The sequence below is a fragment of the Lissotriton helveticus genome, chromosome 8, assembly GCF_964261635.1.
Source record: "Lissotriton helveticus chromosome 8, aLisHel1.1, whole genome shotgun sequence".
NCBI classification, from domain to species: domain Eukaryota; kingdom Metazoa; phylum Chordata; class Amphibia; order Caudata; family Salamandridae; genus Lissotriton; species Lissotriton helveticus.
In genome coordinates, this window is record NC_136069.1 from 630491008 (window position 1) to 630635186 (window position 144179).

Here is a 144179-nt window from a genome sequence, read left to right on the forward strand (position 1 = left end):
GGCTGCTCTTATCTCTCCTCATGATGCCACGCAAATAACACCCCGTTGAGCTAAGCACCCAGTGTAGCCGCACCGGTCCCCCTGCCCTAAAGAGGAAGAGGGGAGAGAGAGAGAGGGGGGAGGGAGAGAGAGAGAGAGAGAGAGACAGAGACAGAGACAGAGAGACAGAGAGAGCTTGTGTTTGTGTGGAGGGGTGAGAAGGCTGAGGTGTAAAAGAGACAGCTGCAACTCCAAGACAGGCAGAGTCCAGGGAAATCTTGAGGCCAGCCTGTGGTGGAAGTGGCACATTTTTCCACAACAGTGAGAGAAGTGTACCAGACATAAAAGCACAACTGTGGCATTGAGGCCATATGACTAGCTGGGTCAAGCTGCATTTACTCTTTGGTACCTCGGTGATTAGATCAGATGGGAAGCAAAACCAAATTTAGATAAACTATAGAAAAGGCATTAAATATATGCAAATACTTGTGCAACTCAGATTGGCAGTGAAGGTTTTCTTTTTAATTACTGAGGACTCGTATATTGCAGTAGAGCATGGAAAAACCACACCAGAGTATTTACATCAAACAATGTAGCAAAAAAGTTAGACAAAACTGGTATGTAATTCTCGAACCTTAATAGGAATCACTTCCATGCAGATTCTGCGGTCTGCTGGCAAAAGGAAATATTGGGTCAGAATTATCAAGTCTTTGCACTGGTGAACATACTGCACAAAGGCTTGAATTATTTTTTACTTTTCAGGGCAAATCCTAACTTGCGTTGGAAAGTAACTCTAAGTTAACGCAAAGCATGTTTTTGGGCTACTTTGCGTGAAGGAGTATTCTTAAAGGTGGGTCGTGCATTCCTATTCCAACATCTATGTCTATTGGCTCAAAACCCTATCTATTATAAATGATAGGCAGGGATTTGCGTCAGAATTTTTTTCCACTTTGAGGGAGGCTTAACGTTGGAGTAAAGTTTCCTTTTCTTCAAACTTGTACAACTTCCCATGTGTGCTGTAATTTACAACACACATGGAAACTTGGAAAAGTTTTAAACTATGTCTAAGAATAGTATTTTCTATTGGAAAAATATCCATCTATTGAATAAAGACAGGACCTGCCTTTATTCAAACAAAAATAAATCAGTTATAAGCAAAGCCTATAAAATACTCAGTACCTTTAACACGGGCGACTGCGATAAACTGGCCACGAAGTGGGGTACCCAATTAGGCTTAAATATTACATCAAATCATATTGAGCACTCTATGGCTAATATTAACAACCTTGTACGGTCATCTAGCCTTCGGCTACAACAATATAGAACGACCTGTATGCTCTACTACACACCGGAAAGAATCTCTAGATGGTCCTCTAATGCTTCTTTTAGTAACCGTACTAAATGCCCTAAATGTCTAACCGAGGCAGCCGATCTAGTACATATGTTGTATTCCTGCCCCAAACTCAAGACCTTTTGGGGGGATATCCAGAATGTTCTTAGACTAAAAAATATTCCGCTACCCACCATTACGGCGGCCTCGGTTCTACTAGATTTTAATTCTCTCTTACCTTCACAATCAGCCTTAGCCACCATACTTCTTTCCTGTGCCAAATTAACCCTGGCTAGGGCCTGGATCGATTTGGAACCCCCTACGGTCTGGAAGTGGTGGACACTAGTAACAGAGATACACGCCATGGAACTAGCCTTAGCTAACCTTAGGGGAACACGCTCACTGATTAAATTTAATAGAAACTGGGGTACTTTTCCAGAGTAAAAACAATATCCAAATGTCGTATAATTGCTAATTCTATTTTTTTTTTATTTTTTTTTTATATTTCCTCTTTTCCCCTTACAAAGACGAATTTATCTATAGTTTGATCATGAAACAGGAACTCTTTTATTGTCCCCATATATCAAAATATTTGGTTCACAACATATGTATTCTGATGTCTCTATGTATATGTACGAAACAACTCATGTATGTATATTTTCAGTCTTTTTCTTTTCTTTTTTTTGTCAACCGGCAAACAAGAATAAAAATATTTTTTTTTAAAAAAGGAAAAATATCCATCTATTACAAAACCTGTGCTATACATCACAGGCATGCCTTTGCACTATGGTGCCGGTGTTTTTTTCATAGTGCAAGGGAGGGGGAATTTGTGCCAGAAATTTCTCTCACCCTGAGGGAGGCTTAACGTTAAAGAAAAGTTTTCTTTTCTCCAACCTTTTACAACTTCACATGTATATTGTAATGTACAACAAAGCAAACACAAGGAGATGATGGACGGAGCACTGAAACTTTTCAGACACTCACCCCCAGTCACAGATCTGGGTTGAATCCATCATCGTTCTTTAGCTCACTTCACCACCCCAGCTAAATGCAAATCAGTCTTGACAAATGTGCCTCATGGGAACAGTAGAGCACGAACTGCCAAGAAAGGGCTTCCCTGGACTGGAAACAAACATCTGGGGACCGGTTTCGGGGTAACACCCCTCATCAGCCAGGCTAGCTTGAATCCAGCTGCAAAGTGAGCAAGGGAACCACGTCTGGACATACCCTGCCAACCTAAGGCAAACAAAGCAAGCACAAGGAGATGATGGACGGAGCACTGAAACTCACCTCCAGTCTCCATCCATAGTCTCCATAGTATGAGAACCTGTGCCTGCCTGGTGCCGTTGCATGTACCGCAAGCTTCTCTGAACATAATCAGAACTCTCAATGCCCCCGCCGCCATGCTGAATTCATTTATCCTGCAGGAGCTGGTAAGACATAAACTGGGTCTGTAGGGGCCCAGGGGACTCGCTACTGAAGGTGCTGCGGCAGCATAGACACTTTTGACTAGAGTCAAAATGGGAACTCTTGAGTTTGGCCTAGTAGTACGCATTCCTTGGATGGGGCCACCAGAGAATGTGTAATAACACCAACCAAGGTACAAGGAAGAGGGTGGGACAAGGGCTTGCCTGACAAATGCTAGAATCCCAACTTCAAGGGGATTCTGTTGTTATTCCTTTGCATGTGTAGAGTTAGAAATAAAATACTCCTTTCTCATATAAAAACAAGTATTTGACTGGACAATGATGTTGCATAGTGTGTACTTTGAGTAATGAGTTGTGTTCTCCTGTCTTTATTTACACTCTCCTCCACCTCCGAAGACAGCCTTTGACTACTCTTCCACAGCTACTGCTGAGAGTCAAGTACAGAAAGGGTACTTAGCCGAGTTCCTCGGGATTAAAAAAGGTCGAGACCCGTACATGAGGAGTAAAATACCTCAACCACTAAGAATGGGCCTGGCAACCCGTGTATGCCCCATGGCCCTCTGGAAGTGGTTCTGACACCAATCAAAACTTAGGCCTGAGTAAGTGCCTAAAATTTTTCTTGCTGTTGTTTAGGACACTCAGACAATAACTATACATTTCACTCAAGCGAGCACAGAGTCTCTCTACATCTACGTTTAGTGGCCCTGGCCTCTAGGTAGATTCACTGGCTAGAACAGGTGAAAAAGGGGCTCTTGACTCTTGCAGTGCATCCTGAGAGTAGGAACAGAGAAGCTGGTGCAATAAGGCCTTTCCCACTTATTGCCCTAGACTACTCCAGCTGCACCAAAGACAGCCAGACTGCATAAGGGCTACACCTTCTCCTGTATGGAAAAGTAATAGAATTATTGGGAGTAGCGCTTAGCATTCAATCCGGATCACCCGCAGACGCTGCTCCACCTAAGATTCTTAGGAACTAGTTGGAATTCCTGATTACCCATATAAGTCACATGGCCTCTCTCTCCTTTCAGGAAAGCTATGTGCCAGAGGACTGGAAAAGGGCACAGGTAATCCCTATAAAAAAGAAAGCAAATCTAAATATATCTCAATTGGAGAATCTCCGGCCTATTTCGCTCCTTCCTTTCTGCATGAAAGTAGTGAAACAAATAGTCAATATCCGGCTAATGAAATTCATGGAAGAAGGCCATCTTCTCCACCCTTCCCGATCTGGCTTTAGGGCATGCCACTCAACGGAAACTGCCCTTCTCTTTTCCACAGAGATTCTCCGGCACAAAGTGGATGAGGGAGAGACAGCTGCCTTAGTATTACTTGACCTAAGTACGGCTTTTGATACCGTGGCGCACTCCTTGCTATTAGCTCATCTCAAGGAGGTCGGAGTGGAGGGACAGGCTTACAATTGGCTTTGCTCATTCCTTGCAGATAGGAGCTTTCAAGTTCACTGCCCTCCGTTTAAATCCACACCGCAGTGTTTAAAGCAGGGGGTCCGACAGGACTCAATTTTGAGCCCTACATTGTTCAATCTTTATATGGAGCCCCTTGCGAGGATTGTGGAATCACACGGTGTGGAAATTGTTTCTTATGCCGACGATACCCAATTGGTGATCATCTTATCTCAAAGTCCCGCTGAGGCGGCAGCCAATTTCTCCGCCTGTCTAACTGCTTTAGCTGGCTGGATGAACAATAATTGTCTCCGCCTGAACAAAAATAAAACCGAGCTGTTAGTGATCGGAAAACGGCCATCTATTCGGTCATCGGCCTGGTGGCCCCCGGAAATAGGCCTCACACCCATTCCATCCAACCTTGTGAGGAACTTAGGTGTTCACCTGGATACTCAGCTCTCATTTGAACAACACATTGGAATCATGCCAGGCAAATGTTATGGCATTCTGAAAGCCCTTCGTAAAGTTTTATATCTTCTCCCCATTAAAGCAAGGAAAACACTGATACACGCCTTAGTCACTCCGCATCTGGACTATGGGAATTCTTTGCTTATTGGTCTTAACAAAAAAGGGATTCAACAACTCCAATGTGTTCAAAACGCAGCTGCTAGACTCGTTCTTAATTTGCCCAGAAAAACATCAGGGAAACGAGCTTTAGCGACTCTCCATTGGCTCCCTATACGGGAACGTATCCTTTTTAAAACCATGTGTACAGCTCATCGCATTGCACAAGGCAAAGCCCCGGTTTATCTGCAAAACTTGCTGACCATCTATCGTCCCAAACGCATCCTGAGGTCCCTTGGCAGTATGCAATTCCATGTTCCTCGCATTCATAAAGCGCAGATGGGAGGTCGCTCTTTCAGATAATTAGCTGGTAAACAGTGGAATGCATTGCCTATTGAACTCCGGATGGAGCCCTTGGAAACTAGGTTTCGTCTGAAACTTAAAACTCACCTCTTCCCGAGGAATTAACTCTGGAGGAGTGTCTTCCGCCCTTCTCCTGTCTATGATTGCGTGAATCTCTGCTTTTCTCGCGGACTGTAACCACAGCGCGGGGACACACTGAATATAGTGTAACCATGTGCTTTACAAATGTTTTTATTATTATTATTATTATTAAAATACTCGCTTAATATGTGATAAAGACTGCCCTTTGGGAAAAAGGAGCCAAATAGGAAATACTGTATAAATGTTAGTCATGGAGTCACTAACCAGGCCTGATTCTGTGGGCCATATGTATGGACCCATTTTCCCATGGACATTAAATGGGTAAAACCCTCTGATACATCTGTCCCTTTGTTCTCTGAATTTGCTGCATTAGTCAGTAATTGGCAAGGTAAGGTCGGGGGAGAAACCTGTCAGCCAGTGTCCACAGCAGTCCATTCAGGGAGGAGTCACTTTTCAAGTTTACAGCGGCCTATGCTCCTCCTAAGGTGTAATTCCTGGGCCCTGGCTGACTTCTGGGTCGCGTTCTGAGAAGCTGCCGTTTTCATAGAAAATATAACATTACTGCGGGTTATAAAAATGCACAGATCTTATTCAACTCCCTCATTTCCTCTTTTCCCTAGTGGGAACCCCTGGACACAACACTGCAATGAAAGTGGTAAAAGCATAAACACGTTTTCATTTCTATTGATTCTCTTTGCATATATCAAATAATGTTTTACAGCGCGCTGTTCTGCTGATGTAGATACAAGGAGGGCACCGAGAGGAACACGTAGGCCGCGCGGAGTGATTTATGGTATGGGACGCTGCGTAAAAGCGAGTGGAGGCCTAATCTGATTTATGGTTCTAATTTTGTTTGGTCACAGTGTTACATCCCCTCTGTAGTACTGTGGAATTAGCATGAACGCTAAACTAAAAAAAATCGTTACCTCTGGCCCTAGCAAGTGTCTTCATTCCAGGTACTTAATTTCATAACTTAATGCGTCATTTGCTCAATTACACCACAAAGCTTAATAGGTCAAGACGCTCCATTTAAAAAGTACACCGCATAATATGCAAACAAACGAGAGCCCGCTGGAAGAGGCTATTAGAAAGAAACTCGATTTTAAAGTAGCCATTAATGTCTGTACGGTGAGAATAGCGTATGTGTTTCAGGGATCGCATGGGGTGCGCGATCTCTTTCTACGCACCGTATGAAACGGGGGTTTTGACATGACAGATGGAACTCTTTCTTTTCATTAAGAGTTGCTCTCAAGCCCTATTCCCTGTGTATGATCAAGCACACTGTGGAAATAGGCTCCCTTGTAAATTGCTTAAATTTGCATAAGACAAATTTGCCCTGTTGTGTCAAACCTGGAATCTGATGTCGTCCTGCACATTTTTAATGAGCCCTTTGGGCCAGGGCCCTTTTGTCCTGCCTGTTTTTTACGCTCATCTCATTAGTTCAATATCAATCCTTTTAGGTGGCTTGACAAATGTATCTTTTTTACTTGACACACTTTTTTATTTGCACTGTTTTAGGCCCTTATTAGGTGTAGGCCGATGAATAAAAATTCTGAAATTTGAGATAAATATAAGCGGGTCAAACCCGTAGATATTTAGGAGAGGGAACATGCTCAGTAGTCACCTGGACATGTAGATTTTGATGCTGTTAGCTCCAAAATCCTCATGGTATTCCTACAAAACACCCAGTAGTACGGGTAGTTGGTAATTACTGCAACCTATAAATACCAAATACCCCAATGTCAGTTTTTTTATCTGGTGTAATAATAATCGCACTTGATAGTTGCCAATTTGTAATGATGCCCTAAGAGTTAAAGACACTAAAGGGGGTGACATATATTTTGCACGAATGGAAAGTACATGTGCACTGGCATTTTATACTGACTGACCTGGGTACAACCTTTCTATAGACATCATGGTTCATAAATCACATTTTTATCAATTAGGCAATTTTGCATCTGTCTCTTGGTATACATGGCGCTGCCACATTGCTCAGTACTTGCACCAGGTTATGTGATCTTCCCAGAAGTAAAATAATTACAATCTGCCTGTCATGCTGCTGTAGCAGTCACAAATGGATGTATGACGTTACAACGCATACTTTTACCACGCATACCATTACAACGCGGTTTTTACCACGCATACCATTACAACGCATAGCGCTTTGGGGTGCTGGATAGTGAATAGTTTAATTTACTATTCCAACTCCAGTCCCCGTGGACACTAGGGAAGGTTATTGGATAGTAAATTAACCTATTCCCTATCCTAGAGCGCCCCCCAGCGCAATGCGTTGTAATGGTATGCGTGGTAAAAACCGCGTTGTAATGGTAGTGCGTGGTAAAAAATGCGTGGTAAAGGTTGTATACCGTCACAAATGCACGAAGCTTGCAGACCAAGCTGTTGGCTCTACCAATATTATTGCTTGTATCTTTATTTGTATATTTCTTTAATTTGAGCGTATGGTAGGCCGTGTGAAGAATCAGAGAACTGTGCAAAGTGGCAGAAAACATGCAGGCCCTCATTACAAGTTAAGCGCTAAGGGCCATATGTATCAAGATACCCATTTGCGATTCACAAATGGCGATTTTTAAGAAATCGCTATTTGAGAATCGCAAATCGATATGTTTGTACAAAATCGCATTTATTTTGCGATTTCTTAGAAATCCTTAATTGCGATTAGCAAATTGCGAATCGCAATTAAGGAATACTTTCCCATTCATTTCTATGGGCCAGGAGGCCCATAGGAATGAATGGGAAGTTATTCTCAATTTGCTAATCACAATTTGCTAATCGCAAATTGAGAATATTTCCAGGGTGCAGGGGTGTCCAAAGGACAACCTGTTGCACCCCTGAAATAAGCATGGGTGCACATGTGGCGCACATACATGCCCTAAGGGCATGTATGTGCGTCACATGGCACTTTGAAAAATGCAAAAATTTGCATTTTTCAAGGAATTCGCAATTTACCACCAACTAGAAGTTGGTGGTAATTTGCGATTCCTTTAGGGCATTTTGCTAATTTTGTTTGCTACATACATTGCATTTAAGGAATCGCAAAAGTTGCGATTCCTTAAATGCAATTGCAAAATAAGGAATCGCAAATGTTGCGATTCCTTATTTTGCTGGTTAATAAATTGAGAGAAGACCCCACACGTTCCAGGGAACAGGGTACTTAAGGACAATGTAAAGTCAGAGAACAATCCCTGGAGAGGTTGATATATAGGAATACTTTAGTACTCGTAAACAATGTATATACCAGAAATATTTTTGAGATCTCTGGTCACGGACTAGTTTGTAATGTTCATAGTTTTTTTATTAAAATGCATCATTGTTAAAATTTCAGTAGAATTACAATTTTACTGAAAACATACAATATAAAATAACACTCTAGACAATAAATAAAAAAAAAAAAACCTGAATATTTTAATGTTCAACTATACAATACAATAAATAAAGAGATACACAATTTCTAAATTATCAACATACTTTCACTATAAAGCAGAAAAGATAGACAAAGGACAGAGGAAAACCCCACATGCAGGAAAAAATGCCAAATATTTTCACAGATAATATGATTCAAAAGCCTACACCATGATATACTAGAATCCCCGGTATTACAATATGCAAAATATCCAGAGTCCTAGAGGCTTGAATTCATAAAGAGACAAAAAGGCGTCGACGCGTTTCGGTGTATCAGCCCGTAAATATAGCTACACCTTCATCAGGACAATTTCATTTGGGGTCATCTGATTCAATTGATAGAAATCCTTGCTTTATTTAGAGACACTGGATGAATATCACAGTGTTGGTCAGTTTCCACACATCACCTGGGATAGGATGTGACCGATTCAACTTTCGCTCTGTTCCGATCGTTTTGTTTGATAAGAGGGATTTATAGAATGTTTCTTCCTTCGTATGTTTGCTTGAGATCTAATTTCCCTGGCTGTAGGATATTTCCTCACTTTATTTTGTGCGGTGCCCCTTATATTTTTAGAGGGGTCACTTTCCCCGTGGTTCGCCTTGTGTTTCAGACTCGTCACATGTCGCTTGATAACGATTTGTGGGTATTAGCGTATATCTTTTGGGTCTGGAAGCGGCTCTCGCCACGGGTACATCCAGTCTCGAAAACGAGACTGGATGTACCCGTGGCGAGAGCCGCTTCCAGACCCAAAAGATATACGCTAATACCCACAAATCGTTATCAAGCGACATGTGACGAGTCTGAAACACAAGGCGAACCACGGGGAAAGTGACCCCTATAAAAATATAAGGGGCACCGCACGAAATAAAGTGAGGAAATATCCTACAGCCAGGGAAATTAGATCTCAAGCAAACATACGAAGGAAGAAACATTCTATAAATCCCTCTTATCAAACAAAACGATCGGAACAGAGCGAAAGTTGGATCGGTCACATCCTATCCCAGGTGATGTGTGGAAACTGACCAACACTGTGATACTCATCCAGTGTCTCTAAATAAAGCAAGGATTTCTATCAATTGAATCAGATGACCCCAAATGAAATTGTCCTGATGAAGGTGTAGCTATATTTACGGGCTGATACACCGAAACGCGTCAACGCCTTTTTGTCTCTTTATGAATTCAAGCCTCTAGGACTCTGGATATTTTGCATATTGTAATACCGGGGATTGTAGTATATCATGGTGTAGGCTTTTGAATCATATTATCTGTGAAAATATTTGGCGTTTTTTCCTGCATGAGGGGTTTTCCTCTGTCCTTTGTCTATCTTTTCTGCTTTATAGCGAAAGTATGTTGATAATTTAGAAATTGTGTATCTCTTTATTTATTGTATTGTATAGTTGAACATGAAAATATTCAGTTGTTTTTGTTTTAAATTTATTGTCTAGAGTGTTATTTTATATTGTATGTTTTCAGTAAAATTGTAATTCTACTGAAATTTTAACAATGATGCATTTTAATAAAAAAACTATGAACATTACAAACTAGTCCGTGACCAGAGATCTCAATATTATTTCTGGTATATACATTGTTTACGAGTACTAAAGTATTCCTATATATCAACCTCTCCAGGGATTGTTCTCTGACTTTACATTCCTTATTTTGCACCAGTTTTGCTTAATACATTCCATTTAGCAAATTCGCATTCGCAAAGGCCGAAATTCTGAGAATTTCGGCCTTTGCGAATGCGAATTTGCATGATACATATGGCCCTAAGTTTAAATCCCTGTGCAAACAAGAGTTTGCACAGGGATATGAATTGCAAATTGTAAGATCATTGCAAATTGTAAGATCATTATCACATCCGAGCAATTTTCCACTGGTATATTTTGGCAAGTTAAGCTTGATGACATTTATTGGGGGGGTCATAAGAAATGCAAAGCTTGGAATGCTGTGGTTTAAAACTGATTCTGCGTGTGATTCCTCCTTTTCTTGATGAAAACTTGAAACATTCGGTATTTACTACATGTGGTGAATGACTCATCATGGCTGTGCTTTTGAGAGGGTCATAATTCAGAGTTGTATGAAATTTATTGCACTACATAATGACCAGGTGCTATAAAGTCCTCACCCTTCATTACATTTCAGCATATGAAGCCTGCTAGAATTTAAGAGGGGGAAAGAGTATGGTATTCACTGTCAAGGGAGTAGCCAGGAAATTAAAATAATACCTCTCACTTTGAACTGAAGCACTGATACCTCCAAGCAAGCCAAGCAAGTTAGCGTAACCCTCCATACGACAGCTTCCTTTACTCCTCCATCAATGCATCCATCCCATCATTCTTTCATACTTCTATCCACTTACTGATATCTACTATTTCACCTGTACATTCTGTCATCCATTCATTATTTTATCCATCATTCAAACTTTACACATTCCATCCATCTATGTTTGCCATACATTCATCCACCCATCCATCCACTCTGCCATCCATCCATCCACTACACCATATATCCACACTGCCGCCCATCGATCTTTCCACTTGGCTATTGATCCATTCTTCCATCCATCCACTCTGCTATTCATAATCCACTCTGCAAACCATCCATCTTGTCACTCTGCCATCCATCCACTCTGCCAGCCATCCATCTTTTCTCTCTGCCATCCATCCCCTCTGCCATCCATCCACTCAACTATTCATCCATTTGCCATCCATTCACCCATCCACTCTGCCATCCAGTCAGCCACTGCCATTCATCCATTAATCCATTAACTCTGCCATCCATTCACTCTGCCATCCACCCATTTACTCCGCCATCCATCCATTCACTATGCCATCCATCATTCATCAACTCTTCCATCCTTTCTACCATCTATTCACTCTGTCATTCATACATCAATCCATTTGCTGTGCCATCCAACCCTTCAGTCATCCATCCACTCTGCCACCCATCCCTTCACTCTGCCATCCATCCATCCACTCTACCATTCACTCGCCCATCCACCCATCCTTTATCCACCCAATCTGCCATCCAGCCATCCATCCACCCACTTTACTCTCCATCGATCTACTCTGCCATTCATTCATCAATCCATACACTCTGATATCTAATCATCCATTAATTCACTTTGACATCCATCCCTTCACTCTGCCATCCATCCACCCATCCTTCCTGCCCATCTAGTTGTCTATCCATTTTTCAACTCTGCCATCCATATACTCTTCCATTTATTACCTCTACCATCCATCCACCCTGCCATCCATCCAGTCTTTCATCCATTCACCCTGCCATTCCTAAACTCTACCATCCATACACTCATCTTTTCATCCACTTATCCATCTATCCATTTACTCTGCCATCCTTTCACCAGTCCCTCCTCCTAGTCATCCATCCATTTACTCTGCAATACTTTCGCCTATGTATCCACCTATCCATTCACTCATCCACCTATCCTTTTGCTCTGCCATACTCTCACATGTCCATCCACCTACCCATTCACTCACTGATCCATCTACATATCCCTTTACTTAGCCATCCTTCTTTTTGTCCATTCACTAATTCACTCATCCTTTCACCCACTCTTTCTACAACATACTCATTCATCCATCCGCTTATTCATCCATACTCCTTATCACCCATTCTTCCAGTATACCATCTTTCTTTTCCGTGTTTTATTTACCCATCTGTCGTTTTTCCTTGCTCCTGCTTGCTCTTCTATTGACTATTCCAGCATTAATGATGAGCATTTGCCTGCCAGTTGCAGACAGAAGAGGTCCATAAATAACCCCACCCTCGCTGTAGCTGCTAAAGTGAGGGGGGGTCACGCGCCCCCATTCATTGAGACGTGGAGTTTAGTGCAGCAGGCACCAATATCTGCCTGTAATTCCCCAAGAAAACGGATAGGTGTAATGTGTCACAACGGATACATTTGAAACACTGGGGAGTCAGATTTTACCAGGTGCAATTTATTGATCCTTTCATCCGTTGAAGTGGATTTTCTACATCCTCAATAATCGATTCCAAGCTGTTCGCCTTGCTAATTTCTCCTCTTTAAAAATGAAGCTAACATGGGGGTTCCCCAGGGATCTTCCCTTTTGCCCCTTTTGTTCAACTTGTACCTACTACCCCAGGTCAGGTCTCTACGAGAAAGAAAGGTCGAAACTTTTATCTATGCTGACGACCTGCAGCTGGTGTTTGACATTAATATTTCCACCTCCTCATTGCTCAACTTCCAATCAACCTTGAGCTTTATCAGTGACTGGATGAATGATAACCAACCGAAACTTAATCTACATAAATCTGAGCTCATTCTCACAGATGGTCCAGCAAACCTGTGGAAATTCTAATTTTTGGCCTCCTATGATGGGTAGCCCTCCACTACCAGCAAGCTCTGTCAAGAGTTTAGGGATCATGATCATTAACGATCTATCCATGAGGGCTCAGATAGGTTCAGTGGTCTCCGCGTGTTTTTTCCACCCTCGAAGAATCCGGAAGATCAGCAGATTCTTAACCACAGAGGCCTTAACCTTGGTCGTCCTTGCCTTGGTTATCTTGTGTATTGATTACGCCAACTCACTATATTGTGGCATTCCCGCATATCAGCTACAACGTTTGCAGTCGGTGCAAAATCATGCGGCCAGGTTAATTGCCCATCAGCCTAGATAACATCATGTTAAACCTCTGATGAAGAGCCTTTATTGGCTTCCTGTGGCTAAATGATGTGCCTTCAAGCTGGGATGCACCATCTTCAAAGCCCTTGCTGGGAATGGCCTAGCCTTTATCTCCTAACGAATTCAGCGCTATCCTCCTTCGCGAGAACTGCGCTCTTCCAATCTAAATCTGTTGAACACCCCCTCATTCAGACGCAAAAAGCACAGGGGCTCAGATTCCCGGTCTTGGCCCACAGCTTTGGAACTCGCTCCCTGTGGAAGTGAGGTCGACAAGCCCTTATGCACAGTTAAGGAATATGCTTAAAACCCATCTCTTTTACCAGGCATATCAGTAAGCTAACTGTTCCTGTTAGACCTGGCACCATTGGCGTGGGTCTCCCTTCCATTTTTGCTGTTGCCTCATGTTTTTTTTCTGGTGTTAGATGCTTTGAGCACTGTGCCACTGCTATCCGGTGCCACAGTACAAGTGCTCCCTATTGTAAATTGATGTATGAATCAGTGGTTCCATGTTTGGCTATTTTGGTTTACTTATCAGACCCTAGCCTAGAGCACTGAGTGTGCCAGGTAGTGTAATCCAAATGATACTGGTTGGCCTGCAGCACTGGTTGTGCCACCCACAGAAGCAGCCTTGTAAAATATGTCTACGGTCTGCCATTGCAGAGCCTGTGTACAGTCTGGTACTGTCATGCTGACTGGGCAAGTGCACCCACTTGCCAGTCCCTAAACCTTCCCTTTTCTTCATATCAGTCTCCCCTATGGTAGGCCCAAGGGCAGGGTACATTGTAGGTATAAGGTAGGACAAGCCCTGATGTGTGTGGCATGTCCTAATAGTGAATTACTGCCATTTTCGTTTTTCACTATTGCAAGGCTACCTGTTCTCCATAGGCCAGAATGGGCTGTTAGAATGGTTACATTTTATAATCCTAACTGTCTCAGAGAACATGGTAGGAATTCGAGTTTAGTATGCCTGAACTCAGAATAATAAAATACATCTTTTAGTGAAGTTTATGTTAATATTCTGTGTTTGGTAATACCACTTTTAGAAAGAATGTATTTGCTTGTCTAACCATTCAAACCTGCCTCTGCCTGCTAGGTTGTGTATTCCTATGTCTGGTTTTGTAATTGACAGGGCTGGGGAATTCCAGGAGACAGGCTGAGTCACCCAGTGGTGAATAGAGAGATCTGCATCTAGATGAGAGGGAGGAGTTGCACCTTGAATAGGTCTGAGCCTGCCTTCCACCATGCTGGCTCCACCCCCTAGGGAGCGGCTGATGCCTCTGCCCTGCACACTGAAAGAAGAGAAGGAGTCGTGTAAACAAAGTGCTCCAGGACTGTACTTGCCTTCCACAATGCTGGCTCCACCTACTGTGGGGCTTTTGATGTTTCTGCCCTGCACTGTGAAAGGAAAGGAGAAGTCTGGTAAACAGAGTGCTTCAGAACTGGTTTGGACTGGGCAAAGGCCCCTATCCCCTCAGAGAACAAAGGATTTTGGAGTATAAATATTGGGACCCCGATCCCATGAAATTAGATCACTTTTGGACTACAAGAAGACACCTTTACTGAGGAGAGGAACCTGAAGAAACTGAGGAGAGACTATTCCCAAGCTGAAGTGCTGCTTGGGGGATTGGCCTGCAGTGGTTGCCTTACTGCCAAAGGAAGGAGAAAGGAACTCTGTGTACTTTGCTTTCAACTTGTGAAGGATCTCCACGGGCTTGGAAAAGAGCTTGTCTCCTGCTGAAGTCTCAGGGACAACAGACTTCACCCCCCCCCAGTTCCCCAGAGTTCTTGTGGAAGTGCCTGCTGCTGTTTTGGGCCTTCAGAGGAACTGCATGTCGCAAGGAGCTGGAAGCGCGACTCAACAAGAAGAAGCGTGTCGCCGTCGCTGTGCCTGCCGTTGCAATTCTGACGGAGGGTGTCGCCGCTGGAACTGTCGCACTGCACCGCATCGGAGAGAAGCGTACCCCAACAAAGAGGAAGCGAGTCACCGTCACTGCTGCTCCAGTCGCAATTCCGAAGAAGGAGGATGTCGCCGCTGGAGCTGTTGGACCGCACTGCATCAGGAGTAGAATCTCACAATGAGGTTGGAGCATGTCACCGTCGCTGTGCCTGCCGTCGCAACTCCGAAGGGGGGTGTCGCCGCTGGATCTGTCGCATTGCACCGCATCGACCAAGAGCACCTCGTATCCCCAAGAAGCGCACGACCGTCTGAGCTGCTGCCGTCGCATCTTGGATGTCACCGCTGTAGTTGTCGTATCGAGCGGGAGCTTCACGCATCGTGGGAGAAGAGCGTCACCGCTGGAGCTGCTGCCGTCGCATCTTGGATGTCGCAGCTGTAGTCCACGCATCGAACCGAGAACTTCTCACATCTCCGAGAAGCGTGCCGCATCTGGAAGATCTTCACGTCTTTATTTCTTTGTATCTGAACTTTGCCGCATTTCCTATTGCTGCGACATTGCTTGTCGTGGAAGCGCAATGCAACTTAAGGTACATTGACGCAGAGTGTTACATCTAAGAAGTGAACTGAACTAAGCTTAAATCTACCATCTTAAATTAATCATAGTGTGTATTGTTGTCGTTTATGGTCTTGTGGTAACTCTATATAAAGTCTACTTATTTTTGATATGAAACCTGTGTGGTGTCCATTTGTAGTGTTCTCACCGAGTTACTGTAGGTGGTCACAACTGCTTAACTTACAACCCTCTGAAATAAGCCTTGACTGCTCGCGCCACGCAGCCTAGAGGGTGAGCAGGGTTTATTTTAGGAGTATAATCCCCCATGTCCTGACTAGAGGAGAGGGTCCCTATTTGTCACATACCTACCTGTGCCAACTAGAGACTCCCAAATCTAACAGTCCCGTTGCTGCAGCTCTCCCTTGCTCTTAGCACCATGAAACCGCTTGGTGTATGTGCGTTGTATAAGTACTTTTAACATAACATAACATCCGGCCCACTCATACTCAGGGGCTCTCTGTAATGACCTTTACCACGAGTAGTAAATACCTTCCCCCCTATTCCAACCAACTTGTAATTGAGGTCATTACCTCTAGCAGTTAGATGCAGATGTTTAACATAAAAGCATCAAACCATGCACAATTTTGTATATCAAATTGTATTCTAGGCATTCTAGTTGTTCAAGTGGTGCACTTGAAGATTCACACCTGGTCACTCCCAAATGCCATATAATGGAGAGTTGTGCGTAGTTTACATGTACTTCTGTCTGATGGTGAATAGGGGTGATCAGAGAAGTATTTTTTAAATGAAATGCAAGCTGATAACATTTAAATAACCTAGTTTGGACGAGGACAATTGTTGCATTACATTTTTTTTGTATTTCTTCGTTGTTTTCAGTCACCATAGTTTATTCAATATTAACACCTCGAAAGACAGCAAGGCATTCTAATATCTGCAAGACTTTGGGATATTTAGTCACAGGGCCTGAGCGCTCATTTACCTGGACTGGGTATTTCGCTAAGAAAGATATAGGGAAAAAATAAAATGTATACTGGTATGTTACCTTTACCACTCAATAACTACAATGTGGTAGCTTTACCAAACAGTAATTGCAACATATGACATGCTGTCTGTACCACATATATATAGGTAAATAATATATAGGTAAGTATATACAATTAAAAAATGGGTTTTAATGGCCTATGTTTTTGATTGTTTTGTGTGCATATTTAAACTTTCGTCTCTATTCAAGTTGCTGAAGATAGTGCTTGTCAGATTTTTTTTCGGTTTGAATTTTTTTAAACTCCATTAAAAAAAATCAAGTAGTAAGTACAGGTTTTATTTTTCTAGTACATATTTTTTGGGGAAATGCATTTTAAAGAATTTTTTTGTGTTTTCGTCTTTTTATGAAGTACAGCTTAGATTGTAGGGAAGTGTTGTGTTCCAAATTCAACTTAAAAAAACCTCCCTATTTTCTTTTTCCTCGATTTTACTGGATCAATTTTTTCTAGGTTTCACAGTTTTTTGGGTTTTAAGTGAATTTCGTTTTGATGGTGCATTAAAAAAATCAATTATAAATATTTAAATATGAAACCCACTTTAACCCTTAAAGTAACACACAGCTCAAAATGTCATTACAAATGTTCGTATCACTAAGTTAAGGGAAAATATATTTATGTCTAAAATTATAACAAAGGCACAGTGCAATATTAATTACAATTATATAAGAAAAACAGTATTTTAGTATACTAAATTGCTAACAGTGCTATTAATTTCAAAAAGAAAAAAGCCATACTTACCTTTGATAATATTTCTCATTATATCTTTGCAGTCACACTATTTTGACAACAAAATTATGGTCAGACGATAACAACAAAATCTATTCCGCAGATATTTTACTCTGCTCGATCTTTTGTATGAAGACTTATAAAGATGGGGTAAAACTGAGTATTTATGGTTCAACAGTTTTGCATATACACAAATGATTTTTCTACCCATAAATGTGCAAAGCTATTGAAATATGACCTATGTGCTTCCCTCCCCGGGGTTGCAAAGTAATTTTTTTAGAAATCACAAACTGAAGGGAGACTCACAGTGCTCACCCAGATCTGGTCAGCTTTAGATTGGCACTAGATTGGTTATTTATGCCACATATCAAGCCATGGCATATAACTTAACAGTCCTTTTTAAAAATCACTTAAAATACATGCAGTGGATATGTAATAAGCTCTGTGGGTCTGCATGCTAGTCTTGTCCTCATCGAGGATCCAATTCGAATACTGGAACCAAACATCTTAGGGGTCGATTACGATGGTGGACGAAAGGACGACCGCCGGCCCGGAGTAGGCGGAAAATGCCTTTTACAGTCCGCAAGCCGCGGATAGTCCGTCCGCCATATTAGGATGGGAAGCACTGTAAAATTTCCGTACGCCGCGGAAGAACGTGAACCGCCGCGTAAATACACCCGACCCCACGACGGACGTAACCAATCAAGAGACACCGCCGTATGGAATGGCGTCTCGACCGTCCTCAAAATCACGATGGCGGAAACCACACAGCAAATCGCAGCGGAAAAACCACCAGCCCGAACACGGCGGAACCACCACAGCTGAGAGGCAAAACATTGCAGAGAGACCCACCGCAGTCAGACCACCGTCATGGACCCAGCTCTACACTCATTCCCGCTACTCTTCGTGCTCCACCACCAGCAAGTCATGGACCGTCGCCGATGACGACGCAGGTACGCAAACACACCATCCGCGGTCGGTAGGGGAGTACCTGACGGGGTGGTGACGTGGGGAGGGGGAGAGGCAGGGTGGGGGTTATTAATGTATGGATAATGGATGTTTGCAGGTAAGTAAACATATAAATAAATCAAACGACTTTCGTAGCATGCACAGCTTCGCATATGGGTATGCAGTGCACGCAACAAAATCCCTTCGATTCATATATATGTTTACTTACCTGCATACATCCATTATCCATACATTACTAAACCCCACCCTGCCGCCCCCCCCTCCACACGTCACCGCCCCGGCAGGTATTCCCCTACCGACCTCCGCTGCAAAACACACACCACGCACGTGTCGAAGCCCCTGCCCACAACAGAACCCCAGGTCTGAACATGAACACACATACATGCACCACCAGCAAATCCACCTGGGCACTACTGACCCCACTCACCCAGAACACACACGCAACGTGAACAAACAGCCACACCACGGACAACGCAACGTAGCGGAGCAGACGATGGAAACCATGCCCACAATCAACTAGGCAGGCAGGCAGGCAGGAATGGCTAGGCCATACAGCTCACAGGCCCACATACACACACCAACGCACAAGGCATACCACACATAAGGAGACATGCTGGCCCACCTTCAGGCCAACCCCACACCTACCCCACTAACAGACAGGGGCCCATACACCAAACACCACAAAAATCAACCCTGCTGCACACACATCAACAACTAACACACACACGAAGAGCCCTGACATGTTGCCAGACAAAGTTGAGACTAAACAACGTACTGGGTACCCACAAATCATGAGTGTGACACATGTACCAAATGAAAAACATCCACATAACCTGCAGTGCATGGGAAGCCACTGTTGTCCCAAAATAAGCCTCAGAGTGCCTCTCCCACCCTTACACAGTCCACAGCCACATTGTAATGACTGTCACCCCTGCCAAACGAAAGGAAACCGTGCTGGGCAATGGTAATGTGAAGGTGGCAGACACAGCATGTACGACAGCAGCAATATATCATCAATGCAAGGAGACAACCAGGAATGACACAGATAAACCACAACACAGGAGTAACTTGCTTTATTGGACATCATAGAGGTTGACATTGTGAGTAGCCAGGAGCATGCCCACTGGATAGAACAGAGCAGGTACATCTGAGGCAGCACATGAGAGGGCACAATGCAGCAACATAACAGCAACAGGGCAGTGTGCACAACAGAGCAGGTACATCTGAGGCAGCACATGAGAGGGGCAAAGTGCATCAACAGTCCATGGTACAGAGCAGGTACATCTGAGGCAGCACATGAGAGGGCACAATGCAGCAAAATAACAGCAACAGGGCAGTGTGCACAACAGAGCAGGTACATCTGAGGCAGCACATGAGAGAGGCAAAGTGCATCAACAGTCCCCCAGGTACATCTGAGGCAGCACATGAGAGGGGTAAAGTGCATCAGCAGTCCATGGTACAGATCAGGTACATCTGAGGCAGCACATGAGAGGGCAAAATGCAGCAACATAACAGCAACAGGGCAGTGTGCACAACAGAGCAGGTACATCTGAGGCAGCACACGGACGTGTGTCATACATACAGTCCCATGGACAATAATATTGCAAGGGTGCTTAAAATGGACAGTCCAGACATCAAGTGCAATGACATTTGAGTGATGGGAAATGCACCTCACAGCACAGACTGCGGGACCCCGTAGCTTCGGACACAGTTGCAGGACCTGATACAGGAGTGTGAGAAACAGCCACAGCTCTAGTGACTCACACAAGAGCAATAGACCCAGAAACACTGGCAGGACCTGATACAGGAGTGTGAGAAACAGCCACAGATCTAGTGACTGACACATGAGTGATAGACACAGACACACTGGCAGGACCTGATACAGGAGTGTGAGAAACAGCCACAGCTCTAGTGACTGACACATGAGCGATAGACTCAGACACACTGGCAGGACCTGAGACAGGAGTGTGAGAAACAGCCACAGCTCTAGTGACTGACACATGAGCGATAGACCCAGACACACTGGCAGGACCTGTCCCTGGACAGTGACCAACAAATACCATGCCAGCATCTGAGACATGAGAGTGGAGGACACACACAGTGGCAGGACCTGAAACAGGAGAGGGCACAACTGACGCAGTGCTACTACATGAGGAATGACAGCGAACAACAGACACAGTGCCACTATCTGACACATGAGGGTGAACTGCAGCTGACCCACTAGGACCACTGAAATGATGAGCCAGAGGGCTGTATGGGCCAGGAGGCAGGGTGGCTCTGGGAGCTGGGGACAGCTGTACTGGAGCGACATGGGGTGGTCAGGTGTCACCGGTGTGTGTTTCCGTTTCTTTGGGATTTACAAGACCACCCTGGACATGTCTGGACTGGTAAGTTGTGCGGGCTCATCAGAAACATCACCCATCAAAGGCGGATCATGTGCTGTTGGGGGTCTGCTCTCTGGGGACATGCTGGACCCTGATTGATGCTTGCTCTTGCCCTGCCTTCTGCCCTCTGCATCATGTGTAATGGGGGATGCAACTACAGTGTACTCCTTCCTCTGCTTCTCCAGGGTGTGGATGGGAGTAGAGGTATGGGGGGACTCCACCTCTGACACATGTGTGTTACGTTCCTTCACCAACACCAGCTTCAGGGGACGCATGGGTGATGGATGTCTGTCCTTGGTGGATGTCCTGTCCATGGGAGACGCCTTGGCCCTGGGAGGTGTCTGCTCCCTGTGAGGTGCCTTGGCCGTGTGAGATGCCTTGGTCTTAGGAGGTGTCCTGTCTTTGTAATGTTCCTTATCCGTGGGCGGTGCTCTGTCCCTGGGAGGTGCCCTGTCCATTGAAGGTGCCCTGTCCCTTGTAGGGTCCATGTCCTTGGGAGTGTCCCTGCCCTTTGTAGGGGCCCAGTCCTTGGGAGGTGCCCTGCCCTTTGTAGTGGCCCTGTCCTTGGGAGGTGCCCTGTCCTTTGTAGTGGCCCTGTCCTTGGGAGGTGCCCTGTCCTTTGTAGTGGCCCTGTCCTTGGGAGTGTCCCTGTCCTTTATAGGGGCCCTGTCCTTGGGAGGTGCCCTGTCCTTTGTAGGGGACCTGTCATTGGGAGTTGCCCTGTCCTTTGTAGTGGCCCTGTCCTTGGGCGGTGCCCTGTCCACTGCCGGGTGCGGGCGCTGGTTGACTGGCCATGGCCATCCATGCCACGGTAACATCAAAACACATAGCGGCACCCACCGCCCTAGCGCGGCGGTGGCTAACCACCCGCACCCGGCAGTGGGTACCCGGCCATCCATGCCACGGTAACATCAAAACACATAGCGGCACCCACCGCCCGCACCCGGCGGTGGGTGCCGCTATGTGACTGAAAGGGGGGATACCAACTGCTATTTCCACTTGCACATTCAAATGTATCTGTTAGCCTGCCCCACCCCCACGGAATGCGTGCTCCGCCATTGCCAGGCCAGCGAGTAATGATTTTCAAATGATGCACCATCGCGGTAGCACACACATGCGGTTGGCGGTGTGTGACCATGATGGACCTTGACCATGAAGCCAATGGTACACACAATTGCAGTAGCAAGGATAATTTTCTGGGATGACGGATGAACTGCTCTGACGCGGTGTTTAGACACACTGCATGTCTCCACACACATGTAATGATGATAGGTGTACATGTGTGTCAGGGCATGTCCGGAATGCCTCAAAACACATCATGTTCTGTCAAAGGCCCGTGTCCACGTGTCTCATCAATGTCCATTTGTTGCATGTGTGATCATACTATTGACATTGCCCGTGGTTGGCAACGGACAGTGATGTGAGCTCAATTTGCGTCAGATGTGCATGGCAATGTGGTGACATCTTATTTTTGAGGTCACACGTTTCAAAGTGTACACATCTACACAGTCCATTAAGGCTGTGTACCCACAGTTTGAAACAGTCGTGAGTGTGTGTTTTGTGTGTGCAAGTAGCAATGATAGGGGGATACATGCATTCTGTGTATGGGTTTGTGTGTCGTCTGTTGTATGTCAATGCCTGTCATGTGAGCATGAACAGAATTGTTGGTGGTGTCATGGGTGCATGAAGACAAGGAGGGTGTGTTCCAGGTTCGTGTTGTGAGTGCACATCCATGTGTGTCTGTGGGGATGCTTGTCCACACATAGGCCCTCCGTAATGTGATGTTGGCTGTTCTTTCAACATGTGTGCACGTACCATTGTACATGTTTGCACACAGGTTGTTGTTTGTGGGTGAACGTTGTGTGTGTAGTGCCTTATATTTCTGTCACGTCACACATACAATCAGCATCTGCAACATGGATTATTTGTGGAGTGTTGGTCAAGATGTGATAGTGTGGTGCAGCTGTGCCGTGTTGTACAATTGACATCTGCTCCCATCTACTCACACACAGGAGGGCTCCAAATGTGCATCGACCATACACTTTGCTGGAGGACATGGTTGAAGTGGAGGTGATCTGCAAATTCCGGCTGGACCGACTGACATTGCAGGACCTTGTAGCACAATTGGCACCACACCTGCAGCCACGCAGGCCATATCCTGGAGCAATTACACCCACAGCAAAGGTGATGGCGGCACTTCACTTCTTCCCAATGGGCACATTCCAGTACACAGTTGGTCATGCCGGGGGGATGTCCCAATCCATGTTCAGCATTGTACTGCGGGATTTGCTGGAAGCCATGATGTGTTACAAGGATGATTACATCCATTTCCCACGTCCGGCAGAGTTGGCTGGAGTGAAAGGGGACTTTATGCCCAGATTCCACATGTAGTGCGTGCCATTGATGGCACACATATTGGTCTAGTTCCACCCCAGGCACGTGAACCCATCTATCGCAATCGGAAGCACTACCATTCAATCAACGTGCAAGTGGTGTGCCTGGCTGACAACATCATCTCCCATGTGTGTGCCAGATTTCCAGGATCGGCACATGACTCCCACATCCTACGGAGCAGCATTGTCTCCCAACTGATGGCTAATCTGCGTCAAGAACGTGCGTGGCTTGTAGGTGAGTGTGCTGTGATGGCTACTGTGTTGTATGTGTGCCATGCTGTTCCCACCAGTCCTGGTGATGATGTATGTGTCTGTCATCCCCCCACCTAGGTGACTCTGCGTAACCAAACCGCCTGTGGCTGCTGAGCCCCCTACGGTATCCTACTACCCCAGGTGAAATGCGCTATAATGAGGCCCATGGGAAGACACGTCGGGTGGTGGAACGTACATTTGGACTGCTGAAGTCTAGGTTTCGCTGCCTGGATAAAACCGGAGGGGCCCTGCCATACTCACCCGGCAAAGTATGCAAAATCATGGTTGCCTGCTGCATGCTCCACAACCTGGCCTTGCGCAAGGATATTGAACTGATCATGGACCCTGTAGACCAACAGGTTGCTCCGCCTCCCATCCCACCCATGTCCAGTGATGAGGATAGTGGGGAGGAAGAAGTTGTGGACCAGAGGTGTCAGCTCATTGACCGCTACTTTCCTTGAATGTGAGTAACTACGTCTTGTGATGCTGTTCAATGCGTCATGTATGTTTGCTGGTGATGGGTGGATGTGGTGTGTGAATTCTGCCTGTTCTGGTATGATCTGCTTGAACATGGGTGTGGGACATGGTGTACATGGAATGCTTCCTGATGTGTGTCCTGTGATCCACTTAATTTGTGATGATTGTGGTTTGTGGGATGTTGCAGTACGGTGTGGTGTGATGGTTGTGATTCAGTTTCCTGACCTGTGGTTGTTGTTCTCTCATTATCCCTAGGTCACTCACACAGAGCCAGGATTCCGAACAACATTGATCCCTGCACCTGGTAATGACAACAACTAAGACAAACCTGTGTTTAAACATGGAGGTCACACAGCCTTGAATGTTTCAGTGTTTTTTATTTGCAGGGTGTGGATTTGTGTTAGTACATATTTACAAAATGGTGGTGGAGGGGAAGAATGAGTTGAAGGTCATGTCAGATGATACCACCGTGTAGACACCACATTGTGAGGTGTACACCTAGTCCAACAGACGTGTGCCAATGCTTGGCAATGTGGGACAAGATAGTTCACAGCGTTAATTACCTGGATCAAGGAAGGGTGAAGTCAGTGCCGGCCCCTCTTCTGGCAGGTGGCTGGTGCATTGCCACTGCTATGTCCTGGATCCAGCCTCGGACGGCCCCTCCATCTCTGAGCCGGAGTGGACCCAGCTGTGGGGGCTGGTTGTTCGGGGGACACCTCCCTGTCAGTGGCCTCAGGTGATGGTGGTGGTGGTGGTGTCCTGTCCTGCTGGTCACTTGGGGGAGGGGGAGGTGGTGTGTTGCGGGATAACCACACCGTCCAAACAGATGTTTGCTGCCCCATGAGGTCCACCATTTGTCCCATACGGTTGTCCATGGACCTCAACAGCTGGCGGGTCTCAAATGAGTCTTGGCACGCCAGATCCGCCTGTGACTGCGACCGCTCGTATGGCGCATGCACTCTTGCAATGGCATCCAGGGTCTCGGTCCCAGGATTGGCTGGGTCTTGTCCCCCACCTCACCTTGCACCTGCCCTCCTGTTCGAAAGCTATGGCCTCACCTGTGTCCTCACCCATCCACTCTCCCTGCTAGCCTGTGATGTTGATGGTCCACCATCGTCCAAAGGGTCAGGGAGGGTGACACAGGCAGGAATGGTGGTGGTGGTGGTGGTAGCTGCACAGGTCACAATGGCAGTACTTGCTGTGGTTCCACTGGCCAAGGTGGTGGGGCCAAGGATGTCCTGGGAGCCTGATGGCCCTGAGAGTATAGAAGGACCGGCATCGCCCTCTGCACCCGAGATGTCCAAGAATCATCACCGGAGAGTCCATGCTGTGAGGGGGCGAATGGTGCTGGCGGTTGCGGCTTTCTCCTGCCAGTTCTCGGTCACCTGAGGGACAAGAATTTAAGAATCAATGCTGTGGACATGACAGGTTTGTTGTTTTTACATTTAAATTTTTATGGGATTCAGGACATGGTTGTTGATGTCATCACATTGGTGCAATACACATTACTGGGCCTTCTGGTGGTGTGGAGGTGGGGAGACAATACTTGGATATGTGTGGTGCTGTTCTGCTATTGGATGGTACCCCTGGACTCTGTGTAGTTTGGTAGTCATTTTGACATTGTTGCAGTGGCTCTGCAATGTGAACTAGGCCATGTTCACAAGGGTTGTTGACAACCTACCTTGCTATTGAACCTGGTCTAATCATTGTCAAAAGAGACATATGTTGGTCTTCCATGTGGATGGTCTACCTTGTGTTGGGGACAGGGTTTGGACATTGCATCAATGTGCCTTGTGTCAGGATACACATTGTACTTGCTGTTGTGGGTATGTCAAGTCTCACATCATGCACAGACTGCCTACTACATGGATTGTGTGGGCTGCCACCATGTCCAAGTTTCCCCTTGCTGGTTCTTTGATGCATGCAGATGTGAGGCTTCTCTTGAATGTGTGATAGGGTCTGGTATTTGTGGGACCTTCTGTGGACATATGGTACTTGTTGGTTGTTCGACAAATGCAGTATGCAGGCACTGTGTACTCACCTGTCCCATGTTTAATTTCACTTTTTAACCATGGAGTTACTACGGAGCCATGTGTTGTGTTGCTCCTCGCTGCAATCATGAGGGTGGAGGGTGCACATTGGAATTTTGAGTACAGACTTACCCCTCACACCCACCCCTCTCTGTGAAGATGGCTACCTACCTGTAAGTTTGTAGTGGGAGATGCACTGGTCAGCACATGGTGGGTGGACTCCATCTTGCTCTGGGATGGGACAAGGGGGCCTGTTGGGAGTTGTAGTGCTGGCCTCTCACCCACCCCCACCCTCCCTGTAGTCATGGGGGCCTGTTGGGAGTTATAGTGCTGGCCTCTCACCCACCCACACCCTCCCTGTAGATATGGGGGCCTGTTGGGAGTTGTAGTGCTGGCCTCTCACCCATCCCCACACTCCCTATAGACATGGGGGCCTGTTGAGAGTTGTAGTGCTGGCCTCTCACCCACCCCACCCTCCCTGTAGACATGGGGGCCTGTTGGGAGTTGTAGTGCTGGCCTCTTAGCCACCCCCACCCTCCCTGTAGACATGGGGGCCTGTTGGGAGTTGTAGTGATGGCCTCTCACCCACCCCACCCTCCCTGTAGTCATGGGGGCCTGTTGGGAGTTGTAGTGCTGGCCTCTCACCCACCCCCACCCTCCCTGTAGACATGGGGGGCTGATTGGAGTTGTGGTGTTAGCTGCTTGACCACATGCAAGCCTGGGAACGTAGGAGGCTACATTTGCGGTTGATCGTGGTGGGTGGATTTGAGCCCTGGACTTCACATTTGGGTGACTGTGTGGTCCACATGCATGGATTGTAGCCTGGGAGATGTGTCTTAGCAGTTGTGCAAGGCAGGACATAACAGTGTGATAGTGGTCATTGGTTTGTACTTTCCAGCCTCCACTCCCTCGTCTATTCCTTCCAAGATCTCAGGGTGCAGTGTGCCTAGCACCTTCTCCTCCCATTCGGTGTATGGTATTTGATCCATGGGAGTGCCACCACCAGTGTCTTGTGCCCGCAGGTGGTTCTTGGACCTGATGCCTTTCACCCTTGCCTTGAGGTTGTGCCACCGCCTCTGGATATCGTGTTTGGTGCGTGGCACGGTCCCTGAAGCATTCACTCTGGTCACTATCCTGTCCCAGATAGTGGTTTTAGTTGCCAAGGTGGTCCGCTGCACTAGGGTACCGAACAGATGTGGTTCGACACGGATGATTGCACCCACCATGACCTTCAACTCACTCTCTGTGAACTTGGGGTTTTTCTTGGGGGATATGGTGTGTGATGTGCAAGGTGTTGGGGGTGTTGGGTGTGCAGGTGTGTGGTATGTAGGGATGGTGTTGTGGGGGTTGGTGTGGTGGGTGTGTTGGTGTGCAGGTTGTATGTGTGTTTGTGTGTGTCTGTTGTGTGTGTGATGTGTGCCTCTTTCTTGCAGCTGTGCTGTGATGCAAAGGATTGTTGTAATGGGAGAGATTCCTTTTATACTCTGTGTGGTGGTTGTGTCCCAGTGGTTTTTTGCAGTCAGGTGTTCTGTGGGTGTGGAGACTTGGATGCTCTTGTTTGTGCTGGGGGGTGTGGCATTGGGTCGTGTAGTTGTTGGGGGTGGGAGTCCTGTTTTTTTGGTTTACTATTTACTTCCGTCCGCCATTTTTGTTTCGATTTGACGGCAGGGGTGATGTTCATTTGGTCCTTCCGCAGTCAAGCTCTGTTTGTCATTGTTTTTTGTCCGCGGCGGTCGTGGACGGTGGTGAGTTCCTTTGGGATGGCGGGGTTATCCTAATCGTGCGGGCGGTCCCTCTGCAGGTCTGGCGGAGGTTGGGCCTGTTTCCGCGGGCGTTGCGTCTGCGGCGGAAGGTGTTTCTGTGGTACCGTCCACGTGCGGCGGTCTTTGGTGTGATCCGTCCGCCGCGGTCGGTGTGTGATGGCAGAAATATCCTAATCGCACCGGCGGCTTATCCACGGTGCGGTCGGGAGTATATTTGCCGCGACCATAGCGGTCGGACCCGTTTCCGTCCGCCATCGTAATCGGCCTCTTAGTTAGGGTTTAATAATTCATATCCTTCCCCATGTCACCCATAGTGGTCAACCCACATTTATCACCTGGAAGGTATAGGATTTAAATGTTGGATGCATCCTAACCATCTCTTGGTAGAGGAGTTGTTTATAAGAGGACAATTGATAGTTGAAAACTGATGTGGGGAAAGGTTTGAGTGACCCTCCTATGATACATTTCAATCTGATACAGCTATTACATTGGTCAAGCATGGAAGTGGTAAGAGAAAAGGCAGCAAGGGACAAGGCATCCGCAGAGCAGATGATTACACAAGGTCAAACTGCCATGGACTTATCTAAACTGTATATGATATTGAAAAGATCACATGCCCTTAGTGTACTTACATGCATGTCTAATTGGGAAAAAGAGCTTGCCGGTGAAATATCCATTGCTGTCAGAACTACAATATGATTAACAGTGGCAAAGTACTCTATTTGTTGTATTTGCTCTAAACATAGGAACAATGTGTAAAAGATAATTACTAGATAGTATTACAAGTCTGCAATAATAAAGACTCCTATATGTTTTTATGTGTGCTGCAGCAATGATATGTTGAGTGTCCTTGACTTCCAGATACTAATGACCTTGCATAGGCTATTAGTCATATAGTTCAGAGGGTCTTTCCTGTTTTTGCATTCCAGAGAGCACACAAACTATAGTTGTGAAAGGAGGCAGGTGGTGAACGATTTATATAAAAAGGCATTTTTGATTTTGATCAACTTTCTTTATATTATTTGAAAATTAGAAAGCAATTCTGAACAACAAACAAGGCCTTTGGATTTCATTCCTGAAGGAAGCATAGGCCAATTTTCACTACTATACAATCTTCATGACATGTTGGAAACATAACAACCACAAATCAACCCAACGTGATACATTATATTTCTAATTTGTGCAAAAGAATAACACACTTTTCAAACAAGTTATAATTATTAATTATAATGAATCAGAGTCATTCTGATCATCCGTGCATGGTAGATTACTTCATCTACAAACAATTTGGCTCATAGAGTCCCTCTTTCCATGCTGAAAAAGTTGCCCACACCTGGTCTGATTCTTCAACTTGTCATATATAATCATTATCAAATGTTTCCATTGTAAAAATCTTCTACAATTTAAGTAGGCAGAGACTCGGAGGCAGTGCATTGGAAGCCTTCCAAAACTGATCAATAGAATGTCTGGATTTCAGCTGCATGTGGATCATCAATGTTCCCATAGATGTCATTATAGCGTATAGACCCTTCTTTTAAGCATAACCCAACTACAAAACCAGTGGTTCAAGAGGAATCATAGTGACTGTGATTGCCTTAATGGTGTGTAAAACGACTTTTTGATGCTTTTGTACTAAGTTTCAAGGAGCCACGCATTGCTTCCAACCTAGGCAGAAAGAAGCACTATCTCACTGAGATTTTATAAGAATTTTGTTTATTTTGGTATATATTGATAACCCTGCAGCCCTTTACCAGACGATGGAACAGGTGTCCTCTGGGATATCTACTCCCAACTACATTTCACATTTCGTCATATATTTGTATTTCCAATATTCATATAAACTCTTGGGATATGGATGTTAGCTAGAGTTATATGAATAGAGATTCGATTAGCATTTGATCTCTTCCAGCACCCAATCTGTAGGTTGTGATCTAGGGCCAGTTGAAGAACTGAATAAGTCAGCAATTGTCACCAGGAAGCAAATCCAAATATTCAAAATACTTTTGAGGATTTTTCACTTCATCTTCCTAATATAGTTCCCCAAGGCAGGGAGGATTCTTATTTCTCCAGTTTTAAATGTACTTTTAGATATTCTGTTAGGGTGAGGATTAGAGACTGTGTGCCTGATTCATGAAGGCAAACTTACACTTTAGAGTAAATTTACGTTTTTTGGACTACACAAAGGAATTTTACTAATAGTATCTTTATGACTGCCTATCTTTTATGTGCGGAGTCTCCGCCATGAGTGTGAAGACTCTGCACTCATAAAGATACTGCTCATAAAATTCCTTTTTGAATTTAGAAAAAAAACATACATTTGCACTGAGGTGTATGTTTACTTTTGTGAAGCAGACCTCGAATGTGTCATTGCGAAAAGATATGCAGTAATGTGACCCTCCATTATGAATATGGCCCAGTATTCTAATAGGATTGCCACTGTTTGTACTGAAGGGAGATTCATACTCTGTCTTCTTAAACCCTCACCCAGGGTTTATTGAATGTTAAGTTTGACCACTTCAGAGTCAGGTATAATTGACAGCTCTGACATCGTTTTTGATGTCTGGGGAACTAATAACTCCCGTGGAAGGGGAATCATTGAGCTTTCTTGTATGGTGGACTGGGGAATGTGAAGATGCTTACTTTGACTCTACTGAGCCTTCATATTTCCTTTTATAATGTGTCTATCTTATGGGGAATATTGGTTGCAATGATTTGGAGATATTGGGGGAAACTCTTAAATATTTGACAGGGCGTGTCAACTAACTAAAGCCATTGTTAATAAAAAACAAGTTTTTTTTTAATACTGGAGATCAGAGATCCCGATTCCCATTGATTTAGCGAAACTGGTTTTGAAACCTGAAGCTGCATAAGAAGATTTCAGCTCCCACAAAGGCTCTTGAAGGGAGAGTTCAGGGTTTGTCAAGAAGCAGAGGATTGCCTTTGTCAACAATGCAAGTTTATGTTGTCCACTCATTGTTCTATCCACTGGATATTTAGATTGGAACTGATGTTCCAGACTAAGGATTCCATCTTGAGGGTGAAGAGCAAGAGTGAAAAGGACACTTTTTTTGTATCTCTCGTTCTGTTATACTTAGTGTGCATTTGCCATTTATCTATATTTTCAGTGTTTGTTTGGTGTAGTTAGCTAACATGTATGGGCCCCATTCACAAAGGTAAACTTAGACAAAACGTCAAAATTTCCAACTTTTTGTATTCACAAAGGAATGTTATGAGTAGGACCTTTACGTTTGTACTTGGGCAGAGTTTCCACACTCAGGTCGGAAGTGCAGAGATTCCCCACCTCGAGTGCCGAGACTCTGCCCCAGGTGTAGATGTAAAGATTCTACTTGTAACTTACCTTTGTAAATACCGAAAAAAAGTAAAATTGGACTTTTGATCTAAACTTAGAACAAATGTCTAACTTTACCTTTGTGAATCAGGCCCTATGTTTTCACATTTCAGCATACTTATGTTTTCTAACAGAGTCTCAAAAAAGCACCCCACAACCCTTTTGAAAGCCTTCTCTGTATCGTGGGTAAGGATAACTGTTAGATTTGGGGGTCTCTAGTTGGCACAGGTAGGTAATTGTGACAAATAGGGAACCTTGCCTCTAGTCAGGATAAGGGGATTACACTCAGTCAGTCAAGTAATCTTTATTCGATTTAGTTAAAAATCATACAAAGAGCATAAAAAACATTTATGTACAAGTAAAATACGATTAAACAATTTCGTTTCAATCGAATTCATGTGGCGAGGTATATCAGTTAAAACAAGATTAAAAAGAATATAAAAGACAGTTCATAGGGGAAGTTTTATAGTATCTTGCGTGATCTTGATCTAGCCGCCGCCACTAAAAAGTTAGCCATACAGAATGTGATGTGAATGTTGCTCAGTGATTGAAGATAAAACATGGCTGGTCTCACCTGGGAGAAACCAGCTTCCCTTAGGACCGGTAACAAATATTTTTTCTTCTGTTCAGAAAAGAAATCACAAAACATAATAAAATGCATGGTATCTTGTACAGAAAAATTATCGCAAGTACAGGGCGGTGCTAACTCTGGTTTCACCCAAGTGTTGAAACTTCCCAAATAAAAATGGATAAGATTAAATCTAAATTTAGTTAAAAGGAACCTGTGAAATGGCTTGGTGACAAAACATAAATAGGGTTCTAGTGCGATTGAGTTTACTAACAAATAGTGTCGTCTTACTGTAGGCTTAAGCCGTTCCTTTTCCTCTCGGCACATTCTTGCCCTTAGCATGAATTGTTTTTTAATAATAACTACGTCTTGATTTGTTATGCCAGAGGGGTCTATAAAAAGTTCCGGCCGGCCCAAATCCGTGAAGGACTTCTTCAGGTAGGCCAGCCACGGAATTCTACTGCTATAATCTAGAGACATGACATCCTTCATTATCAAATGATTAAGAGTTAATTACACTCCTAAAATAACCCCTGCTCACCCACTTGGTAGCTTGCCACGAGCAGACAGGCTTATCTCAGAGGCAGTATATTAAGCATTTGTGACCACATACAGTAACTCAGTGACAACACTACAGATGGACACCACACAAGGTTGTATATAAAAAATAAGTATACTTTATATAGATTTATCACAAGATCATAAACAACAAAAATACACAATACTGTTACTTTAAGATGGTAGATTTAGCTTAGTTCAGTTCAGTTCTTAAGATGCGACACTGTGCGTCCATGTACCTTAGGTTGCGTTGCGCTTCCACGACAAGCAATGTCGCAGCGAGGGAAATGCGGCAAAGTACAGGCACAAAGAAATAAAGACATGAAGATCTTTCCAGATGTGGCACGCTCCTCCGGGGATGCGAGAACTTCTCGGTCCGATGCGTGGACTGCAGCGGCGACACCCTTGTTCAGTGATGCGAAGGCAACAGCTCCAGCGGCGACACTCTTCTCCCACGATGCGTGAAGCTACCGCACAATGCGACAACTACAGCGCCGACATTCACGATGCGACAGCAGCAGCTCCGATGGCGGCACGCTTCTCGGGGATGCAAGGCGCTTTTCTTCAATGCGGTGCAGTGCAACAGTTCCAGAGACGACACCCTTGATCAGAAGTGCGATGGCAGGCACAGTGACATGCTCCAACCACGTTGCGAGACTCTTCTCTCGATGCGGTGCAGTGCGACAACTCCAGAGGCGACACCCTTGTTCAGAAGTGTGACAGCAGGCAGCAGCGACGGCGACACACTTCCTCTTTGTTGCAGCACGCTTCTCTCGATGCGGTGCAGTGCGGCAACTTCAGCGGCGACACCCTTGTTCAGAAGTGCGACAGCAGCAGCAGCGACGGCGACACGCTTCGTTCTCGTTGAGTCGCGCTTCCAGCTCCTTGCGACACGCAGTTCCTCAGGAGGCCCAAACCAGCAGCAGGCACTTCCACAATAACTTTTGGGAGATGGGGGTGAAGTCTGTTGCCCCTGAGACTTCAGCAGGAGGCGAGCTGTTTTCCAAGCCCTTGGAGATCCTTCACAAGTTGAAAGCAAAGTACACAAAGTTCTTTCTCCTTCATTTGGCAGTAAGGCACCACTGCAGGCCAATCCCCCAAACAGCACTTCAGCTTGGGAATAGTCTGTTCTCAGTTTCTGCAGGTTCCTCACCTCAGTAAAGGTTTCTTCTTGTAGTCCAAAAGTGATCTAATTTCATGGGATCAGGGTCCCAATATTTATACCCCCAAATCCTTTGTTCTCTGAGGGGAGAGGGGCCTTTGCCCAGTCCAAACCAGTTCCTGAGCACTCTGTTTACCAGACTTCTCCTTTCCTTTCACAGTGCAGGGCAGACACATCAGACCCCCCACATGAGGTGGAACCAGCATTGTGGAAGGCAAGTACAGTCCTGGAGCACTTTGTTGACAGTACTCCTTCTCTTCTTTCAGTGTGCAGGGCAGAGACATCAGCCGCACCCCAGGAGGTTGAGCCAGCATTGTGGAAGGCAGGCACAGGCCTATTCAAGGTTCAGGTGCAACTCCTCCTTCCCATCTAGATGCAGATCTCTCTATTCACCACTGGGCTTACTCATCCTGTCTCTTGGAATCCCCCAGCCCTGTCAATCACAAAACCAGATAAAGGAATACACAACCTAGCAGAGGCAGGCTTTAGATAGTTAGACAAGAAAATACCTACTTTCTAAAAGTGGTATTTTCAAACACAGAATATTAAAATCAACTTCACTAAAATATGTATTTTATTATTCTGAATTCAGGCATACTAAACTCGAATTTCTACCATGTTCTCTGAGTCTGTTAAGATTATAAACATGTAATAATCTAACAGCCGATTCTGGCCTATGGGGAACAGGTAGCCTTGCAATAGTGAAAAACGAAAATGGCTGTAATTCACCATTAGGACATGCCACACACATCAGGGCTTGTCCTACCTTATACTTACAATGCGCCCTGCCCTTGGGCCTACCATAGGGGTGACTGATATGAAGAAAAGGGAAGGTTTAGGGACTGGCAAGTGGGTGCACTTGCCCAGTCAGCATGACAGTACCAGACTACACACAGGATCTGCAATGGCAGACCTTAGACACATTTTACAAGGCTGCTTCTGTGGGTGGCACAACCAGTGCTGCAGGCCCACCAGCAGCATTTGGATTACACGCCCTGGGCACACTCAGTGCACTGTACTAGGGTCTGACAAGTAAACCAAACATCCAATCATGGAATCACTAATCCATACATCAATTTACAACAGGGAGCACTCGCCCTGTGGCACTGGACATCAGTGGCACAGTGCCCAAAGCATCTAACACCAGCAAAAATACATGAGGCAACAGCAAAAATGGAAGGGAGACCCACGCCAATGGTGCCAGGTCTAACAATAACCATGTGTTTTTTTAACCTTTTCCACTTTACCAATTTCTTCAACTACTAATTTTGCGTTATTTCATGTTTGTCTATTTCTAATCAAGCTTTATTTGTAGGTGGGAATGAATGTGGGCAAAATGGTTTTGAGACACAGTAGAAGTATGTTTTTATAAATTATAGCGTATTTGTTCATAATTGCTAACGGCCTATGTGTCACATGCTCCCAACTCTTTGTCAGATTTTAATAATAGGGTAAATGTGACCTACTACATCCAATATTGCAAGGAATAGTTACAAAACTTTGTTAACAGGCCCACCAACAGATCAGAATAGGTCTTATAAAAGGTAGCAGTGTAGCCTGTCTGGTTCAGGTGCCTGATTTAATAAAGCAAACTACCAATCGAGGCATTGACCTCTGTTTTATTGATAGGGCCCCCAAGTTGAGATTGTACCTTAGGTTCTGAAATGTGAGACTCAAAATCTTTGAGGTAAGTGTTGACTAGTATTTGTTTACATCCCTGATTACTATTCAGTCTTATGTAATATGTGTGGGACTCAACCCATATATCTACTGTATTGCCTTGAATATTTCGTCGTCAGCAACTGTGCTTGAGATATAATTACACATGGGCTGGTACTAAAGATGTGGGCTAACCGGTGATCACATTTTTCATGGCTTTTTTTCTATTAAAGAGAAGACAGAAACAAAAAGAGTAACAAATCCTACTGGCTTTCTCCAAATGAATGCCATAGGATCAGCTTCTATGTAATAAATATTATTTTTATACTGACCAGGTTCCAGCTAAAACGTTTATGCCTGTGGATTTCTTATCATATCCAATTACCAAATGTATTGATTAATATACAGTAACAAAAAAAAGGTACAAATACTAAAGTTAGAAAAGATGGACTAAAAAGAAATCATTTAGTCAGTTAATTTACTTACGGTGAGTCAATCCAAGAGTGAAGCAGGGTCCATGTCTGCATACCCGGGGGCTTATTTATAAGCTGGTTTGCGTTGCTCTTGCACTGCACAACATGGTGCAAGGGCAACGCAAACCTTAAGTCAGATTTATGAAGCCATGCAAGGCCACTTTGCGTGGCCCTGAGTGGCTCCATAAATCATAAGTAAGGCAACGCATCCCATATCACTGCTTTGCCTTATTCTGCCCTGGGAAGGTGACCCATGGGCATTACGTGGGTGTTGTCATGCAAACTCCCATGTTTTTGATGCATTCCCAGATTGGCCAGAACTGGTAAACCCTTGCCTGCTTTAAAAAGATACACTTTCCCAGGAGAGGCATAACAAGGAGAAATATTTGTATTTCTCCTGGCTTCATCCATTTTCTATGTGTGTTGCATTCTGCAGCGCACACAGAAAGAGGAAAATACCTCTCAGGATTGTTTTGTACAGGAAGGTGTCCCGTACTGCACAAAAACAATCCTGTATGCAATGCAAGCACCCTGTTAAATGAGCACCATCCCAGAGGAAAAGGCTTGAGTGCACAGTATTGCCATAAGTATGGCCACATTCCTGCCGTTTCCCTATCATGCAGAGCAGTGCAGCAAGGTGACTTGCAGCGCTGCACAATTTTTTTATAAATAGCCCCCATTGTTTTAGCCATTTCTTATCCTTACTTGATGTAACGCAAATTCTAGATAATAACTAGAAATATATCAACAGCCATTGTTGGAAAGTCGGAAGTTCAGGTCTCACCCTTTCAGCAGCTGTAAGATTCATAGCATCAGCCATGGTTACAAATATTGAGAGGTATTGAGACCTGAGAGGACCCTGGCAGCATTCTCAGCAACCCCTGATGTAATTCATTTTTCTGATCTCTACTGATGAAGGATAACATCCAGAAGCACATGTTTCTAGAGATTAACGGCAATATCTGCACCAACTCTAGTAAAAATCCACAGGTAATATCCAAGTAAACGCAAGCATTGTACTGTATTTACCATAATGCTAAGTGGCGAAGTGTACTGTGATGTGAGGCAGTGTGCTCCCATCCCCCTTTTGTTTAAAAAGACTCTCTTGAGTCAGCGAGCAGACAAGCTTTTGGAGATGCACCCCTCTGCCAGTGAGAGATACTGAGATCTGAGAGGACTGTGGCAGCATTCACAGCAATTCATGATGCAATTTATTTCTTCTGATCACGACTGATGATGGATAAAATCCAGAAACATGTCTAGAGATGAACAGCACTATCTACGCCAACTCTGGTAAAAGAAACGGCAGCTGATATTCAAGTAAGTAAGCATTTACCATAATACTAAGAGGTGTATAGTGCAGTTATGTAAGGCAGTGTGCTCCCACCCCTTCTGTTTATTGGATAATATATATTAGGATGAGAGATAGTTCATGTATCTAATTAAAGTAAGATTGTTTATGGATGTTTGCAGAGTGCGAAAGACCTGTATGTATAGCCTCTTGCTGAGGAATTTGTAAATCTTTCCCCAATATTTAAGTGTCTTACATACAGCAAACAAATTCACAGTATCAGTATTCAGTGTCTCAGACAGGGGGCAATTAGATTCAAACTTCCTTCCCCAGGCATAAAGTATGGCTGTGATATGATAAAGATTATAAATAGTTTTGTAGTGTTGTATCTTTAAGTAAGCCGGCATATGGCAGTTATGCCTGTCTTAATAGATCTCTCAAATAATTGTTTCTAGTACACAGTTGGTTAGCTGTAAATTGAGGTTATCCTGCTCTAAGCCAGTAAAAGCTTCATATAATTGTTTTATCATCATTCCATTCTGTTTGGATAGTATCTCAAATAAATATATATTTCCTACTGATATCTGTGGTCCATCCAGTCAATTAAAGAGAAAACATTTCCTTGAGAAGGTTATACTTCTCCTGGAATTGAGAGATTGTATGCATATATTCATCAGAAATAATTTACCTGGGGGGGCGTGGCCAACAGCATGGCCGGTTAGGACACATACCCTCGCAGCTCCGGAGAGCTGATCATTATCCAATGTTCCTATCACCGAGGAGACTCGCGATTTCACACTTACTAGACAACGGATGCTCCAGACACTGTCCGGTGCTCATTGCTGGAGCTCCCAAGTCGTCAAACAGCGAGAAAACGACTGCTCTTGACCCGGCTCCGATGTGACTGGTGAGCCTAAGATGGCGGCAAGCCGCTAAATCATAGCGGAAGCTCTGGGCCTGGCACGTATCACACTGCAACCTGCACGGGGGAACTTGGCCTTACTATCTGGTGGCGGAGCGGTGGCAGGGCCCCAGGAAGGCAACGGAAAGGCCGGGAAAACGGCCTGAGGACCGCAAGCAGAGAGGGAGGCACCGCGCGGCGTGTGAACGGCCAGAGAATGCGGCCGGCCCCGGACACCCACGGGTGGCGCTGAGAGGCAACGGAGGTGAGCGGCAGGGCCCAGGCAGGCACACAGAGGCCACGGGAGGCAGCGGAAACGATTAGGGTCCGGGAGACGCCAAATTGGAGGCCGGCAGACGGCCGACCCGGTGGAGCGCCCCGGGGGCACGATACGGCGCAACCTTGCAGGCGGCAATGGGGCTCCAGAGATAAGGACCCGGAGGGAAGATACGACACCCCCATATCAGGTGGCCGCCTTACAGTCACAATAGGAGAGGGCCCCCGGAGGCGCCTGAGCGGGGTCTGGTGGTCCACCCAGTACAGCAGAACAGTATACCACCACCTTTGAGCGCAGACTGCCCGAAAACCGACGACCGAACCTGCAGGTGCTGACCGCCGGAGCCACAGGAGAGGGGGTAAGCGCCGCGAAACCAGACCCCGCGCTGCGGACAACGCTTTGGGAGGCCCCGGCTGCTCGGGAGCGGGACAGAGTCGCGACAGGGGCCGCTTTGCCAACGAGGGACAAAGAACACAGACGTCTACCCTGGGGGAGCCCCGGTGGTCGGTGTTGGGTAGACGAAAGCACGGCGGGGACTGTCCCCTGCGTCGAGGACGACCCACGAGGAGACATTGTGGGGACAAGCCGGAATACCAGACTGGCGACCACCGCCACGGGAACCACCGTGGGACTGGGAACATAGCACTGCTCACGCAGCTGGACATACGTGAGGGCTGACGCTGCAGGCGGGCACGCGGAGTGACTGGGCGCACGACACCGATCGAGGCTCTCGAGATGGGGAAAAAAGACCCGGCCCCCAACCCACTGCGCCAAGAAACGATGGACCGCTATGCCGCACCCCACGCCCGTGCGGAAGCGGCCCCCCCGGACCCGCGCTCGGACACGGAGCACCTACTGGGAGCCATACAAGCATCGAGAGAGGATATACAGGCGTCTCGCGCAGCACTGGAAGTCAAAATCGGGGAAATGGGTTCAGAAGTCACGTTGCTCCGACAAGACTTTCGCAATCTGACCGAAAGGGTGACCACGGTAGAAAACAGAGTAAGTGAGACTGAGGACTCCCTCTCCACCCTCAAAAGGGACATGGCGGACCTGCAAGCCTCCCACCGTCAACTGCAATGGAAGGTGGATGATGCTGAGAATAGGGCCCGGCAGAACAACCTACATTTCGTGGGCTTTAGGGAAGGAATTGAAATGGAAGACATGGTGGCGTTCCTATACTCATGGATAAAAACAACCTTCCAGACGACGCAATTTTCCACCTGTTTCCTGATTGAAAGAGCCCACCGCGCGCTGTTGGCAAAACCACTAGAGGGGGCCAGGCCACGTCCAGTTATTGTAAGATTCTTGAACTTCGCTGACCGAGACTTGCTTCTGAGAGAAGCTAGGAGGCTAGGGGAAATACGGCTTGAGAATGCACATATAATGATATTCCAGGACTACAGTCAGGAGGTACAAAAACAGAGGCGCTCGTTCGACCCTGTGAAGGCCAAGCTGCGAGAACTTCATTTTCAATATATGCTGCTCTTCCCGGCGAAACTCAAAGTAATCTACAAGGAAAAGACACACTTTTTCACACACCCGGATGATGCATGGCAGTGGCTAGAAGAACGCTCTGCGCCCCGGAGAGCTGAGGGCGAACCACGTGTGGTGGTTACTTTGCCTCCGGCTGGTGGATCCCAGTGGGGCCAGCCCAAGACTCAAAGGCGGAGAGGCTTGAGACATGGAAGAAACCTACAGTTGACACCATATCCTCCTCGGGAAACGATGAGCAGGCAGCGGAAGGACTCGGTCTTGCTGGGCAGAGACGGTGCGGAGGGGTCCAGATTTCGCTGCTTAGAGAGGACGGCGAGATCCGAGGGAGAAGAAGAACTGGAGGGCCACACCTCTGGTGATGAAGTGCCGGAAGCTCCATCCCTGCATCCCTTGGTAGTAGCAATCCACGAGATGGAGCAGGAAAAAACCCAAAGGCCTGGGAGCACGCAGGGTGATACCCAGGACTCCCACTCTTGACCTGGGATAACAACGGTGACGAAGATTCCAGCTCGTGTTCGGACTGCACGCAAGTTACAAGCAACCTCCGTTTGTCACTGTTATATTAGGGGGACGAATGTGTTTTATGCTTCATTTCTAGGTTGTTGAAGAACTTTGTAGGGGGGTAGTAGTGGGGGGGGCGACAGACCTTCCTTCACCAGAAAGTCCTAGAGGCAGATTGGGTAGCTGATGGGACTGAACGGGGAGGGCGGTGGGGTGGGGGGAAGTTGGGGAAATGATCACGTTTATTGGGGCGGGGAGGGAGGGGGGAAGGGGAAGGGCAGTTTGTTTTACCATGTCATGCCGAGCATACGCGCACATTTCGCATCGACTCCATAAGACGCAAGATGCCACCAGACCTCATTTCACGATACGCTCATGGGCGCCCCAGAAAGAGAAATTGTATCTAGAGAAGGCTTTAAGGTGCTGACCTGGAACGTTAATGGTCTGGGCTGTAAGATCAAGTGGGGACTGGTTAATAATTATGTGAAAATATCCGGGGCAGATGTAATACTACTCCAGGAAACGCATCTGCAAGGTACTAACTGTGCCTTTTTGGCAAGGGGGCAATATAGAGTCCTGGCGTATGCAGGGTTTACCTCGGGCTCCAGAGAAGTGGCGATCCTGATTAGAAAGCACCCACCTGTGACCATAGTGCAGGTGTGGACAGACCCACAGGGAACATATGTAGGAGTACGCGGACAGTGGGGGAGGAAGGAATACACGTTTGTTTCCGCCTACGCCCCACCCACACTTCAGGCAGGCACACTAAGGGGTGGTTCTGACACTATCATTAATACAGAACACAATCCAAATCCTTGGGGGAGACTTCAATGACGTAATGAACCCCATAATGGATAGGACAGGTGACCGTGATAGACCGCGAAGTGTGACACCACTAGCCAAATCCATGACTGCGCTAGGTCTACTTGATGTCTGGAGCTGGCTCCACCCGGACGTCAAGGCATTCTCCTTCTTCTCCGGTGCACACAAAGTGTACTCCCGCCTAGACTACATTTTTATGGCGCAACAGACACTGCAGGTATCGGACACGGCTGAATACTGTGCACGTGGCGTGTCCGACCACTCTCCACTGTTATTGGCGGTGGGTAGAGAGAAGAGAGAGGGGCCCAAGACACTCAGACTATCGGCGTGGGACCTACAAAATGTAGAACTCCTGAAGGGCCTGAGAGCGGACGTGAAGGTATACCTGGCTGAAAATATAGGCTCGGTGGACTCACGGGTAGTCCTTTGGGAGGCGCTTAAAGTGGTACTCCGAAAAAGGGCACAATGTAGACTGGCGGAGGAAAGGAAAAAAGTCCAGGCTGAGATTCGGGAACTGGAAACACTGATACTGACGATTAAAAACGAACACCTAACAACCAGGGACCCAGGGAAACTGCGGCGTCTCTCCGATCTGCAGGTCCCGTATAGGCAATTAGTGACAGGGGAGGGGAAATCGCAGGCGCTGGCGACCCTACACCGGCTATACGATGTGGGAGACAAATCCGGGAGGCTCCTGGCATGGCTCAGCAGGAAGGCAAGGGACGACCGTTGGGTGGAAAAGTGAAAGATGGTCAAGGTGGATGGGCAAGTACAGATGAGAGAATAGCGGATACATTCGCTGAATTTTATAAAGCCTTCTATGCAGCGCGAGAACTGGGGTGGAAGGACGACGCTTTGTAATACATGGCGAATATCAACCTCCCAGAGCTGGAGGAGGCTGACCAAAAAGATTTAGAGACCGATATAACGCTGGAGGAAATTAGGACGGCATTGACCAAGCTCCGCACGGGAAAGACCCCTGGCCCCAACGGCTTCCCGACGGAATTTTTCAAGAAAACGGCGGATCTCCTGACCCGTCACTTACTGGGCCTCTTCCTTGATGCTGAGATGGAGGGACAGTTCCCGTTGGACCTCAGACAGGCCACGATTGTCCCAATCCACAAGCAGGGGAAGCCGGCCGATGATTGCTCGTCCTACCACCCCATCTCCCTTCTAAATGTAGCGGCGAAATTATATGCAACGATTCTGGCTCTCCGCATGCGACGGGTGATAACGGGACTGGTACACCTAGACCAAACCGGGTTCATTCCGGAAAGGGCGACTAGATATAACCTGCGGCGGACTCATAACTGGCTCAGGGAGGTGAGGAGCAGAACGAAACCGCACTGGTTTTTATCTCTGGAGGCAGAAAAGGCGTTTGATGCCGTACACTGGCCTTTTCTAGAGGGAGTACTAGAACGCATGGGATTTGGACCCAAGTACAGGCATAAAATTGGTCTACTGTACACCGGCCCCAGTGCTAGAGTCAGGGTGAACGGGACACTCTCGTAGGCCTTTCCTATACAACGGGGCACCAGGCAGGGATGCCCCCCGTCCCACCTCTTGTTTGCCCTCACTATTGAAGTAATGGCTTGTGCGGTTAGACAGAACGTAGGGATTACGGGGTTTCGGATAGGGCAAGCAGATGAAACTGACGAAAAACTGTCCCTATACGCGGACGATGTCCTGCTTTATATTACACAACCGGACAGTACTATACCGGCCCTGTTTGCCGAACTGGATTGATACGGAGCCAAGTCTGGGTACCAGATCAATTGGCATAAGTCAACGCTCTATGACCCCCAAGGGAGGAATGAGTGGCCCACATTGCCTGAGAGACTGCAGACGACTACAGAGGGCTTTATGTACCTAGGGATATTTGTCACAACTGACGGTAACCTTTCCTACGAACGCAACATTAACCGTGTTGTACGCAACTTTACTGAAGACGCAAACAGATGGCAATCACTTCCCCTGACGATACTTGGGCGGGCTGCCATATTTAAAATGATCTCACTTCCAAGATTCTTATATGCACTCCAGAATGAATACTTCCCACTGAAATGTAAGGTCTTCCGGGATACTCATGCGGAACTGAGGTCCTATTTATGGCTGGGTAAGCAACCTAGAATAGCGCTTTCGACCCTACAGAGACACCAATATGATGGGGGTATTTCATTGCCCGACCTGGAGGCCTACTATTGGGCGGAACACCTGGCTCCTCTTAATGAATGGCTACATGCACCTGCCACACACCCCACTTATGCACTGGAAAGGCACACTATGGGTACCCGCACATGTCTATACTATATATATGGAGGAAAGGGGCAGGCCAGATTACTACCGGCTACTACAATCACACTGGGAGCATGGAAGAGGGCCACAAAGGCAATTCAGTGGGAACACAAACCAATGAAGCAAACTCCGCTGTGGGACTGTACATGGCTAAAGGAACTTAAAAGTTGAAGGGGTTCCAGGGATAGGACGCCATAGGTATCTCTACACTAGGACACATAATCAAAAAAGGGGGCGCTGAAATCCTTCCCGTCACTGCAGAGGGAATTTGGGCTCCACCGCTCTCAAGTCTTTAAATATATGCAGCTACGGCATGCTTGGAGGGCAGAGGGGACGTTGATGGAGGCACTCCCCGAATACGCTCCACTGGAAGGCCGCCTTCTCCAGGAACCAATCTAAGGGAAGGCAGTATCCCTAACATATACAACTATCATGAATAGTAGACCAAACAAATTAGATGGCCTCAGAGCCACTTGGGAGCGGGAAGTTGGAGACATGGATGATGTGGACTGGGGTGTGGTACTGATGCACCATAGGGAGGTGGTGATTAAATCACGGCTCCGTCTGATCCAGTTTAAGATCTTACATAGGTCCTATTTCGATAGAGCAAGATTGCATAAACTGGGGAGAGTACCTGAGCCCTGCTGCCTGAGATGCAGCCACGATAGAGGAGATTTCTTCCACAAGGTTTGGTCCTGTCCCCGCATTCAAAAGTACTGGGGAGTAGTCCTTGCTGAACTGGGAGAGGTGCTAGAGACAGACGTCCCCTCGGACCCGAAGTTAATACTCCTGGGGATGACCAATGATGTAGACTTGGCACGCCCATTGCTGATTTTTCTAGGACTGGCCTTGGTAGTGGCCAAACGGGATGTAGCCAGGAAATGGGAGGCGGCAGACATACCACAGCTAGAGGAATGGAAGAAGGGGATGGACCTTTACATGACAGCCGAAAGGGTCACGTACAAAGCGAGAGGATGCCCTAAGAAGTTCCGCAGAATATGGGGCAAATGGCGATAGTATCATGGATTGGATGGGGGGCTCTAAAGGGTTGCAAACACTTGAATGTATGATTGCTATGGAAGGGATAGGTATGCAGGATCAGGCACTGTTACTGAAATGGACTCAGAGGACTGCCATGGCTGAACAATTGGACGATGGTGTGTGGATCCTGAGTTACGAGGGAGGTGGAAGGGGAGGGGAGGGGGGATGTGTGAGTATTGTTTGATAATGACATGCATGCTTGTTGTATGCTTTTCTATGTTGCACGGACCAAAAGACAATAAAAATGGTTTTAAAAAAAAAAAAAAAAATTCCCTGGCAGTACTTATCCCTGTCAGTTGCCAAGTTTTAGAATGACTGTCAAGGAAAAGTTGCAGAAACACAAAAGCACGTTTTGATTATATTTAGTAATATTAAACATTTTGCCATCCTCTTCCACAGCTCAATTGCAGCTGAGACTACTTCAAACCTCACTTTTTAGGTTGAGCCCAGAGTCAGCGCGCAAATGCTGCTCTACGGAAGATCTGTGGTAGTTCAGTATGAGAGAGAAGCCCTGCCCACTATCCCGCCCATATTTTTCATTGGTTTGTGACTTTGTCCTTCGTAAATGCTGGTTTCTGGTTCCTAAATAGGCTTGTTAGTCCCTCCTTAGTACGGCTGTGTAGTCATTTGATTCCCCCCATGGCTACTGGCCCCTTTACTTTGCTTCTTACACCGTAAGCACTATATTCTTTATTGGGTTTGTCCTACTTGAGGCATGATGATGTGCTTTGTTTACTGTCAGCACGCTGTGCGCGCTTTCACTTTTGAAGTTGCCGGGACAATCTCGACCGCTTGTTTCAATATCTCACATCTCTTAAATAGAAGGCTTTTCATCCTGCACCGAGAGAGCTATGGCTTTTCTGCAACTAATAGTTGCTCCCCCCGGGATACATCATGGTAGATTTTAATGTAGATAACAGTAGCTGTCCTTAAAGTTACAATATGTATCTTGACTTCTCGGTCCAGCAACCATCACCTGTGGCATCATGAAAGACAATGACAAATCATTCTAGTGAAGTCTTCCCCCGGCTGCCACATTAGCCCGTGACATTTCAGGCTAACTGCATCTGTCTTTGGTGCTTTTGCGATAGTCTATAATATCTGTGAACAGCAGTGGATACCCACATTCTGATAGACTGACATTTTCACCAAATAACTCTGCATGCTTATGTCACACTATCCTGTGATATCTCACTAACCGTAGTCGCTGACAGTGATGTCACAACAGACTCTTTCACCGGCCACTGCTCACAACCTTAGCCCTGCCCAGCAGTAATTCATTTACTAGGTGTTTTATTCTGAAGCACTGACGTGCCACCTCCCTTCTCCTCCACTGCACGCATAGCCCTTCCAGGGAGTGCACCTTTCCTTTAGGGGCTGGTTTCTCCACGGTGCAGGGCGTGGCAAGGGCAGACCTGTGGCATGGTTGAGCAGTTGTGCCATGGCGTGCACAGCAGTGAGGGGGTGGCGACTGCCCTGTTTGTGCTTTCACTCCCTCTCCCACATGAAGGGATTTTTAGCAAGCCTTTGAGAACAGCCTTTGCAAACAGACAGAACAATGACGGTCAGCAGGCCTGCCGAAGGGGGTCCTCTCAGGACAGGATGGAGTGGGGGCCCAGGAAGGGCGGGGTCAGATTTTTTTAAACAAACCGAACAAAGGAAAGGATGCTGCACTTATCCCCTCCACAGGTATATCCCCTTCAGGGGAGTTTACAGTCTGACCTGTCGCTTTTTGTTGTGTGTTAATAACACAGAGAGTTAAAATGTTCAGATTGCAGTAACCCAGGAGTTGTGGGAACTATCTTCTCGTTTTTCTTGTAAGTTCTTTTTGTTTGTGCTTTGTTTGAGGGCTAATAGTGGCTTGAGGCATTTGGCCTGCAGAGTATCACAAGTGAAGGCTGCAGATGGGCACCATTGCATTATCCTTCATACTTTTGCTCAAGGTGACCACCTGGGCACACACTAGCTGGTTTCATGATGCACATTCCTTTGGATGGCTCCCTGCCACATCTGCGTGGAACCCCCAGATCTATTTCATGGCTTGTATTTAATGCACATGCCTACAGATAGCTTCTCTGAAACTCCTCTGTGGATTTTTCATGACTGCTCTTCTAAGGGCTGCATCCTTTCTCCACCAGCCACTTTGTAGTATCATATTCACTGTGGTTTAAATTGCATGGTGCCCATCTATCCACAATGGTGTACCTGCATGACTGCACTAGCATGGCTCTTCTCACACTGTTGCAATGATATGGTATGAGCAGGGCGACTGGAATTATGCTTTATTGGTGACTTAATTGGTGACTGAAAAGCCAATTATGTGGTATAAGGCAGCATTATTTTGTAGTTTTTAGGTCAAACCTAGCGCCAGCATGCATTCGCTACTTGCTCTGTGAGGCATGCTGTAATAGAGTATGTAGTGGAAGCCCTGCCACTCTCCACCCATATTTTTTTAGTTGGCTGGTGTCACTGTCCTTCGTAAAAGCTGAATTCCGATTCATTCTGAGGCTTGTTAGTTCCTCCTGTGTACCGCCTTGTGTCCATTTGCTACCTCCCATAAATAACTGAACCTTTTTATTTGGCTCATTAATTGATCTCCGTTCCCACCGCAATGCTATGGAATGCCTCCTTGATGCAGAATAAGGCAAGGCAGTGACTTGCACTGCTTTGTCTTACTCTGTATCTATGAGGCCAAACAAAGCCATGCAGAGTTGCTTTGCGTCACCTCATAGATATGATTGAGAGACGTGCACCTCCGGACCGACAAAAAAAATTACACTTGGGTGGTTCAAGTCACCTTGTTGTGCTGAACTGCAAGTAAGGGGAAGGGCAGGAATGCACTGTATTTAAGGCAATACAGCACATTCTTGCCTTTAACATTTGTTCTGGCACCCTTTTGGCAGCCTAGTGCCAATACAGGCAATCTTGCACCATGGTGCAAGGGTGCCTGTGCTGAATGCACAATTGTTTTTGTGCAGGAATGAACACCTTCCTGCACAAAAACAGTCCTGAGAGACATACTCTCATTTCTATGAGTGCTTCAGAATTCAGCACACATAGAAAGAGGAGGTAACATGGAGAAATAAAGGTATTCCTCCTTGTTATGCCTCCCCTGAGAAGGTGTACCTTTTTGGTTCAGTCCCAGCTCTTCTGGTAATTCTAGGAACATGCCAAAAAGCATGGGTGTTGTGTGGAAACACCAATGCAACACCCTTGGAACGCCTTCCCAGGGCAGAGTAAGGCTACGCAGCCATTTGCGATATGTTGCCTTACTCCTGATTTATGAAGCCACTCAGGGCATTGTGAAGTGGCCTTGCATGTCTTCATAAATCACATGTAAAGTTTGCATTGCTCTTGCACCACGTCGAGTGGTGCAAGAGCGATGCAAACAAGTCATATAAAAAGTCCCCTATACAAGCCTGGATTTATAGGTGATTTGCCTTGTTTTTTTAAAGAAAATTACTATGTTAGCTGATGACCATGATGATGGAAATAGTTTGCCTTGCTGTGCTAGTCTAAAAAGAACTAAAAGTTAATCTACCAGCTGTGGAAAAAATTGACAGTAATGTTTAATCTGGATGTCATCTGTCCTATCTGCTTTATCCGTTGGAAGAGTGCCTTTTGCGTTTTTGATTTCTTCCATTGTTATTGGAATTTCTAACTATCTTCTGCTATAATTATGCCTAGCATGATAATATTCAAGTATTCATCAATTATAGATTGAGAGATAATAATCCTCTTGCTATAGCGCCTGATAGAATTAACAAAAAAATCCTGGATTATTTCCTCATTTGCATATACTGCTTGATCGTTCTTATCCTGAATAGTTGTTATATTTTGCCGGACTTCACCTTGTCCAGTTCTCTACACTATGAATTTTGTTACGGTGTTATTCATAATTCTTATCTTTATATACCTGAAATCTCCTGGCAGATTGCAAAACTTTGCTTTGATCGCAAAGATTTTCTGCAGAATCTCAGATACATCCAGGTAGGGATTCAAGACTGTTGCTACATGTCTGATATAAGAACCTTAAGTTGACTATGCAGATCTTGAATTAAAGCAGCTGCTTCCCTTTGTTTCCCAATGGTGTACCCCAGTGTGGCACCCCATACATCAGCTTTAAGAATGTCCCAGGCAACATTTTCACTGCAGAACCTTCACTCGAGATGCACAATTTAGGGATCCAGTTATTCAGATATATAATATAATCTGGATCTAATTACATAGCTCTTTCAGAGGTCCACCTCCTGTATTGTTGTGTAGTATAAGGAATGTTACATCCCAGAACCGGGATTATGGTCTGATGATAATTTAGGAAATTGGGGTCATTGGGATGGCGGGCGGAATCCTATTGGGAAATGGGACCGCCCGCCATAATAGCAGTGGTCCTGTGGGGGCCATTAGGATAGACCCGCCACAGTGGCGGGCGCATTCTGCATACCTGACATTGTGGCGGGCGGTGCACTCAGCACCGCCCGCCACAATGCTAGGAAGGCATGTCGTGCACTTCCATGCACAACATGACAGGCACCAAGCGGTGCCTGCCTTGTTGTGCAAGGGACTGCAGGGGGGGGTACCATAGGTACCCCCCAACCCCCAGAGGCCCTTCGGGCCGGCAACGGGCCCCCACAAGCAATTCCGCCACAGAAAGGCATGTTTCCGCCCCCATGATAATATGGCTGGTGGTGTCTAATAGACACCGCCACCATATTAAACTCTTTTCCACAAAGTCGACTTGTTGACCGGGCGGAAAAGCGGTCCCCCCCGTCATTGTAATATGGCGGGGAAAAATAGGTGGCGGGCGGGGACGGATCTTGGGCCGATCGCCACCGCCATGCGGGCGGTGCCGATCTGTCAGAGATCCTAATGGGCCCTTTAATCTCTGAACCAAGCCCCGTGTCAGCCCCAGGAACAGCCCTCAAAAACCCCTCCCTCTGGCATCCAACCCATCTCCCCACCAACAAAACCAGACTAGCTGAAGTATTTGGCTGATGTTAGCGATGGATGCACTCAGGGTACTCAGGGTACTCAGGGTACTCCCCACCCCTTTACAGTACAAAACAAAAGAATAAAAGTGAGAAAATGAAGATGGCTGCCTCTTGTTTGGCTGGGATGTGCTCACCTCCCTCCCAGCTCAGTGTATCCCTTTGCAGCATTGGAACAACCTCAGGGGGTCTTTATTGTTACTGCGTAAGGTGCCAAAGGCACGATGCTGCATCTGTTGACAGCGGATTGACCGGCGACGGTTGATTTCTGGCCGTGGCCTTGGGTTAACATGGTGGACCAGCATGGGCTCTGATCAGGCACATTTTCAGAATGGCACCCAAAGCACCCAAGTCTACCAGGCTAGCCCACAGAATTGCCAGAGGAGGCAGAGCTTCCAGCTCCAAGACTGTTGGGGATTGGCTCGCTACCCAAACAGCATGGGGCTACCAACAGTAGCGCTACTAGCAACACTTTGGCTGTTGCAGGAGCTGGGAAAAACTTCCATATCACTGTTCTAAGCACTGGTGCTCAATCACAGGCCATCTCTATTGAGCTTCAACCCTCACCAGAACTGCATGGCCATGATACCATCCAGAATGAAACAGCAGCAGATTCAGCTTCTGGGATGGTTGCATGAGGATGACTGCAGGACTCTTTGACCGAGCTTGCTGAACAGGCTAACATACTGCAGATCAATGATATTGGTAACCCTGAAACAAAGCGGTACATTTAAAAAAAACACTGTGGTCCTTTTGACTGTATAGGAGACTACTGCTAAATGGGTGCTATGTGAAACTCAGATGATGCATGTTGGTCCTGATAGTTTCTTCAATACTGAGGAAGAAAGCTATATGGGACCAATAAGAGATTATCAATAGGCCAGTATAAAGCAAGACTTACAGCAAGGTGTACAGATGTCACCACATACAGTCAAAGATTATGAGCTCAAACAAAATTAATTAGTCACATCAATCAAAACGTTTGATTCACCTGGGGATAACATGAGTCAACATGCAACATGCAACTAGATGGACTTTGGGGCACAAGAAAACTGAACAACATTTCTTGCTATCTGACATTTCCTCTGAACCTTCTGAAGGAAGCAACTATGCTGAGTCAGAAAATGAATCCATATTTTTTAAGGGAGGATGGAAATCTAAAGCTAAACATTTGGAAACAAGGCAAAGAGAGAGGTAGCAAAAACAGTTATGGGAGCACTTTAAAATGAGATTGTACTTCTACTTAAGAAGTGTTCCCAGAATTAATGTTTGCAAAGTCTGCCCAACTCCCAGTGACATTGGGGCAGGGCAAACCAGACTCACCCATGTTAACCGCATGCGCGCTAGCGGTTTTCCCGCTGCGCGCTGCGATTTGCAAAAACACTCGTTGCGTGACAAGGTCATCTCGTCACACGCGCAGCGCAGGTAACGCCCGTGACGAGCTGACCTTGTCACGCGCGTCGAAGGGGTTAAAGACTGTTTCTCTGGGCATTATGGAACATCATGAGAAGACCTGTTGAAATAATCAGAAACCACAAGTAGCATCAAGGAAGACACAGGGTGCCGTACATAAAATCTCGAAAACATGCTTTGAGATATCAGAAAAACTGTCAGAACTGGAGAAATGAACTCTAGTCCGAAAGAGTGAAACTTTTCTATACAAAGTAGTTGGCCATGATGCACAGGTAACTGACATACAATAGCAGTTGGAAGACTTTGAAAACAGGCAATAAGCAGGAACATACAATAGCAAAAAGGAGCCAAGAGGGATATGGAAAGGTATATAAGGGATCGCCCTCCACTCTAAACAGTCAATAAACAACAAGATCCCTATACCTGGGGCGATTAATACATTTCAAAGACATGAGTACATATCACTCAGGTTGTATTTTTTGTTTACATACCGAGGTAAACCCCTGCTATCTATCGCAGTGCGGTATCACTCCTCTAATGTCTAGTTGTCCCCACTAATTCTATTGTTCCAACAAAATTAATTACTACGGTCTCAATTCAAACAGTGTCCAGAGTGATGTCCAACAAATGTCTGCCTTCTTTACTGGCAGTACATCTATCCACACTTAACCACATGTGTACAAACCTTAAAAGGAAAAAATGTGTGGTGGAGAGGAAGGCACCTCACGGGCGAACAAACCTCGGGGATGTTGGCAGATGTTACCAACTCAATGCCCCTTTCTCATCATCGGTTGCCTTCCAATCCGAAAAGAAAACAGAATAAGTACAACACATAAACTGAAATGCGTGTAAAGGTGCAACATAAAGAGTATCACAACATTAACTCATAACGGACAGAGTGACATAAAATCAACAGCCACACCCACTCAATCACTTTATTCTTCGTTTCAGTGTGAGCTGAAGAATTAAAAAAGAGGTTGGTAGCTTAATATCGCCTACCAGTACCTGATACCGACATGTTTCACTGCCCCAATAGTTTCGGCAGATTCATCAGGGTATTCAACACTCGGTCACTGCACCAATTTTTAGAACATCCTTTCTGGACACTGTTGCATTGAGACACAAATAAAAACCAGAGACATGCCCAGTAGTCAATATGGATTCATAGGTTTCCACATTAGAGTAATGGTTGCAAACATCCTTATAATCATATAATTATACACTTATAATTATAATTACCCCAGGCCAGCATGGGCAACTCATACCGGCTGACCGAATCACACTTTGACTCGTTTAAAAACGATTGAAGTAGCAATCTATAGGAAATGAAAAAGGATATTATGGAACAGCCCAACCTTAAACAACGAAAAAGCACATCCGCGCCAATTTCTATCGTTCTGAGGGCATGAGAGCCGTGACAACCCTGCTCGCGCGTTTTAACAGAGAAGCGCGGGCGGGTTTCAATCCCCACGACCACATACATCATAACGTCAGGGTTCCCTTTATCAATGCGTGGGGCACAGAGCACCCACAACATCGTGCGCGTCATTATGTACAGTTGGCCCCAGCTGCGTAGTAGCGTTTTACTTAAAATGACTGCTCGTTTGTAAATACAGCTTAATGCAGCCGCCTACAAGCCCCCACTCCTCACCGTACGGTTAGGAACCAGGACCGTGTCTTATCCCAGGAACAAAGCGCTCAAGACGGCGTTTGTTTTTAAGCTTACCGGCGGAGTCCGGTCACATGGTAGATAGCGCATGCGCATACACAGGCGCTCCAGTGTGGGACAGTAGCGCCATCTTGGAACGGCTAAATCAAATGTCTACTGCTTAAGTTCAATGGCCCTGATACCAGCAACTACCTCCAATGGGCCGGACTGTTAATAATTGCAAACAGTCACAGCACCAAATTGCCTGCGTGTATGTGTCGGAGATAAATTTTATATTTTTGCCAAAGAGTCCACGAGGTGGTCGTCTATGGGTAATCGCGCAACCTTAGAATAGACACAATTCTTATTTTACATTTAGTGTATAGACCAACATGTTGCGCTCTCTTCTCAACGGGTCTTCTATGTAGCACTCGTCACAACCGCGCCCGCGGCAAGCATTGGCACTAGGAGCGCAGCGCACAGCATCAGGCAATTGAGCCAAAGACTGAGACCATGACGGGGATATATATCTATATGCAATGACAGCAAGTTTCCGCCCTGGTTGCAGCCAGGCACGTCAAGGCACATGTATTAGCCAATTGGCTATGATATAGATGTTATAACTAGAACTCATCTGGTAAGAGGTATGGATACCTCATGAGGCAGGGTCTAGGTGGTATCCCACTATCTCTCATTATCCCATAACGTGGTCAATTACCGTGCAAGTCCATCCATGACAGAGCACACCAGGCGCATTTCTGGGCAGAATCAACAGCCCTCGGGAGTGACGGTTGATCAACAAGGAGCACTCGCCAAAAAATGGGTGGGGATTTTTTACAGCTAACTCACCCTTAGAGGTCTATTTCACTCGGTTCCACTCAAGGATTTCGTTCAAGCCTACACTGTCACTGCGTTCTCTGTATATCCATCTAGCTTCTTTACTGAGCAACGCTGTTTCCATATTTTGTGGATTGCCTTTTATTACCTCCAACACAGTCCATGTGAAATCGTGTTTTTCTTTGTGGCAATGTTGTACCAACTTGGTAGTCAGTTTGCCCGCCTTGATAGTACTAAGGTGTTCCTGAATGCGCACCTTGATTTTTCTCGTGGTCAGGCCAAAGTATTGGAGACCACAGCAGCATAGCAGTCTATATACCACATGCGTGGTGTTGCAGTTGCTAAAGTGGTTAAAAAACCATACTTTCCCTGTGCTCAAGGTCACACTGTTGCTTTTTTTAGTGAGGGGGCAAACCGAACATGTCCCACAGGGATAATGTCCCTTGGGCAAAGTAGACAGATCTCTTTTGTGTGGTACCGGGGTGCGGGTATGGACTAGTTTGTCTTTAAGGTTAGTTGCTCTCTTAAAGGCAAACCTAGGTGGTGGCATACGGAAGTCTTTTGTGGATAGTAAGTCCCAGTGTTTTCTGATAGACTGCCTAATTTTTGTTGCCATGGGGTCAAATGTCATAACCACCGGGAGGCAGTCTCTTTTTTCTTTACTTGTGTGTTCCAGCAAGGCACTCCTGGGTGTATTCAGTGCCCTTTTTCTAGCGTTCTTCACGACTTTACTGGGGTAACTGCGCTGCACGAGTTTTTTTGTAAGATCTTGTGCTTGCTCCAGGAAACCACTCGTACTAGAGCAGTTCCTCCTGTACCTCAGGAATTGGCCCACAGGGAGGTTGTCACGGAGGGCTCTGGGATGGTACGAATTATACAAGAGGAGTGAATTCCTATCAGTTGGCTTTTGGTGTACCCTGGTGTTCAGGCCACCCTCCGATCCCGTCTCAATGTCTAGGTCCAAATAGACGGCACTGGTGCGGCTGTAGGTCCACGTGAATTTGAGGCTCTCATCTTGCAAGTTGAGCCATCTCAGGAACTCCCCTAGGGATTCTTCCGTGCCCGCCCAGATGCAGAGCACATCGTCTATATATCGCTTCCAGAGGTAAATGTGCCGCTGGAAGGGGTTGGTATCAGGATAGACGATGTGCTCCTCAAATCTACCCACATAGATGCATGCCAGGCTGGGGGCCATTGTGGCCCCCATCGATGTTCCAGAGGTTTGTAGGTAGATCTGGTCCTTGTATCCAAAATAGTTCCTCGTAAGTGCGAGCTCAACGCATTCCATGATGAATGATTGGGGCGCATCATAGGGCCACTCGAGGTCCCCCAGTGCGCGTGCTGCTGCCACCAGCGTTGCGTCCTGGGGGATACTCGTGTACAAGGACTCAATATCGATGGTTACAAGGAACTGGTTGTTTGAGTCATAAGGGGTATTTTCTAGAATGTTCAACACGTCGGTGGTATCCTTAACAAAGGACCGTTGGTTGATCACCGACTCCCGCAGGAAGTAGTCCGCAAATTGTGAAAGCGGCTCCAGCACAGATTGTATCCCCGACACGATGGGCCTGCCGGGCGGGGGGCGGGTCGGCTTATGAATCTTTGGTAAGATATAGAAAGCTGGAGTCCTGGGGGTGTTGTTCACCAGGAACTCCGCTTCTTTTACCGAGATCCATTTGTTGGTTTTGGCTTTATTGACCATTTCTCTTATGGTTTCAAGCAGTTGATCCACCGGGTCTTTACTTAGGGGTTTGTAATTGGTGCGGACACTCAACAAACGGAGCACCTCTGTCTCATAATCCTGGGTATTAAGTACCACCACCGCACCCCCTTTGTCAGCTGACTTGATTGTCAACGAGAGGTTTTTTTCTAGGCCTCTTGTTGCCTCCCAGTCCTCCTTAATCATATTTGAATGGTGAGAGTGTTCCTGGGATTTCTCAAAGTTCTCAATATCATTCAGGACTCTTTCCTCGAAGACAGACACTTCAGGACCCACGGCGGATCCAGCCGGACAAAAAGTAGACGGTTTCTTCAGGTTGGTACCTCGGAACGAATTGATGTCTTGTTCGTTCTCCCTTTGAGCGAAGAATTTCTTGAGCGTGATTTTTCTCAACGTTTTGTGAAATTCCACGCGACATTTAAACGAGTCATGTTTCGGGGTGGGTACAAACCCCAGCCCTTTATTTAGTACCCTTTCTTCACTAGGTGTCAAAATGTGGTCTGATAAATTGACTACAATGCTCTCATTTAGTTGTCCGTTCGTCCCCGGCTGCGGGTCACTCTGGGTGAGAATGTCTGCCATTGGGGTGTCGAGCTGCCTCTCCCTCGGCCTCGCCCTGTGGCACCCCTCCCCCTGTTGTGGTTGGATCTCTGGCCCTGCTCTAAAAAAGCACGTAATAATGCACCCAAATCTTCGGTCTGGCGGTTTTGCTGGTTGAACCGCACCCTACTGTTTTGCTGGGGTTCTTCCTCTTCCTCACTCGAGGTGTTATCAAATGTCCAGTTGTTTGGTGTACGTCTCTGCTGTTGTCTCCCTCCCCTACCTCTGTATCTACTATTTGTATTCTGTGGAGCAGGTGCTTGTTGATAGTATTCTTCCTTCACATAAGGGAAAGCCTACTCGCGAGTGTATCTTTCTAAGTTCTTTGTCAACCCTTTTATCTTCTGGTTGACCATATAATTTTTATAATCAACAAGGTCGTCCTGGATTTTTTGCAAGTGCTCCTTGCTGTCCACTAACGTGGTATCTTTTGAGATTTTCTCTTCCAAGTCGAGGATCTCCTTCAGGAGCTCCTCGCTCAGTCGCTGGGCAGTGCTAATGATGAGGATGAACCAGTCCCTGGTGCACTTATTGGCAATGAAACTCCAATCCGTGCGGAATTTTTCGTCATCCAGGAAAATACGTGGCTCAATCCTAACTATGAGGCTAGGTGGTGCTACCCCCGCCGTGTAATACTCTGTCATCAATGCACCATGCAATGCTATTCGGACCTGTTTTTTCTTTAGTGTGGATAATTTTTCCCCACTCTTCTCTCACAGATACGGATCCCCGTAATGGAGCCCCTAACATCAGCGAAGGGCCTGACAAAATTGCCGAGATCTGCTCTTCCGAGAAGGCCAGGCAGTTCTTATCCATTTATACCGATACTATCAAGCAACAAAGAAGGTTTGGAAAAACACACCAGTGTTTCCTACAGGTGGGGATAGGAAAGTAATTCTCCCCCTGGGGGTGTGAAGAGGTAGTTCTATATATATGCAACCAAACCCAATCAAGGGAAACGGCAAGGCCAAAAGGACCGAGCTACTGACTATCTTGTAGGCACGTCTCTTAAGATAAAAAGTTTTAATTTTTAGACTCTCACGGCTGAGCCGCCGTCCTACACATACAATAGCAAAAAGGAGCCAAGAGGGATATGGAAAGGTATATAAGGGATCGCCCTCCACTCTAAACAGTCAATAAACAACAAGATCCCTAGACCTGGGGCGATTAATACATTTCAAAGACATGAGTACATATCACTCAGGTTGTATTTTTTGTTTACATACCGAGGTAAACCCCTGCTATCTATCGCAGTGCGGTATCACTCCTCTAATGTCTAGTTGTCCCCACTAATTCTATTGTTCCAACAAAATTAATTACTACACTCTCAATTCAAACAGTGTCCAGAGTGATGTCCAACAAATGTCTGCCTTCTTTACTGGCAGTACATCTATCCACACTTAACCACATGTGTACAAACCTTAAAAGGAAAAAATGTGTGGTGGAGAGGAAGGCACCTCACGGGCGAACAACCCTCGGGGATGTTGGCAGATGTTACCAACTCAATGCCCCTTTCTCATCATCGGTTGCCTTCCAATCCGAAAAGAAAACAGAATAAGTACAACACATAAACTGAAATGCGTGTAAAGGTGCAACATAAAGAGTATCACAACATTAACTCATAACGGACAGAGTGACATAAAATCAACAGCCACACCCACTCAATCACTTTATTCTTCGTTTCAGTGTGAGCTGAAGAATTAAAAAAGAGGTTGGTAGCTTAATTTCGCCTACCAGTACCTGATACCGACATGTTTCACTGCCCCAATAGTTTCGGCAGATTCATCAGGGTATTCAACACTCGGTCACTGCACCAATTTTTAGAACATCCTTTCTGGACACTGTTGCATTGAGACACAAATAAAAACCAGAGACATGCCCAGTAGTCAATATGGATTCATAGGTTTCCACATTAGAGTAATGGTTGCAAACATCCTTATAATCATATAATTATACACTTATAATTATAATTACCCCAGGCCAGCATGGGCAACTCATACCGGCTGACCGAATCACACTTTGACTCGTTTAAAAACGATTGAAGTAGCAATCTATAGGAAATGAAAAAGGATATTATGGAACAGCCCGACCTTAAACAACGAAAAAGCACATCCGCGCCAATTTCTATCGTTCTGAGGGCATGAGAGCCGTGACAACCCTGCTCGCGCGTTTTAACAGAGAAGCGCGGGCGGGTTTCAATCCCCACGACCACATACATCATAACGTCAGGGTTCCCTTTATCAATGCGTGGGGCACAGAGCACCCACAACATCGTGCGCGTCATTATGTACAGTTGGCCCCAGCTGCGTAGTAGCGTTTTACTTAAAGTGACTGCTCGTTTGTAAATACAGCTTAATGCAGCCGCCTACAAGCCCCCACTCCTCACCGTACGGTTAGGAACCAGGACCGTGTCTCATCCCAGGAACAAAGTGCTCAAGACGGCGTTTGTTTTTAAGCTTACCGGCGGAGTCCGGTCACATGGTAGATAGCGCATGCGCATACACAGGCGCTCCAGTGTGGGACAGTAGCGCCATCTTGGAACGGCTAAATCAAATGTCTACTGCTTAAGTTCAATGGCCCTGATACCAGCAACTACCTCCAATGGGCCGGACTGTTAATAATTGCAAACAGTCACAGCACCGAATTGCCTGCGTGTATGTGTCGGAGATAAATTTTATATTTTTGCCAAAGAGTCCACGAGGTGGTCGTCTATGGGTAATCGCGCAACCTTAGAATAGACACAATTCTTATTTTACATTTAGTGTATAGACCAACATGTTGCGCTCTCTTCTCAACGTGTCTTCTATGTAGCACTCGTTACAACCGCGGCAAGCATTGGCACTAGGATCGCAGCGCACAGCATCAGGCAATTGAGCCAAAGACTGAGACCATGACGGGGATATATATCTATATGCAATTACAGCAAGTTTCTGCCCTGGTTGCAGCCAGGCACGTCAAGGCACATGTATTAGCCAATTGGCTATGATATAGATGTTATAACTAGAACTCATCTGGTAAGAGGTATGGATACCTCATGAGGCAGGGTCTAGGTGGTATCCCACTATCTCTCATTATCCCATAACTTGGTCAATTACCGTGCAAGTCCATCCATGACAGAGCACACCAGGCGCATTTCTGGGCAGAATCAACAGCCCTCGGGAGTGACGGTTGATCAACAAGGAGCACTCGCCAAAAAATGGGTGGGGATTTTTTACAGCTAACTCACCCTTAGAGGTCTATTTCACTCGGTTCCACTCAAGGATTTCGTTCAAGCCTACACTGTCACTGCGTTCTCTGTATATCCATCTAGCTTCTTTACTGAGCAACGCTGTTTCCATATTTTGTGGATTGCCTTTTATTACCTCCAACACAGTCCATGTGAAATCGTGTTTTTCTTTGTGGCAATGTTGTACCAACTTGGTAGTCAGTTTGCCCGCCTTGATAGTACTAAGGTGTTCCTGAATGCGCACCTTGATTTTTCTCGTGGTCAGGCCAAAGTATTGGAGACCACAGCAGCATAGCAGTCTATATACCACATGCGTGGTGTTGCAGTTGCTAAAGTGGTTAAAAAACCATACTTTCCCTGTGCTCAAGGTCACACTGTTGCTTTTTTTAGTGAGGGGGCAAACCGAACATGTCCCACAGGGATAATGTCCCTTGGGCAAAGTAGACAGATCTCTTTTGTGTGGTACCGGGGTGCGGGTATGGACTAGTTTGTCTTTAAGGTTAGTTGCTCTCTTAAAGGCAAACCTAGGTGGTGGCATACGGAAGTCTTTTGTGGATAGTAAGTCCCAGTGTTTTCTGATAGACTGCCTAATTTTTGTTGCCATGGGGTCAAATGTCATAACCACCGGGAGGCAGTCTCTTTTTTCTTTACTTGTGTGTTCCAGCAAGGCACTCCTGGGTGTATTCAGTGCCCTTTTTCTAGCGTTCTTCACGACTTTACTGGGGTAACTGCGCTGCACGAGTTTTTTTGTAAGATCTTGTGCTTGCTCCAGGAAACCACTCGTACTAGAGCAGTTCCTCCTGTACCTCAGGAATTGGCCCACAGGGAGGTTGTCACGGAGGGCTCTGGGATGGTACGAATTATACAAGAGGAGTGAATTCCTATCAGTTGGCTTTTGGTGTACCCTGGTGTTCAGGCCACCCTCCGATCCCGTCTCAATGTCTAGGTCCAAATAGACGGCACTGGTGCGGCTGTAGGTCCACGTGAATTTGAGGCTCTCATCTTGCAAGTTGAGCCATCTCAGGAACTCCCCTAGGGATTCTTCCGTGCCCGCCCAGATGCAGAGCACATCGTCTATATATCGCTTCCAGAGGTAAATGTGCCGCTGGAAGGGGTTGGTATCAGGATAGACGATGTGCTCCTCAAATCTACTCACATAGATGCATGCCAGGCTGGGGGCCATTGTGGCCCCCATCGATGTTCCAGAGGTTTGTAGGTAGATCTGGTCCTTGTATCCAAAATAGTTCCTCGTAAGTGCGAGCTCAACGCATTCCATGATGAATGATTGGGGCGCATCATAGGGCCACTCGAGGTCCCCCAGTGCGCGTGCTGCTGCCACCAGCGTTGCGTCCTGGGGGATACTCGTGTACAAGGACTCAATATCGATGGTTACAAGGAACTGGTTGTTTGAGTCATAAGGGGTATTTTCTAGAATGTTCAACACGTCGGTGGTATCCTTAACAAAGGACCGTTGGTTGATCACCGACTCCCGCAGGAAGTAGTCCGCAAATTGTGAAAGCGGCTCCAGCACAGATTGTATCCCCGACACGATGGGCCTGCCGGGCGGGGGGCGGGTCGGCTTATGAATCTTTGGTAAGATATAGAAAGCTGGAGTCCTGGGGGTGTTGTTCATCAGGAACTCCGCTTCTTTTACCGAGATCCATTTGTTGGTTTTGGCTTTATTGACCATTTCTCTTATGGTTTCAAGCAGTTGATCCACCGGGTCTTTACTTAGGGGTTTGTAATTGGTGCGGACACTCAACAAACGGAGCACCTCTGTCTCATAATCCTGGGTATTAAGTACCACCACCGCACCCCCTTTGTCAGCTGACTTGATTGTCAACGAGAGGTTTTTTTCTAGGCCTCTTGTTGCCTCCCAGTCCTCCTTAATCATATTTGAATGGTGAGAGTGTTCCTGGGATTTCTCAAAGTTCTCAATATCATTCAGGACTCTTTCCTCGAAGACAGACACTTCAGGACCCACGGCGGATCCAGCCGGACAAAAAGTAGACGGTTTCTTCAGGTTGGTACCTCGGAACGAATTGATGTCTTGTTCGTTCTCCCTTTGAGCGAAGAATTTCTTGAGCGTGATTTTTCTCAACGTTTCGTGAAATTCCACGCGACATTTAAACGAGTCATGTTTCGGGGTGGGTACAAACCCCAGCCCTTTATTTAGTACCCTTTCTTCACTAGGTGTCAAAATGTGGTCTGATAAATTGACTACAATGCTCTCATTTAGTTGTCCGTTCGTCCCCGGCTGCGGGTCACTCTGGGTGAGAATGTCTGCCATTGGGGTGTCGAGCTGCCTCTCCCTCGGCCTCGCCCTGTGGCACCCCTCCCCCTGTTGTGGTTGGATCTCTGGCCCTGCTCTAAAAAAGCACGTAATAATGCACCCAAATCTTCGGTCTGGCGGTTTTGCTGGTTGAACCGCACCCTACTGTTTTGCTGGGGTTCTTCCTCTTCCTCACTCGAGGTGTTATCAAATGTCCAGTTGTTTGGTGTACGTCTCTGCTGTTGTCTCCCTCCCCTACCTCTGTATCTACTATTTGTATTCTGTGGAGCAGGTGCTTGTTGATAGTATTCTTCCTTCACATAAGGGAAAGCCTACTCGCGAGTGTATCTTTCTAAGTTCTTTGTCAACCCTTTTATCTTCTGGTTGACCATATAATTTTTATAATCAACAAGGTCGTCCTGGATTTTTTGCAAGTGCTCCTTGCTGTCCACTAACGTGGTATCTTTTGAGATTTTCTCTTCCAAGTCGAGGATCTCCTTCAGGAGCTCCTCGCTCAGTCGCTGGGCAGTGCTAATGATGAGGATGAACCAGTCCCTGGTGCACTTATTGGCAATGAAACTCCAATCCGTGCGGAATTTTTCGTCATCCAGGAAAATACGTGGCTCAATCCTAACTATGAGGCTAGGTGGTGCTACCCCCGCCGTGTAATACTCTGTCATCAATGCACCATGCAATGCTATTCGGACCTGTTTTTTCTTTAGTGTGGATAATTTTTCCCACTCTTCTCTCACAGATACGGATCCCCGTAATGGAGCCCCTAACATCAGCGAAGGGCCTGACAAAATTGCCGAGATCTGCTCTTCCGAGAAGGCCAGGCAGTTCTTATCCATTTATACCGATACTATCAAGCAACAAAGAAGGTTTGGAAAAACACACCAGTGTTTCCTACAGGTGGGGATAGGAAAGTAATTCTACCCCTGGGGGTGTGAAGAGGTAGTTCTATATATATGCAACCAAACCCAATCAAGGGAAACGGCAAGGCCAAAAGGACCGAGCTACTGACTATCTTGTAGGCACGTCTCTTAAGATAAAAAGTTTTAATTTTTAGACTCTCACGGCTGAGCCGCCGTCCTACACATACAATAGCAAAAAGGAGCCAAGAGGGATATGGAAAGGTATATAAGGGATCGCCCTCCACTCTAAACAGTCAATAAACAACAAGATCCCTAGACCTGGGGCGATTAATACATTTCAAAGACATGAGTACATATCACTCAGGTTGTATTTTTTGTTTACATACCGAGGTAAACCCCTGCTATCTATCGCAGTGCGGTATCACTCCTCTAATGTCTAGTTGTCCCCACTAATTCTATTGTTCCAACAAAATTAATTACTACACTCTCAATTCAAACAGTGTCCAGAGTGATGTCCAACAAATGTCTGCCTTCTTTACTGGCAGTACATCTATCCACACTTAACCACATGTGTACAAACCTTAAAAGGAAAAAATGTGTGGTGGAGAGGAAGGCACCTCACGGGCGAACAACCCTCGGGGATGTTGGCAGATGTTACCAACTCAATGCCCCTTTCTCATCATCGGTTGCCTTCCAATCCGAAAAGAAAACAGAATAAGTACAACACATAAACTGAAATGCGTGTAAAGGTGCAACATAAAGAGTATCACAACATTAACTCATAACGGACAGAGTGACATAAAATCAACAGCCACACCCACTCAATCACTTTATTCTTCGTTTCAGTGTGAGCTGAAGAATTAAAAAAGAGGTTGGTAGCTTAATATCGCCTACCAGTACCTGATACCGACATGTTTCACTGCCCCAATAGTTTCGGCAGATTCATCAGGGTATTCAACACTCGGTCACTGCACCAATTTTTAGAACATCCTTTCTGGACACTGTTGCATTGAGACACAAATAAAAACCAGAGACATGCCCAGTAGTCAATATGGATTCATAGGTTTCCACATTAGAGTAATGGTTGCAAACATCCTTATAATCATATAATTATACACTTATAATTATAATTACCCCAGGCCAGCATGGGCAACTCATACCGGCTGACCGAATCACACTTTGACTCGTTTAAAAACGATTGAAGTAGCAATCTATAGGAAATGAAAAAGGATATTATGGAACAGCCCGACCTTAAACAACGAAAAAGCACATCCGCGCCAATTTCTATCGTTCTGAGGGCATGAGAGCCGTGACAACCCTGCTCGCGCGTTTTAACAGAGAAGCGCGGGCGGGTTTCAATCCCCACGACCACATACATCATAACGTCAGGGTTCCCTTTATCAATGCGTGGGGCACAGAGCACCCACAACATCGTGCGCGTCATTATGTACAGTTGGCCCCAGCTGCGTAGTAGCGTTTTACTTAAAGTGACTGCTCGTTTGTAAATACAGCTTAATGCAGCCGCCTACAAGCCCCCACTCCTCACCGTACGGTTAGGAACCAGGACCGTGTCTCATCCCAGGAACAAAGTGCTCAAGACGGCGTTTGTTTTTAAGCTTACCGGCGGAGTCCGGTCACATGGTAGATAGCGCATGCGCATACACAGGCGCTCCAGTGTGGGACAGTAGCGCCATCTTGGAACGGCTAAATCAAATGTCTACTGCTTAAGTTCAATGGCCCTGATACCAGCAACTACCTCCAATGGGCCGGACTGTTAATAATTGCAAACAGTCACTGCACCGAATTGCCTGCGTGTATGTGTCGGAGATAAATTTTATATTTTTGCCAAAGAGTCCACGAGGTGGTCGTCTATGGGTAATCGCGCAACCTTAGAATAGACACAATTCTTATTTTACATTTAGTGTATAGACCAACATGTTGCGCTCTCTTCTCAACGTGTCTTCTATGTAGCACTCGTTACAACCGCGGCAAGCATTGGCACTAGGATCGCAGCGCACAGCATCAGGCAATTGAGCCAAAGACTGAGACCATGACGGGGATATATATCTATATGCAATTACAGCAAGTTTCTGCCCTGGTTGCAGCCAGGCACGTCAAGGCACATGTATTAGCCAATTGGCTATGATATAGATGTTATAACTAGAACTCATCTGGTAAGAGGTATGGATACCTCATGAGGCAGGGTCTAGGTGGTATCCCACTATCTCTCATTATCCCATAACTTGGTCAATTACCGTGCAAGTCCATCCATGACAGAGCACACCAGGCGCATTTCTGGGCAGAATCAACAGCCCTCGGGAGTGACGCTTGGGCAAAGTAGACAGATCTCTTTTGTGTGGTACCGGGGTGCGGGTATGGACTAGTTTGTCTTTAAGGTTAGTTGCTCTCTTAAAGGCAAACCTAGGTGGTGGCATACGGAAGTCTTTTGTGGATAGTAAGTCCCAGTGTTTTCTGATAGACTGCCTAATTTTTGTTGCCATGGGGTCAAATGTCATAACCACCGGGAGGCAGTCTCTTTTTTCTTTACTTGTGTGTTCCAGCAAGGCACTCCTGGGTGTATTCAGTGCCCTTTTTCTAGCGTTCTTCACGACTTTACTGGGGTAACTGCGCTGCACGAGTTTTTTTGTAAGATCTTGTGCTTGCTCCAGGAAACGACTCGTACTAGAGCAGTTCCTCCTGTACCTCAGGAATTGGCCCACAGAGAGGTTGTCACGGAGGGCTCTGGGATGGTACGAATTATACAAGAGGAGTGAATTCCTATCAGTTGGCTTTTGGTGTACCCTGGTGTTCAGGCCACCCTCCGATCCCGTCTCAATGTCTAGGTCCAAATAGACCGCACTGGTGCGGCTGTAGGTCCACGTGAATTTGAGGCTCTCATCTTGCAAGTTGAGCCATCTCAGGAACTCCCCTAGGGATTCTTCCGTGCCCGCCCAGATGCAGAGCACATCGTCTATATATCGCTTCCAGAGGCAAATGTGCCGCTGGAAGGGGTTGGTATCAGGATAGACGATGTGCTCCTCAAATCTACCCACATAGATGCATGCCAGGCTGGGGGCCATTGTGGCCCCCATCGATGTTCCAGAGGATTGTAGGTAGATCTGGTCCTTGTATCCAAAATAGTTCCTCGTAAGTGCGAGCTCAACGCATTCCATGATGAATGATTGGGGCGCATCATAGGGCCACTCGAGGTCCCCCAGTGCGCGTGCTGCTGCCACCAGCGTTGCGTCCTGGGGGATACTCGTGTACAAGGACTCAATATCGATGGTTACAAGGAACTGGTTGTTTGAGTCATAAGGGGTATTTTCTAGAATGTTCAACACGTCGGTGGTATCCTTAACAAAGGACCGTTGGTTGGTCACCGACTCCCGCAGGAAGTAGTCCGCAAATTGTGAAAGCGGCTCCAGCACAGATTGTATCCCCGACAGGATGGGCCTGCCGGGCGGGGGCGGGTCGGCTTATGAATCTTTGGTAAGATATAGAAAGCTGGAGTCCTGGGGGTGTTGTTCACCAGGAACTCCGCTTTTTTTACCGAGATCCATTTGTTGGTTTTGGCTTTATTGACCATTTCTCTTATGGTTTCAAGCAGTTGATCCACCGGGTCTTTACTCAGGGGTTTGTAATTGGTGCGGACACTCAACAAACGGAGCACCTCTGTCTAATAATCCTGGGTATTAAGTACCACCACCGCACCCCCTTTGTCAGCTGACTTGATTGTCAACTAAAGGTTTTTTTTCTAGGCCTCTTGTTGCCTCCCAGTCCTCCTTAATCATATTTGAATGGTGAGAGTGTTCCTGGGATTTCTCAAAGTTCTCAATATCATTCAGGACTCTTTCCTCGAAGACAGACACTTCAGGACCCACGGCGGATCCAGCCGGACAAAAAGTAGACGGTTTCTTCAGGTTGGTACCTCGGAACGAATTGATGTCTTGTTCGTTCTCCTTTTGAGCGAAGAATTTCTTGAGCTTGATTTTTCTCAACGTTTCGTGAAATTCCACGCGACATTTAAACGAGTCATGTTTCGGGGTGGGTACAAACCCCAGCCCTTTATTTAGTACCCTTTCTTCACTAGGTGTCAAAATGTGGTCTGATAAATTGACTACAATGCTCTCATTTAGTTGTCCGTTCGTCCCCGGCTGCGGGTCACTCTGGGTGAGAATGTCTGCCATTGGGGTGTCGAGCTGCCTCTCCCTCGGCCTCGCCCTGTGGCACCCCTCCCCCTGTTGTGGTTGGATCTCTGGCCCTGCTCTAAAAAAGCACGTAATAATGCACCCAAATCTTCGGTCTGGCGGTTTTGCTGGTTGAACCGCACCCTACTGTTTTGCTGGGGTTCTTCCTCTTCCTCACTCGAGGTGTTATCAAATGTCCAGTTGTTTGGTGTACGTCTCTGCTGTTGTCTCCCTCCCCTACCTCTGTATCTACTATTTGTATTCTGTGGAGCAGGTGCTTGTTGATAGTATTCTTCCTTCACATAAGGGAAAGCCTACTCGGGAGTGTATCTTTCTAAGTTCTTTGTCAACCCTTTTATCTTCTGGTTGACCATATAATTTTTATAATCAACAAGGTCGTCCTGGATTTTTTGCAAGTGCTCCTTGCTGTCCACTAACGTGGTATCTTTTGAGATTTTCTCTTCCAAGTCGAGGATCTCCTTCAGGAGCTCCTCGCTCAGTTGCTGGGCAGTGCTAATGATGAGGATGAACCAGTCCCTGGTGCACTTATTGGCAATGAAACTCCAATCCGTGCGGAATTTTTCGTCATCCAGGAAAATACGTGGCTCAATCCTAACTATGAGGCTAGGTGGTGCTACCCCCGCCGTGTAATACTCTGTCATCAATGCACCATGCAATGCTATTCGGACCTGTTTTTTCTTTAGTGTGGATAATTTTTCCCACTCTTCTCTCACAGATACGGATCCCCGTAATGGAGCCCCTAACATCAGCGAAGGGCCTGACAAAATTGCCGAGATCTGCTCTTCCGAGAAGGCCAGGCAGTTCTTATCCATTTATACCGATACTATCAAGCAACAAAGAAGGTTTGGAAAAACACACCAGTGTTTCCTACAGGTGGGGATAGGAAAGTAATTCTACCCCTGGGGGTGTGAAGAGGTAGTTCTATATATATGCAACCAAACCCAATCAAGGGAAACGGCAAGGCCAAAAGGACCGAGCTACTGACTATCTTGTAGGCACGTCTCTTAAGATAAAAAGTTTTAATTTTTAGACTCTCACGGCTGAGCCGCCGTCCTACACATACAATAGCAAAAAGGAGCCAAGAGGGATATGGAAAGGTATATAAGGGATCGCCCTCCACTCTAAACAGTCAATAAACAACAAGATCCCTAGACCTGGGGCGATTAATACATTTCAAAGACATGAGTACATATCACTCAGGTTGTATTTTTTGTTTACATACCGAGGTAAACCCCTGCTATCTATCGCAGTGCGGTATCACTCCTCTAATGTCTAGTTGTCCCCACTAATTCTATTGTTCCAACAACATTAATTACTACAGTCTCAATTCAAACAGTGTCCAGAGTGATGTCCAACAAATGTCTGCCTTCTTTACTGGCAGTACATCTATCCACACTTAACCACATGTGTACAAACCTTAAAAGGAAAAAATGTGTGGTGGAGAGGAAGGCACCTCACGGGCGAACAACCCTCGGGGATGTTGGCAGATGTTACCAACTCAATGCCCCTTTCTCATCATCGGTTGCCTTCCAATCCGAAAAGAAAACAGAATAAGTACAACACATAAACTGAAATGCGTGTAAAGGTGCAACATAAAGAGTATCACAACATTAACTCATAACGGACAGAGTGACATAAAATCAACAGCCACACCCACTCAATCACTTTATTCTTCGTTTCAGTGTGAGCTGAAGAATTAAAAAAGAGGTTGGTAGCTTAATATCGCCTACCAGTACCTGATACCGACATGTTTGACTGCCCCAATAGTTTCGGCAGATTCATCAGGGTATTCAACACTCGGTCACTGCACCAATTTTTAGAACATCCTTTCTGGACACTGTTGCATTGAGACACAAATAAAAACCAGAGACATGCCCAGTAGTCAATATGGATTCATAGGTTTCCACATTAGAGTAATGGTTGCAAACATCCTTATAATCATATAATTATACACTTATAATTATAATTACCCCAGGCCAGCATGGGCAACTCATACCGGCTGACCGAATCACACTTTGACTCGTTTAAAAACGATTGAAGTAGCAATCTATAGGAAATGAAAAAGGATATTATGGAACAGCCCGACCTTAAACAATGAAAAAGCACATCCGCGCCAATTTCTATCGTTATGAGGGCATGAGAGCCGTGACAACCCTGCTCGCGCGTTTTAACAGAGAAGCGCGGGCGGGTTTCAATCCCCACGACCACATACATCATAACGTCAGGGTTCCCTTTATCAATGCGTGGGGCACAGAGCACCCACAACATCGTCCACGTCATTATGTACAGTTGGCCCCAGCTGCGTAGTAGCGTTTTACTTAAAGTGACTGCTCGTTTGTAAATACAGCTTAATGCAGCCGCCTACAAGCCCCCACTCCTCACCGTACGGTTAGGAACCAGGACCGTGTCTCATCCCAGGAACAAAGCGCTCAAGACGGCGTTTGTTTTTAAGCTTACCGGCGGAGTCCGGTCACATGGTAGATAGCGCATGCGCATACACAGGCGCTCCAGTGTGGGACAGTAGCGCCATCTTGGAACGGCTAAATCAAATGTCTACTGCTTAAGTTCAATGGCCCTGATACCAGCAACTACCTCCAATGGGCCGGACTGTTAATAATTGCAAACAGTCACAGCACCGAATTGCCTGCGTGTATGTGTCAGAGATAAATTTTATATTTTTGCCAAAGAGTCCACGAGGTGGTCGTCTATGGGTAATCGCGCAACCTTAGAATAGACACAATTCTTATTTTACATTTAGTGTATAGACCAACATGTTGCGCTCTCTTCTCAACGTGTCTTCTACGTAGCACTCGTTACAACCGCGCCCGCGGCAAGCATTGGCACTAGGATCGCAGCGCACAGCATCAGGCAATTGAGCCAAAGACTGAGACCATGACGGGGATATATATCTATATGCAATTACAGCAAGTTTCTGCCCTGGTTGCAGCCAGGCACGTCAAGGCACATGTATTAGCCAATTGGCTATGATATAGATGTTATAACTAGAACTCATCTGGTAAGAGGTATGGATACCTCATGAGGCAGGGTCTAGGTGGTATCCCACTATCTCTCATTATCCCATAACTTGGTCAATTACCGTGCAAGTCCATCCATGACAGAGCACACCAGGCGCATTTCTGGGCAGAATCAACAGCCCTCGGGAGTGACGGTTGATCAACAAGGAGCACTCGCCAAAAAATGGGTGGGGATTTTTTACAGCTAACTCACCCTTAGAGGTCTATTTCACTCGGTTCCACTCAAGGATTTCGTTCAAGCCTACACTGTCACTGCGTTCTCTGTATATCCATCTAGCTTCTTTACTGAGCAACGCTGTTTCCATATTTTGTGGATTGCCTTTTATTACCTCCAACACAGTCCATGTGAAATCGTGTTTTTCTTTGTGGCAATGTTGTACCAACTTGGTAGTCAGTTTGCCCGCCTTGATAGTACTAAGGTGTTCCTGAATGCGCACCTTGATTTTTCTCGTGGTCAGGCCAAAGTATTGGAGACCACAGCAGCATAGCAGTCTATATACCACATGCGTGGTGTTGCAGTTGCTAAAGTGGTTAAAAAACCATACTTTCCCTGTGCTCAAGGTCACACTGTTGCTTTTTTTAGTGAGGGGGCAAACCGAACATGTCCCACAGGGATAATGTCCCTTGGGCAAAGTAGACAGATCTCTTTTGTGTGGTACCGGGGTGCGGGTATGGACTAGTTTGTCTTTAAGGTTAGTTGCTCTCTTAAAGGCAAACCTAGGTGGTGGCATACGGAAGTCTTTTGTGGATAGTAAGTCCCAGTGTTTTCTGATAGACTGCCTAATTTTTGTTGCCATGGGGTCAAATGTCATAACCACCGGGAGGCAGTCTCTTTTTTCTTTACTTGTGTGTTCCAGCAAGGCACTCCTGGGTGTATTCAGTGCCCTTTTTCTAGCGTTCTTCACGACTTTACTGGGGTAACTGCGCTGCACGAGTTTTTTTGTAAGATCTTGTGCTTGCTCCAGGAAACGACTCGTACTAGAGCAGTTCCTCCTGTACCTCAGGAATTGGCCCACAGAGAGGTTGTCACGGAGGGCTCTGGGATGGTACGAATTATACAAGAGGAGTGAATTCCTATCAGTTGGCTTTTGGTGTACCCTGGTGTTCAGGCCACCCTCCGATCCCGTCTCAATGTCTAGGTCCAAATAGACCGCACTGGTGCGGCTGTAGGTCCACGTGAATTTGAGGCTCTCATCTTGCAAGTTGAGCCATCTCAGGAACTCCCCTAGGGATTCTTCCGTGCCCGCCCAGATGCAGAGCACATCGTCTATATATCGCTTCCAGAGGCAAATGTGCCGCTGGAAGGGGTTGGTATCAGGATAGACGATGTGCTCCTCAAATCTACCCACATAGATGCATGCCAGGCTGGGGGCCATTGTGGCCCCCATCGATGTTCCAGAGGTTTGTAGGTAGATCTGGTCCTTGTATCCAAAATAGTTCCTCGTAAGTGCGAGCTCAACGCATTCCATGATGAATGATTGGGGCGCATCATAGGGCCACTCGAGGTCCCCCAGTGCGCGTGCTGCTGCCACCAGCGTTGCGTCCTGGGGGATACTCGTGTACAAGGACTCAATATCGATGGTTACAAGGAACTGGTTGTTTGAGTCATAAGGGGTATTTTCTAGAATGTTCAACACGTCGGTGGTATCCTTAACAAAGGACCGTTGGTTGATCACCGACTCCCGCAGGAAGTAGTCCGCAAATTGTGAAAGCGGCTCCAGCACAGATTGTATCCCCGACAGGATGGGCCTGCCGGGCGGGGGCGGGTCGGCTTATGAATCTTTGGTAAGATATAGAAAGCTGGAGTCCTGGGGGTGTTGTTCACCAGGAACTCCGCTTTTTTTACCGAGATCCATTTGTTGGTTTTGGCTTTATTGACCATTTCTCTTATGGTTTCAAGCAGTTGATCCACCGGGTCTTTACTCAGGGGTTTGTAATTGGTGCGGACACTCAACAAACAGAGCACCTCTGTCTCATAATCCTGGGTATTAAGTACCACCACCGCACCCCCTTTGTCAGCTGACTTGATTGTCAACGAGAGGTTTTTTTCTAGGCCTCTTGTTGCCTCCCAGTCCTCCTTAATCATATTTGAATGGTGAGAGTGTTCCTGGGATTTCTCAAAGTTCTCAATATCATTCAGGACTCTTTCCTCGAAGACAGACACTTCAGGACCCACGGCGGATCCAGCCGGACAAAAAGTAGACGGTTTCTTCAGGTTGGTACCTCGGAACGAATTGATGTCTTGTTCGTTCTCCTTTTGAGCGAAGAATTTCTTGAGCTTGATTTTTCTCAACGTTTCGTGAAATTCCACGCGACATTTAAACGAGTCATGTTTCGGGGTGGGTACAAACCCCAGCCCTTTATTTAGTACCCTTTCTTCACTAGGTGTCAAAATGTGGTCTGATAAATTGACTACAATGCTCTCATTTAGTTGTCCGTTCGTCCCCGGCTGCGGTTCACTCTGGGTGAGAATGTCTGCCATTGGGGTGTCGAGCTGCCTCTCCCTCGGCCTCGCCCTGTGGCACCCCTCCCCCTGTTGTGGTTGGATCTCTGGCCCTGCTCTAAAAAAGCACGTAATAATGCACCCAAATCTTCGGTCTGGCGGTTTTGCTGGTTGAACCGCACCCTACTGTTTTGCTGGGGTTCTTCCTCTTCCTCACTCGAGGTGTTATCAAATGTCCAGTTGTTTGGTGTACGTCTCTGCTGTTGTCTCCCTCCCCTACCTCTGTATCTACTATTTGTATTCTGTGGAGCAGGTGCTTGTTGATAGTATTCTTCCTTCACATAAGGGAAAGCCTACTCGCGAGTGTATCTTTCTAAGTTCTTTGTCAACCCTTTTATCTTCTGGTTGACCATATAATTTTTATAATCAACAAGGTCGTCCTGGATTTTTTGCAAGTGCTCCTTGCTGTCCACTAACGTGGTATCTTTTGAGATTTTCTCTTCCAAGTCGAGGATCTCCTTCAGGAGCTCCTCGCTCAGTTGCTGGGCAGTGCTAATGATGAGGATGAACCAGTCCCTGGTGCACTTATTGGCAATGAAACTCCAATCCGTGCGGAATTTTTCGTCATCCAGGAAAATACGTGGCTCAATCCTAACTATGAGGCTAGGTGGTGCTACCCCCGCCGTGTAATACTCTGTCATCAATGCACCATGCAATGCTATTCGGACCTGTTTTTTCTTTAGTGTGGATAATTTTTCCCACTCTTCTCTCACAGATACGGATCCCCGTAATGGAGCCCCTAACATCAGCGAAGGGCCTGACAAAATTGCCGAGATCTGCTCTTCCGAGAAGGCCAGGCAGTTCTTATCCATTTATACCGATACTATCAAGCAACAAAGAAGGTTTGGAAAAACACACCAGTGTTTCCTACAGGTGGGGATAGGAAAGTAATTCTACCCCTGGGGGTGTGAAGAGGTAGTTCTATATATATGCAACCAAACCCAATCAAGGGAAACGGCAAGGCCAAAAGGACCGAGCTACTGACTATCTTGTAGGCACGTCTCTTAAGATAAAAAGTTTTAATTTTTAGACTCTCACGGCTGAGCCGCCGTCCTACACATACAATAGCAAAAAGGAGCCAAGAGGGATATGGAAAGGTATATAAGGGATCGCCCTCCACTCTAAACAGTCAATAAACAACAAGATCCCTAGACCTGGGGCGATTAATACATTTCAAAGACATGAGTACATATCACTCAGGTTGTATTTTTTGTTTACATACCGAGGTAAACCCCTGCTATCTATCGCAGTGCGGTATCACTCCTCTAATGTCTAGTTGTCCCCACTAATTCTATTGTTCCAACAAAATTAATTACTACAGTCTCAATTCAAACAGTGTCCAGAGTGATGTCCAACAAATGTCTGCCTTCTTTACTGGCAGTACATCTATCCACACTTAACCACATGTGTACAAACCTTAAAAGGAAAAAATGTGTGGTGGAGAGGAAGGCACCTCACGGGCGAACAACCCTCGGGGATGTTGGCAGATGTTACCAACTCAATGCCCCTTTCTCATCATCGGTTGCCTTCCAATCCGAAAAGAAAACAGAATAAGTACAACACATAAACTGAAATGCGTGTAAAGGTGCAACATAAAGAGTATCACAACATTAACTCATAACGGACAGAGTGACATAAAATCAACAGCCACACCCACTCAATCACTTTATTCTTCGTTTCAGTGTGAGCTGAAGAATTAAAAAAGAGGTTGGTAGCTTAATATCGCCTACCAGTACCTGATACCGACATGTTTGACTGCCCCAATAGTTTCGGCAGATTCATCAGGGTATTCAACACTCGGTCACTGCACCAATTTTTAGAACATCCTTTCTGGACACTGTTGCATTGAGACACAAATAAAAACCAGAGACATGCCCAGTAGTCAATATGGATTCATAGGTTTCCACATTAGAGTAATGGTTGCAAACATCCTTATAATCATATAATTATACACTTATGATTATAATTACCCCAGGCCAGCATGGGCAACTCATACCGGCTGACCGAATCACACTTTGACTCGTTTAAAAACGATTGAAGTAGCAATCTATAGGAAATGAAAAAGGATATTATGGAACAGCCCGACCTTAAACAACGAAAAAGCACATCCGCGCCAATTTCTATCGTTCTGAGGGCATGAGTGCCGTGACAACCCTGCTCGCGCGTTTTAACAGAGAAGCGCGGGCGGGTTTCAATCCCCACGACCACATACATCATAACGTCAGGGTTCCCTTTATCAATGCGTGGGGCACAGAGCACCCACAACATCGTGCGCGTCATTATGTACAGTTGGCCCCAGCTGCGTAGTAGCGTTTTACTTAAAGTGACTGCTCGTTTGTAAATACAGCTTAATGCAGCCGCCTACAAGCCCCCACTCCTCACCGTACGGTTAGGAACCAGGACCGTGTCTCATCCCAGGAACAAAGCGCTCAAGACGGCGTTTGTTTTTAAGCTTACCGGCGGAGTCCGGTCACATGGTAGATAGCGCATGCGCATACACAGGCGCTCCAGTGTGGGACAGTAGCGCCATCTTGGAACGGCTAAATCAAATGTCTACTGCTTAAGTTCAATGGCCCTGATACCAGCAACTACCTCCAATGGGCCGGACTGTTAATAATTGCAAACAGTCACAGCACCGAATTGCCTGCGTGTATGTGTCGTAGATAAATTTTATATTTTTGCCAAAGAGTCCACGAGGTGGTCGTCTATGGGTAATCGCGCAACCTTAGAATAGACACAATTCTTATTTTACATTTAGTGTATAGACCAACATGTTGCGCTCTCTTCTCAACGTGTCTTCTATGTAGCACTCGTTACAACCGCGCCCGCGGCAAGCATTGGCACTAGGATCGCAGCGCACAGCATCAGGCAATTGAGCCAAAGACTGAGACCATGACGGGGATATATATCTATATGCAATTACAGCAAGTTTCTGCCCTGGTTGCAGCCAGGCACGTCAAGGCACATGTATTAGCCAATTGGCTATGATATAGATGTTATAACTAGAACTCATCTGGTAAGAGGTATGGATACCTCATGAGGCAGGGTCTAGGTGGTATCCCACTATCTCTCATTATCCCATAACTTGGTCAATTACCGTGCAAGTCCATCCATGACAGAGCACACCAGGCGCATTTCTGGGCAGAATCAACAGCCCTCGGGAGTGACGGTTGATCAACAAGGAGCACTCGCCAAAAAATGGGTGGGGATTTTTTACAGCTAACTCACCCTTAGAGGTCTATTTCACTCGGTTCCACTCAAGGATTTCGTTCAAGCCTACACTGTCACTGCGTTCTCTGTATATCCATCTAGCTTCTTTACTGAGCAACGCTGTTTCCATATTTTGTGGATTGCCTTTTATTACCTCCAACACAGTCCATGTGAAATCGTGTTTTTCTTTGTGGCAATGTTGTACCAACTTGGTAGTCAGTTTGCCCGCCTTGATAGTACTAAGGTGTTCCTGAATGCGCACCTTGATTTTTCTCGTGGTCAGGCCAAAGTATTGGAGACCACAGCAGCATAGCAGTCTATATACCACATGCGTGGTGTTGCAGTTGCTAAAGTGGTTAAAAAACCATACTTTCCCTGTGCTCAAGGTCACACTGTTGCTTTTTTTAGTGAGGGGGCAAACCGAACATGTCCCACAGGGATAATGTCCCTTGGGCAAAGTAGACAGATCTCTTTTGTGTGGTACCGGGGTGCGGGTATGGACTAGTTTGTCTTTAAGGTTAGTTGCTCTCTTAAAGGCAAACCTAGGTGGTGGCATACGGAAGTCTTTTGTGGATAGTAAGTCCCAGTGTTTTCTGATAGACTGCCTAATTTTTGTTGCCATGGGGTCAAATGTCATAACCACCGGGAGGCAGTCTCTTTTTTCTTTACTTGTGTGTTCCAGCAAGGCACTCCTGGGTGTATTCAGTGCCCTTTTTCTAGCGTTCTTCACGACTTTACTGGGGTAACTGCGCTGCACGAGTTTTTTTGTAAGATCTTGTGCTTGCTCCAGGAAACCACTCGTACTAGAGCAGTTCCTCCTGTACCTCAGGAATTGGCCCACAGAGAGGTTGTCACGGAGGGCTCTGGGATGGTACGAATTATACAAGAGGAGTGAATTCCTATCAGTTGGCTTTTGGTGTACCCTGGTGTTCAGGCCACCCTCCGATCCCGTCTCAATGTCTAGGTCCAAATAGACCGCACTGGTGCGGCTGTAGGTCCACGTGAATTTGAGGCTCTCATCTTGCAAGTTGAGCCATCTCAGGAACTCCCCTAGGGATTCTTCCGTGCCCGCCCAGATGCAGAGCACATCGTCTATATATCGCTTCCAGAGGCAAATGTGCCGCTGGAAGGGGTTGGTATCAGGATAGACGATGTGCTCCTCAAATCTACCCACATAGATGCATGCCAGGCTGGGGGCCATTGTGGCCCCCATCGATGTTCCAGAGGTTTGTAGGTAGATCTGGTCCTTGTATCCAAAATAGTTCCTCGTAAGTGCGAGCTCAACGCATTCCATGATGAATGATTGGGGCGCATCATAGGGCCACTCGAGGTCCCCCAGTGCGCGTGCTGCTGCCACCAGCGTTGCGTCCTGGGGGATACTCGTGTACAAGGACTCAATATCGATGGTTACAAGGAACTGGTTGTTTGAGTCATAAGGGGTATTTTCTAGAATGTTCAACACGTCGGTGGTATCCTTAACAAAGGACCGTTGGTTGATCACCGACTCCCGCAGGAAGTAGTCCGCAAATTGTGAAAGCGGCTCCAGCACAGATTGTATCCCCGACAGGATGGGCCTGCCGGGCGGGGGCGGGTCGGCTTATGAATCTTTGGTAAGATATAGAAAGCTGGAGTCCTGGGGGTGTTGTTCACCAGGAACTCCGCTTTTTTTACCGAGATCCATTTGTTGGTTTTGGCTTTATTGACCATTTCTCTTATGGTTTCAAGCAGTTGATCCACCGGGTCTTTACTCAGGGGTTTGTAATTGGTGCGGACACTCAACAAACGGAGCACCTCTGTCTCATAATCCTGGGTATTAAGTACCACCACCGCACCCCCTTTGTCAGCTGACTTGATTGTCAACGAGAGGTTTTTTTTCTAGGCCTCTTGTTGCCTCCCAGTCCTCCTTAATCATATTTGAATGGTGAGAGTGTTCCTGGGATTTCTCAAAGTTCTCAATATCATTCAGGACTCTTTCCTCGAAGACAGACACTTCAGGACCCACGGCGGATCCAGCCGGACAAAAAGTAGACGGTTTCTTCAGGTTGGTACCTCGGAACGAATTGATGTCTTGTTCGTTCTCCTTTTGAGCGAAGAATTTCTTGAGCTTGATTTTTCTCAACGTTTCGTGAAATTCCACGCGACATTTAAACGAGTCATGTTTCGGGGTGGGTACAAACCCCAGCCCTTTATTTAGTACCCTTTCTTCGCTAGGTGTCAAAATGTGGTCTGATAAATTGACTACAATGCTCTCATTTAGTTGTCCGTTCGTCCCCGGCTGCGGGTCACTCAGGGTGAGAATGTCTGCCATTGGGGTGTCGAGCTGCCTCTCCCTCAGCCTCGCCCTGTGGCACCCCTCCCCCTGTTGTGGTTGGATCTCTGGCCCTGCTCTAAAAAAGCACGTAATAATGCACCCAAATCTTCGGTCTGGCGGTTTTGCTGGTTGAACCGCACCCTACTGTTTTGCTGGGGTTCTTCCTCTTCCTCACTCGAGGTGTTATCAAATGTCCAGTTGTTTGGTGTACGTCTCTGCTGTTGTCTCCCTCCCCTACCTCTGTATCTACTATTTGTATTCTGTGGAGCAGGTGCTTGTTGATAGTATTCTTCCTTCACATAAGGGAAAGCCCACTCGCGAGTGTTTCTTTCGAAGTTCTTTGTCAACCCTTTTATCTTCTGGTTGACCATATAATTTTTATAATCAACAAGGTCGTCCTGGATTTTTTGCAAGTGCTCCTTGCTGTCCACTAACGTGGTATCTTTTGAGATTTTCTCTTCCAAGTCGAGGATCTCCTTCAGGAGCTCCTCGCTCAGTCGCTGGGCAGTGCTAATGATGAGGATGAGCCAGTCCCTGGTGCACTTATTGGCAATGAAACTCCAATCCGTGCGGAATTTTTCGTCATCCAGGAAAATACGTGGCTCAATCCTAACTATGAGGCTAGGTGGTGCTACCCCCGCCGTGTAATACTCTGTCATCAATGCACCATGCAATGCTATTCGGACCTGTTTTTTCTTTAGTGTGGATAATTTTTCCCACTCTTCTCTCACAGATACGGATCCCCGTAATGGAGCCCCTAACATCAGCGAAGGGCCTGACAAAATTGCCGAGATCTGCTCTTCCGAGAAGGCCAGGCAGTTCTTATCCATTTATACCGATACCATCAAGCAACAAAGAAGGTTTGGAAAAACACACCAGTGTTTCCTACAGGTGGGGATAGGAAAGTAATTCTACCCCTGGGGGTGTGAAGAGGTAGTTCTATATATATGCAACCAAACCCAATCAAGGGAAACGGCAAGGCCACAAGGACCGAGCTACTGACTATCTTGTAGGCACGTCTCTTAAGATAAAAAGTTTTAATTTTTAGACTCTCACGGCTGAGCCGCCGTCCTACACATACAATAGCAAAAAGGAGCCAAGAGGGATATGGAAAGGTATATAAGGGATCGCCCTCCACTCTAAACAGTCAATAAACAACAAGATCCCTATACCTGGGGTGATTAATACATTTCAAAGACATGAGTACATATCACTCAGGTTGTATTTTTTGTTTACATACCGAGGTAAACCCCTGCTATCTATCGCAGTGCGGTATCACTCCTCTAATGTCTAGTTGTCCCCACTAATTCTATTGTTCCAACAAAATTAATTACTACGGTCTCAATTCAAACAGTGTCCAGAGTGATGTCCAACAAATGTCTGCCTTCTTTACTGGCAGTACATCTATCCACACTTAACCACATGTGTACAAACCTTAAAAGGAAAAAATGTGTGGTGGAGAGGAAGGCACCTCACGGGCGAACAACCCTCGGGGATGTGGGCAGATGTTACCAACTCAATGCCCCTTTCTCATCATCGGTTGCCTTCCAATCCGAAAAGAAAACAGAATAAGTACAACACATAAACTGAAATGCGTGTAAAGGTGCAACATAAAGAGTATCACAACATTAACTCATAACGGACAGAGTGACATAAAATCAACAGCCACACCCACTCAATCACTTTATTCTTCGTTTCAGTGTGAGCTGAAGAATTAAAAAAGAGGTTGGTAGCTTAATATCGCCTACCAGTACCTGATACCGACATGTTTCACTGCCCCAATAGTTTCGGCAGATTCATCAGGGTATTCAACACTCGGTCACTGCACCAATTTTTAGAACATCCTTTCTGGACACTGTTGCATTAAGACACAAATAAAAACCAGAGACATGCCCAGTAGTCAATATGGATTCATAGGTTTCCACATTAGAGTAATGGTTGCAAACATCCTTATAATCATATAATTATACACTTATAATTATAATTACCTCAGGCCAGCATGGGCAACTCATACCGGCTGACCGAATCACACTTTGGCTCGTTTAAAAACGATTGAAGTAGCAATCTATAGGAAATGAAAAAGGATATTATGGAACAGCCCGACCTTAAACAACGAAAAAGCACATCCGCGCCAATTTCTATCGTTCTGAGGGCATGAGAGCCGTGACAACCCTGCTCGCGCGTTTTAACAGAGAAGCGCGGGCGGGTTTCAATCCCCACGACCACATACATCATAACGTCAGGGTTCCCTTTATCAATGCGTGGGGCACAGAGCACCCACAACATCGTGCGCGTCATTATGTACAGTTGGCCCCAGCTGCGTAGTAGCGTTTTACTTAAAGTGACTGCTCGTTTGTAAATACAGCTTAATGCAGCCGCCTACAAGCCCGCACTCCTCACCGTACTGTTAGGAACCAGGACCGTGTCTCATCCCAGGAACAACCCGCTCAAGACGGCGTTTGTTTTTAAGCTTACCGGCGGAGTCCGGTCACATGGTAGATAGCGCATGCGCATACACAGGCGCTCCAGTGTGGGACAGTAGCGCCATCTTGGAACAGCTAAATCAAATGTCTACTGCTTAAGTTCAATGGCCCTAATACCAGCAACTACCTCCAATGGGCCGGACTGTTAATAATTGCAAACAGTCACAGCACCGAATTGCCTGCGTGTATGTGTCGGAGATCAATTTTATATTTTTGCCAAAGAGTCCACGAGGTGGTCGTCTATGGGTAATCGCGCAACCTTAGAATAGACACAATTCTTATTTTACATTTAGTGTATAGACCAACATGTTGCGCTCTCTTCTCAACGTGTCTTCTATGTAGCACTCGTTACAACCGCGCCCGCGGCAAGCATTGGCACTAGGAGCGCAGCGCACAGCATCAGGCAATTGAGCCAAAGACTGAGACCATGACGGGGATATATATCTATATGCAATTACAGCAAGTTTCCGCCCTGGTTGCAGCCAGGCACGTCAAGGCACATGTATTAGCCAATTGGCTATGATATAGATGTTATAACTAGAACTCATCTGGTAAGAGGTGTGGATACCTCATGAGGCAGGGTCTAGGTGGTATCCCACTATCTCTCATTATCCCATAACGTGGTCAATTACCGTGCAAGTCCATCCATGACAGAGCACACCAGGCGCATTTCTGGGCAGAATCAACAGCCCTCGGGAGTGACGGTTGATCAACAAGGAGCACTCGCCAAAAAATGGGTGAGGATTTTTTACAGCTAACTCACCCTTAGAGGTCTATTTCACTCGGTTCCACTCAAGGATTTCGTTCAAGCCTACACTGTCACTGCGTTCTCTGTATATCCATCTAGCTTCTTTACTGAGCAACGCTGTTTCCATATTTTGTGGATTGCCTTTTATTACCTCCAACACAGTCCATGTGAAATCGTGTTTTTCTTTGTGGCAATGTTGTACCAACTTGGTAGTCAGTTTGCCCGCCTTGATAGTACTAAGGTGTTCCTGAATGCGCACCTTGATTTTTCTCGTGGTCAGGCCAAAGTATTGGAGACCACAGCAGCATAGCAGTCTATATACCACATGCGTGGTGTTGCAGTTGCTAAAGTGGTTAAAAAACCATACTTTTCCTGTGCTCAAGGTCACACTGTTGCTTTTTTTAGTGAGGGGGCAAACCGAACATGTCCCACAGGGATAATGTCCCTTGGGCAAAGTAGACAGATCTCTTTTGTGTGGTACCGGGGTGCGGGTATGGACTAGTTTGTCTTTAAGGTTAGTTGCTCTCTTAAAGGCAAACCTAGGTGGTGGCATACGGAAGTCTTTTGTGGATAGTAAGTCCCAGTGTTTTCTGATAGACTGCCTAATTTTTGTTGCCATGGGGTCAAATGTCATAACCACCGGGAGGCAGTCTCTTTTTTCTTTACTTGTGTGTTCCAGCAAGGCACTCCTGGGTGTATTCAGTGCCCTTTTTCTAGCGTTCGTCACGACTTTACTGGGGTAACTGCGCTGCACGAGTTTTTTTGTAAGATCTTGTGCTTGCTCCAGGAAACCACTCGTACTAGAGCAGTTCCTCCTGTACCTCAGGAATTGGCCCACAGGGAGGGTGTCACGGAGGGCTCTGGGATGGTACGAATTATACAAGAGGGGTGAATTCCTATCAGTTGGCTTTTGGTGTACCCTGGTGTTCAGGCCACCCTCCGATCCCGTCTCAATGTCTAGGTCCAAATAGACTGCACTGGTGCGGCTGTAGGTCCACGTGAATTTGAGGCTCTCATCTTGCAAGTTGAGCCATCTCAGGAACTCCCCTAGGGATTCTTCCGTGCCCGCCCAGATGCAGAGCACATCGTCTATATATCGCTTCCAGAGGCAAATGTGCCGCTGGAAGGGGTTGGTATCAGGATAGACGATGTGCTCCTCATATCTACCCACAAAGATGCATGCCAGGCTGGGGGCTATTGTGGCCCCCATCGATGTTCCAGAGGTTTGTAGGTAGATCTGGTCCTTGTATCCAAAATAGTTCCTCGTAAGTGCGAGCTCAACGCATTCCATGATGAATGATTGGGGCGCATCATAGGGCCACTCGAGGTCCCCCAGTGCGCGTGCTGCTGCCACCAGCGTTGCGTCCTGGGGGATACTCGTGTACAAGGACTCAATATCGATGGTTACAAGGAACTGGTTGTTTGAGTCATAAGGGGTATTTTCTAGAATGTTCAACACGTCGGTGGTATCCTTAACAAAGGACCGTTGGTTGATCACCGACTCCCGCTGGAAGAAGTCCACAAATTGTGAAAGCGGCTCCAGCACAGATTGTATCCCAGACACGATGGGCCTGCCGGGCGGGGGGCGGGTCGGCTTATGAATCTTTGGTAAGATATAGAAAGCTGGAGTCCTGGGGGTGTTGTTCACCAGGAACTCCGCTTCTTTTACCGAGATCCATTTGTTGGTTTTGGCTTTATTGACCATTTCTCTTATGGTTTCAAGCAGTTGATCCACCGGGTCTTTACTCAGGGGTTTGTAATTGGTGCGGACACTCAACAAACAGAGCACCTCTGTCTCATAATCCTGGGTATTAAGTACCACCACCGCACCCCCTTTGTCAGCTGACTTGATTGTCAACGAGAGGTTTTTTTCTAGGCCTCTTGTTGCCTCCCAGTCCTCCTTAGTCATATTTGAATGGTGAGAGTGTTCCTGGGATTTCTCAAAGTTCTCAATATCATTCAGGACTCTTTCCTCGAAGACAGACACTTCAGGGCCCACGGCGGATCCAGCCGGACAAAAAGTAGACGGTTTCTTCAGGTTGGTACCTCGGAACGAATTGATGTCTTGTTCGTTCTCCTTTTGAGCGAAGAATTTCTTGAGCTTGACTTTTCTCAACGTTTCGTGAAATTCCACGCGACATTTAAACGAGTCTATCCTGATACCAACCCCTTCCAGCGGCACATTTGCCTCTGGAAGCGATATATAGACGATGCACTCTGCATCTGGGCGGGCACGGAAGAATCCCTAGGGGAGTTCCTGAGATGGCTCAACTTGCAAGATGAGAGCCTCAAATTCACGTGGACCTACAGCCGCACCAGTGCGGTCTATTTGGACCTAGACATTGAGACGGGATCGGAGGGTGGCCTGAACACCAGGGTACACCAAAAGCCAACTGATAGGAATTCACTCCTCTTGTGTAATTCGTACCATCCCAGAGCCCTCCGTGACAACCTCCCTGTGGGCCAATTCCTGAGGTACAGGAGGAACTGCTCTAGTACGAGTGGTTTCCTGGAGCAAGCACAAGATCTTACAAAAAAACTCGTGCAGCGCAGTTACCCCAGTAAAGTCGTGAAGAACACTAGAAAAAGGGCACTGAATACACCCAGGAGTGCCTTGCTGGAACACACAAGTAAAGAAAAAAGAGACTGTCTCCCGGTGGTTATGACATTCGACCCCATGGCAACAAAAATTAGGCAGTCTATCAAAAAACACTGGGACTTACTATCCACAAAAGACTTCCGTATGCCACCACCTAGGTTTGCCTTTAAGAGAGCAACTAACCTTAAAGACAAACTAGTCCATACCCGCACCCCGGTACCACACAAAAGAGATCTGTCTACTTTGCCCAAGGGACATTATCCCTGTGGGACATGTTCGGTTTGCCCCCTCACTAAAAAAAGCAACAGTGTGACCTTGAGCACAGGGAAAGTATGGTTTTTTAACCACTTTAGCAACTGCAACACCACGCATGTGGTATATAGACTGCTATGCTGCTGTGGTCTCCAATACTTTGGCCTGACCACGAGAAAAATCAAGGTGCGCATTCAGGAACACCTTAGTACTATCAAGGCGGGCAAACTGACTACCAAGTTGGTACAACATTGCCACAAAGAAAAACACGATTTCACATGGACTGTGTTGGAGGTAATAAAAGGCAATCCACAAAATATGGAAACAGCGTTGCTCAGTAAAGAAGCTAGATGGATATACAGAGAACGCAGTGACAGTGTAGGCTTGAACGAAATCCTTGAGTGGAACCGAGTGAAATAGACCTCTAAGGGTGAGTTAGCTGTAAAAAATCCCCACCCATTTTTTGGCGAGTGCTCCTTGTTGATCAACCGTCACTCCCGAGGGCTGTTGATTCTGCCCAGAAATGCGCCTGGTGTGCTCTGTCATGGATGGACTTGCACGGTAATTGACCACGTTATGGGATAATGAGAGATAGTGGGATACCACCTAGACCCTGCCTCATGAGGTATCCATACCTCTTACCAGATGAGTTCTAGTTATAACATCTATATCATAGCCAATTGGCTAATACATGTGCCTTGACGTGCCTGGCTGCAACCAGGGCGGAAACTTGCTGTAATTGCATATAGATATATATCCCCGTCATGGTCTCAGTCTTTGGCTCAATTGCCTGATGCTGTGCGCTGCGCTCCTAGTGCCAATGCTTGCCACGGGCGCGGTTGTAACGAGTGCTACATAGAAGACACGTTGAGAAGAGAGCGCAACATGTTGGTCTTTACACTAAATGTAAAATAAGAATTGTGTCTATTCTAAGGTTGCGCGATTACCCATAGACGACCACCTCGTGGACTCTTTGGCAAAAATATAAAATTTATCTCCGACACATACACGCAGGCAATTCGGTGCTGTGACTGTTTGCAATTATTAACAGTCCGGCCCATTGGAGGTAGTTGCTGGTATCAGGGCCATTGAACTTAAGCAGTAGACATTTGATTTAGCCGTTCCAAGATGGCGCTACTGTCCCACACTGGAGCGCCTGTGTATGCGCATGCGCTATCTACCATGTGACCGGACTCCGCCGGTAAGCTTAAAAACAAACGCCGTCTTGAGCGCGTTGTTCCTGGGATGAGACACGGTCCTGGTTCCTAACCGTACGGTGAGGAGTGGGGGCTTGTAGGCGGCTGCATTAAGCTGTATTTACAAACGAGCAGTCACTTTAAGTAAAACGCTACTACGCAGCTGGGGCCAACTGTACATAATGACGCGCACGATGTTGTGGGTGCTCTGTGCCCCACGCATTGATAAAGGGAACCCTGACGTTATGATGTATGTGGTCGTGGGGATTGAAACCCGCCCGCGCTTCTCTGTTAAAACACGCGAGCAGGGTTGTCATGGCTCTCATGCCCTCAGAACGATAGAAATTGGCGCGGATGTGCTTTTTCGTTGTTTAAGGTCGGGCTGTTCCATAATATCCTTTTTCATTTCCTATAGATTGCTACTTCAATCGTTTTTAAACGAGTCAAAGTGTGATTCGGTCAGCCGGTATGAGTTGCCCATGCTGGCCTGGGGTAATTATAATTATAAGTGTATAATTATATGATTATAAGGATGTTTGCAACCATTACTCTAATGTGGAAACCTATGAATCCATATTGACTACTGGGCATGTCTCTGGTTTTTATTTGTGTCTCAATGCAACAGTGTCCAGAAAGGATGTTCTAAAAATTGGTGCAGTGACCGAGTGTTGAATACCCTGATGATCTGCCGAAACTATTGGGGCAGTGAAACATGTCGGTATCAGGTACTGGTAGGCGATATTAAGCTACCAACCTCTTTTTTAATTCTTCAGCTCACACTGAAACGAAGAATAAAGTGATTGAGTGGGTGTGGCTGTTGATTTTATGTCACTCTGTCCGTTATGAGTTAATGTTGTGATACTCTTTATGTTGCACCTTTACACGCATTTCAGTTTATGTGTTGTACTTATTCTGTTTTCTTTTCGGATTGGAAGGCAACCGATGATGAGAAAGGGGCATTGAGTTGGTAACATCTGCCAACATCCCCGAGGGTTGTTCGCCCGTGAGGTGCCTTCCTCTCCACCACACATTTTTTCCTTTTAAGGTTTGTACACATGTGGTTAAGTGTGGATAGATGTACTGCCAGTAAAGAAGGCAGACATTTGTTGGACATCACTCTGGACACTGTTTGAATTGAGACCGTAGAAATTATTTTTGTGGGAATAGGCACTAACAACCTGACAATATTAGACATGGCAGAAGGCTCGGTTAAAGAAATTGAGAAAACTGCATTCCCAGATCTCACAAAATGGAACTGGAAATGCAGCAGCTGCACAATCACATTATTGCTGTGGCTCTGGCTAAAATATAAAAATAATAAAGATACAGCCACAGGAGACGCATCTTGGCCCTTTCCTTATTGGAAAGGGGCTATGTTAGACTTTCTTTTATCATATGCCCATACATAGGGCTTAATTTATGGGATTTTAGTGTAGGGCAGTGCCCTACGCCGAAGTGAAATGGCAAGAATGCGCTGTATTTAAACAATACGGACCATTCCTGTCCTTTCTCCCTGCACTGGCGCCATTTCAGCAGCCTAGCGCCAACATAGGCATCATCGCACCATGGTACAAGGGTGCCTCAGTTGCATGCAGGATTACATTTTTTGCAGGAAGGGGCACCTTCCTGCACAGAAACAATCCTAAGAGGCGTTTCCTCTTTCAATGTGTTCTGCAGAATGCAGCATGCATCACACAAAAAGAGGAAAAAAGAGGAGAAATAAACATATTTCTCCTCACTACTCCTCACCTCGAGAGGCATACGGATTTGTCATTTTCCCAGGTTTATATGAATTTGAAAATCTGGGGCCGCATCAAATTCCATGGGTGTTGCATGGGAAAACCCACTACAGTAGTCATGGAACCCTGGGGCACAGAGTAAAGTGAGGCAGTGATTTGTGCTGCGTTGCCTTACTCATGAACTATGAGGCCACTCAAATACAAGCAGGGTAGCTTTGTGTGGCTTCATAAATCTAACTGAAAGCCCTGCATCACGCATGTACCACTTCACCTGGTGCAAAAGAGACAAAGGGCTCACATTATTAAGCCCCATGGAGTCAAGGGATGAGTGGGCAGCAACTGTGGTTGATTAACAAAGTTCTCTTCCCCTTTCATTGCATTGTTCTGTAAAAAAAATAATTGCCGATATGCAAGATTTGGTCAAACAAAAGAGCAAGAGAATAAGAATGATCTCCAGATGCCAAGACACGTTTTATACTTTAATCAAAACACATTTTAAAGGGTGTCATCTAAATTCCATCGATCAAAATTCTGCGGAAGCTAATTGCTAGTTGTACCGCATGCATGGTTCAACATAAATTGAAACTGGATGGAATTAATTTAATGGTCCTTCAACAGAAGCTTCATAAGGTTGTTCAGATATTTGCTTAAATAGGTTTTAAAAAATGTACTAATCGAGATGTGGTTCATTGGAACTAACACACACTGTAACCTGGATGAGACAGCAGAAATCAGATTCCTGAATAAAAAAGCTGCTTTAAAACAATCAATATTACGCTGCATTGGGCAGAAGGTAAATTGCATTTAAAAATTATTTGAATGCACGAGGACCTCCATTAAACCAACAGCCTCCATAGCCAGTGAAAAGTGGATCCAAAAGAGGAGTTTAAGCTTGGGTGTTTCAAATGGCAAAATTCTCAGTTTTTACGTGCCAGTAGCCATACAAGAAACCCACCGTTGTCACAACCTGCGCTGGGTTGTTGAAGTCGGAGAGAGCCCTTTGGGAATGGAATAAGTGACACGTGTAACATAGGATTGTCCTGTGGAAATTAGTGTCAATGCCACCAGAAAGAAAATTCCCTAAGCAAACTAAATCCTCTGAGTGCACTGTTCTTAAAGAAGCACCAGTACTTTCAACTGTAGTAATTGCATTGGCGGTCACATATTTTTTTCCTGGCGCATGTAGCAAAGCAGGCTTTAGGAATACTCAGGAGGTGAGAATGAAGCAGCTCAAAGTTGAAGGCTAGGAGAGTAGTAAGTAATGCAGTATTCAAATTGCCTATCTTCTCCCAGAACAGAAAGTACATGGCTGGAACGGACTTAAACTCAAAGCAGCCATGCTCTTTGGACAAAATATTTAGTTTAAAATATTGTGGCACATAAATATTGTAGAAAAAGAATTGTGATATAAAAGTACCCTGTTATCAAGAATATCTGATTTTTGGTAAATAATATCATTTTCAAGAATGTTGTCTTTTTAATATCATTTTAAGTAACATAGGGTCTCATTGCGATGCTAGTCGGACTGGCTTCCATGGTGCTGTTGGAGGCGGTAGGACCACCGCAGTCTAGACTGGAGTGGTCGGTCTAGCCGGCAGATTAGGATGAATAAATCCTGTACTCTGACTGATTGGTGAAAGGCTGGCAACTCTGACATCTTTTCTCCGACCACCGAGATGGCAGTTAGAGAAAAACAACAGCCATATGGCAGTACAGGGTGCTCTGACTGCGGTCTGGATTACAATGAGGCTTTCCGATGACCCGACCGTGGCGGTCTGACTGCCTGCCTCGAGTCGTCGTAGATTAAAGATTTGGGGTGCATACTCACCAAAATCCAATTGTCTCCAGCAGTATCTGCCATGGATCCCTTCCTCCAGGTCCCCCCTACACCTGGGCAGGTGCACCCCAATGTCTACAAGTCCATGGGTGCTAGAATGCAGGTAAGTCCTCATGTGGTATGTAGCCCCATTGACAGCACAGTGCAGATACCGCCACACACCAGCAATGGGATACGAGGTGCACAAGGCATATCCCCATATATGTCATGCATATGTGTGCAAATCACAGGTTCACTGTGAGTTTTGTATGCATTTGCAGTGTCATATTTGGGGTATGTTCTCCGCCGCAGAGGCAACTGCCGCGGTAGCAGCGGTTGCATCATAGTACGGCGGAGGGCTACATCCTGGCCTCGGTCGTCAGAAAGGGCTCGCGAGGATGGCAGTTGGACGGTCAGTCCGACCAGCATCGTAATGAGAGCCATAGTTGTAAAAAATATGATGTTTAGTTATTTTATTGTTCTTTGGTTAGTATTGTTGTTGTTAGTTTTAGGTGTTAGTATCATTGTTATTAACTGTAAAAAATATAGTTTGCAATTTTAAGTGATTTAGTATTTCTTTAAAATGTTATTAGTAATTTATAGTGGCATACCAGGTTGTTGAGTTTGTTGGGGGATGGGGTGGGATGTTATTCAAATTAGAAATATTTTCCATTTAATGTAATTAGTCTTTTAATGGTAATTACATTTATAATTATTATTATGCACCGTCTTCCATTTTTATATTATATTTTGAATTAAAAATTATAATTTTAACATTAATTTCAGTTTCTATATTAGTAATACTAAGTTATATTTTAGTAGCCTGTTGTTCGGTTTGTAGGAGTACAGGGTGGCAAGTTAATTAAGCTATGAATAAAATAAAAAAGAATGTTAATTAGTTTTTATTTACAAATAAATATTGAATTGATTGTTAATTATTTAGATAGCTTAATAGTGTTTTATTTAAGTTATATTTTAGTTGTGGTTTGCTGGTTTTGTAGGGCGATAGGGTGGGAAATTATATAAAATTAGATGAATTTTAATGTAATGTTAATTTTTTGTTAAGTAAATATTTTTTTATTATCAACTGTGTAAATGACATATAGTAATTATTGCGTAGTTGTAATGTTTTATTTCTTTTCATATGTATTTTAGCTTTTATATGTTTATTTCAGATGTATTTTTTGAATGTTGATTTTCTGTTTTGTAAGAGAGTTGGGAAGATAAATATATTATGTGTTTATATTAATTGATATTTATATGTAATTTATTAATTGTCAATTAATTTTTTGTACGTTTTTTCTTATTTGAATTTTCCTTTTAATGGAAAGGGTTTGTGAAATTTGGTTTGTAAAATTATCTGTGTTTTAGAAATTGTATTTATTAAAATTATGTAAACAACTAATGATGTCATTATTGTGTTAAATTATTTGGTAGGTAGTGAAGTTGGTATCATTATATGTAAATGTATTGTATTTTTTTAATTTATATATATATTTTTAAATTTAAAACTGTTTTATGATAATTGTACATACATTATATTTAGTAAATTAATAGCACTTATATTCACATATGTATTCCTTCTGAAGTCAAACATTTTTTCCCTTCTGTTGCTTTGACTAGTATGGGAATACTAAATGTAAACCCTCCGTAATCCAACACTTTTCCAACTGCTTCTTAGACTGGAAAAGAAAAAGTAAATTTAACCGTGGAAAGTCCAACACTTCCCCTATTGTTGTTTAGACTGTAATTGGAATAAATCTAACTCCTCCGAAGCACAACACTTTCCCTGCTGTTGATTAGACTGATGTGGGAATAGTAAATATAATCTCTCTGAAATCCAACACTTTCACAACTTTTGCTTAGACTAGAGTACAACAATGTACTTACTGTTGCTCAGACGGGAGTAGGAATAGCAAATGTAACTCCTCCGAAGTCTCACACTTTCCCTACTGTTGGTAAACTAGAATAGGAAAATCTTATCTTTCCAGGGTACAGTTAATTCATTTACTATTGGTGGAATACAATTGATAGAATTAGTTGTTTATTTGTATTTTATATTGTTTGTTTTTATTTTTGAATTTTTTTTTAATGTTTACTACTTTATATATTGTTGAAATGAATTAATATATTTTGTAATCGTATTGTTTATATTTATGTTTTATTTTATTTGTGTATGTATTTTGTAGATTATATATATAGCAATATTTAGATAATATTATAAATACATGAATATATATATATATCTTATAATATATCAAATGAATGTAACGTAAAGTAAATAGATTCCACTAGTTATGCAATCCTATATATATATATATTCACTGAAAAAACCATAGGTTTCAGGCCTTATATGGATGTATGACGTTACAACGCATACTTTTACCACGCATGCCTTTATAACGCGTTTTTTACATCGCAAACCTTTACAACGCATAGCGCTTAGAGGTGCTGGATAGTGGTAAGTATAATTTTCTATTCCAACTCCAGTCCCCGTGGACACTAGGGAAGGTGTTGGATAGAAAATTAACCTTATTCCCTATCCTAGAGCGCCCCCCAGCGCAATGCGTTGTAATGGTTTGCGTTGTAATGCCTGCGTTGTAATGGTAGTGCGTGGTAAAAGTTTCGTTGTAAACGTTGTTTACCCCTTATATAGTTAGGAATTAGCATTTAAAAAACCTTTAAAATTCACTCAAAAAACGATAAGTTTTATGGGTGTTATAGTTAGCTGGACATTTCACTCATACAAAACCATTGAAATTGCTCCTATATAGTTAGTTGTACTAACTATATTTCGTGCACCCGCAATCCACTGCTGATGATGTCACATATTACATCATTCATGACATGGTCAGTGACATCACTGATGACATCTCAAATGACATCATCCAGTGAATGTGGTTTGCTTCGTTATTTAAATATGCATTATATATATAGCAATTTGCATTGAAGAATGAGTGGATATATACAAATAAATATTTGGATGGAGGATTTAGTAGCAGTGTAATTGACTGTTTACTTGACCAATTTATAGTGTCTCACTAAATATAGTGGATAGTGACTAAACTGTTTGAATATCTGTATCACTTTGTCAGTTGTTGTGTAAACTGGTTCTCCAGTTGGTTACTAGCTATGTGAAAGTCTATATTAGTTATAGATTAGTTAACTGAGTATTTGTATGGGAGAGTGAATGTGTGTGTGGTTCAGTGGGGGCTGTGTGACTGCCCAAAGATGTGTGAATAGTTGATTCACTAGATATATGAAGTTAAAACTACATGTTCTAACAGTTGTTTGGGTGAGTGAATATCTTTATGGGTGTGGTGATGAGCAAATATATTTCTCAACGGTACATGTCCAAAAAACTAGAAAAATAAAAGGCAGTGTGTCAGTTGCTGTATATAACTAATGGTTTAGTGGCGGCGGAACGCGATAGATGGTATGCTGCAGGCACCAGTTATAATACAGCCCAACAAGGTTTTGGTCAGAAGCAGCATAATGGCCCACCCTGACCTGTACTTTGGGTATACATTTTTATTTCACTATTCACGTGCACTTCACTATTGTTTTTATGTCCTGGTCCTGAAGAAGCGCCAACGACCTCAGTGGCCACAGAGGCGTGAAACATGTTGACCGTTATTTGATACCTAGGCACAATGTGCCATTCTGGGCGATACTCTAAATTAGAGTTTTTTAATCTGCCAAGAGGGATGTAACATCATTGTAACCTTTAGGAAGTTACCCCTTGCCAGTTTTTTATTCACTATGCACACATTTACTGATACCCCTAACATAGGACCCACCCCTACCCCGCATACCCTCATGCACCATCCTCATGACTCAAAAGATCTCCGATAAAGCGACCCTTCGGGGGACCCGTTGGGAATTGCAGCGCCGGCCCAACGAGGAGCACAGCCCGATGATGAAGCATGACACCCCCTGGGGTGTGTGAGGGCAACAAGAGGCAAGACTAATCCTTCCCTTGTCTGTTGGGTCCGCCCCACTGAGGACTCCCCTTCTCTCCACCTTTTCCTATCACAAGGCCTCTGGATCATTTGACCCGGCCTTTTGGAACAGTGTCCTATTTTTGATGTAGTATATAAATAAGTATACATAAGACTCAATGATTGTGTGAGTGACTGTATGGATAACTTTATACTTGTAATAATGATTTTATAATTCACTAAGTATGACTTACTATCTAAATGAATAGATGAAGTTGTGTTTTTATAAGTGTGTAGCTAAGTAAATATGTAAGTATGATCCATTGTTTGCATAAGTCAGTAGGATGACTTCATATGTGAATAGGATGTGTGCTGGTGTGTAATGTCGATTTAGGTGTATACAATTTTTTGATAGTGTTCTATTGTTCATTGACAGCATGTATGAGTGAATCTACAGGTAAGTGATTAGATGTGTGTATACATCTATGAATCACTGAGTGGGTTTTTAGATACTTGTATTGCTGTAACAATGGATTCAAATATAATACTCTGTATTTTACAAAGAGTGATGAAAGATTTTACTAGTGTATGAAAAGGTGTATGTGATTGTCACGTGGATGATGTCATCAGTGATGTCATCAGTGATGTCATTTGAGATGTCAGCAGTGATGCCACTGACCATGTCATGAATGATGTAATATGTGACATCATCAGCAGTGGATTGCGGTTGCGCGAAATATAGTTAGTACAACTAACTATATAGGAGCAATTTCAATGGTTTTGTATGAGTGAAATGTCCAGCTAACTATAACACCCATAACACGTATCGTTTTTTGAGTGAATTTTAAAGGTTTTTTAAATGCTAATTCCTAACTATATAAGGCCTGAAACCTATGGTTTTTTCTGTGAATTTCAAAGGTTTTTTAAATGCTAATTCCTAACTATATAAGGCCTGAAAACTATGGGTTTTTCAGTGAATTTGCAAGGTTTTTAAATGCTAATTCCTAACTATATAAGGCCTGAAACCTATATTTTTTTAAGTGAATTTCAAAGTTTTTTTTTAATGCTAATTCCTAACTATATAAGACCTGAAAGCCCACCAGGAATCTCCAGTATGCGCCAGGGGACAGGGGACTGCATTGCAGAGAGGTGTAATGAAGCCACGCCCCTTTTTACACCTCTCTGCAACGCAGCCCCCGTGCATGTTTGAAGAGGGGTAACTAATTCCCCTTGCATACTGGGGGCCCCTGGAGGCAACTAGCCCACCTGGAACCTCCAGTATGCGCCAGGGGGCTGCATTGCAGAGGTGTAATGAGGCTATGCCCCTTGTTACACCTCTCTGCAACGCAACCCCCTGGCGCATTTGCAGAGGGGGAAAAAATTCCCCTTGCATACTGGGGGTCCCTGGGGGCCAACTAGCCCACCAGGAGCCTCCAGTATGCGCCAGGGGGCTGCATTGCAGAGAGGTGTCATGAGGCCACACCCTTTTTTACACCTCTCTGCAACGCAGCCCCCGCGCATGTTTGAAGAGGGGGAACTAATTCCCCTTGCATACTGGGGGTCCCTGGGGGCCAACTAGCCCACCTGGAACCTCCAGTATGCGCCAGGGGGCTGCATTGCACAGAGGTGTAATGAGGCTATGCCCCTTTTTACACCTCTCTGCAACGCAGGCCACTGGCGCGTTTGCAGAGGGGGGACTAATTCCCCTTGCATACTGGGGGTCCCTGGGTCATATCTGCCCAAACGCCGATATTCCGAACGATTGAAAATTACTATTCCTTAGAAACATTTGGATTTGGATTATCATGTCCTATACTTTGGAATTTTTGAAAGACTGACTTTGAGGATGCTATAAATTACTCGTCTGCCCGAATTGTGTGGGTAAAATTGATACCTAGTCAATTTGAATAAGAATGTACTTACATCTCGTCTAACATTTGGAAGAAATATCTAGTTATATGACAACAGGATACCGACATAACTTGAAGGAAATAAGAACACCCTGAAGAAGTTCTGTTGTACAGAACGAAACGCGTCGGCTGTCTGTGGTACATAAACTTAAGGAAAATAAAAGCATTTGAATATACACCAAGATTCAGCGCTTCAATAAGGACTCTAAGTGATATGATTTGATTGGACATATTGTGCAAGTGGTGCTGTGCCAAACTTTGGAATATTCTCCACTACTCTCTACTACTTACTCTCTACTACTCCACTACTCCCTAATACTCACTCTCTACTACTCATTCTCTACTACTCTACTACTCTCTACTACTCTCTCTCTACTACTCACTCCCTACTACTCACTATCTACTACTCTCTACTACTCACTCTCTACTACTCTCTACTCTCTACTACTCACTCTCTGCTACTCTCTCTCTACTACTCACTCTTTACTACTCACTCTCTACTACTCTCTACTACTCTCTACTACTCACTCTCTACTTCTCACTCTCTACTACTCTCTATTACTCACTCTCTATTACTCTCTCTCAACTACTCTCTACTACTCACTCTCTACTACTCACTCTACTACTCACTCTCTACTACTCTCTACTACTCACTCTCTACTACTCTCTCTCCACTACTCTCTCTCTACTACTCTCTACTACTCACTCTACTACTCACTCTCTACTACTCTCTACTATTCTCTCTCTCTGCTACTCACTCTCTACTAATCTCCACTACACACTCTATACTACTCACTTTCTACTACTCTCTACTGCTCAGTCTTTACTACTCTCTACTACTCACTCTCTACTGCTCTCTACTACTCACTCTACTACTTACTCTCTACTACTCTCTACTACTCACTCTCTACTACTCACTCTCTACTACTCTGTACTACTCACTCTACTATTCACTCTACTACTCTCTACTACCCACTCTCTGCTACTCTCTCTACTGCTCTCTACTACTCTCTACTACTCACTCTCTACTCTCTATTACTCACTCTCTACTCTCTACCTCTCTACCTCTCTCTACTTCTCTCTCTACTAGTCTCTACCTCTCTACCTCTACCTCTCTACCTCTACCTCTCTACCTCTACCTCTCTACCTCTCTCTACCCGCACACATATACACATATATATATATATATATATGCATATATACGCATATGCATTTATTTATATGTATGTGTATATATATATATATATTCACTGAAAAAACCATAGGTTATAGACCATATATAGTTAGGAATTAGCATTTACAAAACCTTGAAAATTCACTGAAAAAACCATAGGTTATAGACCATATATAGTTAGGAATTAGCATTTAAAAAACCTTATTTTACTCACACAAAACCATTGAAATTCCATATATAGTTAGTTGCACTAACTATATATCGCGCACCTGCAATCCACTGCTGATGATGTCACATATTACATCATTCATGACATGGTCAGTGACATCACTGATGACATCACTGATGACATCTCAAATGACATCACTGATGACATCACTGATGACATCTCATTTGACATCAATGACCACATCACTGATGATATCATTCATGTGACAATACAATGCATCTCCTCACATTTTAATATAACCTCTGTTTCACCCAGTGTTAAATACAGAATATAATTTTTGAAACCATTGACACACCAATACTAGTTACTACATACGCACTCACTGATTCCTACGTCTACACACACCTTCACTCATTCACCCATACTATCATTCATACATACAATCACTCATCTTTACAACACTATCATATGCACTCATACACCTATACAGACACTCACAGTCTGCCACTCATCCATGGAGTTACTCACACACCTAGTCAGTCCTGTAAAGAATCAATGACACTTCCATTTTCTTGTCTATACAGTTAAACATAGAGCACCTTACATTTTCAAACATATACTAACACATACTTACCTTGTTATACAATCATTGATACAAGTACACATTGATCTGCACAGAGTCACACACCTCCCAGCCAGCCACACACACACTCAGTCTCCCATACAAATACTTGGACAATCAATCAGTAACCCATATAGTTAATCATATAGCTACTGATCAAAACATGCAGCAGTTTACAGAACAACAGACATAATGATGCACAAATTAAGACACTTTAGTCACTAACCCATGCACTCAGTGAGACACATTTAATCACTCACTCATGCATTCAGTCATGCACCTACTAAATCCTTTGTCCAGACACTTATACTTCCACTCATTCTTCAATATGTAAGACACATTTTAACTTTACAGAAACATACAGTCACTGGATGTTGTCATCAGTGATGTCATCAGTGATGTCATTTGAGATGTCATCAGTGATGTCATCAGTGATGTCACTGACCATGTCATGAATGATGTAATATGTGACATCATCAGCAGTGGATTGCAGGTGCGCGATATATAGTTAGTGCAACTAACTATATATGGAATTTCAATGGTTTTGTGTGAGTAAAATAAGGTTTTTTAAATGCTAATTCCTAACTATATATGGTCTATAACCTATGGTTTTTTCAGTGAATTTTCAAGGTTTTGTAAATGCTAATTCCTAACTATATATGGTCTATAACCTATGGTTTTTTCAGTGAATTTCAATGGTTTTTTAATAGCAAATATCATAAGCTGTCGAATGTCAAGTACGTGGTAAGTGAAAACATTTTCGTGTTTATGCACACTGATCTGCTTTGAATGGTGCCCCCCCCCCTCATTTCTATTAGGAGTACTCTCTCTTTGCACATAGTGAAGAGTAGTTAACGCAGGCCTTTGCCCCCATTGTAATCCGTCGTGCCTGCTTCTCTCTCCATTTGATTCATTGTTATCCAAGTATTTACTGTTTTAGAATTAGTTCTCTTTGGTTCATTCTCTATTTACAAACAAACACAGAGTCGCAATACTCTGTTTAGTCTTTGCAGATAACGAAAAATCGTGTAAAAAAAAAGAAAAGGAATCGAGCAAAATCAGTAGGCCACTAATGGGATCTCTTTTTGACCTCGCTAAAATAGAAACATTAGGAACAACCCCTCATGACAAATACAAAACTAGTGAGATGAACTGAACTCCACACAATGATGGCTGCAAAACAGCTCTGCTCCGCCACCCACCCCGCCCAAAATAACGATAAAGAACGGCTGCCATGATTGGTTGCGGAATGACCACGACGGAGCTACGAAATGGTGCTGCTCTCATGCTAACCCCAGCTTCAGTCTGAAACATCCAGAAACACTGTAGACTACCAATTCGATCAGTTCCGGTAGCGCCCCAATGTAACCCGGTAGAGAAGAACTAGCCCTCCCCTCTTTGACTGATGGTTCTTGTTGCCTGTCCCTTCTGTTGTCATTTAACAGAACTATTTAGCCTGCTGAAAGGGGTTGTGTTCCGACCGCTGGTTGGTGGAGACATTTTGACTATATTCTGTACCTGCGTTGTCGCGTAATGCGTCATATGACGCGCCGCGTTAGCGCATCCGGAAGTCATCCGGGGCGCGCAGCGCGTAACGTAAGCATAACAAGTCATGTGACTTGTTAATAAAACTTTTCATTGGTTCATTTTACTTTTCTTATTGTAATGATGAAAGGCTTGATCATATGACCTAAAAATTACGCTTTTCATTACTTCCGAACATTATTTTTTCTTAAATATATGTTATAATGTTCCAGGCTAATGTACTTTCCCGGAAATTTTACAACTGTCCTGCAAGTAAAATATATTCTTTTTTCGAGAAAAAGAGCGTTTCTTCGTCCCATGACGGAGCCGTTGAGCAAAAGAGGGTCGACCTGCTGTCTTAGTCGCCGATACGCCTGAATATGAGATTCTTATCGATCACTTTATGTTGCAGGAGTAGAAAACACAACAGCCCTTGACCATTTATCTTTACTGCGTTCCTTCGTATTATACCTTTTACCCTTCATGTAATTGGTCTGCTTTATTTCACTTGCCTTTTAATGATTCTAAAACAGTGACTATTATTAAAAACTTTACCAATGTATATACTACTACCATGTTTTCTTTTAAAAACCTTTATTGTGAAAATTTCATTATACAAATACGAGCCTATAACCACGTGGGCCGGCCACGGAGCAAACTGTAATCGTATATGATAAATAGACATTTACACTGTAGAGGAACGTAACGGGCGGGCCATTAGGTTGCAAGAACTAAGGTGTCTAACAGTTACGGAATCGGTGGACGTACATTTTATAATTAAAATACGACAGGGCCAGTTACAATAAAATTATCTAGATATACATTTGCGGGCAAGTACCATGGGTGACGTTAATTCGAACTTTCAACAGTACAGTAATCAATAACACATCAGAACTTAATATCAATAGGGATGTCGAAATATTCAATCAATTCTCGTCCCCGCCCGCCATGTGCTTCAAAACTGCATACGTATCTCGTGATTTCAAGGTTCTGCAACCAGTACACAACAAGGAGTTACGAGTCCCATTTATTCTGGCGCCATTTTGGGCGAGGACGGGCAGGTCCAGGATATAGTCAAAATGTCTCTACCAACCATCGACTATGATGATGTTCATATGCTGTATTTATTAGAGTAACACTCAGATGTCCACATGAAATAAATTTGCCACAATCTAAACATGTCATTTTAATCTTTCCAAATTTCTTCTAAAAATTTGGAACCGTTTCCCTTGCCTCTGAAGCTCTCAGTGCCACTTCTTTGATGAATGTACTAGCAGGTCAGGGGTTCTCCTCCAAATCTCTCTTTTATGCAGCACTATAATTAATTGTTGCCACCTCTCCATATGACGATGCATGGTATAGTTACCACAACTATATTTTTTTTCGGTTCCTCTAGAGAGTTCATCGTGGCAGATGAAGCGTGTAACGTACCGGGCATTTACCTTTTTTTGCATGTACAGGAAAGGAAAAAAAAATCGAGCGTCCGAGTTCTAAGGTGTCCCAGGGCCATTTTAGTGGACCAGGCCCAAATCCAAAGAACAGGCCGCCATTTTGAGAGTCCTGTTGCAGCCGCCTGTCGCTGTAGCATCAAGAGCAGCCGAAACTCAGCTGAATGGCAACTGAAACGGTAAAGGGGCGCCCCACTACAGCAGACGAGCCAGGCCCAAATCCAAAGAACTGCTATCTCACAGGCTAATGGGGCGACCCACGCCGAGTTTCAGCATTGTAGGATGACCACACAAGTACAGCAACTTGCTAGACATCACCTCGGTGCCATCCGGATCTCGGCGCCCCACTGCAGATGAAGTGCCTCTCAACTATGAAACCACCACGGTGACATCCGGATCTTGGCGCGTTGTGCTGCCTTCGGCCTATTCGCACATCGGTCCGCTACTGACGCCATCTCACAGGCTAATGGGGCGACCCACGCCGAGTTTCAGCATTGTAGGATGACCACACCAGTACAGCAACTTGCTAGACATCACCTCGGTGCCATCCGGATCTCGGCGCCCCACTGCAGATGAAGTGCCTCTCAACTATGAAACCACCACGGTGACATCCGGATCTTGGCGCGTTGTGCTGCCTTCGGCCTATTCGCACATCGGTCCGCTACTGACGCCATCTCACAGGCTAATGGGGCGACCCACGCCGAGTTTCAGCATTGTAGGATGACCACACCAGTACAGCAACTTGCTAGACATCACCTCGGTGCCATCCGGATCTCGGCGCCCCACTGCAGATGAAGTGCCTCTCAACTATGAAACCACCACGGTGACATCCGGATCTTGGCGCGTTGTGCTGCCTTCGGCCTATTCGCACATCGGTCCGCTACTGACGCCATCTCACAGGCTAATGGGGTGACCCACGCCGAGTTTCAGCATTGTAGGATGACCACACCAACTTGCTAGACATCACCTCAGTGCCATCCGAATCTTGGCATCTCAACGCCTAGTGGTATCTTCCATACAAAAAATATTGTTACGCTGCCTTTGGCCCCATTCGCACATCAGTCCGCAACTTAGACATCACCTCGGTGCCATCCGGATCTTGGCATCTCAGCGCCTTGTGGTGTCAGTCAGAAAATATTGTTGTGCTGCCTTCGGCCTATTCGCACATCGGTCCGCTACTGACGCCATCTCACAGGCCAACGGGGCGCCCCACGCCGACTTTCAGCATTGTAGGATGGCCACACCAGTACCACAACTTGCAAGACACCACCTCGGTGCCATCCGGATCTTGGCATCTCAGCGCCTTGTGGTCTCTTCTACACCGGAAATATAGTAGAAAATATTGTTGCGCTGCCTTTGACCCCATTCACACATCAGTCCGCTACTGACACCATCTCACAGGCCAACGGGGCGCCCCACGCCGACTTTCAACATTGTAGGATGGCCACAGAAGTACGACAACTTACTAGACACCACCTCGGTGCCATCCGGATCTTGGCGCGTTGTGCTGCCTTCGGCCTATTCGCACATCGGTCCGCTACTGACGCAAACTCACAGGCCAACGGGGCGCCCCACGCCGACTTTCAGCATTGTAGGATGGCCACACCAGTGCGGCAACTTGCTACACACCACCTCGGTGCCATCCGGATCTTGGCGCGTAGTGAAGCTGCAGCAGCTGCAAATAAGCTTCAGACAGTGTTACAACCGCTGCTCAGAACTCTCAACTATGACACCACCTCGATGCCATCCGGATCTTGGCGCGTTGTATTGCCTTCGGCCTATTCGCACATCGGTCCGCTACTGACGCCGCCTCACGTGCCAACGTATTTTCTCCGCATTTTATACCCTATGCCGCATAACAGGTCATGTGACTTGTTTATAAAACTTTTCATTGGTTCATTTTACTTTTGGTTTCCTAATGATGGAAGGCTTGATCATATGACCTAAAAACAACACTTTTCATTGGATGAAAACTTTTTTTTTCCCCCAAACGATGAAAGCCCCACCTTGTTTCTGGATGTTTCAGACTGAAGCTGGCGTCACCATGAGAGCACCACCATCTCGTAGCTCCGTCGTGGTCATTCCGCGAGCAATCATGGCAGCCGCTCCCCACCAGAAGCCTGCAGGAGTCGGGGCCCCCAAAACTTTTGATGAATTCTCAAGGCGGAGGGGACGCTTTCGAGAATGGGGTCCAAGACCTAGCAGACAAGCGTCCGATTTCCAAGGTGTCCCAGGGCCATTTCAGTGGACCAGGCCCAAAAAGGAAACAGCCTGCCGCCATTTTGAGAGTCCTGTGACAGCCGCCTATCGCTGCACCGCAAGAGTGGGCGCAACTCAGCTGAATGGCGGATTTTGACACAGTGGACCAAAAGCGGACGGAATGGCAACTGAAACGGTAAAGGGGCGCCCCACTACAACAGACGAGACTCCACCTGGAGAGGCCCGTTCACGCCGCCTCCCCCGGGGCGCTCCACGCCGTTATTCGGAGCAGCATTGTAGGATACCAAAACCAGTGCGGCAACTTACTGGACATCACCTTGGTGCCATCGTTCTGCTGCCTTGGAACTATTCGCACAACAGTTTGCTACTGATGACCCACCCCCCGCGACGCCCCACGCCGTTATTTGCTGGGTGGCAACTTACTAGACATCACTTTTGTGTCATCTAGATTTCGGCGCGTTCTGCTGCCTTGGAACTATTCGCACAACAGTTTGCTACTGATCACCCACCCCCCGCGACGCCCCACGCCGGAAATCTGGACGTTGTGCTGCGTTGGGACTATTCGCACAGCCGACCGCTACTTCGTTGTTTTTCTCTAAAAATGTTTATATGTTATTACTATTTTTGTTTTCTTGTATATATTTATAAATTATTAAAGTTTTATAATCTTACTACTTTGTCGGAGTGCTATATATTTTTAATGTGACACATAATTGTAAAAACTTTGATGTACAAAGAGTCATCCCTGGAATCTTCCGCTTCACGCTCGGTCCCCTCCCCAATCACAATACAGAATGGTTTTCAGATAATAGCAACGCTTCTGCTGTGACGGATCTCATCGAGTGTGGGCCTTGATCTACTATAACTCCTTTGAAGACGGGTGATTCTTTACAGCTGTGGCCATAAACTACATCTGCAGGGCTAGCTGATAGCCTAGGACCGGCCTGGACAATCGGACACAGAGGAAAAGGAGTGTCAGAGGGTGCGGTAGTGAATAGGGCGAAAGGGAGGTGTCGGGCGGGCACAGGGTGTGATTCTCAGGGAAGAACAGCGCAGATGGGGGGAGGTTTATTACCCATGCATAAAACAGAGAGCGGGGGTGACCACTGCCTGGGGGAGATGCTTGCGAGGGTGGGGAGCCATGCTAAGGATCGACAGCGTTCACAGAGTGGATCTGGTCAAGGCATCTAAAATGGCTGCCGTGCACGACAAAAGTGTGGCATTTGAAAAAAGACAAGATGGCGCACACAATGTTTTTCAACAATTCCTGATTTCCTTCGAATCGAACGTTAACAGACGTTGGGGCATATTACCAAAGTTAAGCGATATTTATCCCTAACGATGCATTGCAAAGATTTTTTTACCGTCAGAAATTATCGCAGATAAACCTTGCTATTATCAAGGTTTATCGCAAATACGATAAAAAACGAGCGCAATGCATTAATGTCGCTGAAAACTCCGCGATATTCATGCATTACCGAGCTAATGCTCTTAGCCATGTTATCCACCTCCCATTGGATAACATGGCTAAGAACTGCTCAGGGCAGCTGTTACTTTTTGGAGATATTCGCGCTTATCTCGAATATTTCCAAAAGTTGATAATAGGAGATAGCGATGTTAGCGACTGTTTCCAGTCGCTAACATCTTGGCATGCCCACTTTGCATGTCATTAGTGATAAATATCACTCACATGCAAAGTGGGACCCAAGATGGTCGCTATCTCCTACTAGCCGTCGCTAACTGGTGTTAGCAACAGCTAGGTAATACACATATAATTTTATCTCCGCGAAGCGGAGCGCTGTTACAGATATATATCTTGTTTTTGAACGTTAATTTCTCAAAATGCACTGAAGCACATATATTGAGACATAGCAAAGGCACATCGGGCTACCAGTCCCTAATATTTTACCAAGTTTCGTGCAAATCCATTCAGCCGTTCGATTATTATTATTATTATTTTTTTTTGCCCCGCGGGGCCCTTTTAAAACCTCCACATCAAACCTAGGGGGTCAGCGAGGATCTACTATGCCCCCTTATGGTCATCAGCCGTTCGATTATTATTATTATTTTTTTTTTTGCCCCGCGGGGCCCTATTAAAACCTCCACATCAAACCTAGGGGGTCAGCGAGGATCTACTATGCCCCCTTATGGTCATTTGCCCCTTCGCTTTGGCCTCCTCTTGTCTCTCGATCCTACCGAGAGACAAGATGGCGGCCGCTACGTACTGTTTGGAATGTTTACAGACACCGGAGAGCCAATCAGCTTCGCTTCGCAAAGCTCCGTAACGCGAAAAGTACGCGAAGCGGTGCGCTGTTACAGATATATATCTTTTTTTGAACGTTAATTTCTCAAAATCCACTGAAGCACATATATTGAGACCTAGCAAAGGCACATCGGGCTACCAGTCCCTACAATTTTGCCAAGTTTCGTGCAAATCCATTCAGCCGTTCGATTATTATTATTATTATTTTTTTTTGCCCCGCGGGGCCCTTTTAAAACCTCCACATCAAACCTAGGGGGTCAGCGAGGATCTACTATGCCCCCTTATAGTTATTTCCCCCTTTGTTTTGACCTCCTCTTGTCTCTCGATCCTACCGAGAGACAAGATGGCGGCCGCTACGGACTGTTTGGAATGTTGACAGACGCCGGAGAACCAATCAGCTTCGCTTCACAAAGCTCCGTTGCGCGAAAAGTCCGCGAACCAGAGCGCTAACCGGTCCGCTGTTACAGATATATATCTTTTTTTAAACGTTAATTTCTCAAAATCCACTGGAGCACATATATTGAGACCTACAAAAGGCACATCGGGCTACCAGTCCCTACAATTTTGCCAAGTTTCGTGCAAATCCATTCAGCCGTTCGGGCTAAAAGTGAGGCCAACCGCCCTATGGAAAACTCAATGTTAAAAACACGTTTTGGGACCCCCCTTTTTTCTCGGCCCCCACTGGACGAACCCCCCCCAAATTTTCAAGGGCTGCTCAGAAACAAAATGTGCCATTTTCCTGAAAATTTCAGCCGATTCCGTCCACAAACGCCAAAGTTATTAGACATAGAATTTTCAAAAAACCCATAGAGAAAAAATCCTAACTATATATACCTACTGGCGACCGCCAGTAGGTAATACATACATATATAAACATATATAATCTGCATATCTATATAAATACAAATATAAATGCATGCATACATATACATATATGCATACATATGCATGTTATTTACATGAAAGTTTTAAAAACACTAATAAAAGCAAAGCTAAAAAGCCACCTCATTACAAACAGAATGGCTTTAACTTAAACGAGGGCGAGATCTATTGCATTTTCAATGCTTGTTTGGTTCCATCAAGAAGGCATTCAGATGTGTCACACATTTGCCATAAATTCTGAATGTTAGCACTCTAGTTGCTCATTAGATCACTATAGTAAAGCTACTGCTCACCAGGGAAGTCTGCTGCTGGTGTTCAAAGTGCATGTTTCAGTCAGAATGTCAGAATTTGTTTAATGAAATAGAAGAGGATTTGAGAAGTCACTCAAAATGTGTCCTAATTTTTCTATCTGCAGCACTAATCATACTTTCTATGGCATAATGAACCCCCTCATTTTGTTCCTTTTTAAATTAAATGTTTTCAGACTTACCACTTCATTCCAATCAAGATGGCTTCTGGTGTGCCATACTTTTGTCATAAGTAAGACTGTTAGCGCTCTAGTTGTTCTTTAGAACACTCTGGGACATTCTGTCATTGGGCTATACTTGGGCTACATCTGGGTGATATTTGGGCTACATTTGGGATCTTTTGTCTCTGGTGGCCATCTTGGGAGACTGCATGTCAGAATTTTTTTTATGAAATAGAAGAGGATTTGAGAAGTCACTCAAAATGTGCCCTAATCTTTCTTTCTGAAGCACTAATCATACTTTCTATGGCAAAATGAACCCCCTCATTTTGTTCCTTTTTAAATTAAATTTTTCAGACTTACAACTTCATTCCAATCAAGATGGCTTCTGGTGTGCCATACTTTTGTCATAAGTAAGACTGTTAGCGCTCTAGTTGTTCTTTAGAACACTCTGGGAAATTCTGTCATTGGGCTATACTTGGGCTACATCTGGGTGATATTTGGGCTACATTTGGGCTCTTTTGTCTCTGGTGGCCATCTTGGGAGACTGCATGTCAGAATTTTTTAATGAAATAGAAGAGGATTTGAGAAGTCACTCAAAATGTGCCCTAATTTTTCTTTCTGCAGCACTAATCATACTTTCTATGGCAAAATATACCCCCTCATTGTGTTCCTTTTTAAATTAAATGTTTTAAGAGTTACCACTTTATTCCAATCAAGATTGCTTCAGGTGTGCCATACCTTTGTAATAAGTAGGACTGTTAGCGCTCCAGTTGTTCTTTAGAACACTCTAGGAGGCTGCAGTAGAACACAAAGGAATCAACTGACAGTCTCTGTCCTTGTTGTATGTACATGTTTTACTGAGAATGTCAGACTTCATTCTCACATGACTGAGAAAGATAATGTGAATTTACAGAAAATATGCTTTCAGTTTAGCTTATAGATCCCCTTCCAAACCACTGTGGGAAAAGCATGAGATAATAGTTTTCTTTCAAACATGATACATGATATCCCAGCAGAAGGCTTTTTCACATGGTAAAATCACCTTAGAACACACCACAATTCCTAAAATAAGTATGGTACCATTAACAAATGATTTATAATGTAAATATTAACTACAATGATTTTTAATGAGGTGCTATCATGTATATTGGTCCCAAGATGGCAGCCAACACTTCTTGGATGAAGTGCTGACAAGCCAATCAGATCTCACGATAAGATGTGTGGTTAGGCTCCGCCCAGATATATATGTGTATTTGAAGTTAATTTTCATAAAAACCACTGGAGCAATTTTCACCAAATATAGAAAAGGCACTTCTGCGTACCAGTCCCTACAATTTTGCAAAGTTTGGTGTAATTCCATTCAGCGGTTCGGGCTGTAGCCTTGTCTATTCGTCCTATGGAAATTAACATGGGGAAAACACATTTTGGGACCCCCTTTTTTCTCGGCCCCCGCATGACGAATCCCCCCGAAACTTCCGGGGAAGAAGCGGAGCGGAGCTGGCCTAAACTTTGTTGAAAATTACACGCAAATTCCTCAACCGGCGCCAAAGTTATTCCCAATAGAATGTTGTGGATTTCCTATGGTAGCTAGGTCCTAACTATATATACCTTCTGGCTATCGCCAGTAGGTAATATATATATATATATATATATATATATATATATATATATATATATATATATATATATATATATATATATATATATATATTACCTACTGGCGTTCGCCAGTAGGTAGTTATAGTTAGGATTGTTTTCCATAGGAAATCCGCAACATTCTATGGGGAAGAACTTTGGCGCAGATTGAGGGATCTGCCTGTAATTTTCCTTAAATTTGCCTCGCTGCGCTCCGCTCCTTTCCTGAAAGTTTCGGGGGGATTCGTCAAACGGGGGCCGAGATAAAAGGGGGGTCCCAAAACGTGTTTTCCCCATGTTAATTTCCATAGGGCGGTTGGACTCACTTTTAGCCCGAACGGCTGAATGGATTTCCACCAAACTTGGCAAAATTGTAGGGACTGGTAGCCCGATGTGCCTTTGCTATGTCTCAAGATATGGGCTCCAGTGGATTTTGAGTAATTTAGGTTCAAAAAAATATATATATCTATAAGCGCGCCCCGGTACGCGTACCGGGGAGCGCACCCGGCGCATAACGCGAGTTCGCGCGCGGAAAGCTGATTGGCTCTCGGGTGTCTGTCAACATTCCAAACAGTCCGGAGAGGCCGCCATCTTGTGTCTCGGTAGGATCGAGACACAAGAGGTGGCAAAAACAAAGGGGGAAATGACCATAAGGGGGCAGGGTAGACCCCCCCTGGCCCCCTAGGTTTGATGTGGGGGCCATAAAAAGGGACCTGCGGGGCAAAAAAAAACACGATTTTGGCCGGGGGAGCGCCCGGTACGCGCACCGGGGAGCGTACCGGGGAGCGTACCATGGGGAAAACCCAGTGAAACAGTAAAATAATAATTTAAAGTGCTTAGAGGTAGGGTAGCTCTGAATAGAGTTGTTGTGTTGTGAGGGTGATTTAAGTATCAACATGTAGGCACCAATGCAGAGTCTTAAATTCAATGTACATCGTCTCCTCTGTAGATATCTTGCAGGTTGTTACAGAAGTTATTATGGTATATGGAATCCATACCATAGTCTGTCAGGAAAGCAGAAACAGATCCTTTAAATACTCCCTGAGAAGACCTAGGGGATCATGGGTAGTCTACCCATCTCCCTTATGATGTTTTAAAATTGCACAGTGTTCTGTAAGTTTCACTTTATATTATAATATAAATATAATCATTTTGGTTGTACTTCATGAATTACATATAAAAATGAATAATGTCTGAAACAATTTTTAATTATTAAATAAAAATGTATTGGTTAGAATTTTCATAGTTTAATAAAACTACCAGCATTAGATGATCTGGAATCTCCTCAAAATTGCATGATTCAATATCTTCTAAACAGTCAATAAATTGTTGGTCCAAAGACTCATCCATAAAATCCTCGTCAACAAAATCTTCATTAAGAATCTCCTCATTTGTAATTTCGAAAGAAACATTGATGTTTTCTTGTTCTCCTTCCATTTTCTTGCTGTAAATTGCATAAAAAATAACTATATAAGTAGAGTTAGGGCACTGTTGGGTTTAAGTTCAGACAGGTAGTTCTGATTTTTTAATACTTAATTTATCTTTGGGCAGTGTATGGTATCAGCTAGGAAGTATAAATATAAAAAAATGCATGTGATGAAGCCTAAGTAAATTCATAATTATACCAGAGAAGCCTAACTCAATCCATAAATATAACAGAGAAGCCTATCTCAATCTATAACTATAACAGAGGGACAGTAAATAACTATCAGAAAACGTTTTTACAAATTAACTGAAAGTGCTCCTTACAAATTAACAACTTACCTTATATAAAGGTGATGAAGATAAAATGCGAAAATCCTTTCAAGATGTACCTCAGGTAGTTGTAGTCAAAATGGCTGTGTTTCCCTCTTTTTTCATTTATATTCATGTACATAACCAATCAAATGTCAGGAAATAATAGTAGAAAATGAAAGTAACATTTTAATTGGTTGTAAATTCTAACACTTCATATGTGTTTTTGTCATGTAATTTACCTCAGGATATTTAGACAGGGCTACAGGGCAAATGGCTCAATGGAATTCCACCAAATTTGGGAAAATGGTAGGGATTGGTATGTAGTATGGCCTATTCTATATTTGGTGAACATCTCTACAGAGTTTCTTATGTAAATTAACTTTTAAAAAAATTTGGGAGCGCTTACCGGTGCGCGCCCCGGTACGCGTACCGGCAGCGCTACGGGAGTCCTCCATCTTGTGTTTCGGTGAATTTGAGACACAAGATGGAGGACAAACAACGTTGGGAATGGGTAAAAGGGGGCACGGTAGACACTCCCTGACCCCCTAGGTTTTCTGAGGGGGGCTTAGGAGGCCCATATAGGCCCAAAAAACATTTATTTTTTTTAATTTTCGCGGGGGAAGCACCCGGTACGCGTACCGGGGAGCGTACTTTGGTGAAAAACAGTGAAAAAAGTTGGAGAAAAATAATCATTTTGAGTGATCAGAGGTAGGGTAGCCCTGAAAAAAGCTTTTGGGTTCTGTGGCTGATTTAGGTACCTACAAGTAGGTTCCAATGCACAGTCTTATATTAAGGAGGAATATTCTATTCCCCTCATCTGAGAAGTGCACACCATCTCCTCTGTAGATATCTTGCATGTTGTAACGCAAGTTATTGTTGTATATTGAACCCATTCCATAGTCTCTCATGTAAGCAGAAACAGATTTATTCACATGTTTCCGTGCTTTCTCAAATTGTGGACAAAATTGGTTGGACCACTTCCATTTCTGTCTTTGGCATATATTGGAAAATACCAAGGCAGTTTGAGGAAAAAGTGCCGTCAATTGCTCAAAGGTGTCCTTTAAAAGCATTTCCAGACCTACCCCAGTCAAAGTGCCTAAGTCATTTCCACCACAGTGCAGAATTATGAGGTGAGGGTGTGGCAGATGCAAAAAGGTTTTCACCAATGGTATCAATTGATGACATCTCAATCCTCTTTGGCCAATCCATTTGATGTCTACATTTGGTAAATCAAGGTTGTGAAAATTTCTGGTAGCTGCATACCTTTGAGCCCAGTGGATGTAGCTATGTCCAATAATCCAGACAGAATACATGGTAAGAGGAGGTTCTGGTGCAGTCAGATGAAGTGTGGGAATGAAATGGTAGTTGGAACAGTAGGAGTTTGTAAAAAAAAACTGTGGAGTTTCAGTGCTCTTGAATCACAAGCAATGATTGGTGGATTCAGATAGTTGAAAACTGGAAGTTAGGGTGCATGGTTCTGTTCTGTGAAAGAAGTAATTTGAATGGTTAAGAAAAAGTCATTTAAAGAAACATTGCACCGGATAAGCTGGTGTATTGAGAGGTCAAACATCCTTGCTAAGTTCATTTGCAACATTGTAGAATAAACTTTTAAACCTGAGCGCTCAGTGAGGAGGGAGTTGCTATGGTAACAGGTAGAAAGGGCTGAGGGGGGGGGTGTTGGTTTGAAAATAGAGAGGGAAGAGTTTTGATTGGTTACCATGAGGAATATGTGTGTAGAATTAGAGGTTTTCTGAGCCATTCATGGTTGCAGTGCTTGGAGTACATACCTTTTGCTCTGTTAAAGAAATATTGGGGTGTGTGTCTGACACTGTTCTCAATATCCCAAAGCATTTGTAAAGGTGAGTAATGATTCATTTAATATAGATAGAGACTTGTATACTCTATGGAGAAGATTTGGAAGCAAATTGTGGTTTTTTAATGTTGCTTTGTGTCATGTTTTTTGATAATGCTTGGTAAAAAGTTTTTACTGCATAGAGGAATTGTATTTTGTAAAATTGTGAAGTTTCAGTAGTGACATGGAATGCTTGTACATAGGACCTGTGCTGTGTTTCTTAAATGTGATGTGAAAAACGATTTTGGGGAAAATGAATGGCTTTTACATTTTTGAGAAGGAATAAATAGTGTCTGCATGCTTAAAGAAATAAATTTGACCCTTTCACAATGATGTTACCTGTGTTAACTTAGAGTAGGAAGCAGATTGAGCTTCTAACTTGTTGGTTTGTGTCATGTTTTATGATAATGCTTGGTATCAACATTTGCAAGATAGAGGATTTGTATTCTCTGAAATAGTTATTGTTATTGTTATTGTTATTGTTATAGTGGGTTTATATAGCGCCGGGTCACCTACAGGTCTCAGGGCGCTTTGACCACCAAACATAACATCCGGGATATGAAAAAGGGTGGAGTGCCTAAGCTAAGCTGAGTGCTGTTCTGAACAAGTTAGTTTTCAAGGCTTTCCAGAAACGGAGTAGATTCCCCTCCTTTCGGAGTGTCTCAGGCAGGGCGTTCCAAAGGTTCGGTAGTAAAACCGAAAAGGATCTCCCTCCCATTGTGGCCAGCTTAAAACGAGGACATACAAGGAGTTTGGCATCAGAGGACCTGAGATTTCTTTCCGGTCTGTATATCTCAATCCGCTCCTTTATGTAGGTCGGGCCTTCCCATAGATGGCTTTATGGGCTATACAGAGGCTTTTAAAAATGGACCTCTGTCCAATTGGCAGCCAGTGTAGACTTTTTAATAGTGGAGAGGCATGCGTTCTCCGCGGTAGGTTAAAAATAAGTCTAGCGGCGTCGTTTAGGACTACCTGAAGTCTGTTTGTTAGCATTTTTGGCAGGCCTAAGTAGAGCGCATTGCCATAGTCGAGTCTTGACACTATGGTGGCCGAGACCACTGTGCGTAGCATCGACTGAGAGAGGAGAGGGACTAGTTTGCGCAACTGTCTTAAAAGACCCGTACAAGTGCCGACCACGGTGGAAACCTGGTTGGTCATTGAGAGGGCACTGTCCAATTTAATGCCCAGACTTTTAACCGTGGCTGCTGGCTGTGGGGTTGGGCCCAGCTCCTGGGGCCAATACATGTCACTCCAGAAAGAGCACTTGGATGGTACTATCAGCACCTCTGTCTTTTCCGGGTTAATTTTAAGTTGGTTTCTGGACATCCAGTGGACCGTATATCTAAGTATGTCCTGCGCGTGTGACTGGGCTTGTGCTGTGTCATCTATGCCCAGCAACAGCTGTGTGTCGTCGGCATAGTTAAACACCCGACAGCCCATCCCCGCTAGTGTGTTAATCAGGGGCTGTAGATATATGTTAAACAGGAGTGGGGACAGTGCTGAGCCCTGGGGGACGCCACAAGTCAGCCTTCCCACTCCTGATACACTATCTCCCATCTGGATTCTCTGGGTTCTCCCAGATAAAAATGATTCGAGCCACCGAAGGGCTAAACCCTGAATCCCAAACCCTGCCAGCCTATTCAACAGAATGGAGTGGCTGACAGTATCGAACGCCGCTGATAGGTCTAACAAAATCAGGGCGCTGGGTCTCTTACTGTCAGCCATCCTTCTGAGCTCGTCCAGCACCGAGAGCATGACCAACTCGGTGCTGTGAGGTTTCAGTAGTGAAATTGAATGCTTGTACATAGGACCTGCGCTCTGTTTCCAAAATGTTATTTGAAAAACGATTTTGGGGCAAATCAATGGCTTTTACATTTTTGAGAAGGAATAAATAGTGTCTGCATGATTAAAAAAATATATTTGAACCTTTCACAATGATGTCACCTGTGTTACCTCAGATTAGGAAGCACATGGAGCTTGTTTGCTGTTGGTTTCTGTCATGTTTTTTGATAATGCTTGGTATCAACATTTGCAAAGGTAGAGGATTTGTATTCTGTGAAATAGTGAGGTTTCAGTAGTGAAATTGAATGCTTGTACATAGGACCTGTGCTCTGTTTCTAAAATGTTATTTAAAAAACGATTTGGGGGCAAATCAATGGCTTTTACATTTTTGAGAAGGAATAAATAGTGTCTGCATGATTAAAAAAATATATTTGAACCTTTCACAATGATGTCACCTGTGTTACCTCAGATTAGGAGGCACATTGAGCTTCTTCGCTTTTGGTTTGTGTCATGTTTTTTGATAATGCTTGGTATCAACATTTACAAGATAGAGGAATAGTATTTTGTGAAATAGTGACGTTTCAGTAGTGAAATTGAATGCTTGTACATAGGACCAGCGCTCTGTTTCTAAAATGTTATTTAAAAAACAATTTTGGGGCAAATGAATGAATTTTACATTTTTGAGAAGGAATAAATAGTGTCTGCATGATTAAAAAAATATATTTGAACCTTTCACAATGATGTCACCTGTGTTACCTCAGATTAGGAAGCACATTGAGCTTGTTTGCTGTTGGTTTCTGTCATGTTTTTTGATAATGCTTGGTATCAATATTTGCAAGGTAGAGGATTTGTATTCTGTGAAATAGTGAGGTTTCAGTAGTGAAATTGAATGCTTGTACATAGGACCTGCGCTCTGTTTCTAAAATGTTATTTAAAAAACGATTTTGGGGCAAATCAATGGCTTTTAAATTTTTGAGAAGGAATAAATAGTGTCTGCATGATTAAAAAAATATATTTGAACCTTTCACAATGATGTCACCTGTGTTACCTCAGATTAGGAAGCACATTGAGCTTCTTTGCTGTTGGTTTGTGTCATGTTTTTTGATAATGCATGGTATCAACATTTACAAGATAGAGGAATAGTATTTTGTGAAATAGTGACGTTTCAGTAGTGAAATTGAATGCTTGTACATAGGACCAGCGCTCTGTTTCTAAAATGTTATTTAAAAAACGATTTTGGGGCAAATGAATGAATTTTACATTTTTGAGTAGGAATAAATAGTGTCTGCATGATTAAAAAAATATATTTGAACCTTTCACAATGATGTCACCTGTGTTACCTCAGATTAGGAAGCACATTGAGCTTGTTTGCTGTTGGTTTCTGTCATGTTTTTTGATAATGCTTGGTATCAACATTTGCAAGGTAGAGGATTTGTATTCTGTGAAATAGTGAGGTTTCAGTAGTGAAATTGAATGCTTGTACATAGGACCTGCGCTCTGTTTCTAAAATGTTATTTAAAAAACGATTTTGGGGCAAATTAATGAATTTTATATTTTTGAGAAGGAATAAATAGTGTCTGCATGATTAAAAAAATATATTTGAACCTTTCACAATGATGTCACCTGTGTTACCTGAGATTAGTAAGTAGATTGTGCAGATGAGGTGAGGCATGTCCAGAGGTACAGAGGAGGTGAGGCCTGTGTTCAAGACTGTAGTGGGAGAGAGGCCTTTCCTGGGGAGCATAGGTGGTAAGGCCTGTGTCTAAGAGTGCAGTGGCCTAGACTTCATGAAGCCTATCCCCCACTGCACTGTTAGACACAGGCCTCACCTGTTTTGTACCCCTGGACAGACCTCTCTTCCACAACACTCTTAAAACACAGACCTCACCTCCTCTGCACCCCTGGACAATCCTCACCTGGTCTGCAATCCTGAATAGACCTCAACTCACCTGCATCCATAGACAGGCCTCAGCTTATCTACACCCCTGGATATGCCTCACCTCATCTGCACCCAGTTACCATCAATTATACCCAATACATTGAGGCCTGTCCAGAGGACACAGATGAAGTAAGGCTTGTCCAAGGGTCAGAGGAGGTCAGTCCTCTCCACTGCACTCATGGACACAGGTCTCACCTCCTTTGCACCCCTGGAGAGGTCTCACCTCATCTGCACAATCTGCTTACTAATCTGAGGAAACACAGGTAACATGATTGTGAAATGTGCTAATATATTTTTTTAATCATGCAGATACTATCTAATCCTTGTCAATAATGTAAAACCAATTCATGTGCCTGAAATCTTTTTTTAAATAACATTTACAAAACAGAGCATAGGTCATATGTATAAGCATTTGATTACACTACTGAAACCTCACTCATTTAGACAATACAATTCCTTAATGCACTAAGATTTCTTTACCAAGGATTATTAACAATGTATTAGTCTCTATTATATTCTCTTCCTGACTTACTGTATTTTTCCACCTCTCCCCTTCTAACACCCTCTCTCTGACTTATTCCTTTTTACATCCTGACTCTGTGTTACACTCTGTTACACTCTCTCTTTGACTTACTTTCTCTTACACCCTGTCTCTAATTTATTCCCTCTCTCTCTTTTTTACAGCAACTTGTAAGTCATACTTTCTCTTACATCCTCTTCCTGATTTACTCCATCTTACAACCTTTCTCTTTGTAACATTCTCTCCCAGAGTTACTCCCTAATATATCATCTGTCTGTTTTTATACCCTCTCTCCCTCTTTCTGACTTTTTTATTCTTTTCCTCTGTTTGTGTTACACCCTCTGTCTGACATACTCCTTGTTACATCCTCTCTCTGGTTTACTTCCTCTTACACCCTCTCGAAAACTTACGCTCTCTCTCTCCCGTTTACAGCCTCTCTCTCTTTTACTCTCTTTTACATCCTCTCACCTTCTAACACCCTCTCTCTGTCTTACATCCTCTTACACCCTCTCTCTGTCTTCCACCCTGTTACACCCTTTTTCTGACTTACTCCCTTTATCCCTTTCTTTGACTTACTCCCTCTCCCTATTACATTCTTTCTCTGTCTTACAACATATTATACACTCTCTCTATTTACTCCTTCTCTATGTTTTACTCCCTCAACCTGTTTCTTTGTCTGAGTCTCTCTGTCTTTTTGTGTTAGTTCCTCTAGCTCTTTTTCTCTGTCTTACTCCTAGATACATAGTTGCTGTGATATAAACTTAGATATGTTGTAAACTAGTGTTTATATCGTTTGCTTATTGTCATTGCTTTGTTGTTTGGTAATAGTGGTCTATAATGTGTTATTTTTTTCTTTACCACAGATTGAAATCAAGATTTCAATAGAAAGGAAATATGCCCTCAAGGCAGAGGAGAAGAAAAGATGCCAAGCGGAAAAAATCAAAAACAGCAACGGAATTACAGCACTCCTCTACAACAAATACTTCAAAAAACAGGAAAAAAGCTCCTGGTAAGACAACTAAGTCTTTTTTACGGAACATATGTAGATAAAAAAAAATGTTGGTCAGAATGTGGATAAAGAGAAGGAGAGAGCAAATTTGAAAAGGAAGGAAAGGCCCCCCAAAAATGTTACTACTGGAGCAGGAGAGAATAATATGTATAGGAATAGAAGGCAGAATCTATTTAGGGACATTCGTAAACAAATGTTTCGCAATAGGGTGGTTTTAAATTTGTTAAAAAACATTAGGAAAGGTAAACAGAGAGCTGTTTTTTAGTGTAGAGAAGATTGTTGAATAGGCTTTTGAAGTTAAGAAAAAAATTTTTATTTTAATAATCAATAGAATTAGGACACTGAACAAGACAATTGATGTTTTCAAATCAAACAGTAGATGGAAAAGAGTAATTAATCGGACTAATTTTTGTAACGTTTTTTCTGGAGAATGGATGCACAGTTCAAGTTGTGAGCCATTTTTTAATGAGGAGAGTTACTTCCAGGAGAATGATTTAGTGCATGCAGTTGACACCAGTGGTCGAGCATATGAGGTGAAAGACGGTTGTCCGATTGAAAAAGAGAAACTTGTGCCTAGAGAACCAGAAGAGGTGTTAACTGATGAAGTTTTAGGGAGACGTACTAAGGGTCCAGTGTACACTTGGAAGTGTAGTAGTATTTGTAGTGTGCGACAGGATTCAATTGATTTGTTTTGTAATTTCTTACGTACATATAGTAAGAAAAGTCTAAAACAGAAAATGAAGATGTTGCAAGACTTAGATCCTTGCAGAGTGAGAGAAAACACAGGTTTGCAAGGGCATTCACTGGCTTGTCTTTCTAGAAAAGTCTGTCAGAGTGTTTTTCATCATTTTAGGATGTTAGCAGTGCATCATAACAAAATGAGGAAATTAGTGAGAAGGTTGTATTATGCAAAAAGTCCAGCACTTAAGCTTAAACAATTAAACAGTGCTCTTTTGCATGGAACTTAATTAGATGTGAAGAAGATTGGTGAAGAAATTGAGATTTGTTATTTTGGTGAAAAAGAGGACAGTGTAGAAATTGACACAGAAATTCAAGGTAATGTGGAAGACAATGTACATATTTCAAGTATAGAAAAGTTTGACCAGGAAATTACCAGGTTTAAGGTGAAATCAAGTGAAAGGCCTAATTTTACTTGTGTGTGTTGTCGACGAACTCATTATAAGCATCAAACTAGATTAGTTGATTTATACGTAAAAAGTGAAAAGATAAATAATTATGAGTGGAAGGATTTTGCAACTTATTTGTGGGTGGAGAATTCTTTTGATTTGAGTTCTGATCAGCGTATTTGTAAATATTGTTATGATAAAATTAAATCAAAACAGAATGCCTGCTACAGCTGTTCATAATAATCTTGAGTTGGTAGACATTCCTCCTGAATTGATGGATTTAAATACGTATGAGTCTATTTTGATTCAATGTGTCCATCCTTTTCAGGCAATTGTTCGCATGGAGCCTAAGATAGGGAAATTGCCTCCTTCAGATTTACAGAGAGGATTAAAGGGAAGAGTTGTTTATTTGACTCCAGATTTCAAGAAAAATATTGATACAATTGGTGTAGAGAAAGTCGAAGAGGAACCTCTGGTTATTCTAGTTAATGGGGTTCCGACAAAGAGTAAGAAAATCTGGCAAGATTTAGTGGATGTTAGGAAAGTCAAAAAGGCAACGTTGTATTTGGTCAAAAACAATGAGTACTAGAAACATGTATGTGTTGGAGCAGAGGAAACAGCTGCAGATGAAGACAGTGATTGTTCAGCTGGCCAAATTGAAAAAGTTGATGTGTCTAGAAGTGAAGAAATATATGAACTTTATACTGTTCATCCTTTGCATTCCAAAGAAGTAATGGGGAATGCAATTGACTTGTTTCAAATGAAAGCAGCAAAAGGAAGTCCCATTAGTGTATGGGAAAAAAGTTTGGAAGCTCGTTGTTTTCCACATTTATTTCCAACAGGTCGAGGTGGACGATATGACGATCGACCACTTCAAATTCCTGCATCTGAATATCGAACTTTAAGATTATATGCTGAAGATCCAAGGTTTCGTCAATGCATTCCATATTTGTTTCATCTACTGTATGAAAGTGACTTGTCTCGTCTTTCTTATGCAGTAAACCATATACTGAAAAGTGGAGCACATCTGCAAAATGTTTCGGCGAGGGACTTTATGGAGAAAGTCAATCTGCAAGATAATATTTTGGAATCTCATCTAATCAATCTCATGGCATGTCAGCGTGGTACAAATGAGTATTGGTACCGTTGTCATGGGGAATTGAAATGTATGCAAGAAACTTAGGAACTCCTACATGGTTCCTCACTCTTAGCTGTGCTGAGTATGCATGGGACGACTTACTTCAATTTCTACAAGAGGCAAATGCAAATATACAAAATATAGAATTCAAAACTGCTGGAGAACTGTGTTCTTTGTATCCAGTGAATGTATGCAGATATTTCAATCATAGATTTGAAGCTATGATGTCTTTTATTACCAATAAAAAAAAATCCTCCCCTTGGAGAGGTTTTGGATTTCTTTTGGAGAAAGGAGTATCAAGCGAGAGGTGCTCCTCATATACATATGTTGTTGTGGATTAAAGATGCACCCAAATTTGGAACAGATTCGGATGAGACAGTGATGAGCTTCATTGAAGAGTATTCAACATGTGCTGTTCCGAAAACTACGGAAGAAAACAGTTTAAGGCAACAAGTTTTACGCTTTCAATCCCATCGTTGTGGAAAGTACTGTCGTCGAAAATTCAGAAACAAGGATAAGTTCTACACAAAATGTCGTTTCGGGTTTCCACGACCAGTGATTTCTAAAGGAAGAGTAAATAATTTGATGTCTTCTCTGCGACATACTGTGACGAGGAAATCACCAAAAAATACATACAATTTAAAAACAAACGAAGAGTCCAAGTGCATCAACGACTACAACCCAGTGATTTTGTCCATGTGGAATGCTAACATGGATATTCAGTTCGTTGCTAACAACTCTATTGCTGTGGCTCGATATGTGACGTCTTACATCACAAAAAAAGAAAAGACAGAACTGAAGGAAATGTGGGAGGTCATTTCACATGAAAACAGTATAAGTAAAAAATTATACAGTTTCAGTCTGAAGATGTTGTCGCATCGAGAAATTGGAGCATATGAATGTTCTGATCGGTTATCATCAGCAAGTCTCTACGCCAAGTCTAGAACAATTATTTGGGCAAGTCTAGGTCTTGCTACAACACGAAACCGAGTTTTGAAATCTGTACAAGAAATTGAGTATTTGGCGGAGAAAGAACCAAACAGTACAGATATTTTGAAGACAAACATGTTGGATAGATACTATCCAAATAGAAGTAGTCATCTTGAGAACAGTTGTTTGTATGAAGTTCTGCAAAACTATATTTATAAGAGGAACATCAGAGAAGATATCAATAATGGAATATATGCTGTCATTGGGTGTGAAGGATGTCTAGTGAAGCAGAGAAAAGGCCATTTGATTAATCATCGAAAATTGAGTTGCGAAAATCCAGAGAAAAGGGAATTTTACTATTTAGCTCTTTTGCAACTCTTTAAACCATGGCGTACAGAAGAGGAACTACTTGGAGATTTTCTCTGTTACAAAGATTCTTTTAATGCAACCAAGGATACCATAAAATGTCCTGTTTTTCCAAATTATCTGCAAATGTTGAACGAAGAGATAGAGCAAGAAGCCACAATTGCTGTAGAGATTGCTAGAGACAGTTCTCAAGACAGTCAGAGTTCTACTTCATTGAGTCAGGGTCCACTAGGAGGACCAATTATCCAAAATGAAGCTGCCACTGCCATGGATGAGGTGGAAAGAGCTATGGAACAAGCTCAAGATGATGTAGTTAACTTAGAAGATTTGGTGAAACAACTAAACCTTGAGCAGAAACAGATATATGACGAAGTCACAGAACAGATTGAACATGGATTCAGTCATGGAAAAAAGAGTGCTCATGTACATCATTTAAGCCTGTCCGACTGTACGTGAGTGGAGAAGCGGGAACTGGAAAAAGTTTTCTGATTAAAGCAATTGCAACTTATCTGCAGAAAAGGACTGAATCACCGCTATCTTGTGTTGTTACCGCTCCAACTGGGCTGGCAGCACATAACATTAAAGGGATTACTTTACATCGTTTACTGATGCTGCCAGTGGAGCATGATAACAAATTGCAATACCACAAGCTATCTGGAGATGCGTGTTCCAAAGTTTCCAGAGTCCTGAAGAAAATGAAACTTCTTATCATTGATAAAGTAAGCATGGTCTCAAATCTAATGTTTGCTTTTGTGCATTTGAGAATGCAAGAAATTCTTAGAACAGAGTATGATGTGTTATTTGGAGGGAAACACATTATTGTTTTTGGAGATCTACTGCAGTTGACTCCAGTGAAAGGACAACCAGTGTTTAAAATGGTCACGCATGAAGATACCAGGAAGTGCCTAGGAGCATTGGAAACGTCAATATATGGTTACATTTCAAATATGCAGAACTACTCCAAAATATGCGACAGGCAAAGGATGAAGATTATAAAAATATTCTACAAGATGTAAAAATCGGAAAAGTAAGTCAGCTTTACATGCACGATTAATTTCAAATTTGTACCCAAATGAAAACATTCTTCCAGAGAATATTTTTAAGAAAATTAACGAGAAGAAATCTGGGATATGTTTGATGCCAACTCTGAAAGAATGTTCCATCTTCAACAACAAAATGTTAAAATTAGAAAATGAAGAGATAGTGAAACTGGAAGCTATAGATAAAATAGAGCATATGGGAGCAACAATTATTTTGTCTGAAAATTTGAAATCAAAATTGGATTCATTAGAGAAGACTATATCTAAAACTGCTGGTTTTGAAAAGACTCTGAATGTGTGTTTAAATTGTCGTATCATTTTGAGAAGGAATTTAAATGTTGAAAGAGGTCTGGTAAATGGAGCAATTGGTCATATTGTTGATTTTGTGAATTACAAAAATAGAGATGGAATTGAAATTTTAAAAATTAAATTTGATGGCATTGACGAAATAGAACAAATTTGTCGTTGTTCAGCTAGATTTTTGCTTGTGAAAGACTTATATGTTCGCAGAAAACAGTTTCCTGTTTGTTTGGCATATGCGGTGACAATCCATAAATCTCAAGGTTTAAGTGTAGATAGCGCTTTGGTGAACATTGGAAGTTCTGTGTTTAAAGAGGGTATGGCAAATGTGGCATTATCACGAGTCAGAACTTTATCAGGATTGTACTTGATTGAGTGTGATGAAACAAAAATTTGTGCAGATCTAGATTGTGTTAAAGAATACAATAGGTTAAGAAGAGAGTATGCTCCACATTTGCCTCAATATCCTCTGTTTGAGAAACGTGTGGTAGGCCGCAAAAGAAGAAATGAGAATAATTGCAGTGAGGTAGTAGCAAAAAGACAAAAAGTAGATGAAACTGTAATTGTAAGCAGAAAGAAAAAGGATTCTGCTGAAGATGTTGTTGGATTTCAGTTTGAAAACAGTTCTGGTGTCAACTGCTATGCTAATGTAGTGGTTAATTTACAAGAACAGATTGTTGAAAATCGGGATCAAACATTCTGCTGTTTATTGAATTCTGTGTTTCAGAAATGTAGCAGTGATAGAGCAAAAATAGAAAGTGTTTCAGAAATTCGAAATCTTCTAGATATATGTTCTGGTCAAAATCAATTTTCACAGAATATTCAGCAGGATTGGCAGGAATTTTTAATGTATATGTTTGATGTATTGGAAGATGAAGGTGTAGATATAAAAAATCTTTTTAGCCGTTCTTATCAATGGCAGCATGACTGCGACAACTGTAGTTTATCAAGTAGTACCTCAACTTCCACCTGGAGAACAACAGCGACCGCAACACCATCAGCCTGCTCGACAACCTCGCCAACCTCGGACTCAAGCAGCTGGTGTCCACCCCCACCCACCTCGCCGGACACACACTCGACGCCGTCTTCTCATCTAGCAAAGACGTCACCTTCAGCCACGCAACAGGACTCCACTGGACGGACCACAGCTGCGTCCACTTCACCTTCAGAAGAACGACGATCCACCACCACCAGCAACAGGTTGCCCGAAGAAGCTGGAACAAGATCACAGCCGACCAGCTCACCGCTTCCCTGAGCCAGCACCCTCCCGCCAGCTCAGCGAACCCCAGCCAGGCCGCGACAACCTCACGAAGTGGATCAACAACTGCGCGGACGAACTCGCCCCTCTGAGAACCCCACCCAGCAGACCCTGCAGCAGAAAAACACCATGGTTCACCGACGAACTCAAGAGCTCCAAGAAGAACTGTCGAGCCCTCGAGAAAGTCTGGAGAAGGGAACCAACTACGGACAACATGACCACCCTCAAGCTCGCCACCCGGAAACACCACCAACTGATCCGCGCCACCAAGAAAAATACATACAAGGACCGACTGGACAACAACGCACACAACTGCAAGGAACTCTTCAACATCGTGAAAGAGCTCTCCAACCCCAACGCCGGAAACAATGACATCACCCCGTCGCAAGACCTCTGTAACTCCCTCGCGTCCTACTTCCACAACAAGATCACGGACATACACAACAGCTTCAGCAACCAACCAACGCAAGCCACAACCGCAACAACGCCACCCACCACCACCCTCCGCACCTGGACTCCCATCAGTACCGAAGACACCATCCGCACAATGAACTCCATCCATTCCGGATCTCCGACTGACCCCTGCCCTCACCACGTCTTCAACAAGGCCGACGCTGTCATCGCACCCCACCTGCGGGACATCATCAACACCTCCTTCGACACCGCCACCTTCCCTGAGAGCTGGAAGCACGCCGAACTCAGCGCTCTCCTCAAGAAACCCACAGCAGACCCCACCGACCTCAAGAACTACCGTCCCATCTCGCTCCTCCCGTTCCCGGCCAAAGTCATCGAGAAGACCGTCAACAAACAGCTGGCCGCCTTCCTCGAGACGAATGCATCCCTCGACCCCTCACAGTCGGGCTTCCGAGCGAACCACAGCACCGAGACCGCCCTCATCGCTGCCACCGATGACCTTCGAACTCTGATGGACAACGGAGAAACAGCGGCCCTCATCCTCCTGGACCTCTCCGCGGCTTTCGACACTGTCTGCCACCGCACCCTAGTACAGCGCCTCGGCAACATCGGAATCCAGGACAAGGCACTGGAATGGATCACCTCCTTCCTCGACGGAAGAACACAGAGAGTCCGCCTACCACCGTACAAGTCAGAGGCCACCAAAGTCATCTGCGGCGTCCCTCAAGGATCCTCACTGAGCCCCACCCTCTTCAACGTCTACATGAGCCCCCTCGCAGCCATCGTACGCCAACACAACCTCAACATAATCTCCTACGCCGACGACACCCAGCTGATCCTCTCCCTGACCAACGACCCCGCCACCGCCAGAGCCAACCTGCACGAAGGGATGAGAGATGTAGCCGAATGGATGATGACCAGCCGCCTGAAACTGAACTCGGACAAGACGGAGGTCCTCATCCTGGGCTCCTCGCCCTCCGCCTGGGACGACTCCTGGTGGCCCCCCGCCCTGGGCACCGCACCCAAACCAACGGACCACGCACGCAACCTGGGCTTCATCCTGGACTCCTCCCTCTCCATGACCAGACAAGTAAACGCCGTCTCCTCGTCTTGCTTCAACATCCTGCGCATGCTACGTAAGATCTTCCGGTGGATCCCCACCGAGACGAGGCAGACGGTCACCCAGGCCCTCGTCACCAGCCGACTGGACTACGGCAACGCCCTCTACGCCGGAACCACCGCCAAGCTCCAGAAGAGACTCCAGCGGATCCAGAACGCCTCGGCCAGACTCATCCTCGACATCCCCCGACGCAGCCACATCTCCGGACACCTGAGAGATCTGCACTGGCTCCCGATCAACAAGAGAATCACCTTCCGTCTCCTCACCCACGCGCACAAAGCCCTACACGACCAAGGCCCGAGCTACCTCAACAACCGGATCAACTTCTACACTCCCAAGCGCCTCCTCAGATCAACCAACCACGCCCTCGCCGCCGTCCCCCGCATCTGAAGAGCAACAACAGGAGGAAGGTCCTTCTCCTACCTGGCCGCCAAGACCTGGAACTCACTCCCGACCGACCTGCGCCTGACCCAAGACCATCTCTCCTTCAGGAAGAAGCTCAAGACCTGGCTGTTCGAGCAGTAACTGCACCCCCCCCACCCAGCGCCTTGAGACCCTACGGGTGAGTAGTGCGCGCTATAAATGACCTGATTGATTGATTGATTGATTGACAATAGGCACTGAAAGATTTATATATTTACCAGACTGCAAATCAGTGTCTTTTAATAATCTAGTTAAAGCAGCTGATCACAATATGGTGTGTACCCAATGTAAGTCTGCAATGCTGTCCACATTATTTTTACAAACTTATGGTAAATATGTCATTTTAATGTTCCAACGATGTAGACCTGATGTAAGTAAATTGTCAACTTCTATTAAAAATTTTGTGGCTTCTCAGTTATCAATATCAGGAAGAACTTTTGCAACTGTAGCTATTATTTATCATGACGGTCCTTCAACAACATCAGGGCATTACACATGCTATTTAAAATGTCGAAAAGGTTGGACTAACTGTAATGACACTCATTTGACTTTCAAACAACGTTTGCCTTTTGACTTAAAAAATTCATACCTAGTGTTTTTAGAACCAAAATTTAAGTAAAGGTAATTGCCCTATGAAGACGGGAGCAGTTAATAAAAGTTAGTTTCCTGTTTAAAATTATATTGTGAGTAAAAGTGATGAAGATAATATAAAAATTATAGTTCTCATAAAGGTATGGTAAGTGGATCGCATAGTAAGTGATATCAGTATTATAGCAAATGTTCAACATGAGAGAGCCAGAGATGGAATTATGAATATTTAAATATTGTGAAAATGTTGTTTGAGCCTTTCTTTCAGAACGTCGGGAAAACGGTAATTTTAGAGTTTGTTTTAAGTAATTTGAAAATATACTGATACATCTGACACTATTTGGCCTTAAGGAAAGGTGAAGGAATGAGCAATCAGTCATGACTGAACAGAAGGAGTATATGAAAACATTGAAACATATTTCAGATGTTCTTGGAGCTTTTTTTCTAGAGAGTTGGTGAAATGGAATTTTTAAAGAACAGCAGAGTACCTTCCAACGTAAAGGACCTTCATGATGTACTATTTGGCCTAAAGGAATAGTAAGTGAATCAAAGATTAGTGTACAAATGTGATTTGTAAGTTTATATGGTTTTTTTTAAACACAATCTTTTTGATTGTGTTTTTTTTCCCGCTGTCATATGATGAATAGTTTGAACTGTTTTTAGTGAAATTCAATATGTTCTGAGAACAGCAAAAATAAACTATCTAACAAGTTGTATAAATTATTCTATAGTTTGTATTGTGTAATTTATATTGTATTCCCATTGTCTTACACTCACTTTCCTTTTTCCTCTCTCTTTCAGCTCTCTTTACTCACTCACACTGCCTTTCTCTCACTCTGTTTCACACCCATTCGTTTACTGCTCTCCTTTCACAACCCCTCATTTCCATTTCAACTGTCTGCATCCCCTCTCTCCCTTGCACCACTTTTCAGCTTTCAGTTTCTCTGTTTTACTTCCCTTTTCCGTCTTTTCCTCCTTTGCTCTTTTAGTAATTCCTCTTTACTCACTCACCAGTATTGTTGCACTTTATCACTATAACTCTCCCACTCTCCCTCGCTTATCTTTGTTCGCTCCTTTTTTTTACCTCTTCTCTCTATTTTCCGTTCACTACCTCTATGTCCTCAGTCCCTCACTCTCCTTGTGTTATGTTCACTTGTGTTTATCTACCTTCTATCATTTCTCTTACAACAACTTCACTGCTTCTCTCTCATCGTTCTTCACCCCATTTCTTTTAGTCCGGTTCCATTACTACCCCTCATTTCCTATCTTTCAATGTTCTTCTCTTTACTTTCATCAACGAATCACTTTCTCTCAGTAACACTGTTTTAGTCCTCTTCTCCTCTCTTTCCTTCTTTTGCTTCCTTACTAATTTTCCTTTCCTCACTCATTGTACTCCACTTCACTCAGTCCTTCCCTTAGTTTCTTTGTCTACTAACTTCCTCACTCCTTTTCCCTCATTCCTTCTATATTATCCTCTCTCCCTTCATCCCTTCACTCTATGACTCTCCTTCACTTACTCTCAGTTATCTTCCATTCCTCATTCTTCTAAATGCATCCTTAATTAGACTCGTTACCCTCTCAGTCATTATCTTTTTACTTACTCCTGTTTCCTGATTTAGTTTTGCTAACTCACATTCTTTTAGTATCTTTCTTACCTTCAGTTCATTTCTCTCTTCTTCTCTTCCTCTCTGTCAGTGAATCTATATGCCTTACTCTTAGTAATTTGCTCTCCTTCTATTTCTTTTTCCCTCTTTTTGTCCTCCTACATTACTTTATTTCCCTTTCTGTGTCCTTCACTCTTACTTTATTTCTTAATACACTGTTATGATTTTTAACCTCTTCATTTGTATCTTTTATTTTAAAATATATATTTTACTAATTATAACTTATTTTTTCTTCTCTCTTTCACAGATACAAAGTGTAGTAAAAAAATGTAATTAAAGTTACATTAATTATATGGTAAGTGTGACTAAAAAAATGTAGTTTGTCATCACCCTTTGCTTTAACCTCACTATTATTCTCTCACCCTACCTCACTCCTGTTTCCTTACTCTGCTTCCCTCACTTATTCTTATCCTCCATGTTTACTCCCCTTTCCCTAACTCCCCTCTCATATTCAACTTCTTTCAGTCCCCTTGCTTTACTTCCCTTACCCTCTGTTCCCTTCCTTTGCTCCCTCACTCATTCCGTTTCCCTCAATCATTTACTTCACTCCTGTCACTCCTTCTCTCAGTCCGTCTGTCCTCACAGTTCCTCACTTCCGTTCCCTCACTCTGTCTCTCTTATCGTCGCTGTCTCTCTCCCCTCATTCTGGCAATACTCTTTCGTCATGCTCACTCCCTACAACTCACCCACACTCCCTCACTTACCTTTCTTTGCTGCTTCACTCACTACCTTTCAGTCACTCCTTCCTTTACTCTCTTCCTCCTTTCTCTCTGTCACTCCCCATGTCTTACCTTTATTCACTTTTATCCACCCTCTTTCACCCCTCTTTACTTACAGTCACTGCTCTTTTCTAATCCTCCCTCACTGTTTTACTATCTAATACACAGTCCCTCTGTGTTGCTTCCTCTAGCTCTCTTTCTCTTAACATCACTCTCTCTGTCCCTTTCCCTCATGCTCACTCCTTCATTCTTTTTTTTTTCTTTTTTTTTGGGGGAGCGCGCACCGGTGCGCGCCCCGGTGCACGTACCGGTACGCGTACACTGGAGAAAAAAGAATGACAGATTTTTAAAAATGTTAGTTTTTTTTCATGAATTAGAGGTAGTTCTAAAAAGAACTGTTTTTTATTCTTTTTGTTGTTTTATATTTTTTTTATTGTTTTTTTGAACATTGTTTACTTTTTTTGGCTTTTCTGAACAATTTTATATATTTTTTTTATTTTTTATGGGGAGAAACAAAAAACAGGGAATTGAAAATGGCTCAACTGGAGCACAAAAAAATCAGGAAAAATTATGGTTTCCTCGGGCATTTGTGGTTATACATAGCAACATTGATTAGTGTAATGCTTTGCTGACCATAACTAATTGTTTTGTTACAAAATATAGAAACAACTTTGTATCCCCGAAACTGTGTTTGTATATTTGGAATCACCTCACTTGCCTCTGGACCCGATGGAGTGGGTTCTTTGGTTGTTGAGGTTCTGGATGAAGATTGGGGTAGGTTACTGCAGATTTCCCTCACCTCTGCTGCAGAATAGTTGTAGGGTGTAAACGCTGCATGTGCCGAATCATAGTATGATTCCTAAAGGAATATTTTTTAGCAGGGTTCCCCCTGGATAGCACAGCACCACAGATGAGACAAGTCACCTTTGGAGCGTTTACTTTTTTGAAACCCCCTGGGATTTTGTAAAACTCCCATATGAAGTGCTCTCTTGGTTTGTATGGGGGATTGTCTTCAGGCAGGAAGTGCCTTCTCTCTTCCTCCTCTTCCTCCTCCTCCTCCTCTTCTTCTTGACCACCAATGTGATCTTCTGGTGGTCCTTGTGGTGGTGGTGGTGGTGGTGGTGGTGGGGCAGATGCTCCAGCTGCTGATAGGACTGTAGCCATATCTGTAAGAAAAAAGCAGGTCTTCCTCACTCAAAGAACAAAGTCAGAATGAGGAAAAAAGGTGGGGGCTTTCATCATTTGGAAAACAAAACTGTTCTGAACCAATGAAAAGTGTTATTTTCAAGTCACATGATCCGGGCTTTCATCATTTGGAAACCAAAACTGATCTGAACCAATGAAAAGTGTTATTTTCAGGTCACATGACCCGACGCGCTTACGCTACGCGCCCCGGGGCCCGCCCGGCGGCGCTTACGTTGGGCGATCGTATGCGCTCGGGTGCTTCCGGGTGCGCTTACGCCGTGCGTCATATGACGCATCACGCGGCTACGCGATACGTCACGATGTTGTTTTCGTTCGCGGCAATAGCGCTAACGGGACGCTCACCGGTACGCGCCCCGGGGCGCGCCGTAACAATGCGCTCACCGGTGAGCGCATCGGTACGCGCCCCGGGAGCGCTCCGGGGCAAAAAAAAAATACATAAAAAAAATAGTATTACATAATTATAAAATATAAAATTCATTATAAAAAATATTACATTTCATACCTATAGAGATTTGCTATTAAAAAACCTATGAAATTCACTGAAAAAACCATAGGTTTCACACCAGTTATAGTTAGGAATTAGCATTTAAAAAACCTATGAAATTCACTGAAAAAAACATAGGTTTCACATCAGTTATAGTTAGGAATTAGCATTTAAAAAACCTATAAAATTCACTGAAAAAACCATAGGTTTGACACCAGTTATAGTTAGCTGGAAAATGTACTTGCATAAAACCAATGAAATTCCCACGTTATAGTTAGTTGGACTCACTATAACTTGCGCTTGCAATGCACTGCTGATGACGTCACATATTACATTACTCATGACATGGTCAGTGACATCACTCATGACATCACTGATGACACCATCCTTGTGAGAGAGTGACAGACCTCTTTTTACTGTAATGTAACCCTTGAAACACATATTCAAAAATAGAAACTTAAATTATCAAAAAAATGGAGATACCATACCAGTTACAACAACCAATTCAATAATTCCACCATCTATATACACATCCACTCATTGACCAACAGTTCTATATAGTCACTCATACATATTCTCACTCATCATATGTAGTGATACACCTATAGCGCCAAGAAACCGTCCGGTGAACGTAGCGCTCTACAAATCCTTTTTACATTACATTACATTACACTATACATCCTGTTACACACCGACAGTCATCCAAAAGATACTCTCACACATACTCACACATGCAAATAAACTATTGAGCATCCATTTATTTGCATATACAGCTATACACACACAACCACCTTACTTCTAAGGAAACTGACACATACTTACTCTCTTAAACAATCACTTATAGAAACACATACTTATTTAAACAGGAACTCTTACAATTTTTACTCTCACATATACTCACTTATATACATCAATACTCACATATATTAGATTAAAACATATGTAGTTACTGATAAAGACACTAGTGAGACAGTCATTCAGTCACTAACACACACATATATACACTCATCCACCCATACAGGCCTGCACATATGCTGTCTTCAAAACACATACAAACAGAGAGTCAGTCACTCATGCATCTATGTGCTAAGTAATACCCCCACCAAACCCTACAAACACTCATACTGATACTAAGAAAAACATCTAATAACCCATATACCTACACATGTAGCTACTCACCAACCCATGCAGCCACTTATACACAAAGTGTAACACTAATCCATATATTTAAATATTTAAACATTACTCACTAAAATATGTATTCACTAAGATACACTTAATAAGCCAGTTAACCAATCAATTTTTTATAAAAAAAAAACATCCATTTAGACACTTATTTAAACATTTATTCTTCCATCAACTTTTACATATACATATATAAAACATATTTATTTTTCAAAAAAACACACATTCACTGGATGGTGTCATCAGTGATGTCATGAGTGATGTCACTGACCATGTCATGAGTGATGTAATATGTGACGTCATCCGCAGTGCATTGCACGCGCAAATTATAGTGAGCCCAACTAACTATAACGTGGGAATTTCATTGGTTTTATGCGAGTAAAATTTCCAGCTAACTATAACTGGTGTCAAACCTATGGTTTTTTCAGTGAATTGTATAGGTTTTTTAAATGCTAATTCCTAACTATAACTGATGTGAAACCTATGGTTTTTTCAGTGAATATATATATATATATATATTCACTGAAAAAACCATAGGTTATAGACCATATATAGTTAGGAATTAGCATTTAAAAAACCTTATTTTACTCACACAAAACCATTGAAATTCCATATATAGTTAGTTGCACTAACTATATATCGCGCACCCGCAATCCACTGCTGATCATGTCACATATTACATCATTCATGACATGGTGAGTGACATCACTGATGACATCACTGATGACATCTCAAATGACATCACTGATGACATCATCCAGTGACTGTGTGTTTCTGTAAAGTTTAAATATGTTTTACATATTGAAGAATGAGTAGATGTATAAGTGTCTGGACGAAGGATTTAGTAGGTGCATGACTGAATGTATGAGTGAGTGATTAAATGTGTCTCACTGAGTGCATGGGTTAGTGACTAAACTGTCTTAATTTGTGCATCATTATGTCTGTTGTTCTGTAAACTGCTGCATGTGTTGATCAGTAGCTATATGATTAACTATATGGGTTATTGATTGATTGTCCAAGTATTTGTATGGAAGACTGAGTGTGTGTGTGGCTGGCTGGGAGGTGTGTGACTCTGTGCAGATCAATGTGTACTTGTATCAATGATTGAATAAGAAAGTAAGTATGTGTTAGTATATGTTTGAAAATGTAAGGTGCTCTATGTTTAACTGTATAGACAAGAAAATGGAAGTGTGATCGATTCTTTAGAGGACTGACTAGGTGTGTGAGTAACTCCATGGATGAGTGGCAGAGTGTGAGTGTCTGTATAGGTGTATGAGTGCATATGATAGTGTTGTAAAGATGAGTGATTGTATGGGTGAATGAGTGAATGTGTGTGTAGACGTAGGAATCAGTGAGTACGTATGTAGTAACTAGTATTGGTGTGTCAATGGTTTCAAAAATTATACTCTGTATTTAACACTGGGTGAAACAGAGGTTATATTAAAATGTGAGGAGATGCATTGTATTGTCACATGAATGATATCATCAGTGATGTGGTCATTGATGTCAAATGAGATGTCATCAGTGATCTCATCAGTGATGTCATTTGAGATGTCATCAGTGATGTCATCAGTGATGTCACTGACCATGTCATGAATGATGTAATATGTGACATGATCAGCAGTGGATTGCGGGTGCGCGATATATAGTTAGTGCAACTAACTATATATGGAATTTCAATGGTTTTGTGTGAGTAAAATAAGGTTTTTTAAATGCTAATTCCTAACTATATATGGTCTATAACCTATGGTTTTTTCAGTGAATTTTCAAGGTTTTGTAAATGCTAATTCCTAACTATATATGGTCTATAACCTATGGTTTTTTCAGTGAATTTCAATGGTTTTTTAATAGCAAATATCATAAGCTGTCGAATGTCAAGTACGTGGTAAGTGAAAACATTTTCGTGTTTATGCACACTGATCTGCTTTGAATGGTGCCCCCCCCTCATTTCTATTAGGAGTACTCTCTCTTTGCACATAGTGAAGGGTAGTTAACGCAGGCCTTTGCCCCCGTTGTAATACGTCGTGCCTGCTTCTCTCTCCATTTGATTGATTGTTATCCAAGTATTTACTGTTTTAGAATTGGTTCTCTTTGGTTCATTCTCTATTTACAAACAAACACAGAGTCGCAATACTCTGTTTAGTCTTTGCAGATAACGAAAAATCGTGTAAAAAAAAAGAAAAGGAATCAAGCAAAATCAGTAGGCCACTAATGGGATCTCTTTTTGACCTCGCTAAAATAGAAACATTAGGAACAACCCCTCATGACAAATACAAAACTAGTGAGATGAACTGAACTCCACACAATGATGGCTGCAAAACAGCTTGGCTCCGCCACCCACCCCGCCCAAAATAACGATAAAGAGCGGCTGCCATGATTGGTTGCGGAATGGCCACGACGGAGCTACGAAATGGTGCTGCTCTCATGCTAACCCCAGCTTCAGTCTGAAACATCCAGAAACACTGTAGACTACCAATTCGATCAGTTCCGGTAGCGCCCCAATGTAACCCGGTAGAGAAGAACTAGCCCTCCCCTCTTTGACTAATGGTTCTTGTTGCCTGTCCCTTCTGTTGTCATTTAACAGAACTATTTAGCCTGCTGAAAGGGGTTGTGTTCCGACCGCTGGTTGGTGGAGACATTTTGACTATATTCTGGACCTGCGTTGTCGCGTAATGCGTCATATGACGCGCCGCGTTAGCGCATCCGGAAGTCATCCGGGGCGCGCAGCGCGTAACGTAAGCATAACAAGTCATGTGACTTGTTAATAAAACGTTTCATTGGTTCATTTTACTTTTCTTATTCTAATGATGAAAGGCTTGGTCATATGACCTAAAAATTACGCTTTTTATTACTTTCGAACATTATTTTTTCTTAAATATATGTTATAATGTTCCAGGCTAATGTACTTTCCCGGAAAATTTACAACTGTCCTGCAAGTAAAATATATTCTTTTTTCGAGAAAAAGAGCGTTTCTTCGTCCCATGACGGAGCCGTTGAGCAAAAGAGGGTCGACCTGCTGTCTTAGTCGCCGATACGCCTGAATATGAGATTCTTATCGATCACTTTATGTTGCAGGAGTAGAAAACACAACAGCCCTTGACCATTTATCTTTACTGCGTTCCTTCGAATTATACCTTTTACCCTTCATGTAATTGGTCTGCTTTATTTCACTTGCCTTTTAATGATTCTAAAACAGTGACTATTATTAAAAACTTTACCAATGTATATACTACTACCATGTTTTCTTTTAAAAACCTTTATTGTGAAAATTTCATTATACAAATACGAGCCTATAACCACGTGGGCCGGCCACGGAGCAAACTGTAATCGTATATGATGAGTAGACATTTACACTGTAGAGGAACGTAACGGGCGGGCCATTAGGTTGCAAGAACTAAGGTGTCTAACAGTTACGGAATCGGTGGACGTACATTTTATAATTAAAATACGACAGGGCCAGTTACAATAAAATTATCTAGATATACATTTGCGGGCAAGTACCATGGGTGACGTTAATTCGAACTTTCAATAGTACAGTAATCAATAACACATCAGAACTTAATATCAATAGGGATGTCGAAATATTCAATCAATTCTCGTCCCCGCCCGCCATGTGCTTAAAAACTGCATACGTATCTCGTGATTTCAAGGTTCTGCAACCAGTACACAACAAGGAGTTACGAGTCCCATTTATTCCGGCGCCATTTTGGGCGAGGACGGGCAGGTCCAGGATATAGTCAAAATGTCTCTACCAACCATCGACTATGATGATGTTCATATGCTGTATTTATTAGAGTAACACTCATCTGTCCACATGAAATTAATTTGCCACAATCTAAACATGTCATTTTAATCTTTCCAAAGTTCTTCTAAATATTTGGGACCGTTTCCCTTGCCTCTGATGCTGTCAGTGCCACTTCTTTGATGAATGTACTAGCAGGTCAGGGGTTCTCCTCCAAATCTCTCTTTTATGCAGCACTATAATTAATTGGTGCCACCTCGCCATATGACGATGCATGGTATAGTTACCATAACTATATTTTTTTTCGGTTCCTCTGGAGAGTTCATCGTGGCAGATGAAGCGTGTAACATACCGGGCATTTACATTTTTTTGCATGTACAGGAAAGGAAAAAAAAATCGAGAGTCCGAGTTCCAAGGTGTCCCAGGGCCATTTTAGTGGACCAGGCCCAAATCCAAAGAACAGGCCGCCATTTTGAGAGTCCTGTTGCAGCCGCCTGTCGCTGTAGCATCAAGAGCAGCCGAAACTCAGCTGAATGGCAACTGAAACGGTAAAGGGCGCCCCACTACAGCAGATGAGCCTCCACCTAGGAAGGCCCGTTCACGCCGCCTCCCCCCCCCCTTCGGGCACCCCACGCTGTTATTCGGAGCAGTATTGTAGGATGGCCACACCAGTGCGGCAACTTGCTAGACATCACCTCGGTGGTAACCGAATCTCAGCGCCTTGTGGTGTCTCCTCTTCCGAAAATATTCTTGCGCTACCTTTGCCCCATTCACACATCGGTCCGCTACTGACGCCATCTCACAGGCTAATGGGGCGCCCCACGCCGAGTTTCAGCATTGTAGGATGACCACACCAGTACAGCAACTTGCTAGACATCACCTCGGTGCCATCCGGATCTCGGCGCCCCACTGCAGATGAAGTACCTCTCAACTATGAAACCACCACGGTGACATCCGGATCATGGTGCCTTGTGCTGGTTCCGGCCTATTCACACATCGGTCCGCTACTGACGCCATCTCACAGGCTAATGGGGCGCCCCACGCCGAGTTTCAGCATTGTAGGATGACCACACCAGTACAGCAACTTGCTAGACATCACCTCGGTGCCATCCGGATCTTGGCATCTCAACGCCTAGTGGTATCTTCCATACAGAAAATATTGTTGCGCTGCCTTTGGCCCCATTCGCACATCGGTCCGCAACTGACACCATCTCACAGGCCAACAGGGCGCCCCACGCCGACTTTTACCATTGTAGGATGGCCACACCAGTACCACAACTTGCTAGACACCACCTCGGTGCCATCCGAATCCTGGCATCTCAGCGCCTTGTGGTGTCTTCCAGTCAGAAAATATTGTTGCGCTGCCTTTGGCCCCATTCGCACATCGGTCCGCTACTGACGCCATCTCACAGGCCAACGGGGCGCCCCACGCCGACTTTGAACATTGTACGATGGCCACACCAGTGCGGCAACTTACTAGACACCACCTCGGTGCCATCCGGATCTTGGCGCGTTGTGCTGCCTTCGGCCTATTCGCACATCGGTCCGCTACTGACGCAAACTCACAGGCCAACGGGGCGCCCCACGCCGACTTTCAGCATTGTAGGATGGCCACACCAGTGCTGCAACTTGCTGGACACCACCTCGGTGCCATCCGGATCTTGGCGCGTTGTGTTGCCTTCGGCCTATTCGCACATCGGTCAGCTACTGACGCCGCCTCACGTGCCAACGTATTTTCTCCGCATTTTATACCCTATGCCGCATAACAGGTCATGTGACTTGTTTATAAAACTTTTCATTGGTTCATTTTACTTTTGGTTTCCTAATGATGGAAGGCTTGATCATATGACCTAAAAACAACACTTTTCATTGGATGAAAACTTTTTTTTTTCCCAAACGATGAAAGCCCCACCTTGTTTCTGGATGTTTCAGACTGAAGCTGGCGTCAGCATGAGAGCACCACCATCTCGTAGCTCCGTCGTGGTCATTCCGCGAGCAATCATGGCAGCCGCTCCCCACCAGAAGCCTACAGGAGTCGGGGGCCCCCAAAACTTTTGATGAATCCTCAAGGCGGAGGGGACGCTTTCGAGAATGGGGTCCAAGACCTAGCAGACAAGCGTCCGATTTCCAAGGTGTCCCAGGGCCATTTCAGTGGACCAGGCCCAAAAAGGAAACAGCCTGCCGACATTTTGAGAGTCCTGTGACAGCCGCCTATCGCTGCACCGCAAGAGTGGGCGCAACTCAGCTGAATTGCGGCTTTAGACACAGTGGACCAAAATCGGACGGAATGGCAACTGAAACGGTAAAGGGGCGCCCCACTACAACAGACGAGACTCCACCTGGAGAGGCCCGTTCACGCCGCCTCCCCCGGGGCGCCCCACGCCGTTATTCGGAGCAGCATTGTAGGATACCAAAACCAGTGCGGCAACTTACTGGACATCACCTTGGTGCCATCGTTCTGCTGCCTTGGAACTATTCGCACAACAGTTTGCTACTGATGACCCACCCCCCCGCGACGCCCCACGCCAGAAATCTGGACGTTGTGCTGCGTTGGGACTATTCGCACAGCCGACCGCTACTTCGTTGTTTTTCCCTAAAAATGTTTATATGTTATTACTGTTTTTGTTTTCTTGTATATATTTATAAGTTATTAAAGTTTTATAATCTTACTACTTTGTTGGAGTGCTATATATTTTTAATGTGACACATAATTGTAAAAACTTTGATGTACAAAGAGTCATCCCTGGAATCTTCCGCTTCAGGCTCGGTCCCCTCCCCAATCACAATACAGGATGGTTTTCAGATAATAGGAACGCGTCTGCTGTGACGGATCTCATCGAGTGTGGGCCTTGATCTACTATAACTCCTTTGAAGAGGGGTGATTCTTTACAGCTGGGGCCATAAACTACATCTGCAGGGCTAGCTGATACCCTAGGACCGGCCTGGACAATCGGACACAGAGGAAAAGGAGTGTCAGAGGGTGCGGTAGTGAATAGGGCGAAAGGGAGGTGTCGGGCGGGCACAGGGTGTGATTCTCAGGGAAGAGCAGCGCAGATGGGGGGTGGTTTATTACCCATGCATAAGACAGAGAGCGGGGGTGACCACTGCCTGGGGGAGATGCTTGCGAGGGTGGGGAGCCATGCTAAGGATCGACAGCGTGCACAGAGTGGGTCTGGTCAAGGCATCTAAAATGACTGCCGTGCACGACAAGAGTGTGGCATTTGAAAAAAGGCAAGATGGCGCAGACAATGTTTTTCAACACTTCCTGATTTCCTTCGAATCGAATGTTAACAGACGTTGGGGCATATTACCAAAGTTAAGCGATATTTATCCCTAACGATGCTTAGCAACGATTTTTTTACCGCTAAGCATCGTCAGTAATTATCGCAGATAAACCTTGCTATTATCAAGGTTTATCGCAAATACGATAAAAAACTACCGCAATGCATTAATATCGCTGAAAACTCAGCGATATTCATGCATTACCGAGCTAATGCTCTTAGCCATGTTATCCACCTCCCATTGGATAACATGGCTAAGAACTGCTCAGGGCAGGTGCTAGCTTTTGGAGATATTCGCGCTTATCGCGAATATTTCTAAAAGTTGATAATAGGAGATAGCGATGTTAGCGACTGTTTCCAGTCGCTAACATCTTGGCATGCCCACTTTGCATGTCATTAGTGATAAATATCACTCACATGCAAAGTGGGGCCCAAGATGGTCGCTATCTCCTACTAGCCATCGCTAACTGGTGTTAGCAACAGCTAGGTAATACAGATATAATTTTATCTCCGCGAAGCGGAGCGCTGTTACAGATATATATCTTGTTTTTGAACGTTAATTTCTCAAAATCCACTGAAGCACATATATTGAGACCTAGCAAAGGCACATCGAGCTACCAGTCCCTACAATTTTGCAAGTTTCGTGCAAATCCATTCAGCCGTTCGATTATTATTATTTTTTTTTTTGCCCCGCGGGGCCCTTTTAAAACCTCCACATCAAACCTAAGAGGTCAAGGAGGATCTACTATGCCCCCTTATGGTCATTTGCCCCTTCGCTTTGGCCTCCTCTTGTCTCTCGATCCTACCGAGAGACAAGATGGCGGCCGCTACGGACTGTTTGCAATGTTTACAGACGCCGGAGAACCAATCAGCTTTGCAAACCTCCGTTACGCGAAGCGGAGCGCTGTTACAGATATATATCTTTTTTTGAACGTTAATTTCTCAAAATCCACTGGAGCACATATATTGAGACCTAGCAAAGGCACATCGGGCTACCAGTCCCTAATATTTTACCAAGTTTCGTGCAAATCCATTCAGCCGTTCGATTATTATTATTATTTTTTCTTTTTTGCCCCGCGGGGCCCTTTTAAAACCTCCACATCAAACCTAGGGGGTCAGCGAGGATCTACTATGCCCCCTTATGGTCATTTGCCCCTTCGCTTTGGCCTCCTCTTGTCTCTCGATCCTACCGAGAGACAAGATGGCGGCCGCTACGGACTGTTTGGAATGTTCACAGACGCCGGAGAACCAATCAGCTTCGCTTCACAAAGCTCCGTACCGCGAAAAGTCCGCGAACCGGAGCGCTGCCCGGTCCGCTGTTACAGATATATATCTTTTTTTGAACGTTAATTTCTCAAAATCCACTGGAGCACATATATTGAGACCTAGCAAAGGCACATCGGGCTACCAGTCCCTACAATTTTGCCAAGTTTCGTGCAAATCCATTCAGCCGTTCGGGCTAAAAGTGAGGCCAACCGCCCTATGGAAAACTCAATGTTAAAAACACGTTTTGGGACCCCCCTTTTTTCTCGGCCCCCCCTTGACGAACCCCCTCCAAATTTTCAAGGGCTGCTCAGAAACAAAATGTGCCATTTTCCTGAAAATTTCTGCCAATTCCGTCCACAAACGCCAAAGTTATTAGACATAGAATTTTCAAAAATCCCATAGAGAAAAAATCCTAACTATATATACCTACTGGCGACCGCCAGTAGGTAATATATATATATATATATATATATATATATATATATATATATATATATATATATATATATATATATATATATATATATATATATATATATATATATATATATATATATATATGGTGTGTGTTAATATAAATATATATTCACATATATAGAATTTAATAGTTAGTGGAATTTATTTATTTTACATTATAATAATTTTATATATGATAATGTTTGAAATTTACTACTTTAAACAGTATATATTTTAGATAAACTATTTTTTTGCCTGATATTACTTTCCACGCTATTATTTATCAATATTTTTATTTCCATTGTAGATATAGGAACACAATATTGAAGTAAACAATATTTTTACCACAATATTATTGTCAGCAATATTTTTTACCATAATATTGTGTCATAGAACCACAGCCATAATGGGTCAGTCAAATATGGGCATTAACAGTGGAATTGCTAGAAGTAAGAATCATCAAAAATAGTAGACACCAACTTGAAGGACACATACACTACCCAATAAGAGTCACATAATCACCTTCTCTAAGAGGTATGAGAGCTTGTTTCACCACAAAGTGCGAATGAATTCAGAGAGGAAAGCAAGTGCGCAGTTTGATAAAAGGCAGAGAGGACAAGCGAATAGTGTGCATATTGACAGAATAGGTCCGTATGTGAATAACATCAGAGCATATTGGAGAACTGTGAGTAAAAGGCAGGGAAAGACTTCATTTATGCAGGAGCACAATCTTAGAGAGTTATGAAGCAGTACTAGTGCAGACTTACTGAATTCATATTAACAGATTTTCATCAATTAGTAAAATATTCTTGACCAGAAGAATGAGGCTGATATTATCACTGAACTGTAAAAACATCAAACCCATGCCATTATTTAAAGTTTTGAGACATTTTAGCAATTCTGCCTACTAAAGTGGACCCCACTGGTTATCAGGTACCCAAACAACAGTTACAAGAGACACGCCCTAAGGCCAATGCAGAAATAAAGCTTCTATTATTCCCATTGCCTAGATTGGTGGGAGCTGTGAGCCGTAAAATATTCCCTGATGACTGTGAACCACACCACTCCGGATCTAGGTAATATATCATCTGGCTGGTAGGTATGCAACTCCATGTGCCCTTTCTCAGAGACCTGGTCCTAGTCCCATGCTGGTTATCCTAGGGAAATATCAGGGCAACATCATGGTAAAAAGAGAAGACTGGCGTTTTGGAGAAGGAGTGCAAATACATTAAGTAGTTTGAGAAAAGTGTCTACCTGGCAGAAAGAGGTTAGGTCCATGAGCATACCAGTGCAGTCGAAGCATCACCCACAAGAGTTTGGCCAGGATGGAACTCTCTGGCTTAAGGAGCCCTGGGAAACAGAAAAGGTAGAGCTTTGTGGAAATTGCTAAGGTAAGTCTTACCAATTGAATCTTCTGAATCTGTCTGTGAAGATGGGATGGATTAAGGTTAATTTATTTATTTATTTTATGGATTTATATAGCGCTTGAATCACCCCCGAAGGGTCATCTCAGCACTCACGGACCCACAATAAGACAGCTGTCACAAGGATCATGAGCTAGAACAGAGCAGTTTTCAGAGCCTTTCTGACCTGCAAAAGGTCCGGGCACTGCCTCAGTGAGATGGGGAGCTGATTCCAGTAGAGAGGTGCCAAATATGAAAAAGCTTTCCCCCCTGTCCTTAGCTTTTTAACTTTAGGTATCGTTAGGAGGGATTTCGAGTCAGTTAGTTTGGTCCTTTACCCCACACTACTTTGTGTGCCATACAGCAAACCTTAAATTTTATACGTTTGCGTATTGGCAATCAATGTAGCTGTTGAAGAAGGGGGAGTGAGGCAGTTCTATAAGGGACATTCAGTGTTAGGCGAGCCGCCGTATTCTGCACTACCTGTAGGCGATCCAGAGAAGACTCATTGGCTGCAATCAGCAAAGCATTGCAATAGTCCCATCTTTTCAACACTAAGGTTTGCATAAGGGACTTCCTAGTAGAATCAGAGAGAAAGGGGAACACTTTACTTAGCAGGCTCAGCACATGAAAGCATGAGCTAACCATATGGGTCACATGCTCCTTCATAGTCAGAGTCTGCTCAATACAAACCCCTACATTTTTTACCATAGTCTTTGGTACTGGGACAGTCCCTACTTCTCTTGGCCACCACACTGGAGTCCATAGCAGTGGGGCCTCTGCAAATAGCATGATCTCAGTCCTTCCGGCATTTGGTTGTAAAAAGTTGTGACACATCCATTGAGAGATGGCCAACATGCCGGAGGAAAAGGTGGTTTGAGCGTTCTAGAGATTTCTCGAAAGAAAAGTTAAGTTGGGTGTCATCTGCATATGATATTAGGACAGACCCATAGTTCCTTAAGAGTGCGGCCAAGGGAGCGATATAGATGTTAAATATTATGGAGCTTAAGCAAGACCCCTGGGGCACTCCCTTGGTCAGTTCTTTAGACTTAGAATGATAAGGCCCCAGATTCACGGTCTGGGGCCGTTTGTAAGGAAACTTGTCATCCACTGCAGTGCCACACCACCAATACCAGATTCTCCTAGCCTCCTGAGCAAAATCTGGTGGTTGACAGTATCGAATGCAACGGAGAGATCTAATAACACCAGAAGAGTGAACTGACCACTATTGACCACTATTCAGTGCTAGTCTCATGTTATCTGTGACAGCCACCAGAGCTGTTTCAGTACTATGTTTCGCCAGAAGCCTGATTGTGATGAATCAAGCCTGCCTGCTGATTCAATATGGTCTGACAGATGTTTATTAATATGCTTTTCCAGCAGTTTGCTCATGAGAGGTAGGAGATTGGACATAAATTAGAGAGGTCTTCCATAGGAGTTTTGGTACTTTTCTGGATAGGAATGACCTGTGCCGCCTTCTATGCCAGGGGCCGCTGTCCATCCTTCAATGACAAATGAAGTAAAAAAGCGGATTGGGGATGCCAGCTGTTTAGCATGAGAGAACGAGATTTTAGCAGGCATAACATCAAGTGGCCAGCCTGATTTCCCAATTTTTCATTAAGGTTTCCACCTCCTCTAAAGTGAGGGGAGGGACGCTCACTAATGGGTTTGTCTTCAAACAAGATGGATGGTCTATGGTCTCTGCACCCTGTGAGCTGCTTGCAGAGGTGATCTTACTGTAGATGGTATCTATTTTCTGTATAATATAACCAGCTATTTTATCACAGAGGATTTGAGATGAAACTTCCTCGAGATCCCAGGCTTTGGGATTAGTGAACGTTTTCAGAATCTGAAACAGAGCTTTAGGTGTATTCTCAGCCTGACTGAGCTGTTGGGTAATATGGAAATTACGGGCAGACTTTATGTATTTGTGGTACTGGGTAAGGGCTGCCGTATATTTCTCTTTATCATCAGTGAGAAGAGTCCGTCGCCATCGTCTCTCCAAATTTTTACATTGGCTTTTTCATGTAGCTCAGGTGTAAACCAGGCTGCTTGGGCTTGCCTGGATTTACTCACTCGAGTTTTTAATTGGGCAATCTGATCAATGGCTGCTTTAGCCGCCTCATTGAAAAGCGCTAGGCCCTCCTCAACATCCCTGGGTGCAGTGTCCCATGAAGAGGTAAAGACCGCTGAAAAGGAGTCAGGGATAATTTGATGCCATTGTCTATAAAGAGACTGGTGATCTATGCTGTGTAACTCCTGTCCCCTGGGTCCCTGCACTTGAAAGTCAATAAGTGAATGATCCGACCAATCAAGTGGCCGTGGGGCTTTTACATGAGAGGTGGAGTGAGTTGGAGAAAATGATAACTAAAGTATGTGCCGCTTTGTGGGTTGGGCCAACATTAATTTTAGTAAGGTCCAGTGTGGCCAAATCAGCCAGAAAAGATGCCATCTCCACATTTCCCTGGCACTCACTATGTATATTAAAGTCTCCCAACAGCATAAAGTTCTTGGAAGAGATCACATGAGGCGCAATCAGTTCCATCAACTGGAGTGAGAATTTGGCAATAGGACCTGGAGGCGGATAGACTAATGCACCTTTCTAGCTGTACTGTGATAGTAGATCCATCCAAAATATCAAAATTTCGATGTTCTCATTACTCCGTTGTTCCAATACCTTAACTTTCACCCTCTCTGTATGGCTTATAGCAATCCCACCACCCATTTTAGTCTGCCTATCTAGTCTCTGAATCTTATAACCCTGCAGAATTGCTATGGTAACTGCGGGGGTGGAGCTCGGTTTTAGCCAGGTCTCGGTTAGGAAGCCTAGATCTGGAGTTAAGTAAGTCCCATATTCCGATTGCATGCTTAGGGAGCGGTCTAACGTTGCCCAGGAATCCCTGCCAGCTCTGCCTAGAACAGGCCGATACCTGCCCTGCAATCTGTCTTATAGTTTGCCTTACGGTGGAGTTTCTCATATTAATGCAAGGTTGACCCAACAGTGTAGGCTCATCTAAATTGAATGATTCATGCTCAAGTCCTATACTCTGGTACATACAATGTACACATGAGAAAGGGTCTTCCAGAAAAGCGAGGCGCCTCACCTCCTTCAGTATAGGAAAATAGCACTGACGTTGAGAATTTTCCCTGAGGTGCAATAGGTCTCTACTAGAATATTTCCACCTACAATCAGTACCTTGTTCTTGGTTAAAATGAGCAGAGGTCCTGGCTCCTGGCGACGGTCGGGTGCGGACGGGCGCAGATGCGCTTGCCTTTGGCACGCCATCGGCGCGCCACTGACGTGCCCGCTGCGCTATCCGTTTTGCATCTGTTTTTATGTTGAAGTTGGTGGACTAGACCGCCAACCTCCAATCAGCCGGAAGTTGCCTCCCTCCACTCAATCAGGACCAGGACCCGTGGTGGACCGGGGACAGCAACTCAAGCGATGGCAGCAGGCTGTGAATGAGATATTTACACAGTTGACTGTCTCCCCCACACTTAATCAGGCACAACTATTGAGTACAATATTTTTTTTTAAATGTGAACGTCCCTCTAAAAACCAAGTATTTAGTACAATTAAATTTTATTTAAAATCTTAAAATAGTAGTTGCAGAAACTTGATGCGACTAGTAGCTAGCGCCGAGTGAAGGTAACTGACTCACGCGTGTCCGCTGCCTGCTCCATTTTGCATTTGTTTTTATGTCAAAGTTGGCGGAGGTTAGAGTTGCAGCTTATTAACAGATCTGGAGGTCGATACAAACTTGCGGCAGGTCTTCACATGATTCTGGAAGGTCATGACTAATTTAATTTTCTAGCATACAATCCTAGAACGACAAGAAACACAAAATGCTACTCAATAAAACAAACATGCTTGTCAAGTACTATGCACAGGCTCAATGGTGAGTTAACTGGAGAAGTTTATCATGTTTACTTGGTTGGATTAGTGGTTTATCAGGCAAATGCATCAGGAATACGACTAGTAGAGGAATATATATCTCTTCGTTGAATTTGTGACAAAAACACTAATCATGAAAAGTGTTTGGTTTAGTGATATTAACAGAACGATTGAGTTGTCCCAGCCAGGGCCGCATTCATGGCATTTTGGCAAAGGCCAGGACAGCAAGGCACCTCGCTGCACTGCCCTATGCCAAAGTGAAAGGGTAGGAGTGCACTGTATTTAAGCAATACAGTGGATGCCTGTCCTTTATACGTGTGCTGGGGACGTTTTGGCCTAGTGCCAATATAGGCACCCTTGCACAATGGTGCAAAGGCACTTCAGTTGCAGGCAGGATTGTTTTTGTGCAGGTAGGGGCACCTTCCTGCACAAAAACAATCCTACCATGCGCTTTCTGTGTGCTGTCCATGGAAAGAAGAAAACACGAGGAGAAATAAACATATGAATTTGAGGCTTTCCCAGGTATACATCACTTTGTAAATCTGAGGCAGCATCAAATTCCGCGGGTGTTCCATGTGAAAACCCACCATAACTCCCATGGAATTCCTTCCGGGCACAGAGTGAGCGATTTGCACTGCATCGCCTTACTCATTATTTATCAGATCATTCAAAGCGTGGCTTCACAAATATTTATGACAGCCCTGTGCCACGCATCCACCACTTTACGTGTTGCAAAAGTAACGGAGGTCTCTCATAAATAAGCCCCATAGTTTCTTAGCCCAAATGTCCTGAGTCTGTGTGTGACAGCAAACCATGAGAGCTGAGTTCAACACTTACTGCAAAAGGATGTTTTATGACTGTTCCTAGTGAATAAGGAGGGACTTGAGGGGATTAGCCTGCGCCATTCTGATTATGTGGAAAATACTAAGGCACTCAATTCCACTTACCTGGTTAATTAAGGGATGAGAATTATACATTTCGAAGCTAATTACTGCATCCCAGAATTTTCTCCCAGGTGAAATCTAGAGGAAACGGAAGGAAAATGCAAAAAGACAGAAAGGAGGAACTCAAGAGAAAAAAACCAGCATGAAGCAGAAGAAGAGTACGATAAAACTTTGGAGGACAGGTGAGGAGAGGAGGGTAAGTGAGGTGAGGAGAGGGGAGGGGAGGGCAGGAGGGGAGGGGGATGAGAGGAGATGAGAGGAGAGGAGAGCATCATATTGTTGATATTTTAACAAAGGTTTTCAACGTGTGAGTAGATGTTTGAG